The 142370-nt window shown below is 39.4% G+C and overlaps 9 protein-coding genes and 1 long non-coding RNA gene across 26 annotated transcripts; 4 read left to right on the top strand and 6 right to left on the bottom strand.

Moving 5' to 3' along the window:
* Positions 1 to 19857: 19857 nt before the first annotated feature.
* ly6pge (lymphocyte antigen 6 family member pge) lies at positions 19858 to 22863 on the bottom strand. The gene is made up of 3 exons (XM_042011233.1): positions 22794 to 22863; positions 20595 to 20711; positions 19858 to 20239 (listed from the first exon to the last, which is right to left on the bottom strand). Exons 1-3 carry the CDS (start codon positions 22852 to 22854, stop codon positions 20058 to 20060), a joined length of 360 nt encoding a protein of 119 aa, XP_041867167.1. The 5' UTR covers positions 22855 to 22863; the 3' UTR covers positions 19858 to 20057.
* Positions 22864 to 24672: 1809 nt separating this feature from the next.
* Positions 24673 to 59696, bottom strand: tacc2 (transforming, acidic coiled-coil containing protein 2). Of its 11 annotated transcripts, XM_042009922.1 has the most exons (21): positions 53643 to 58080; positions 52488 to 53081; positions 48508 to 48798; positions 37605 to 37711; positions 35751 to 37167; positions 35518 to 35553; positions 34240 to 34297; positions 33922 to 34129; positions 33457 to 33506; positions 33218 to 33327; positions 32775 to 32925; positions 32258 to 32404; positions 31788 to 31880; positions 28917 to 29066; positions 28727 to 28803; positions 27568 to 27611; positions 27037 to 27045; positions 26245 to 26405; positions 26059 to 26165; positions 25711 to 25831; positions 24673 to 25610 (listed from the first exon to the last, which is right to left on the bottom strand). In XM_042009922.1, exons 1-21 carry the CDS (start codon positions 58004 to 58006, stop codon positions 25545 to 25547), a joined length of 8361 nt encoding a protein of 2786 aa, XP_041865856.1. In that variant the 5' UTR covers positions 58007 to 58080; the 3' UTR covers positions 24673 to 25544. The 11 variants fall into 11 exon arrangements, 10 of the variants coding, with proteins under 10 accessions (XP_041865856.1, XP_041865862.1, XP_041865859.1 ...); XM_042009928.1 differs by lacking the exon at positions 48508 to 48798 and having other exon boundaries at positions 53643 to 58083; XM_042009925.1 differs by lacking the exon at positions 31788 to 31880 and having other exon boundaries at positions 53643 to 58079.
* Positions 59697 to 74573: 14877 nt separating this feature from the next.
* On the bottom strand, positions 74574 to 84214 carry nsmce4a (NSE4 homolog A, SMC5-SMC6 complex component). Of its 3 annotated transcripts, none has more exons than XM_042010531.1 (11): positions 84130 to 84214; positions 79166 to 79380; positions 78999 to 79079; positions 78571 to 78701; positions 77820 to 77968; positions 76036 to 76135; positions 75749 to 75839; positions 75569 to 75663; positions 75435 to 75483; positions 75248 to 75333; positions 74574 to 75163 (listed from the first exon to the last, which is right to left on the bottom strand). In XM_042010531.1, exons 1-11 carry the CDS (start codon positions 84171 to 84173, stop codon positions 75104 to 75106), a joined length of 1101 nt encoding a protein of 366 aa, XP_041866465.1. In that variant the 5' UTR covers positions 84174 to 84214; the 3' UTR covers positions 74574 to 75103. The 3 variants fall into 3 exon arrangements, with proteins under 3 accessions (XP_041866465.1, XP_041866463.1, XP_041866464.1); XM_042010529.1 differs by lacking the exon at positions 84130 to 84214 and adding an exon at positions 79689 to 79940 and having other exon boundaries at positions 79166 to 79395; XM_042010530.1 differs by lacking the exon at positions 84130 to 84214 and adding an exon at positions 79689 to 79940.
* Positions 83574 to 85484, top strand: LOC121655721 (coiled-coil domain-containing protein 177). The gene has a single exon (XM_042010528.1). The coding sequence runs from the start codon at positions 83574 to 83576 to the stop codon at positions 85254 to 85256; it is 1683 nt and encodes a 560-aa protein (XP_041866462.1). The 3' UTR covers positions 85257 to 85484.
* An 842-nt stretch (positions 85485 to 86326) lies between these two features.
* On the bottom strand, positions 86327 to 89202 carry LOC121655723 (zinc transporter ZIP9). The gene is made up of 7 exons (XM_042010532.1): positions 88908 to 89202; positions 88512 to 88617; positions 88087 to 88254; positions 87936 to 88001; positions 87550 to 87635; positions 87327 to 87461; positions 86327 to 87226 (listed from the first exon to the last, which is right to left on the bottom strand). The coding sequence occupies exons 1-7, from the start codon at positions 89001 to 89003 to the stop codon at positions 86966 to 86968; spliced, it is 918 nt and encodes a 305-aa protein (XP_041866466.1). The 5' UTR covers positions 89004 to 89202; the 3' UTR covers positions 86327 to 86965.
* Positions 89203 to 92117: 2915 nt separating this feature from the next.
* Positions 92118 to 111582, bottom strand: LOC121655737 (CSC1-like protein 2). Of its 3 annotated transcripts, none has more exons than XM_042010545.1 (25): positions 111328 to 111582; positions 111279 to 111296; positions 106565 to 106783; positions 106252 to 106331; positions 104122 to 104163; positions 102898 to 102988; positions 102765 to 102802; positions 102501 to 102643; positions 101376 to 101427; positions 101144 to 101252; positions 100974 to 101044; positions 99443 to 99523; positions 99180 to 99303; positions 98404 to 98537; positions 98143 to 98280; positions 97754 to 97907; positions 97425 to 97531; positions 97221 to 97307; positions 97072 to 97137; positions 96709 to 96871; positions 96092 to 96197; positions 95727 to 95894; positions 95472 to 95587; positions 95312 to 95383; positions 92118 to 95218 (listed from the first exon to the last, which is right to left on the bottom strand). In XM_042010545.1, the coding sequence occupies exons 3-25, from the start codon at positions 106757 to 106759 to the stop codon at positions 95039 to 95041; spliced, it is 2517 nt and encodes an 838-aa protein (XP_041866479.1). In that variant the 5' UTR covers positions 106760 to 106783; positions 111279 to 111296; positions 111328 to 111582; the 3' UTR covers positions 92118 to 95038. The 3 variants fall into 3 exon arrangements, with proteins under 3 accessions (XP_041866479.1, XP_041866480.1, XP_041866481.1); XM_042010546.1 differs by having other exon boundaries at positions 104122 to 104160; XM_042010547.1 differs by lacking the exon at positions 104122 to 104163.
* Positions 111583 to 112648: 1066 nt separating this feature from the next.
* Positions 112649 to 115014, top strand: mrpl14 (mitochondrial ribosomal protein L14). Of its 3 annotated transcripts, none has more exons than XM_042010179.1 (3): positions 112649 to 112703; positions 113143 to 113245; positions 114525 to 115014. In XM_042010179.1, the coding sequence occupies exons 1-3, from the start codon at positions 112664 to 112666 to the stop codon at positions 114889 to 114891; spliced, it is 510 nt and encodes a 169-aa protein (XP_041866113.1). In that variant the 5' UTR covers positions 112649 to 112663; the 3' UTR covers positions 114892 to 115014. The 3 variants fall into 3 exon arrangements, with proteins under 3 accessions (XP_041866113.1, XP_041866114.1, XP_041866115.1); XM_042010180.1 differs by lacking the exon at positions 112649 to 112703 and adding an exon at positions 112707 to 112780; XM_042010181.1 differs by lacking the exon at positions 112649 to 112703 and adding an exon at positions 112781 to 112917.
* A 546-nt stretch (positions 115015 to 115560) lies between these two features.
* Positions 115561 to 125910, bottom strand: LOC121655491 (calpain-1 catalytic subunit-like). The gene is made up of 23 exons (XM_042010178.1): positions 125768 to 125910; positions 124566 to 124585; positions 123747 to 123993; positions 122247 to 122316; positions 122047 to 122165; positions 121829 to 121962; positions 121538 to 121706; positions 121355 to 121438; positions 121180 to 121265; positions 120970 to 121044; positions 118500 to 118660; positions 118183 to 118352; positions 118019 to 118030; positions 117621 to 117832; positions 117471 to 117510; positions 117316 to 117381; positions 117043 to 117100; positions 116785 to 116849; positions 116586 to 116654; positions 116430 to 116508; positions 116218 to 116331; positions 116043 to 116101; positions 115561 to 115959 (listed from the first exon to the last, which is right to left on the bottom strand). Exons 3-23 carry the CDS (start codon positions 123990 to 123992, stop codon positions 115933 to 115935), a joined length of 2115 nt encoding a protein of 704 aa, XP_041866112.1. The 5' UTR covers position 123993; positions 124566 to 124585; positions 125768 to 125910; the 3' UTR covers positions 115561 to 115932.
* Positions 125911 to 128675: 2765 nt separating this feature from the next.
* On the top strand, positions 128676 to 134030 carry LOC121656138 (calpain-2 catalytic subunit-like). The gene is made up of 21 exons (XM_042011195.1): positions 128676 to 129092; positions 129234 to 129303; positions 129439 to 129557; positions 129883 to 130016; positions 130124 to 130292; positions 130374 to 130457; positions 130555 to 130640; positions 130712 to 130786; positions 130947 to 131107; positions 131196 to 131365; positions 131449 to 131460; positions 131600 to 131811; positions 131967 to 132003; positions 132119 to 132184; positions 132259 to 132316; positions 132415 to 132479; positions 132579 to 132647; positions 132746 to 132824; positions 133361 to 133477; positions 133572 to 133630; positions 133713 to 134030. The coding sequence occupies exons 1-21, from the start codon at positions 128856 to 128858 to the stop codon at positions 133734 to 133736; spliced, it is 2103 nt and encodes a 700-aa protein (XP_041867129.1). The 5' UTR covers positions 128676 to 128855; the 3' UTR covers positions 133737 to 134030.
* Positions 134031 to 135665: 1635 nt separating this feature from the next.
* Positions 135666 to 141341, top strand: LOC121655625. Its single transcript, XR_006013255.1, has 3 exons — positions 135666 to 135744; positions 137970 to 138073; positions 140724 to 141341. It is a non-coding gene; the product is annotated as an uncharacterized LOC121655625 (long non-coding RNA).
* The last annotated feature ends 1029 nt before the right edge of the window (positions 141342 to 142370 follow it).

Raw genomic sequence — 142370 nt, 5'->3', positions numbered from 1 at the left:
CCTGTGAACTGATGTGAAAATTTTGTTAAGAGAATGGATTAAGAGTAAATGTGCTGGGGCTGTAAAATTAACATATGCATCTCTAATTTTGGTACATAGGTCCAGGTATGCTCTGGCTTTTTGCTAGGTTTGATCACAATGATCTTTTTGCTTGGCCCTGTTGCATTTGATTTTCCATTTCAGATCGCAAGGGCAGATCACTGCAGAATCGTTTCCAGTGCGGGTTGGACTCCACCAAGGCTGCCCTTTGTCACCAATTCTGTTCATAACTTTTATGGACAGAATTTCTAGGCGCAGCCGAGGTGTTGAGGGGATCTGGTTTGGTGACCTCAGGATTGGGTCTCTGCTCTTTGCGGATGATGTGGTTCTGTTGGCTTCATCGGGTCGTGATCTTCAGCTCTCACTGGAGCGATTCGCAGCCGAGAGTGAAGCGGCTGGGATGGGAATCAGCACCTCCAAGTCCGAGACCATGGTCCTCATCCGGAAAAGGGTGGAGTGCTCTTTCCGGGTCTGCAACAGGGTCCTGGCCCAAGTGGAGGAGGTCACGTATCTCGGGGTCTTGTTCACGAGTGAGGGAAGGATGGAGAGGGAGATCGACAGGCCGATCGGTGCGGCGTCTGCAGTGATGTGGACTCTGCATCGGTCTGTCGTGGTGAAGAAGGAGAGGAGCCAAAAGGCAAAGCTCTCGATTTACAAGTTGATCTACGTTTCTACCCTCACCTATGGTCACGAGCTGTGGGTAGTGACCGAAAGTACAAGATCGCGAATGCAAGCGGCCAAAATGAGTTTTCTCCGCAGGGTGGCCGGGCTCTCCCTTAGAGATAGGGTGAGAAGCTTGGTGATCCGGGAGGGGCTCAGAGTAGAGCCGCTGCTCTTCCACATCGAGAGGAGCCAGATAAGGTGGCTCGGGCATCTGGTTAGGATGCCTCCTGGACGCCTCCCTGGTGAAGTGATCTGGGCACGTCCCACCAAAAAGAGGCTCCAAGGAAGACCCATTGCTCCAAGACGGACTACATTGCTCAGCTGGCTTGGGAATGCCTCGGGATCCCTCCTGATGAGCTGGTGAATGTGGCCGGGGAAAGGGAAGTCTGGGTTTCCCTGCTTAGGCAGCTACCCCTGTGACCCAACTCCGGATAAGCAGCAGAAAATGGATGGATGGGTGGAGGTCGCAAAATTTGTAGAGGGAACTATTTAAATTAATTAAGCAGGGATTTACCAGGCTTTGTGCTGTACAATCCATTGCCAATTGCACCATTATTGCACCAATGAATGACAGCATGTCTTTTGTTTAACATGGCTGCTAAGGTTGCTGGACAGAGGGGAAACATTTTGTGCAACAGTACAAAAAAAGAAAGAGAAGGAACAGATTCCAGACTTAGGAAAATTTATACTATAAAGTCATCAGAATGACTGCAGAACCAAGTTATTCTTAACTGAGTAAGGAAAATCTAACAAAACCTCATTTGAGTGCGATAAACCTGAAGACTGAAGTCTCACACTCAACATGAAGCAGGAGATTATTTATCAAATCTGTACCTCTATCTTTTACCATTTGAGCCAAAAAAAAGCTCATTCTAAATATTTTAAATGAATCATTAATCTGATTCATGCATTTTTGGCCTTTGTAGCAAGAAGAAATAAACAGCATCCGAGTCATTGTTAAACTACAGGCTACATTTTCTTTCTTTTTTTTTCTACTTCTTTTTTTTTTTTTTTGCATGTTCATAATAATTTGTGCAGCTCTGCTTTGTTAATTTCTTAAATGAGCTGATTGCATCTACATTTGCAGACTATATATTAGGATGTCATGTGGAGCAATGGAAGCTCCCACATGCAAATTTACCAGGAATAGTAGATCTGTTTAGTAGTCCATGTAGTAATTCCATCTTTAGTGTCAGTAGAAGCTCTAAAAGCTTTAAACATTACCGTAACAAAACTAACATAGCTAATAGTGTTATCACGGCGAGATGAGGGATTCTGGGGTGCTACCTACAAACAAAGAAATGAATTTCTTCAAATTACAACCAGTACCAACACTTCTGTTCACACGACAATGCCTCCTGGGGGTATGGTTACCACCCTCAGAAAAAGTAAAAGTAAGCACAATTACAAGGATTGCAGGTTTACAAGCACACCAGACATGATTTCAAATATAAGAGTAGTTTATTTACAAAAGAGTTTTTTTTTAACAAATCCTGTAAAAAAAACAGTTAATTGAATAAAAAAGAAACACAGATTGTCAGTCAACTCCCTGGCCCCAGCCAAATGAACAAAAGATCCTGAGACTGTGTTCATCGTTCGGGGTAGGGTACCAGAACCAGGTACCAACACCGACTACAAAGTTGAGAAACTCAGAAAAAGCAGCACAAAGACAGGACAACAGTAGCTTACAGTAAAACGCTGGTGCTGCAACATGCCTTGGAGCCAGGGCACAAGCACAGCTCTTCTGCAAAGGGGAAGAGGATGAAACAGTGAACTTTGTCCTCATTTAAGAGTTGAAGCTACGAAACACACACCCACAAATGCCACATCCGAACTACAGCCGAAGGTCTAAATGGGCAGTGGAGCCAACAGGGGGGCCAGGTGTTGGTCATTATTGTCAAATAACACATTTTATTAAGAAACTTTTTTTTATTTGTAAACAATATAAAATGACATAAAAAAATGCAACAAAATATTAAAATAACTCTGTCATTCCCTTTTATCACACAATTGTTTGAGAATAATAGAGTCAAGAGTGCAAATTAGCTAAACAAAAGCAAAACCTGCTATTGGTTGGCTCTCATTCTTTGGCTTTTTGCCCCGAAAGCATTTTGTGAGAAAAATATTAATCTCATCATGCTGATATTGAACAATATCAATACTAGCCCTGGTTTCAACAATATCGATATTTGGATCGACCTGCCCAGCCCTATTGGTCTTTCACAGAAGGCAGTGTGAAGAGGAAGAGACTCCTTCCTGCCACATTCAAAAACAGACATCTACAGGAGAAATGGCAAAGCATATGAATAGCACAATCACATTTTTGGCTGTCATTTAAATGCATTGTATGCTTTTCATGTGTCATTTCATGCCAGTCAAATGACATGCAAATGGTTAGGTTAGCTAACTTTAGCACAGTTTAGATTAGGTCATCTCAGTTACTTTGGGACAAGTTTTCAAATATGACAAGTACATAAAGGCATATAAAAGAGTTCAAACCTTTTTTTTTTAACAGAATAGATCATTAAAAAAAAAAAGACTGTTTCTTAATATATGAATCTGGAAGGAAAGCATGCACATAAAAACATAAATATGAGAAAATTAATCAGTTAGGAGCACTTCTCATCTCATTTGTGTCAATGAATTCTTAAACAGTTGTACAAAGCATACATGGGTACAGATCTAACAAATAGACCCATGATGCTTTACACTGAAGCCAGGCATTTGCAGCATATGTATCAGATCTACAATTAGAAACACGAGTTTGGTTAGTAAGAAAATCATGTTAAATGTAATTGGCTTACTCCTGGTGAATTCCTCATGGCTCTGGATGCTATGAGACTGTCTTGGTTTACACACCTCTACAGAGCGAGGTGGTGGTCCACCTATTCAAGAAAAGTGACCAGAGGGTGTGTTCCAGTTGCAAGAGGCTCACACTTCTCAGCCTCCCTGGTAACTTATATTCAGAAGACCTTGAGAGGAAGGTATGTCAGATGTTCAAACCTTGGATTCAGGAGGAACAGTTTGGTTTTCATCTTTGTTGTGAAACTTTGGGCCAGCTCTACACTCTTAGCAGGGTTCTGGAGAGTGCATAGGAGTTTGCCCAACAAGTCTACATGTGCTTTATGTACTTGGTAAAGGACTTAATCATGTACTTCATAAAGTCCTGTGGGGAGTGCTTCAGAAGGATGAGGTACCAGACCCTTGGATAAGGGCTTTTCAGTTCCTGTACAAACTTTATCAGAGCTTGGTCCACATGACCAGCAGTAAGTCCGTTTTGTTGTCATTGAGAGTTGAACTCCACCAGGATACTGTCAGTGATACTGTTCATAATTTTTATGGATAGAATTTTAAGGAGCAGCTGATGTGTTGCGGGGATCTAGGTTGGTGAACTCAGGATCTGCTTTTTTGCAGATGATGTGATCCTGTTTACTTCATTGGCATGTAATCTTCAACTCTCAGTGGTGCGGTTCACAGCTGAGTATGAAGCAACTGGTATAAGGATAAGCACCTCCAAATCCAAGATCATTGTCCTCACCTGGAAAGGGAGTGTTGTCTCTGTGGATGTATGGTAATTGCTTAATTGATATTTACTAAAAGTGATTTTGAATTTGAAATGAGAAATAGATAAATTTTCATTAAGAATTAGTTGTTTGCACTTTTATACAATTCAGTGTTACAACTTACCTCAGGTAGAATGACAATGAACCCATTTATGCAGCAAGTTGTCACAAATGCTTATGCTGTATTTAACTGCCTACAACTCAGTGCAGATTAGATGTAAATATGTAATAAATTGCATATACAGTAAATTAACCATCGGTAGTATACTAATTGGTAGTAACAGTTTGAGAAAATGTATTCAAATAAAAAACACTACTTATTGCATTAGGTCTTTACAACATAAAATAATTTTTTTTATCAGTTATGTATGTTTAGTAATGTGCTAAATGACACATGAGCATGGCACATAATAATCATATTTTTACTCTGAACTTTGCTGCAGCCTGCAATTACAGCATGTGGTAACACCTCAGTCATGTGGAATAAAGAAAAAAAATGTTGCACAAGTACAGAGACTAATTTTCTAGATGAGTAATTCAAAGGTTAAACTTTAAAGGTTGAACCAACATTAATGCTCATATGGCAGAAATAGTGGTTTTAGTGCTCTCTGTGGGTATAAACTTTTAAACAAGCTTGTCTCCTGATGCCACCCCCAGATGGTATTTTCTCAGCTACAACCTGGAAGAAAACCCGCTGAAACATAACTAAATGAAGTCTGGCCAGAAGTTAATTATTCTCCAAAACCATATGGAGCATCAAAGCACCACTTATTCCTGTTACATTGCGAAATATGATACAGATGATAATATAATGCTCTTACACCTGGTATAGTTACATTATAGGACATTTTATCACTCAGGTAATTTACATTGAATGATAAAGTTTTTCTTTGGTTACAACACCATAAATACCATTTAGTGCCTTGCTTAATGAGTTCTTAGTTCATTGTTTCATTTTATGTGCATCCTACTAGGCAAGGCAGTTTATTTGTATAGCACATTTCATGTACATGTGGTACACCACAAAATTGTGCACTTTAAGATTTATTTTCTTTACTAAATGGTCATTTTCTTTGCCTAATAACTAAAGTGGTTATTTGATTTTTCATTTGTATTATGGAAAGATGTAAGAGCGAGCAGCACCAAAGCGGAACTTTTGACAGAGAGGCAGCTGTGTTCCGGGTTGTTTTGTTGTGAGCACTTCCGCCCACCTCTCAGACGCAACCTGGACGACAAAGGGTGCACGCTGTGTTCTGATTGCTGCCTAACACTTACCTCTGTTTTACAGAGTTATCATTTCGTTGCTGTGGTACCAATCTTGGGACCCGTAACATACAGGGCAATTGAAAGTGCTTTACATAAAACAAAAGCATTACAGATATTAAGAAATAGTAAAAGGCATCAACACATAATCACAATAAAATAATAAATTACATTAAAATAATTAAAAGCAAGAAAAGTTAAAAAGTTTCCGTGCAGATTTCATGCATAGGCGCATGAGAAAAGAAATGTTTTTAACCTGGATTTTAAAATGTCTACATTTGGTGAAAGTTTAATCTCCACTGGCAGTTTGTTCCACTTGTTTGCAGCATAACAGCTAAATGCTGCTTCTCCATGTTTAGTCTGGAATCTGGTTTGGACTAGTTGACCAGAGTCTTTGGATCTAAGAGCTCTGCTAGGTTTATATTCTCTGAACATATCACAGATGTATTCTGCGCCTAAACCATTCTGGGATTTGTAAACAATCAGAAGGGTTTTAAAATCTATTCTGTGACTGACTGGAAGCCAGTGTAAAGATGTTAGAACTGATGTGATGTGTTCAGATCTCTTAGTCCTGGTTAAAACTCTAGCAGCAGCGTTTTGGATGAGCTGCAGATGTTTAATGCTCTTTTTAGGAAGTCCTGTTAAAAGACCATTACAGTAATCCAGCCTACTGGAGATGAATGCATGGATGAGTTTCTCTTGGTCTTTCTGGGAGACTAAACTTTTAATTCTGTTGATGTTTCTGAGCTGGTAAAAAGCTTCTTAGTGACAGCTTTGATGTGGCTGCTGAAAGTCAGGTCTGAGTCTATCAACACTCCAAGGTTACGAACTTGGTCAGTGATTTTAAGAGCCCGAGTCTCCAGATGTTTGCCAATGCTGACCCTCATCTCTTTGCTACCAAACAGAATAATCTCAGTTTTGTCTTCATTTAATTGTAGAAAATTCTCCTTCATCCAGGTGTTATTTGCTCCAGACACTGACACAATAAATCTATTGGACTGCAGTAATCTGGTGGCAGAGAGACATAAAGTTGTGTATCATCAGCATAACTTTGATAATTAATGCTATAGTTCTGTAATACTAGTGTAATAAAATACAGTATAATAGGAAATATAACTTCATCATCAGTTATCAAGAAAGTAAACTTCAGCTTCAATAAAACTGTAAATTGTAAATAAAAATAGAACACGCTAATTTTTAAATCTCATTAACCAACATTTTGTTAACAGAATAACATAGTAAATATATTTATTGTGGAAACTGAGACAAGATATTAGCATATCATGAATTAGATGGCAACAACACACCTCACACTTTGTACTATTTCCTAAAAACAGTAAGTGGCGATAACACAGAAAATAGAGAACAAAGAACTGCAGAGACATGTTGCATCAAAATGATTAAATTATGAACAGTTCAGTGACATGGGTTAGTATGAAAAGAGCACATTAAAGAGGCAGAGTCTCTCAAAAGTATAAACAGAGGTTCAGCAATCTGAAAGAAAAAATGATTGTTACAGTCTGTCCTGCCACTCCTCCAGCACTCCCCTGATTCTCCACACCTGTCCCTGATCCCAGCTCTCCAATCCACCCAACCTGTCACACCTGTTCCCCATTGTCTCACTAGCCCTTATATACTCCACCAGTTCAGTCACTCCTTGTCGGACCTTAACCATGTACCCTGGACTCACTCCCCTGCTAGATTTCTCACCTCTGCATTTGGTAACAGTATGTTTATCTTCAGTATATCTGTGCCTGAATAAACCTGTTCACCTTCCTTTGTATTCCTGGAGTCCATACGTAACAGAAGGTCCGACCTGAAACAGAATGAGCTGGCCGTACAAGGACATCTCAGAGCGTGACCATTTGGAGGACTGTTTGTTCCTGGCCAGGAACTCCTTCCTCAGTTGCCTGGAGGGGCCTTATCCACCCTTTGTACGGGTGGCAGCAGCCACCAGGTTGGTGAATCTATGGACCGAGTACCTCACCTTTCCTGGGGCAGCTGACCTAGGATTAGAGGCTGCTGTTCGAAAGGCCAGGGCTGAACTCCGTCCGCCGGTTTCCACGCCAGCGTCTCCTCTGGCTTCCACGCCAGTGTCTGCAGTGTCTCCCCCGGCTTCCACGCCAGTGTCTGCAGCGTCTCCCCCTGCTTCCACGCCAGTGTTTCCAGCGTCTTCTCCAGCTCCCAGGCTCACGTCCCCTGTGTCGCCTCCAGCTCCCAGGCTCACGTCCCCTGAGCTGACGTCTGCTCCGGCTTTACAGTGTCCGACGCCCCAGCAATGGTCTACTCTGGCTCCACAGCATCCGACGCCACAGCCACGGTCAGCACCCGTCTTGCAGCCTCCTATGCCTGCTCCCCGGTCCTGTACGCGCTACAGCGTCCGACGCCACAGCAACGGTCATTCCTGGCTCTACAGCGTCCGACACCACAGCCCCGGTCTGTTCCTGTCCTGCAGCCTCCCGTGCCTGCTCCCCGGCCTTCACCGGCTCTCCCACATCCGACACCGATGCCACGGACTGGTCCTGCTAAGTCTCCGACGTCTGCTCCACGGGCTGCTCCATTATTACCTCCAACACCAGCGCAACAGTCCTGCCCGGGGCTCACAAGTCCGAGGTCAGCTCAAGTCTCAGAGGAGGTCGACGGTTTCGACGCTCCTCTCCCGCCAGTGGGTCCAGTCTCCGAAGGGGTCTCAGAGCGAGACGCTCCTCTCCAGCCCCTGGTTCTGTCCAGCCTGTTATTCCCTGTCTCCGAGGAGGTCGACGGTTTCGACGCTCCTCTGCCGCCAGTGAGTCCAGTCTCCAAGGGGGTCTCAGAGCGAGACGCTCCTCTCCAGCCCCTGGTTCTGTCCAGCCTGTTAGTCCCTGTCTCCGAGGAGGTCAACGGTTTTGACGCTCCTCTCCCGCCAGTGGGTCCAGTCTCCAAGGGGGTCTCCAAGTGGGACGCTCCTCTCCAGCCTCTGGGTCCTTCCTGTTTCCAGCTCCTGTCTGTGCAACCTTCCCTTCTCTGACTAGAGACTCAGCTCCAGTCAGTGCGACCTCCTGGTCGCCCGCCAGAGACTCAGCTCCAGTCAGTGCGACCTCCCGGTCGCCCGCCAGAGACTCAGCTCCAGTCAGTGCAACCTCCCGGTCGCCCGCCAGAGACTCAGCTCCTGTCTGCGCCCCTCTCTGCGCTTCAGTCAGTGTGCCTCCCTGCGTTCCAGCTTCAGTCAGCACACCTCTCAGAGCTCCTGTCTGCGCGCCTGCCAGAGCTCCAGCTCCTGTCTGCGCGCCTGCCAGTGATCCAGCTCCTGTCTGCGCGCCTGCCAGTGATCCAGCTCCTGTCAGCGCGCCTGCCCGACATCCAGCTCCAGTCAGTGCATCCCTCAGGCTGTCTGCCTGAGCTCCAGCTCCAGCCAGTCCATCCCTCAGGCCGTCCGCCTGAGCTCCAGCTCCAGCCTGCTCAGCCCTCTGGCCATCCGCCTGAGCTCCAGCTCCAGCCTGCGCAGCCCCCTGGCCATCCGCCTGAGCTCCAGCTCCGGCCCGAGCAGCCCTCTGGCAGTCCACCGGAGGTCCAGCCTGCTCAGCCGCCGGAGGTCCAGCCTGCTCAGCGGCCACCAGAGATCCACCCAGCCTGTTCTCCAGAGCTCCGGTCCAAGCATGCCCGTCTGCCAGGGGTCAGCCCAGGCCCACGCACCCTCCAGGTCATCCTTCTTCCCTGACCCGGCCCTGGTCTGGTCCTCCTCCGGGTCTTCCTTCCATGACCCGGCCCTGGTCTGGTCCTCCTCCGGGTCATCCTTCTTCCCTGACCCGGCCCTGGTCTGGTCCTCCTCCGGGTCTTCCTTCCATGACCCGGCCCTGGTCTGGTCCTCCTCCGGGTCATCCTCCTTCCATGACCCAGCCCTGGTCTGCTCGTCCTCCGGGTCGTCCTCCTTCCATGACCCGGCCCTGGTCTGCTCACCCTCCGGGCCGTCCTCCAGAGGTCCGGTCCCAGTTAGTCCGGCCTTCCAAGTCCCGGCCCTGGTCTGCTCGCCCTCCGGGCCGTCCTCCAGAGGTCCGGTCCCAGTTAGTCCGGCCTTCCAAGTACCGGCCCTGGGCTGCTCGTCCTCCGGAGCACAGTCCAGGTTTTCCTGTCCGCCTGGACACCCACCGATGTTTTGGGTGTTTTTGTCTCCCCCTTGTGGTCGTCCGCCAGGACTCCAGCTCCTGTCGTCACAGCCCTCCTGTCGTCCTCCCGGGCCGTCTGGAATCCGGCCTTCTGGAGGGGGGGTACTGTTACAGTCTGTCCTGCCACTCCTCCAGCACTCCCCTGATTCTCCAGCACTCCCCTGATTCTCCACACCTGTCTCTGATCCCAGCTCTCCAATCCACCCAACCTGTCACACCTGTTCCCCATTGTCTCACTAGCCCTTATATACTCCACCAGTTCAGTCACTCCTTGTCGGACTTTAACCATGTACCCTGGACTCACTCCCCTGCTAGATTCCTCACCTCTGCATTTGGTAACAGTATGTTTACCTTCAGTATATCTGTGCCTGAATAAACCTGTTCACCTTCCTTTGTATTCCTGGAGTCCATACGTAACAATGATCAACAAATTGTTGAAGTATATGAGAGTGATGTTCCTTAAAGTAGAACTGTGGGGCTTTAAATATTCCACCATCTACTATCATGATATATTTTGAAGATTTATAGACTGTAGAGATTTCTCTGAAATAGATATTTAATGTAATAAAATATTTAAGAAAGGTGCAAATGAGAGTACAGTAATTAAGATAAGATCAGTGGTAAAAAAAATTTTGAGACGGTTGCTGTCATCTAATTCAAGATAAGCTTATATTTTTTATCAAATAGTAAAATGTATCTTTTGTCTCAACATTAGATATGCTTTCTCTTTTCAAATGTTAATAAAACATTGGTTTATGAGCTTGTGAAAAATGTGTAACTTTTTTTTTTCTTTTTACACAACATCCCACTTTTTGGGAACTGAAATTGTGTATCAAATCTAGTGTTATAGCTGGCTCAAGCATGCAGCATAACAATGGACACCACACACAGATTGAGATTGATTACTTTATTTAAATGTAAAAGAAAGGAAAAGCAAAAAGAACCCCAAAAGGATTTTTACCAAGTGGTGGTCTTGCTGCTGGATGGAGAGAAGAAAGAAAAGTTAGCCAGGGACCTTTATACACTCAACACCACAGGTCACAGGCTCCTGGAATTCAGCAAATTGAACTTTGGAACGTTGGAGACAGGAAGCATCACAATGAAACAGGAAGTAGCCGAATGTAACACTTCCTCCCATAAAAATGCACCTTACAGGTAGCATCACTCGTGGACCTGTTTCCCAGTGACAAGGCACTGGAGGAAAGAGGGTCCACAGGAGACTGAGATCAGGGGGGTGGTCGGGAGGCCGGACAGACAGGGGCTGGAACTCTGGAGGATGGCCGGGAGGCCGTGACGACTTGAGACTGAGCTCAGGGGGGTGACAGGGAGGCCATGCTGGCAGGGGACTGGGCACTGGAGGATGACCAGGAAGCCGCAATGACAGGATCAGTTTTCAGGTCGGTGGCCCAGGAACCAGGTTGATAAGGACCTCAGTGGTTGATGGCCAGACACCAGGTGACAAAGGAGAAGGGACAGCTCCGGGAAGCCACAGGACACCGATTGAGCAGGCACATGAGCAGGAACCAGAGGTGAAGGAGGAGCGACCCCTTCGGGCGCAGGAGCATTCCAACCCGGGTCCCCCTCTGAAACATTTACTTCAGGATCACTCTCCTCGCCCTTACTACTTCAGCTCTCAGGCTTGACAGCAGAAGCATTGTACCCAGTATCCTCTCTGACCACAAAAGAGAGAGAAAAAAACTAAACAAAAACAAACAAAAAAAAAAAAACACTACCTTACCATGCCTGCATTTCTTCTTTGGCATTCTCGAGCACACCAGGGACCATCTCAGGGTTACCAAGAAAACATCAGTGGTGCCGGGCTCTCAAGCACCCGCCAGCTAACTCAACTGGGCAAGCCAAAAACTACCTCATGTGGCAACACAGAAATGACCCCAGCAAAAAAACACACACACAAAAAAAAAAAAAAAAAAAAAACCCTCAAACCCCGGGACATACGAAGGAGCCCCCATCATTATGTTACGGCTGGCTAAAGTACAGAATATAACAATGGACACTAGATCAGGGTTGAGATTGATAACTGTTTATTTAAAACGTAAAAAAAAAGAAAAACAAAAAGAACCCACAACAGGGTTTTACCAAGTGGTGGTGCTGCTGCTGGATGGAGAGGAGAGAGACAAGTTAGCCAGGGACCAATACAGGTCACATGTGCTTGTTGCCTTCAGCTAATTGAGCTGATGTTGGAGACAGGAAGCACCACAATTTTCAACATGCAATTTCAACACTGTTGAAGAGGTTTACTTTATTTTGAATATTTCAATAACATCAGGTTGTTCAGCATTGAGGTGAATATGTTTTGGGCTGCTGAAAGATTAAATATACAATTAGTGATCATATTAAAGGTGATGCTTGGACTCAATATCTGGCTAAAATATGACCCCAGCTAAAGCTGGCTGCTTAATGTTTAAGTTAGTTTGTGTTAGCCATCCAGTCAGGTCAAGTTTTATATCTACTTAATACCTGGTGGCCAAGATGTGAAGTTGCATTACACCTAGAATAATTACAACTATTCTCTTATTTAACATTCTTTAATCCTGCCACACCCCTCCTAACTATTTACCCCAACTGCCCTCCTTTACCCCCACAGAGAACAGCTTAGGTCTTTACAGTCTGCTGTCAAAACCTGTGACCGCTCTGCATTGGAGCCGCCAGGATTAAGGGCTGTGAAAACAAGAACATGGAGGGAAAAGAGGTGAAAGCTGACAGGGGGAGCAAGGCCTTAAATATTTTCTCTTTCTACCCTTCTCTTTTTTCATGACCGCGTGCTGATCCTTGCAGTACTTTGTTGTGGACTGCACTAATGTGAAGCGATATGGAGTCACATGGAAAAGATGGAGAAGGAAAGCAAACATTTTCTTGCAACTGCTGATAGGTGCTTTATAATCTTTCTAAAAAGCACAGGAAGCATTTAAATTCTCAGGTAGCTGCAAAAACACTCAGAATGAGGACTGTAGTGCCTTAAAAAATACAATTACCCAGTTGAAATAATTCCAAAAAAATCTTTGGTGCTATTATAACTTGCATGACATGACAGCTAAATTATAGACAGGTACTGAGTGATTTAATTCTGTCTGGAAGATGATGTATTTGTGTTTGTATTCATAAATGAATAAAAATGTATTCTATTGTATTCTGGAAGTTGATGACAACAATAAATTGCATTCTGAATCAGTCTTTTGGAGGCTAAAGGGTTGAGGCAGCATTCTTGCATCAGACCAGTTGGGGTTTCTTTTTTCTCTTGCCTTTATATGTGTAGATATCTGAAGAGGACGATCAAGCTTAGGAGGTGTCAGCAGGCACAGGAAGAATATTTGACTTTATCTCAACTGTTTACTTCTGTGTTGACACCAGCAGGAGTTCCATTTGAGCCCAACAAAAGATCATCCTTTCCTGTCTTGCTGGGGAAAGTGTGATGTGTAAGTGAATGCATTCCCTCTGCTTTCCATTTTGAATCAACACCAGCAAATTGGACAGCAAAAAGCCAAACAGGAACTTCATTATCTTCCAACATTAATTTGAAATGAGTGTGAAATAATTTGTCTGCTGTCCCACGGAGTAAATGTGTTTGGTGTTTTATTTACTGTCACCTCAAAGCCCAGAACTCTGTTAATCCTCTGTTTGTGTCCAAACACCTTAGCTGGTTGTTCTGTGTCGGTCTGTCTCCGTGCTGACTGCTGTGAGCAGTCTGACTAGCTGACTGCCAGCAGAGCTGATCTGGCAGGTAGCCTGCTGCTGAGGCCTATGCCTGATTTAAAAAAAATGTGTGACAGCGGACTGTGGATCGGTATAGTCATTCTGTCCTGCTGCCTACCTTGCAGTCAGCCTCTCTAAATACCTGCTTATCTGTAACTGTGCACATCTGTCTCTCATTCTGTCTACTTGCCAGCTAGTCTCTAAGGTTATGAAAAACATCTTAAACAGTCATAAAAAGCATATTTAATTTGGAAACTTTGCTTTGTCTCATATAATCATGTCTAAAAATGTAACTAATTAATTTCAAACTCATCCTCTGAAAGATTTTGAAGACTTTTTTGTTTCACAGTGATGGAAATCTTTGCTGAATCTTATATACATAGATCACATAAAATGTGAAAGATTCAGCACAACTTTAACTCATCTAGTCGGCTGTCAATGTGTCGCCCTCTGTAGGTTATAAATATGTGCTGACCCTGTTCCCCTCAGGGTCATCAGCAGGCCCCATGCTCTGGATTGGATCTTTTCCCTCACTCTGATCCTGAATAGTACCCCTGATTATCTCATAGTTTTGCTGGATATTCCCTCATCTCCTCTTTAAAAGGACTGAATTACTTCCAGCTCCCCAAACTTGTCAAAACCAATTAGCTTTCCTATTATTCCCTCAACTAATTTCACCATGACCCCTCCTCACAACCCTCCCCTTACAAATCCTAGACCTTCTGCTTCCCTCAATTGAAACTCCCAACACGACCTGTGCAACCCCGAAACTCCCACCAGCCCCATCCTGCGGACTCCTGTGATTTTTATTTATTTATTTATTTTATTTTTGTAAACCACCTTCTTTTTAATCACCAAGTCTTATCTGAATGAATATAATGACAGGTTTTCTCTCATCTATGGGCAAGCAAATAGTGGAAACATGGCAAACATTTTAAACAAACTAACACACAATTGTACACATGAAAGAAGACTATGAGTTGCTGACTACTGAATTAAACCTATTTAACAGAAATCTGCAATCATAATGTAAACTTTTTGTTACCAGAATGGGCAGCACTTCCACCATCATATCCTTCATGACTTCCCCCTCCCTACCTGCAACCACCTCACCCATCCCTCTCTCGTCAATTAGCGCCTCAATAGTGACAACACAGAGGATCTTCATTAGTGGAGAATGCTCAATTATATCAGTTGATATTCCTTTCCAAAACTAATTATCCCAGTTGCACGGTACAGCTGACTGAGCCTGCCCTCACCCCAGGGGCGCAGCGGTTACTGATGTGATTTGGTTTTGGCTCAAGGTCTGCTTTCCTCTCTTCTTTTTGTGTTGCCCTTTCCTTCTGTACTCATCCTGCAGTCTACAATCCTGTTCAGTGGGTATTCATGATACATCTGACTGTCTTTCTTTTAACATATTTATCATAAATGCACTCACATCATCTGTTTTTCTCCAAAAAAGTATGAGCCTTTGCACTTACAGTGCAGCTATAGATAAAGCTTCTATTCCTACAAAGACATATTTAAGCTGTGGTGATTCTACAAAAAGCTCATCTCTCCATAATCTTGCTCCTTTTGTTCATTCTATGGGGGATAACAAAAATAGACATCCTGTGCCACAGCAATAGCTGAAACAAAAATGGTGCAAACATGTCTTCTCACAAGAGAAGAAATGAAAGAAGGTAAACCTGCTGAGTGCATTTTCCCATGAAGATGCGTTCTTGGCTAAAAGCATGTTTATGAGGAGTTTATCCACTAATGAGCATCTATGATGTCCAAAATATGTTGGTTTTTGAAGCAAAAACACTGGTGTTGATAATAAAATCTGTTTTCACAAAGCCTTTTCTCCCCTTTTATTTAGTTTTAAGAATTATTATGGGTTCAAAGACTTATCATGTTCATCTTCCCACTATGTTAGGCATAATAAAAGTCTGTGGTTCACCATGTTAATTACTGCACGAACTTTATGACAAAGACATAGAACTGTTTCAGCAGTGGAAATTTAGGTAATAGGGATTAACTTTAATAGAAAGGCTTACTCTTCTTTTATCTCAAGAGCATTACCGCCGTGCTAATCGCTTTGTTTTACATGTCTTTTTTAGACATAATATAAACCAAATGTATAAATATGCTGCACACCATTTCCTGTCTGCTTTAGTTTCTCTCAGTTGTCTCCTTGAACCAGCCTTTCATAAGATGGGCCATTTATTCATATTTTAAAGTAACTCTAGCAGAAGAACACACTCACTACATTTAATTCTTCTCTTCCTTCCCCATCTCCCTCTTTAATTGCCCCCACACCACCTCGGTTTCTGTACTCTCATCTTTCCATTTCACAGTTTGAAAAACCTAAAGCCCTTATGGTCCTCTGTCCAGAGTCCGGAGGTAGATCACTTTAATTCTGCTTCACAGATCTTTTTCAAAAAAAAGATCCGAGACCCGGAGACCTCAAAACCAGTGACCGTTTGATGAACCTAGGCCGACCAGCCAGGACCCAGGCACTTGTAAACACAGCCATCGTCTAACACGCTCTCATTCCCCCCGAGTGCTTTTGTTCCCTCCCCACAGTAGCACAAACATTTTATGTTGAGCAGTGTGTGTTCTTTTAGTTCAAATGTTTTTTTTCTTTTTTGCAACTAGTGCTCATCATGTCTTCCAAGTTTGTGATGTCGACTCTCTTGAGTAATCAGCCGATCAGTTAAAGGTAGCTTGTTGGCTTTTATACACAGTTGTTTTCTTTTTCTTTATGAGTATGGATATTTTCGAAGGATTGCATCCAAAATTCAGTGGTGCCAAGATAGTCTCATTCTTCCTGGAACAACTGCTTGTTTTCCGGGGGAATTTGGGGGGGGGGGGGCACTGTCCTAGATGAACAGGTTGGCCCTTGTGGGCAGGACCTGGATTCCACCAATGGTTCATAAGTTCATTTCATTGTTTGGGAACAGACTCCAACTAGACCATCTGCCTGATATCATCAACCTAATTCATGCAGAAGTTACTTGAGCACAAGAAAAAGAAAAAAAACTGTTCTCACAGAAAAAACCTTTGCCGTGCTTGAAAGTTGTTTTTTTTTTTTTATACCACTTGTATCGACTAAAGTAATCAGTTCTGCTGCAGCCTACTACAATTACAAACAAGTCATTCAATCAGTGAATGGGGGGAATAAATGGAAAGGCGGGCCACAGGAGGCATTTTTGCACCAAAAACATAGTAGTGTGACTTTATGTGACAGCAGATGAGAATTTATTCTGTCCAATTGATAGCCAAATCAAACCACATTCACCAAAGGATAAATTCTCTCTGATAACAGGAAATCACACACATACTGTGCCTCCACACCAAGAAAACAGTCACAGATATGTCAGTGTGCAAGACATTCAGTGGCATTCTCAAGGAGTGAAAGCTGTCTGGTTTACTTTAAAAAGTACCCAGCTGTAGACATGACTTTTCTTCAGCCCCGTTTCTTTCACACAGCCTCCCTTAAAGGGCAGCTGGCTCATCCTTTTGATGAGTGACAGAGGGATTTGCAGTGATAATGTCTTCAGGTGCTAGAGGATTGGGATTAAACATACTCCAATTTAAACAGCAAAGTTGCTATGGCAATGACCTTCAGTTTTAGCTCAGACGGTGTACATGTAGGGAGTTGTGACTGGTGTTATTGCACGGAGATGCTCCAGTTCGGTAGGGGCTTTTGCCATGATTGCACTCTCAAATCCTCCATCAAATCTGAAACTCTGTCCTCTCATATGTCTGTTGTCAAAAAGTGTAGGTGACATTTTGGGGACAGCTTCAGAGTGAAGAAAGTGGCCAGTGCAAAAACCACCAGTCCAATCCACTTGAAAGTGAATAATGAGTTGCACTATGAGTCATAAAAGAACTTAAGACCCCCACACCTACCTGTTGACCCTCAATGACTCCCTGAAGTGTAGGAAAAACTTCAGCTCTAATCCTAATTAAAATGAAAGTGGAAGAGGCTTTTCAAATAAAACTTATGAGGGTTGACATCAGCCAGGTTTTTTTTTTTTTTTTTTTTTTTTTGTCTGTTTTTGTCTGCGAATGTGAGTACCTAAAGCTCCGGTTGAGCAGGCCTGGAGACTCACGGTTTGGGGTCAGTTTCTATCCCTCTCCAGGGCAATGCATTCACACTCTCACACCTGCCTGTCAAAGGAGAGAGCGGCAGGACATCACAAGTGCAAGGATAAAGGGGGTCATGAAAAGCAGAAAGAAAGCACTTCCACTGTTTTAAAGTGAATAAAATACAAATCTCAGCAGACAGCAATAAATCTGTACAATTACATATCTTATCACTATTGACTATAGTCAATCTCTGCATTGCCCATGAGACAGACATATGTGGTCCATATGAATGTCAAAAGTCATGTAAATTTGAAGGCATGTGCTGACTGAAATCTGGAATGTAGCTAGACTGCCTCACAGTGGAGGCTATGAGAACTGCATGTGGAGTACACACATTGTAAGCTCAGACAGGAATACATGAGGAGAATTATAATACCAGTGATCAGAAGCGGCCTCCTATTGCTAACACCGCATCTTTTGTTCATATTTATAAAATGAATTGGTAATCATTTTGCTTGTTATCGTATGCATCTATCAGTACCTGTGAAACTTCTGGAATATTTCCAAGAACAGGTTTAAGCCTATGAACAGTGGACAGAGGAAGACTTAACAATGGAAAGACTCACAATTAAGCTGAAAATGGAAGAAGAAAGATTTTCAAAAGACTGGGAAAATGTTTAATATCTAAATCAAGAAAAGATAAAAAATTCATTTGATGCCTGAAAGACTTCCACAAGCTTGTTTTAGGTTTTTGTTTTGCTTTTTTGCTTCATTTAAAATGAGTAGGCAGATGTGCTAAAGCTTTAATTTTTTACGTGTATTTTAAAACTACTGCAACAAATAATTTAAAAATTACATTTTGGAAAGTCTTGAGTGAGTCATTGTTATTTGTAAACTTGGTGATATGGTACTAGTTACCAGTTACCATACAATACCAGTTACAAGTATGCAAACTAAGCATATAGCTGAAGTTATCCTGGATAACCTGAACCTGAGTAAATTCTGCTGATGGAATCAGATAACCCAGAACCAAAGGACAAACCAGTTGAATCAATCCCAGCAGTTAAAATTTATTTTTATTTTGAATGTATTTACATCAGCTTAAGATAAATTAGTCTACACATAATTCCATGTAACATAAACTTCAGAGGGAATAGACATCCTCTGATTTTCTTAGATTAATTTGCATATCCATTAAAAATATACCTGAAAAAATGCACATATACCAAGTACATGAATGTACTCACTGACTTTTCAGCTTACCCTAAAGTAGTGGTTCCCAAACTTTTTCTGTAAGACCGCCTTTTCATCAACATCAACTGAGGTCTCTCTTCATCACCCACCACTATTACCATTACTTGACCATTACCTGGTCATGCCTAGGACGAGATATGCCTCATCATATTTTGATGTCTTTTTTTTTTTTAGTTGAAATCTCTGTTCTTGATTCATCATCGTTTGCACATTGGTTCTTTCACAAATTTGTCCATGTTTTGCTAGCAGTGCAAAAACTACAAGTTTTATTTACCCTTGCCTAACTCTGGGCCCAGTTCGGGAACCACTGCCCTAAAATAAGCTGGAATGTTTCATAATACACTCACTTTGACCCTTAAATCAGGTGATAGAACTATAAATGCATATAGACACAGACAGTGGCATGCTATGTCTTTAATGCACATCACAATTCCTGCACTCAGAAACAGCTGCCAAAATTATGCTCTAAACAATGTGCATTCATCCCCCTTTCAACATCTTGTGATCTCTTATTGTGATATTTGTTAGACTGTAGCCTCTTCTGGTAAGCCATCCTGCAGGGAGCTGTGCTCGTACTGTTCATGAAGTCTGTAATTCTTTAAGTGACTTTAAACACAATGGATTAACATCATCAAAGTAACGCACCTGGCCAAAGGCATGTAAATGGATTATGTGGATTTACAGTACATAAGAAATGTTTTCTTGCTGCCTTCAAGAAGATGTCACACATCTCTCTGAATCGATCGGCAGGTAGGAGTTTAATGATGTAACAACACGCCAGCTGAGCAAACTCTTAGTGCCATACATAGATACGGGAACATCTGCCTCAGCAAAACTCAACTGAAATCCTAAGGTGTATAGATGCAGTAAATGGATGTAGTATCTAAATAGTTACTTTGTAAAAACTGAAAAATTTACAAAGTGTGATAGGCATCAAACCAGGAAGGGGAAAGCTAAGAAATCCAAACAGCACCTTTTCCTCTTAATACAAGAAGGAAAATGGTAAACTATTTCCACCTGTTATTCCAGTACTTCTTTTAGGATCTTCTACTTATTGGCTTAGTAAAATCCATTGGAAGACACATCCACTTGAGTACTTCTTAATGGATTCAATCCAATATGGTACATACAGTATAATCCACACTGTTACACCTTAAACCTTCAGCCCTACTATGTGCAGAATCCCCCTGATGTCTAAGTGCATAAACCAATGTAATGTGGAGTGTTGGTAACCAGGAGTGCACGTAGTGTGAAAAGAGGCCAGCTTATTGGCATAAAAATTGTGATTTCTGTGGCAGATGGATACTTGTTGGCATGATTTTGTTGAGTTGTTTGTCTTGAAAAATCAGCACAACAGCAGTGGCAGAAACAGCAGCAAACAGTTGAGTCCAGGAAGCTGAGAGGCAAAGCTTGTTACGTTACAGTCATCACTGTAGCAACAGTGAACTTTGACACCAGGTGCTCTGTAGCCCTGGCTGCTGGCCTGGCTACAGAAAGACTTGTAGGAACATGACTTCATCACCCCACCTGACAAACAGACAGAAATAGGTGTTATTTGCATATATTTAGCAAGTGTCCTACATAAGCCAACCATTAACCAAGGTAAATCTGTCATGGTGCCACGAGCACATGGTGTCTTAATTAAATAAGGATAATCATTAAGCAGGAGCACAAAGCTCTTCATTCTCTGAAAAACCTCAGACCCCCTGTTGACTGATATTTCCAAATAAAATAGCCTGTCTTCTATTAAACACACACATACAGAATCAGTACAGATGTAATTTTATGTTTTGTTTCTAAGAAATAGGTGAAAAGTAATTTGGGCTATAAAAAAGGGAACAAGAAAGGTAAGAAAGAAAAAAAATGTCACTGTTGGACTTACTGTCATGGCCGACCACTACAGCACAAGCATCAGAGTAGCTGGGACAAGACCTGGAGCCTTGCTGGTTACAGTCATTATTATTGGAGCCCATGCAGGTATAGCACCTCAAAGCTTCAACTGAATGAGACAGAGAAGAAGAAAATATGCTACAGTAAATTTTTACACAGCACCGCGTTGAATAAAGGAACATTTTAAATGGTGTTACAGTGAAACAGTTGTACAACAGTGCTGGTTTCAAAATACTAGCATTATTTTATTCTTAAGCAGAACCTAGTTTAGGCAGTTTATGATAGTAACATTAGTTTCCCCACCAAATATTAATAAAATAAAGACATGCATTGCCAGTGTTTTTCTGTCAAGACACAAATTGTCAAAGCATGTTATTTGGGGTGGAACAAGGAATTAAAATGGTTTGCCAACTGCAAAGTCAGTGGTTTGGACTCCAGCTTCCACGGTTCACATTTCAGTGAAAAAGCTGAAAAACACCTCAGTAAACTCAACATTTTTTCCCACCCATTCATTGTGTGCATGATAGTAAAAGACACTGCGTATATACACACTGTAAAACTGTAAAAAACAAAATCATATAAAAGACTGAATATGGCTTTTGGGAAGGTGAGTGGGTCAACAAGATTATAAAAGCATTGTATAAATGCAATCCCTTTACTGTATAAATTCATCCCATTTAATACAGTTTTATTTAAAATCCCCATATTTGGGATTATTATTGGTGATTTGTAAGACAATCATCAGCTTGCATTGTAAATAACTCAACTGTCTTTTTTAAAATGACAAATTCAGTGTTTACATTAGTTAAGTTAATGCAGTGTCCATGAGGGCCTGGCCTAGAACCTGTAAAGCCCGGAGGAAGCAAACACTTGTCTCAGTGCTCCAGCTGTTGAGCGTGAGCAGATGAGTAAGAGAGCAAGTGTTTGCAAGAGGTTTAATTTTCTAATATCTGTTAATAGATGATCTACCTAATATGCATGCATGTGCATGCCTTGTAAATTTCTGATGTGTAACATATGACTGACATAAAACACTGAGACTAAAGTCAAGAGAGAGAACTAAATATTCACAGAAATATCCCCAAATCAAAGAGAGATACAGTAATTTACTTGTTTTTAAAAAAATCACACACACACACACACACACACACACATTTTTATAAATTTCAGCTAATGTTTCAGCAAACCAGTTCAGCAGATAAAACACATGTTTTTCTTAAGCTCTACAAAGGAAAAAGCATTGCTAGAGAAATAGCTCAACTTTGAAATACTACAGATTTAAATACTTTCTTTTGAATCATCCACCCCTCTCTAAATTCTAGACAAGCAGCCTTGAATTCAGCTTCCTAAGAGGATCATGAGCTAGAGTCACCAAAAGCTTCAAAAGTTCTTTCCTTTAGCACATCTCTTCTACTGGCCATCAAAGTAATTTCCTCGAACTTCAAATGTCTTGTCAGACTCACAAAGCTTTGTTTCTGTACAGGTGCAGACCAGAGAGATGTTGTTTGAAAAATCTAACAAAGCATATAACCGTGATAATAAATGAGTATCAAGTAACTTACTTTGACAGTAAAAAAAAAAAAAAGAGAGAGAGAGAGAGACAATTTAAACCTTTCAAAGTTATTGATTTTTCTTTCTGCTCATGTTCTTATCTATGTTATCACATGGAATACAAATACCTCCTGCAGTTTGTAGTTGACCCCAATATTTCCACACTGCACAGCTGGTCTACACACATGCTATTAAGTACTAGCCTTCAGGCCTATTAAGAGATTAGCTGCTGGGATTGAATGCTAGTTACAGTTTAGGATGATTGACTGAAGGGAGGTAAAACTCAAGAAAAATCAATGCCGAAATGAACAATTATCAAACAATACATGCATTAAGTTTTATTGTAAGTTGCTGATGCTGAACTGATTATTTATTTAATATGAAACACGCAAGGCTTTTCCTTGGAGTAAAAGATAGCTGTTGTGTTCTTGTGTCCAATATTTACTTTCCTGATGTCAGAGTTTAAAGCAAGCCATCTACTCAATAGTCTCCTGTCTCTCAAGAGAAGACAAATACACAGAAAAAGATAGAAATGTAGAGGAGTGACTGAAGGAAGATGGGTTATTACTGGGCTTGTCAAAGAATATAGTAAAGACAGGATAAAAAGGGCAATTTATATATGCATTAAACAAAATCTTACTGTTAGTTGCTTGCTGGACCAAAAACATCAAGAGCAGCAGACAATTCTGGGCAGCTTTCATGGTGCTGGTGGTCCACGCTCCTCCTGATCACACAATAAAAAGCAGGTTGTTTGTTCCCTTCAGCTTAATCTAGGCTATCAAAGAAGCTAATATCTACTCCTGCACTGACCATGAGATTACCAGACCCTCCAGAGGGGACCTTTAGGCTGTGCTAAGTGATAATTACCTCTTCCTCAGCCTGGATAGGCAAAAGACATACACTATGCTCCATCCTAAACCTCTCACGTTTACACATTGCTGTGGCCACACCCATCATGAATCTGGCTCTTCCCTTTCTTGGTACCGTCCATACTTGCTTGTATCACTCTGATGCACCAGGATTGAGCAGTAAGAATATTAACTGGCAGCTTCTTGGTTAATTTTCCACAAGATGATAATATTAGATGTAATTTTACCTATATGAAACTAATGTGACTTAATGTGTCATAATTTCCCCATTAGTGATCTGTTATAAAAGCTGAACATTTGTAAATATTACAGAGTCAGAGTTAGAGTCAGAAGTTCCAAAAAACTGCAGTACATTTTTACAAGTCTGTCTTAGTGTTAGGATACAAGATACTGCAACAACAAATTTGCCAAAAACTGATTGCTTTAATAATCTAAAACTTTAATAAACAAATCTTTTAGTTTATATATATTCTACAGCCCTGTCAGATAAAACTTTTTCAATCACACCACTCATTGTGTGAAAAGTAGGTCCTTTCAAACTGATTTAATGTGCAAAGAACCTTTAAATAAACATAAGATTGAATTATACTGAAATTGGTATTAAGTATAAAGGTCTTATATTTAGTATTAACACTGCAACCAGCTGAGAGGCAGAGACTTTTTTTGAAGCATCAAAGCATTGGCAGGCAGACCAGTCAAGCCCTTTGTTGATGCTTCTTTTATACCCAACCCTGTCACCCTCACACCATAGAATAATCTGCTGTTTGTAGATTCCCAAATGCTATTATTTGCATATTATGTACATTTTTTTTTCTTTTCTTAATTGAAAATAATTTTGTTCTCATGTTTCTTAAATACATGTTTAAACCAATTAAACTAAAGATTTAAGTTTTTGCATGTTTGGAAAAACAAAATTCTGGAAATGGGGCTTGTATTTTAGTGTTTATTTAGTTAATAAATCTTTACATGTAAATTTATATCTTTGAAAAACCCTAACTTTCAGTTAGAAAAATCATAGAGCTTTCATTTGACATAAAATAGAACAACCAATTTGAAGTTGCAATTTTAATCTCCAATATTCAATTAAGATGAACGATTTCATGGGAGGACAGCATGATGTTTCTTCCAAGTAGGCAGGTTCCCAATTTATATAGTGGATTCAGCTCTTTGTGTGCCCATGTGGAATTTCTCCAGGCCCAAAAAGATGCATGCAAGGTTACTTGGTGATTTTACATAGTAAGTGTTCACATACATGGCTGTGTCTCCCTGTTAGCCCTGCAATGGACTGGTGACCAGTTCAGGGTTTAACCCACTTCTCCCCTGCTGACAGCTGGGATGAGATTCAGCTTCTCCACTACTTTGAACAGGATAAAATGGTTTTTAGATGATAGATGCATGTACATTCCCAAAGGGGAACACATATGGGAATTACTCTTAGAAAAAGGGAGAAATGAGGCAGTGAAAAACCCCATCAGCAGCCTTAAAAGTGCATTATTGCAAAATTTACAAACCTGCATCATAAAATTCCAAGGAACAAAAATGCAAAAAATATGTTCACAGCACTCTATGTCCAACACCTCATACAACACAAGGGACCATCTGACATTTAAAGGACATGTTTTGGAGAAAAGGAAAAAAAAGGAGTAAACATTAAGCTTTATTGCCATCTTTTATTGCACTTTGTAAGCTGATGCTATACAGTAGCTGTGCAGAGAAGTTACTTCTCAGTGTGACAAACAACCACTGCAAGACTAGAACATATTCATTCAAAATTAAACAATTCCTGGTCACAACTGAACACAGTCACGATTAGTTTGCTTTATATCAAAATAAATCCAAAAAATAAAGATCCACAATTTCATCAAAAAAGCTATGACAAGTATGAGACACATATCTACATGGTTACATGACGGCAGCAGGGTGAGGATGACAATACCTATATCAAAAATGCAGATCAGTCTTGAAATATCCTAAAGTACAGTATATACAAACATTAACACAAGGTTTTTTTTCTCTCTCACATGCAAGAAGTTATTGTGATAGTTTGGGCTCTGTTAGAAGTGTATATACCTTTAATGAATAAATCTAAATCTCTGGTACTCATTTTCAAAATCTATCTTTGTCTTGCATCAAGAGGAGACAATAAGAGGAGTAGGTAAACAGTCTTCTCCCTCAGTGGCTGTCATGGCAACATCATAACACATAATTTAACCCACAAACAACTCTTGCACTATCTCATTATCATACATACATTCACACATACAGACCCACTCATTAGTGATATGATAAATTTTCTAGAACTTTTAACCAGACCCCCAATACAGTACGATACAGTGACACATCAAAAATGTACAAAATAATTAAGAGGAAGTCATTCTCCTGGATCCTGTACACACCGAATCAGCAGAAAGTCAAATCCCAAGACCTCTTTGGCCTTAGATGTCCATGATTTATTTGAAGAGTGTTCCACTTCATTTTCTAACCACCAGTTTTTTCTGTGTGATTTGGTCGTGATTTGGCTGCTAACTCTTCCCCATCTTGGCGATCAGTTCGTCACAGATCTTCGTCAACTCTTCAATCTCTTTGTTCTACAAGACATTTGTAAAAAAAAAAAAACATCTCAGTTTATATATCTGGATATTATAGATATTTCTTCTGTGTTTCTATTTTTCACATCCCATTGCTGACCTTTTGCTCCAAAGTGCGCTCCAGAGAGTCAACCTTCATCTGCTCCTTCCTCAGACTGGCCTGGTAGGCAGCTTGTTCCTGCTTGGCCTTACCTCGCACTTGAGCAATCTCTGCATTAGCCCTGAATACAGAGATGCAACACAATGGGAATCATGCTACAAAAAGCTGCAAAGCAGAAGCTAAGTTCTGCAAAGCTAAAACAGAATTAATCTTCAGAAATGTCTGCATAAATTAAATACAGCTAACCTCTGGAAAGAGATAATTACTTAGGTCTATTTCCAAACTTATTCCAGTCTTGTGGAATAACAATGAAGAGTATATATGCAGTATATACATATAAATACACACTTGTCTAGTTTCTCCTCTGCATGGATCTTCAGGGCTTGATATCGCTGCTCCTCCTTGCGCACCCTAGATAGATATTCCTGAGCGCATTTCTTCAATACCTCTTCGTTCTGGACATAAAGAATTTGAGATGGCTTACAAAGCTCATCATGATAAAAAATGATTAGCTGTGAGTAAATAGTGTGTTACCTTGCGGAAGCCCTCCAGCACATCTTTCATTTTCTCGTAACGACGGAAAAGGTCGGCCAGAGACTTTTCCACTGAGTTGAGGTCGGCCAAGGCTTGGTCCTTCTCAATGATCAACTGCTGGATGGTGTGGTGGGACAGAGATTTCTCTTTTTGATCGTCCTCTGTTGGACACACAAATATATCCTAATTCATGAGTCTATCCACTCAAGAGGATGTTACTATGGGCACATACAGTTTAACAGCTTACATCAAGACCAAGAAACACAGAAACTTTGACTTTTTTTTTTACAATAAAACAAAATGAATTTGTGGGTTAATGTGATTTTCTGTAACACAATACAACAATATGGGCATTTCTGTTAAATCAATGTAGCATGCAAACGAAAACACTGAACAATGAGGAAAAAAGAGACTATTAATTGTAAGTTGCTGTTGAGTGGCTTTTATACCCATCCTTTCAGCCCACTTCCAAAATGATTATTCTCTTATAAACTTAAATAAGCAACCTGCTTAACTCACTAAGGCAGCTTGAGTGGCTTAAACAACTATCTTCAGTCACTGGCAAAGTAAAGATGTTCACACACAGGGTTGCATATAAATCTGTATGATATTTTAATTAACATGACCATAAACTATCCGGTCCTCAGCCTACAGAATGAAATGCAACAAAATGGACAAATAGAAGTCACTGGATGAAATGAAGAAAGTGAGCACATCTGCTCCCTCTCTGACGGATGGATGGAGAGATGAAAGCTGACATAAACAAGCGAAGGACGATTCTGCGTTACTCACCTGGCATGCCTGTCAGGGTTATCAAATAGAAAGGGGGCAACGATGGGAGCAGAACAGAAAAAAAGGGAGTGTGTTAAGTCAAGCTGGGAGGGTCGAGACATGTGAGAGAGCCGAGTGTTAGACATGAGCAGAGACAGATTTTTCCTCTTAGTGAAAGTGCTTTGATGAGGGCAAGAAATTAAATAAGATTGCAGCAAAAAGAAAAGGAAAAAAAGAACCTTCATGGGTGTTCAGAGGATGTAGGCGAGAGCAGGAATAATGCAGAGTGAGCACAGTGCGACATTTAATCCAGAAATATTAACCACATGTGGGTTAAACTGAGTTCCTTCTCCTCCATTGACATCAGTTCATATTAATCAAATGTGAAAGCAAACATACAGCATATCTATCTTTTTGCAGAGGACAAAGCATACTCATCTATTTGAAAACAGTGGTAATGAGTAAGGCCTCACAAAGAGCATACTCAGTCAAATTAACGTGCACTGAAACCAATGCTTGGATTATATAGGGAAAGAAAAACTCTGAACTCACCTATCATCTGAGCAATTGTCTTCTCATACTCAGCAACAATCCTCCTATGGATGAGAAATGTTAAATCACCATTATATGAATGGGTTTATATCAGTATATAACAAACTACTGTGTGTACATTTTTAAATACACAACATTTTATACAGTTCATATATTTGACTCTTCTATCAGTCACACAGTTATTAAGATGGCTCCATAAAAACATATAGCTGACATTGTGAGAATCAATGTCAACTATATAGAACAACTTCCAAAATTGGATAATGCACAAATATTTTTAATGGAAAAAAAATGAAAGATTTGACTTTTTTCAGTCTTTATTTGATTGCAATCAAGCATTTACACATATGGGGCAGAAAGAAGGTAATAGAGACACACTGCAGTCTCTCTGCCCCATAATCTCTACCAGGTGAGCTATTGTATCAGCCTTCAACTTCAATAACTTAAGTTCTCAGTTTTAAATAGGTTATGCTATGATTTTCTTTCTATTTTTTCTGCTTCTTGTCTTGTTAGAAGCCGCCATCCTTAAGTGTGATGGAGCCCTGTAGTAAGCTTTGTTTTAATAAAAGCAGGTTGCAAGAGCTTAGAGGATTGATTAGCCTTGCCATCCCCTTAGCCTCTTAGCCCCTCCTTATCCAAGGTCCGATCAGTCAAATGAGGTAATCTCTGTCTTATCCACGCTAACTGAGCCAGCTGCACTCACACCCACCACCTGCTGACAGAGAATAAGTTGCTTTATTTCTGTTTGCCCCTGCTCCAAATCTGGAGCCAGTGGATCATTTTAGTAATTGCTATATTTTAGCTTGTTGTCACAGTTTGTTTTTTGTTCATATTCTAAATTATAGAAGTTCAAAGCTCATAGCTCATACAGTGAAATCTACATATAGATGGACTGAATGCTCCAATTTTCTCCACTAACACTCATGTTCAGACTCAGACTTCTTTAACTGGCTCTTCACTCTGCAGTTAAACATGGCTTTGTTTAACAGTTTAAGTAAGCTAAACCAATTGAAAGGTTAAAGGCTGATAATGGGTGGAGTCTGACCACACTAAGCATCTTGACATACTTCCATTTCGAAGAAATACTAACAGATGTAATGTCTGTGCTGGAACCTGACTGAAATGAAAGCAATAACAGACCCAGGGTGTCTCTTTTTACCTCATTTCCACCACTTCTTGTCGACTGTCTTCATACTTCCTCTGCCACTCTAGTACTTCTTTCTCCTTTGTCACAATCTGAGGAAGGAGATCAAATTGGTAAATAAAGTTAAAATTAAAAGGTAAAATGTTGGACGGAAATACCTACAATATATAAATTATAGTACAAAAGACGTAATTTTGAGGGTCACCTCCTCTCGTGCAATTCCCAACGAGTGGTCCAGATCTCTGGGTAGGTGTGGACTCTCCCCTTCAATGTAGCTGCTGCTGGTGGTGGTAGTCCTGGCGTACAGAGAGTTCTTGGTCACAACGCTCTCTACTGAAGATGGCATGTCTCTGTGCTGCTTCCAGGAACCAAAAGAGAGGAGGGAAAGGAACGGAAACATGACCAGTTACCCACCAGACAGAGTTACAGACGGGACAACCTCATCATCGAGCTCACGCGCACATTCTTCACAGGATTCCCTGAACCCAACCGCAAGTCAGTGTCAAACTTTATACAAAAAAAAAAAAAGAAATACCACACAACAAAATCGGTATGTAAATGAGGCAAGCTTGTGATGTTCCTGAAGACTTGGTCAGCCACCACATGATTGGATGGAACAGTCTTCATTGCCACAGTATAAGCCACGTAAATGACTGATGCTGGCTCCAGCTGAGCAGTCATGATCACCTGCTGCTTGCAGGAGCTTGAATGTGATTGGATCCAGGCAAAAAGAGGGAGGAAGTGCAGCAGCTGATCAGATACAGGAGATGGAAGAAAAGGGAGGAGACTGAGCAGCAAAGGGATATTGTTAGTGTCTTGTTATGGCATGTTGCAGCTGTGAACTGGCCTTACCTCATGACCTGTAAGAACATTTACCCAGCTGTTGTACCATCAGAAACACTATGATTGGGGGGGGGGGGGTGTCTTAACTGGGGGTTGAGCTGTAAAAATAACATTTCTGTTTGTGGGATTACTGCAACCAGTGTCAATTTCATGAAACAACTTCTCACGTAAGATGTCATATAAATGAAACCAATCACTGCTCTAGAGCCATGTTTTGTCCCTACAACTTTTTTTGAAAAAGGTTTAGTCATCCTTGGTAGAGCTGGATTATGGGAGGATTTGATGGGGGCTCACAGACGACAAGGAGACAGAGTCAAATGTTTTGTCTGGCTGGAGGACTAAGACCATTATTCTGTTGTATGAAAAGACTGGCCTAATTAAGATAACCATAAACCTCTTTTGTCTTTAATTAGGTACTGATAGGGCTTACGTCCTGATTTAGAGAGGTACAAACATGAACATTAAGCAAATAGATCCAAACTTGTGGTACAATGGTGATTTAACTCCTCATAACTTTTACTTAAAGCTCTGTCTTGAAGAAACAGTTCCTTCCAGGGTCCCTTACAATTCCAGATAACAGGCCAAATAAACTGCAAACATTTTATTATTTCATAGACGTTACCACAGTGAAAAGTAATGAGCTTGTGGATTTAGAACATACAGGTGCCCCGCGGAGAGCTGTGGTCTTTATGTTAGTCTCACCGGGGCATACAAGGAAGACAACAAACTTTGCTTTGCTTTGTTTTACGAAGGAGGAAGTACATTTGTCTCATTGCTCAGTGTAAACATAACACTTCCACAGGACACATCGTTTCTGAACAGGTTTAATGTGATTAACATAAAACTGTGAACACTCTGAAAAACATAAAGCACCTGGTATTAGATAAAAATAGAGACTACAAAAGATGTAACTGCAGAAAACACAACTGAGCACAAATTCATGCACAAGGAGGAAGTGAAGCTTTGGTTATCACCAGAAGTTAGGAAACTTAAAAACAAAAAGTCACCACACTCTCTGGTGTCAGACCTTTGGGATCTACTGGAGCTAGCGTCTACAGTACTGTCTGTAAGTATTTGGATTGCAGATATGACACATTTAGGATCAGGAATGTAAAGTTCTGATTTTCAGTCTCCATTTGAGAGCATTTCATTTTAAACTGGGTAGGAAGTAAACCCTTATCATTTCATTTGTTGTACCAAACTGGGACTATTATGTATTAAAGGGCAGAGATTTAACCCCCAAGTTTAATTGGAGTACCTTAACTTCATAGTTACTTTGAATCTATTGCACAAGAGTGCTGAGCCAATGAATCAATGGTAAACTTTGAAAAATGTGACCAAATACTTGGACGATACTATTATGGGAGCAGATCACAGGGGTATCCTGTTACTCTTACTTTGAGTACGGGTGAACCGTTGATGTTCCACCGCCGCGTGCTGGGTTTCTTGAGTCGAGACTGTAAAATGCGTGGGACATCACCGTAAGACATGAAAGAAGAGAGGACTCCCTGCCCTGTAACTGTCTTACAACAGTTTTTCCCCATAACCTCAAGTGACAATGAATCCCCAGTCTCGACATTAAAAAAAAACCTAATCTGTATGCTAACACCTACCTGGTGTCGTTGTTTATTAGTGCTGTTAGTCTGGTAAAAGGACTAAATCAGAGAACAAGAATGTGATTGGGGATTTGGGGCAGTGAAAGCAGAACATAATCAAGTATATCTGGGAGTGTTACAGCCATATTACTCTTTATTTAGCTTTATTCATATTGTTTGACATCCCCAGTCACATCTATGCTGATGTAAGCCCCTCATGAACAGGCAACATGCATGTTGCCCAACATGCATAGCAAAGGCAAGGGACTAAAAAGGTGCAATACTCTGTGTCTGAGTTAACCTTGAAGAGCTTGCTTCTAATCAGAGTGGGAGCTGGACGCATTAAGCCATGTTAGAGATATCATGTGCAGGGACAGAGTTGGCAGGACTAGTGGTACAGCGGTACAGCCACCATGTTGAAAGGGCCATGGATTCACAGTTATGCTCCAAACTGTGCATTGAAGGGAAGGGATTGGCAGGGTGAGACACACTGATGCAGTCTACAGCATATGGCCATTTCACTTACATCCCACTTTTCCCAAATTTTGCCCAATTCAAGGTGCATTTTTTTTCTCTTACAAACACACTCACCCACACACACTTGCATTCAGCAGGTGCAGGCTTACTCAGCGCAGTACCTGAGGGGTTACAGTGGAGAGGGAGGGGCACTGAGAGATGTTTTTGGCTACTTGCAGAGCCTCTAGTCTCAGGGCAGCAAGCACCAGCTCCTCCTTGGCCGCACACATGAGGCCAAATTTCAGGGGTAAGGGAGGAGGGGTTGAAGCCCAAGGATGAGAGAGAGCAAAAGGAAACATATAAAACATATAAAACACACACACACACACACACACACACACACATACACACACACACTTGCTGCTTTGTACATGTTACCCATGATTATACTATTTCACGCAGCAAGCTACAAAACTGCAGCTGAGGAAAATGGAAAAATGGAAAAATGAAAAGACAGGATGTAATAAGGTGACACAATGGGAAGGATGTTTGTACAAAAACACACAGTCACATGTCATGGCCACTAATGGACCACCAGAGCCACAACCTATGAGGTTTAACGAGGTGGGTCATGTGTGGTCAATAAACACACCTGTAGTTTTTGGGCGAATGCAGTGGGGTTGGTCTCAGCCAGGTCAGGCTCCAGGTACTGCAGGGGGTCATCACACTTAGACAGCCTGTCTAACAGGGGCATGGACTGGTCTGGAGCAGGGGTCTCGACGGGGCCCTGGCTAAAGGGCTACAAGGGTACCAGGAGGTGTAGGCAGAAGGTGGAGAGGAAGGCAGGGGACAGCATGGCAAAGCAAGCGCTGAGTGTTTGGGTGGCAGAATTGGGAGCTGATTCACTGAACTCAAGCTGGGAAAAAAGTGTGACGGACTGCCTATTTGTAATCAGTGACGAGGCTTTACTGGGTGATGAAAGTCTGAGTCATGGCCTATGACTAAACAGTGCAGCTGACGCTCTGTCCCCCCATGTGACTAAACAATAACGTGTAAAATGTTACTGAGCAAAAATCAAAGATGAGGAAACACAGAAATGAAGCTAATTTTCATAGCAAATGCAACAAATATACGTTGAGTGGAAGCATTTATAAGGATATATGGCTCACCTGTTCATCCCTCTCTGTGCTCTGCGTTCGGCTGAGTGAGTCGCTCTCTCTCTTCTTGCCCTTGTCCCCAACAGAACCTTCAGGACCGGGCCGCAAACTCAACACTGGTGTCTTCATACCTGTTATCTGGGCCTCCATCTCCTCAAAACTCCTGTGCAGTATGGAAAGAACAGTGTGACTGCTCAGTAAAAAGGGGGTATGACATGTAATGTACTGTATATGATGGATGGGGGTGTTAATGAATACTTTGCTGAAGCAGCTGAAATGCGTGCATTATGCATTCCACATCACTGAGGTTTACATTATGCATGCCAGTCAATAAGAAAGGGTTGAAAATTACAGTGAAATACAACTCAAAGACAAAATTCATCATATAGTGCTTCAAAGTAACATCTAACATTTTTACAAAGAATGAAAAGAAAAACAAGTAACGTATATTTTACCCTGTACAGGGGGAGCTGGGCTCAGATCCATGCCCACATGTATTTTTGGTTAAGATGTCAGAAACTGAGTCCAAATTCAAGTACAAAGATGGCTTCTTTGTAGAAAGAGGCTGGAAGATGCACAAATTTTGACAAAAATGTCATTTTTATTTTGCTTATTACATACTGTACAAAAAAGTGTACTAATTCTAAAAACATCTGGCAACACACAAACTCACTGAAGAATGTAAAATACTCACTGGAGAGGAGGAGCCAATCTTCTCCATGTACTCAATTTCATAGTCTTGTACTAAGACAGACAGACAGACAGACAAAACTGTAAGTTACAGAATACAGATCTGAGAGACACATCCACTAGTGTTGAGATGTGATCTGATGGGATCAGAGGCTGAGGCAGGGCTGTCTGCTCTGTTTCATCTCTGACCCAGATGGGTTGGGCCAGACAGCCTCTGGGAAGTGGTTGGCTCTTCTGGCAGTCAGGGCAATAGAGAACTGGGCCAATAGGCCTATTTTACTGCCGCAAGAAAAATCAATAAAACTGCCCTATGAATAAAGAGCAAAACTGTGGATGTACATGTGTATTCATCCAAACATAGGCTTTGTAGTTCCCTGAAAACCGCCCTTCTGTGGTATTCTTTGATGTGTTTTAGCAGTTACATGAAAACAGGTGGGGGGAGGAACAGAGTCAAACATTAACGCCTCACCTGGAGCCTCCTGAGGGAGGCCGTTCTCTTTAACAAAAGATGTAAGGTCGGACGGCTGAGGGAAATCTTGTTGGTCAGAGTTTAAATCTGCCTCCATGTCGTGCAGGGCTGCCCACTTATGAGTGGTTGAGGAGGCTAGCTTCTCTTCATCCGTGGCATGATCATCCTGCAGGTGATGGGAGGGAGATTCATCTGTTGGCGTAGGATCCTGCACCATAAAAAAAAGTAGCAGAACTAAGACTCAGATTGAAGGGTGGGAGAAATACAGAAAACACAACTAGAGTAAGAAACCAGAAACATGGAGCATTAGATACACACCTGTGATATATCTGACAATGGGGATTTCTTTGGTGACCTCTTCACTCTGAAAGTATTACTGACAGAATGAAAAAAACAATCAGTCATAAATATCCATTCACTCAGACAGCTTAGTCCTCGTTAGATCCAGCATTAAGTCTTTGTACTGAGCACATATTCATAATGATTATATATTTGTAAAGCTGGATAAAATAACATTATTTCATTATCTTGGAGCATCATTTCCACATATGTGTCAATTATACTCACTGTGCAAGGCTTAGGTGAGCAGAACAGTGACATGTTTGTGATAGTTAGTAACTGTACAGTGAAGGATGATGGCAAATTAATATAAGTAACAATAATAAATATCTCAACCAACACCTCTTAATATGCAGTTAAATGGTTATGATATTGGGACAAAAGTGAAAATTGGTAAAGCACATTTTTACTTTTTGGATCCTTAGTCCTTAGTTTTCTATGTATAGGTTTCACAACATACTAGTTCTTAATATGTTTGTATAATTGTGTAAGCAAATTACAATCAATTGCAGGTTGAATGATCATTTTATTACCTTCTACATTTAATGTCTCAGGCCCACTTTAAAATGTAACAGCTGTTGATGTTGTTCGTAATGCCTGAATAATTTGAAACCAGCTAACAATGAACACAAGAGGGAGCACAAGCATTGCCTTTGTCACACCATGATGTAAGTAAATATAATAAAAGCATTGCATCAGCCTCAGCGGTTGAGCTGAGGGGTGAAACATTTCCCTATGAAAGGATTCAGATTGCTATCATTTTCTGCCATGTAGGTTACTTTAGGAGAGCTCTTATTTAAAAAGATTAAATTCTCATCTGAATATTTGTGACTGCCACAGCAGCAACACCATACTTCTCCATGTGTAAAGTGTCCCATCAACACATTACTGAACATTGATGCATTTATTTCTTGTGGGAAGATTAAAGCTTTCTATACTGTTTCTGACCAAACTTAGTAGTAGTATTTCACTATTTGTAGTTACCCTTTACAAAAATGTCTTTAAATGTATTTTTAATGCATTTACTTATTATATAAAAAAAATCTTCCAAAATGATAGGGGGTGGTCTTCCTGTTAAAATGTGCTGAACAAAGAAAGAAAAAAAGAAATTGTTGGGCACCGGGTATAAAAGATTATGATGTTGCTGTTAATAGGAAAAAGGCAACAGGTAAGCATGCCACTTTTAAAGGAGTCACATGGAATAAAGAAGGAAGAAGGGGTCAAAAGGGTGGATGGTAGTGTTGTCCCTGTACTTACAACAGACAACAAAGAGAGGACACACCCCTGGACTTCCTGTGATATATGAGAATACACAAACACAGGTGACAGAGAGACAGACAGAGGACACTGGCATAATAGATGGATAAACCACATACAAACACAAACTAATCTAAAATCCCCACTGATGAGGGCTTCCTACACATGCTTTGAAAGAGACTGTTTAATTTTTTGTTAATGTATGATCCTCTGGTAATAGGATGTGAACTTACGATTTTATGGGAGTTTTCTTCTTCTTTGCTGTTTTATTCTGGTTTTGGTCTTCTAGTTCCCCAATATTGTCATTTTCATTTTCATAGTCGTTGGATGACATTTCAACAGAGGCCGATGCTTTAGGAGGGGAACTGGCCATCTTGTTGGAGGATTTAAAAGGGTCTATGGAGTCATCATAGGCTTCTTGGTCAAAGTTATATGATGGCCTGGGCATTTTGGGGGAGTTGGAGATACCTTTCTTGGAAGTAAATGGGTTAAAGTTTAGATCATCCCACTTATCTGGTTCAAAGTTGTAAGAAACTTTAGGAAGAGAGATTTCATCCTCGTTGCCGTTTTGCGTTGCAGGAGGGTTGTTGTCCAGCTGCTCCACCTGGGCAGCAGGCGTCTTTTTCAATCCCAGCTTTGGTTTCCTGAGAGGCATCTTGGCACCAGGCTTCTTTCCAACTTTCTTGAGTGGAGGAGAAGCCTGATGTGACGCCTCACAGTTTTCCTCAGAGTAGTCAAACTCCAGTCTTACTGGCTGACGTTTGGGTAAGATAGGTTGCTCTTCAGGATGTATGATTGACTTTTCAAGAGGAGCCGGGGGAGTGGGGTGATGTGGTTCCACAGCAGGGACAGGGGGACTCTTTGGGGGACTGGAAATAGGGCCGCAAACGGGATCTTTCCGACCCAAAACTGGAGAATTAGCAATTTTACTGCCTCCAGTCCTAAAGGGGTTGATGTTCTCAAAATTCTCTGGATCCCATCTGTAGGAGGCACTAGGTGGGATGGGAGATTCGTCTTTGTCTGTTAGACTTGCAGGTAGAGGGACCTCCTCCTGGCATAAAGGTAAGGCAGGGACACCCCGGCTCTCTTCTTGGCTGATATGATTGGTTTCCTCGGGCAGAGGAGGGGGCGTTTCTACACGGCTCTTCCTCGTTCTTCTGAGAGTCCCTCCAGGACTTGGGGTTGCAGAGCCTCCTTCTGTTTCCTCCTGAGTCTGGAGAGGGCTGGAGGTTCGAGGTTTTGCCCGCTTCTTGATTTCTGGGGTGCTGCTAGATGAGGCTGGCCTCGGGCTCTCAGGGTTGGAGTTCTGTCTGAGGAGGGGCTTCTTCTTTGTGGACCCAGGACGGACTTTTTTGGGTCTGCGTAGTGTCCCTGGGGCACTCTCAGTGCCTACGCTGAAGGATTCGGAATGTGGACGGAAACCTCCTGACACTGATCCATCCAAGAGACTAGAGCTATCTAGTTCTCCTCCCTGGAGGCTGAGAGACCGGGTCAGAGTATGACTTGCTGACTCAACGGCAAAAAAGTCGATATTATATGTACCACTAGCAGCAATGGGCTTGTTCTCGTCGAAAGTAGTGGTAAGAAAAAGGGATGGTGTTTCAGATTTAGTTATTTCAGAAGTAAGATCATTCACGGAGGTATTAGAACCTGCAAAAAACAGAGAACATAAAATATTATACAATAATATAGAATATAAAAGAGATATTTCATTTTGGTAAAAAGCAAAAATAAAGGCAGTTTAATGGAAATCATGCAGGATTTTTTTATTCACATTAATTGGTTTGTGGGTTAGATACAGGTGTTAAAAAAAATAAGAAAGTGTCGTTGGAGCTGAAATTTAGCACATTTATTTTTAAAGATTTAAGAAGAATCTCACAGCTGAAAGTAAAAAAAAAAACTAACTTTAGAGAGAGACAGGGGGATTTGCATCAGTTGTGCAGAATCACCAAAAAGGTAGAAGTGAAATGCAAATTCATTCCACTAGATGGTGCAATTTTCCTTTCAGTAATAATACTTTTTAGCAGAAAGCATGTGGATCTCTATCAGAGCTAAGAAAACATCAGGGAATAATTCTCCTGCTGTACCTTTGTCATCAGATGTTAACTTCACTCTGTTGGGCTCAGTGGGAGAAACAGCCTTTACTGGAGTTGTAGATTCGGGAGTCTCAAAAGCACCATCAGAGTCGGAGCTCCTAGAACAAAGGATGAGGACATAATGAGATAAGGCTCCTGTTTACCACTTGTATCACTTGAATTGTCATAAATTGTGTAGATATGTTATAACACATATTGTCCAAGGATAGAATTTTGCTATAAAAGAAACAATTGCTTTTTCCTCAAATGACTATTGATGAAAAAAATTGCACAGGGCTCATAAATGTGTCTGTTTTCATTTCAAGTGGACTGCACAGCATAAATGAAAATGCTGAATCTGCAGTGAGTTGACAGATAATGACACACCTGAGACACATTACTCCATGATAACACACACATACACGGATTCATACCTGACCACCTCAGGGTATAAAGATATGACAGTCATAAAATATATACCGGGGACTGAGAAACATTGGATTAAAAATGATTCCCCCATAACCATAGCGTGCAAGTGAAAACAGAAATTCCTTTTGGTCTTTTCATGATCACCTTATACCTGTACATAGATGTACGTAACATTTGAAACACACCCTAGCAACCAAGCTTCATGCTCTCCATATCAATGATTTGATGATATGTGGCCTCAGCCTCCCATCCTGTCTCACCTCTGTCTGACCGGCTCGTCGGCAGCCCTGATCATGCCATCATGACGAGAGCCCCAGGAGGGACGTCGAAGGAGCCCCAGAGCTGGATATGAGTCCGGGCTGTTGCCGTCTCCTGCCCCTCCCAGCAGCGTGTCCCAGCCCCAACGAGCCCACTGCAGTGGAGACAGAGCCTGCCACGCAGTCAGTGCCATGGCTACCGGTGAGCTGCACCTCTCCACACCACAATGTTTCTGCCCGACAAGCAGGTGCTTCCAACACAGACTCTTCTTCAAATGGCCAAAATCAGGAATTCAGCACCTTTTCTCTGCCTCTTGTTTTCCTCTATTGTCAGATAGCCAAATCTCTTTGTTTCCAGTCTACATTCTCCTCTCTTTGCTTTTACTTGTCATCAGTAGCTATGACGGTGGGTCTCCTTGCCATCCCTACAGGAAATTGTCTCCCAATCTAAAAGAGAATGTCTGCAGAAGCCCACCTCCTGCAACACTGGTTATCCAGGCTCCCTCTCCCAGCTTTCCTCTCTCTACTTTACTCCCTCCCTCTGTCCTGTTCTTTAACCGATTTTCGGTTTCCATGCACAATAGGTCTGCAGCCCACCAGCATAACCACTATTATAAGGATAATTATAAAACCACTGCAACTGTCATGTGAAGTACACACAGATATTTTCATTAATATTAACCCAGTTTTGCTAAATGATGACCAAATTCAACAAGCATGATTTTTCTTACAGCAAAGACGCACCTTGGTTTTGCTGTAAAGCCCCCTTGATCAATCAAATCCAGAGGGATTCACATCTACGCATTGCTAAAGCTGATCAGCATCTTTTCTGAGATCTTTGTCAAAGATCACATAGAAGCCTCTTTAATGAAGATGAATGGGCCCTGAAACAACATTCAGCCATCAGTGTGAAACAAACCACACAAAAATTCATAGTTATAAGGCAGGAGTGTATCCTACTTCCATTATAATATGCTCTGCTGAGAAATCTAAAATAAATTAATCAGGTTACATTTTAACATGTCAAAAACCCCACCAGGGTATTGATTTTTATAAGGTACCAGTCTAATATGTTATAAAAAAAAAAAAAAAACTTAAACTCTCTGATGTTGGGGTGATATGATGCCAGATAAGACAGCACATGCAAGAAGGAAGCCAGAGATGTAATCCCTGTTAGGACCCAGTGAGTCACACCAGGATAAGCCTGCTCTGCCTTGATGTGCATGTAGATCATTTACAGGGAACCAGGATTATGTTGTCAGATAGCCATACAGGCAGTGCACCAGCCAGCCTCTAAGATGCAGTTTAAGATTTAAATGTGCAATGATAAAATATTATTCTCTAGTTATGTATTCAAGTATTTTAAACTATAAAGGATTTAATTGTTTTTTTTAAATATTTGATAATGGCTAGAAATCAAAAAAGATGAAAAACAAGGCAATTAGGGCTCTTTTCAGTACTCTGTTTGGGTCTTCACTAAGAAGATTTTTCATGCGATTGCAAACACTGTGTTTCTATGGTAACAGGAGGTCATTCCCACCATATGTTCCACGACGACGGAAGTAAAAGAGCAGCCGCATGCGCACAGTCCAAGACACACAAACATACATCCTTCTAAGGGCTGGAGTGGAGTCTATCACAGAGAAGGTGAATAAAACCACGCTGCAGATTTATGAGATCCTGTGGCAGCATCATCTATACATTATGATATCAATCAATAGAATTTTAAAATCTATTACACTGCTATTTCTCCAAGAATAATCAATATTATAATCATTATTCAAATCGACCCGATATAAGACTCAAAGATAAATGCTGTGGTTATTCACAGATATTAACCTAATTATTGAGATGAATGATAACCTTTAAGAGCGCAACCACATGCTCAGTCTCTTATATTACCTTGATGCAGTTGAGATAAAAAAAAAAGAAGAAAAGCAGCAGCGTGTGGTTGTGCAAAATGGGGAGGGCAGAAAAAAAAAGAGCAGCATTTAATGGCAGGCTCTCATAGGCTGTGATGACTGCTTGGAGACAGAAGCTCTACAGCAGGAGGCAGAGAAACGCTGCATGTCAGACAGCCAGACATGTCTCTGCTTCCAGCCAAATCCACCTCAGTCTGTCTGAACAGCTTTCAGCGCTGGAGGGAGAACCTTCAGAAGGCACTCGGACAGAGAGAAAACATGGAAACATCAACACACAACCCGGAAAAAAAAGAACACCTAATTGGTCTCCTAAGAGGACATTTCAAAATGGTCTTCTAAAAATGCTAAATTCAACATCTTAAGGTAAATTAATGGAGAAGGGAAATTAAGAAGCGACAGATGAATGGAGATCGAGGCAGGCTGGTTTTCAAGCAGCTGTGTGATTAGCCCAATGGATTAACTGCCACACACTCCTTCTATCATCTCATGAATGCAAGTCCTCTAAACCCTCTATGTCTGGACACCAAAATCCATCTATCTCTTTCAATTCCAATTCTTATTTACCTTGAAATCCCCTGCTTTCTCTCACCCTCTGTACATTCTCCACAGCTCAAAATCTCTTTGTAATATCAACCAACCTCACAGCTGTTTTGGAGCTCTCAATATCACATCTTAGTAGGCAAAGAATCTACCGCCTGTCTGTCAGATGAACACATGGAGCTTAAAAGGAAACAGGCTTTCCACAGCCCAAAAAGGGCTGCTCAGTAAACTAGACAACTGTCACATGCTTACATTTATCAACTAAACAATGATGAATCAATAAATTCTATTAGTTAAATTAAATTAAAGATCAAGTGATCATGTGAATGCTGTACAATGACTGAATGATTAACAAAAAACTCTGCAGCATCTCTTAAAAAACACTTTTTTCCAGATTTGACTAAATATAAATCAAATGAGTAAACTGCTTGTTTGATTGTGTATTGTGAAAAATGAGATGAGGGAAATAGTATGATAAAACATAAATCTGTACCACTTATATGTGGTCTATCCTAATAAATAGAATTAAGAAGCCAACAGAGGGAGCCCATGTGCTTTCATCCAATGATGAATGAGCGTCTGGTTATAAAGTATTACGTCATAATTGGACATCAGAGCAAAATATTTTCAATTAACAAGAGCCCACTCACAGCAAATACATAAATATTATGTCTTCCTGACTGAAATCCCCACTGATGTTCATTTTGATCAGCAAGACCTCACTTCTGAAATCGGTAGTCGTTTTGTACAAGGAAGCCATTCAGTCTCAAAACAAAGAAGTCATTAAGACAAAAGAGTGTCAGACAAAGATAATCTCTAAGAGCAATACCTCAGCTTAATCTAAGACACTGACTACAAGCAGATGGCACATCAAAAGACAGCAAGTTAGGGAGCAGATGTAGATTCATTCAGATTGCTAATGTATGGACAAGGGAACAGAAAAAATGCAACAAGATTTTATCGATATAAAACTCAGAGATCAAAGAAATACAGAGTTTTGGTCTGAACGCCTGATACAGTGACAGTTCTTTTGACAGTGTTACATAACTAAAGTACTGAACTCAGTTAAACTTAACCATTAAACGTCAGAATGATGGGCACACTATGTTTTGCACACCTGTAGGAAAGCTGCCGCTACGCTATCCTGCAATGAAAGCTTCCACATCGTTATACATAATTCCATAATAGAGCCCAACCTGCTGAGATCTTCACTTTATGGCAGTCTGATACGAATAGACCGTTTTAGAATATTTTTTTTCCTTACAAACAGGCATTTGGTCCATTTTATCTATTCCTTTCTACTGCTTCTCCACAGCTCCTTCATTACTTGTGAAGTCATGCATTCGTGATATAAATATAACAAAGTGGAGCACTCTTGCTCCCTCTCTCTCATCCACTGATATTCCCAAGTTATCCTCCACCCCCACACAGTATGTTCTATTTCAACACAGTCACCAGTTCCCAGTGCGGTGATGGCGTCCTCCTTCTTACAGAACAAAACATCACCCCACCAACCTCCCAGTTCCACCTAATTCATTGGATTCTGATTCCCACATGCTAGTACTGTACTGTACTGTAATTGAAGCAGTTTGATGCGCATGTGCCTGCACACGTGTTCAGATTTTCTCATCCTTATTTTCATCACAAAAGCAGACAACAGCAGTGTTGATATCCTCATCTGGCTGGGAAACTGTGCTGCTGCAGGAAGCGCAGATAAAGGATACAAAGCAATGAAATGCTCATCAATTTGTCAACAGTCTGCTACATTATCTGCAAAATGAATCATCAAGCACCCATCATGAACATTTATAATGCAATAAGGCATGTGTAAAGCCATGATTAATAGAAAGAAAAAAAAAACATTGCAAGACAATTCTCCTGCTCCTGCTCACACACCTCTGGATATTTTCAGACAAAACATCTTTCAGGAGTGTTGATTATTTCAAACTCACATGTGTTCTTGAGAGGGACAGGGGGTCTGTCCTTGCTCCATGGACTCGTTGGCTCCCATCCTCAGCTAGCTCTGCTACTCCAGCCCCCCCTGCCTGCTCCTGCTCACCAGCCACCCACCACATCCACCTGCTACCCCCTCTCCCGTACAGATCGCAGAGTAGCCAGGCAGCCTGAGTCAGGGTAGGTGAGGGCTGGCTGATCTGACTGTGCTGCAGTGCAGAGGATGAGCGCTAGCAGCTCACATCAGGAGCAGATGATTAAGGGCTCTTTACTTTATGCACAGCATCCCTCGTCCTCTGCTTCTCAACACATCAGGAATATTCCTGCTTCTCATCTGATGGTAAGATGATGCAACACCAGAGGGAATAAAATCTCCCGTAACAGAATATAAAAGAGGAAATAATCCAAAACAAAAAAAGGACAAAATTAATAATCCAGTTTTCTTGTTGTCACGCATGTGTGTGTCTGAGGTGCTTCTTCTCTGTTAGGTTGCTGAAATCGCTGAGCTGTGTTGCTGCTCTCACTGCCTCCTCCCCCCTCTTTCCTCACTCTCTCCCCTGACACCAGACTCCTGTTCCTTTAAAAAGACAAGCAGCTTTTTTTTCCCCTCACCGTCTGCTACTGCGACTATGCAGGGAAGCCAAACAATAGTAGACCCCCAAACTGCACTGATTAACAGGCGCTTTCTAGTTCAGCCCGTCAGTCCTATTCATCTTTCCCACAGTAAGGGTACCTTGCAAATTGGCCTTTGTCCTGACAGGATTCACTGTCCATCACCGTGTGATCAGCACAGAAATAAATGCCATTTTTGAGCCTCCTTTTCACACAATGGAAGCTTCCAAAACTCAGCTTAGCCAACCAGAGGGATGCCTGACATAAACAATAGACTATACGAAACTTGTGTGTATTATTCAACTCTGTCCCTATTCTTTCTACAGTATTAAGCAAATCTTAACTATTGGACATGTTTAACAAAAGAGGATTCCTTTTAAAAACAAAGTCCTATGTATTGTATAATCATGCAGAAAAATAAGGAAAACATAAATGTGAGACTAATAAGAATTTCTTTTACTTCAGTTATTGTACAATCTTTGGAGAAGAATTGATCTTTGCTGCTTCCTGACATATCAGCATTAGCATTTGCTACCATCTCTGTTTAATCCCTGGGGTGCACTGATCTAATTTACTGGCACACTCATAAAACCTAAGTGCTTCAAACACAGAAAGACAGAACCCTTAGATTCTGGTTTATATTTTCTGTGTGTGTGCGTGTGTGTGTGTGTGTGTGTTATTTTATCATATGAGTTTGACAGATTGAAGGAATATGTCTTGTGGGATGAAAATAATACCCTGAACCATTTTAACAAATTTCTCATTGATTGTCCAGGAGCAATGACGAAGACAGCGATTGGAAATGTGAGAAGAATAAATCTTTTGTTAACTCATGGGAAAGTGGGGAAATGAGGGCACTCTACAACAACTTGATCTTACAAAGTTTCTGCATTGAGGTTTCAGGTGTCACAGCTCTGCCTGTGAGGACAAAAAGATTACTGAATGAAAGGGGGAGGTTTCAGTTCCTCTCCACGACACAAAACCCGGTGTTCAGGTAAAAACCCAACAGCGCGTCTGAAAAGGAGAGTGTTTGCATGTAAACATAAACCCACTAAATGATATTTGCAGAGAACATTGACATGGTTCTAGTCTGGGCTTGTCAGTCAATGTTTCACAACCCGAGGGGAGCAATAAACTGCAGCCCATTCATAACTTCCAGCACAGACCCTCCACTAAAAAAAAAAAATATTGATTGCATCTGCTATCTAGACCACCCACCCCTCATACAAGCTCAAAGATTTATCTAGGGCACCAAAGCATATGCAGTTTTGGTAAATTCTAGTTAATTATCAGATTTAGAACAGTTAATACAGGAGGTCCCAGTCTGCTTGGTGGTGAACCCCTTGATATCTCCCATGTAGCCCTCCATGTAGGAATCATTAAGGAAGTATGTAGTAATTATCAGTTCATGGTCGGCTGTCAGTTAGTTCCTTTTTCTTTTGTTCTCTAGTAACTTGGCAACATTTTGTGCACCTTATGGGAAAGTGTGACTGCAATTTTTGTTCTAATAATCTGTCTGCAGTCTACTAAATGACTAGCAAAAGCATCATCTTCTTGTTGTAGCTTTAAGAGTCCTGGACCAGAGTTTCAGCTGCAGAAAATGATGGAATAAAAAATTTAACAAACTCAGGCACTGGAAAATATGGCTGTGGCAGTTTTTTCTAAAAGATTCATAAAGATACTCAAGAAGAATCAGGGTCATTGCAATCCACATAGAGGTAGTCCTCTTAAAAGTTAGGTCTCTGTGCAGTAATGGGAATGTATAGAAATAATTTCTAATGACTAAAGAACATGGGAGCAGTAAAATAATCTCTATATAACTGAAATGAGATGATATTTATAGATCTACTTTCAAATGATAACAGGAAATGTTGAGGACTTGTAATTAAATGCATATCAAGAATCTATGCAAAATATGTGAACATTAATGTTATAATTGTGACAAAAAACACAACTCAAAGATACAAGTGTATTCTAGTAAGCTTGAGGAGGATAAATGATATATTTAATACTAGATCACAGGGCAGCTTACTGTATAAAAAATATATAATTATATTGACAGTAGGTTAAGTTGAACATGACTTGTCACACAACAAGTTAAGCTCAGGTGTTATAAAATGGCTCAAATAAGATGAGATGGAAACAACTACACATGTACCTTAATCCAATATAACAGCTTCTCAAGTGACCAGCATTTCAAAGAAATATTTTGGGAAATTATAATCTAGGTAATGATCTGTCGCTGTGATCCTCCAGCTACAGAGCTACACAACAAGCAAGATTTTCTTGTAAGTAAGAAAAAATAGCAATTATTTTACAGTGACTCACTAGTGTGATCAATTTCTACATTTACTATAAATCACAAATCTTCTGACAAATTATCTTGAGATTCTGTGGCATTCCTTCTGAGTCCATCTTTAAAGTAAATGACAGAAGCGAGGGGCTTATCAGAGCACCACTGAATGAAAGGATCCAGTGAAATGAAGAGAAGAGATTGGCCCGTTCACTCAAAAACATGTTTTCTGTTCACGTGAGATGACAAAGAAATATTTCCTGTTTAAAACTTGGCCCCCAGCGTTGCTGCCTTTTATCACTTTTCAATGCTTTCTTTGTACCATCTGTAATGCTGTTAATGTTTTATGTAAAGCACTTTGAATTATCTTGTACATGAAATGTGCTATACAAATAAACTTACCTTGCCTTGTCTTGCTTTCATATGTTATTTTTCCTTCAGTCTCAGATAAGACAGTAGGTTGGAAAATAAACTCACTATTCTTAATACATGAGAAGAGCTGGCAGCTTTGGGACATTTACAAGGTGATCCAAAAGACAAAAAACAAAAACAAGAATTATGTGTCATGGTCTGAGTGTTCTTGGTTTAGTTTTACTGTACTGTGGGTTCAGTATCTTGTCTGGTTTCCTGTTTTATTTTGTAGTTCCCTCCTTCTTTTGTACACCTGGTTTAATTTGCCAGTTTGCTTCACCCGTTCCTTTTAGTTCACCTCAGTGTATTTATACCCATTGGTTTCAGTTGCCCTTTGTCAGATCATCTGTCTTGTTTCCTCGTTGTGTCTCTTATCTGTCGTCTATGTAAGTGCTTCAAAATTAAAACATTTATTTCTGCACCCGTCTGACTCCTGTCTGAGTCCTGCATTTGGGTCCACTTCCTCACCCTCACTGCACTGTGACAATGTGCACATGTATATAATGTGTAGGAGTCAATGAAAAATTCATTTTGAATATTTTTTTAACTTAAAAAGCAGGGTGTTTTTTGTTTTTTTTATCAGACCGTGATTATTACTCAAGTTAGGGAATCATTCAAGACAATTTTACAGGAAAAAATACATTACATTTGAACAAGATAAAATGTTCAGCAGCTCTGATTTGGCTGTTAAATCACAGCAGGGACTGATTTGTCAAACATTCATCAACTTAAAAGTGTATTTTCTGCAGTTCTCCATATTGCCTATATGCACAAGGTTAAAACTAGAGCATGCCTATGCATGTGCTGGCATATTTGTTGTGTGTCTTCAAGCAAACATGACAATCTGTGTTATCCAGTTATAAAATAAAACCCATCTTTCTATGCTAGAGTTGCACTCCTCTACAGTTCTATCCAACTGGCCTTTACATGGCATTCTCAAAATCTTGGTCTTGTTAGAGCTTGGGGTGTGTTTTTTTAAAAAGGTAAATAATAAATAATAATATAGTTGCCACGAGCTGTACATGAAATGTCTTTAAGACAAATCAAACTGATGCATAGTAGCATGGGGACTGTCTCCATATGTTCAGTCATGTTTGCACCAGGTGACTGCAGCATTCTGAAAGCCGGGTGCACACAGAGGAAGACGGTGGAATATGAATGGAAAACTCCCTCTGCTGGCTGCAAATAAAATTAAACCATGTGAGCGGCTGAGTCATTCCCTTTATAAAATAAAGTGTGTGGAAAAAACTGCAAAGCTGAGAGCAACTGCAGAGGAACATTTGATATTAGTTAGGGTTCATAAAGAAATGTAGCATGTGAAATAAGTGTTTCAGTGCAGTCATGCATGTCTGATTAAATAAAAATGGCCAAGCTTTAGGTTGAAACAGCAGCTTTGAGGGATCCCTATGATCCTGCACAACCAGCTAAATGGCAAAAAATCAACTATAATATAAAGTGTGGTTATGAGGGGCCAGCATTTCTAAAATATCCATATATTCAGTCTTAATGCTTTTCCTATATTTGCCATTAACCGGCCACAATTATACATTATACATTTGAGTTTCCATGACCACTAAATCCACATTAGAAAATCCAGTTTCCTTTCAGTTGATGTGGTGGCCATAGATTGCAATACCATGCTGTAATTTTGTGAGCGCTGTAATAAGAAGAGTTGTTGACATTGCAGACAAACTTTGCTTTGGATTTCACTAGAAAATGGTAACTGTACGGGATAATTTATCCACTTATGATCATCACTGTCATGAGTTACAGTTTGCAATTCCTCAAAGAGCACTTTAGTATTCAAGGAAATATGTTTATTTACTTTCTTGCTGGGAATATGATAAATATGAAACATGAACTGGCTTAACAGTCTAGTTAGTTTAATGACTGGACTAATATATTATTTATATGACTTCTACAATTGACACTGGAGAAAATAGCATTTTGTATTTCTTTGTGAATTATCCACTGCACTATTTTTTGGTTTGCATCACACTATCAGACTCCAGAGAGTTATTTTAAGTGAAGAACAAGTTGCCTAACTCAAAAAGGTGTGCATAAACATGTTGTTGTTGTCTCTGGACTGTTATCTGTTTAACCCTGTTCTGAGTCCTTAAGATAATCATTGTGTGTCTCAGGTATGTATTTAGTGTGTAAACATATGCATGGAATCAGCATCAGATCTCACACTTGGTATGTGGAACTACTCTGTTGAGTTAGAATAAGGAAGCTCTCTGTCAGTCAGGTCAGTAAGTGTGCCAGATGTCCATTTAATGCTGCCATTTGATCTGAGCCATGAGGCTGAGCGGATAAGGACTTGGCTAATTTTCTTTCAGAGGGCTTAAAGAGACTAGTGTCAGCATAGGGAAAGTTTACTTTGAAGTCTAAATAAAAAAGCCACTTTTTATTAAATAAAAAAAGAAGAAAAAAAAATAGATTTGAGTAAATAATCAACTGACTAATGCACAGTTTCAGGGACAGAAACAAGGTCATACCTTAAAGGGACGTGGCACAGAGCAGAATTTGGGTTAATGTCCTCACAATGGTCAGCAGAAGGTGCAGATGGGGCAGCAGGAACTGGAGGCGGAGGAAGGTAGGGGGATGCAGGTGGGGTCGGAAGAGATTCAAGTGTGAGACTTCGCAGGGGAGTGGGAGAAAGTCTAGGGAGCTCTGTGAAGTCTTGGAGGTGAGGAGGGAGGGTGGACAGGAAGTGGTGCTCAGAGGTAGGAAGTGTGGGAGAAGCAGGGGCAGGGTGACCTCTCTCTGCCTCCTCAGTGAAGGAGAGCCTGCAGGGTAGGAACACAATATCAACAAAAAAGCCCAAAACATGCAGGTCCAGTTTAGCGTTTTGGTTTATGTACCGCATTTTCCTTCATGTCCCTGTTCAAACAATGAAAGAAGTAAGCTTACCTCAAAGCAGAGAAAAACAGAGAGCTCTTCTTATCTAAACCTAGTAGAGACATGAGAAATAAAACACTTCCTCCAATCATCCTAAAAACAACTTTTCATTTAAATTACAAGAAACTGAACGTGAAACTCCTCACATGATGCTTGCAGAGAGGTAGCCTGTTTGACTGAATCTGTCTCTGTCATCACTAACCACCTGGTGGAGTGGATTTGGCCCTGATCCATGCTGCTCTTATCAGGAGTGGTAGACTCTTTAATCTGACAGACAATGCTATGGACGCCCATGCAGCTGTTCCCCACTTGGGGAATGCCTATACTGTTTAGTTCTAAATATATCCCAGTAGTCTTTTCTACAAACCGGAGCTTAACAACACCTCCATCAAGTTAAGGCACATTGTCTCTAACCATGTGTCAAGTTAATGGTCTGCTGAGACGCTCTTTGCAAAATGTGGCAACAGAGTTCGGCTTCAGTTTATTTCAAATTGAAGTCAAGCTCTGTTATTCTCATTCTCTCGTCGGTGAAATCAGAACCTATTTAATGAGGGTGTGTACTTTTCTTTTGGGCGTAGCACATTACAGTTTACATTTTAGGTCTGGTGTGCCTGCTGGCATTCCTTTGAACACATGCGTAATATTTCTAATTGAAGCAGGATGGAAGCATTTAAGAAAAACATTCCCCAATTTCATACAGTTTCATTTTCACTGGGTCTCATTCATCTCTTTGTAAACCTGTAGTCAGAAAATTCCACCAAGAGGACAAAGCTACACATGTGTTGGCATCTTTGGTCAATATGGCAACCTGGAAATACTGAAGAAACAAGCAAGTCATGAGACTGACTGCTGCCTCCAAAGATGGACCAAAAAATGCTCTGGAGAGATAGAAAAAAGCAAAAGAGAGAATACAGAACTGGCAGAAAATAAGATTAAATGTTGGGAACTGGTGAAGTGTGGAATATTTACTGATTCTGTGCCCCTTTTATGTGGAGATGCATCAGCTGACCTGCTCGGGTTAACAGCTAGAGATTTCCAATGAACTGCGTTCAGATATGAAATACAAGAAGCAGTGGAGGACTTCTTGTCAGAACAGGATGAATGCAACAAATTAGATGAAGCACCATGTGCCCTTTTATAGCAGGACATCACACAGCTTCATGTTAGTTACATTTCATTCTTGGCAGCAGCACCTGGAGACTTTCCATTTCAATGAAGGCTGCCTTACAGGCCACTCAAAGAAAACATACATTTAATTACACTTACATAGTAGAGATTTTCAATTACCAGATATGCCTGATTATATGGACCCTACTATTACAAACATTTATTTTGCTTGTACTTAATTTAAGCTATACATATAAATGTGATGTAATCTACAACAAACAAAAAGTTTGACTCATAAGTCCAGATGTTAAATGCTAAAGAAAGAACTCTAAAAAATTAAGTACATATTGTAGTTATAAACTGTTGCAAATACATAATTTGTCTCTTCACCACAAAAATCAAGTAATTATGCCAAGGTAGGTTAGTGTAGAAGAACAAATGACAGATTTAAGTTTATACACTTCCCCAACAAAGCAAATAAACCAACAATCGCCATGGCAACTGGTCTATTTACAGTACAATGTGAGTTAAATCATGGAGGAAAAATATGACAGAGCTAGAGAGTGACAGATGTTTGAGTTATAGGTAAAACACCACAGCAAATTATTAGATGTAAACCAGCCATGATTTTTCTTTAAAATCACCTTTATGCCAAATATAATATAGCAAAAAAAACTCAGTGGACCTTTAAGTTTCCAGAAAAGCCCCTAAATTATCTATGGATTCATATTTGGCTTTAAAAAAAAAATCTCTGGCAGGATTTTTGGAAAACTCTCATTCAGCAATTAATCATTAACTTTACCATTACTGAGGAGATTAACAATGGGAGAACGAAGTGTAACTGGCTTTAACCTCGCTGTAATTTTATATTGCACAACTACGTTCCAGAAAAGCCTCACGTCTCTTCATTTTTCTGTGTGGCCCTTCCTATCTGCCCATCTGGTAAGGTCAACAGAGGCAGAGAGTAATTAGCACTAGTTACCTACAGACCATCTGCTGTGTCCACCTGGAAGGATTTACTGTAAGCACCAACACTTACTCTAGACACACAAACACGTAAAAACAGAGCAGCTACTTTCTGTCAACTCACCCAGATTTCAGCCACAGACGGACCCCATCATAAAACTTCAATGGTAAAAGCAGTAAACTATGGAAATGACGTTCTGCTGGGTGACTTCTGTACTCCAACACAGCAGAGGCACTGACTGCACGTCCCAGTCCTTCTCCCCCCTGTGACTTCGACTGACTCCGTCACACACACCACAGCACATGCTCAAGTGTTTCTCTGAACTCTGGCTTTTGTTCCACTCTGTCTGGTCTGTGCAAAAGACTTCAGTGGGACTGAGTGGCTGCCCAAATTCCGCCCACTACAGGCTTCAGTTCACAAAGCCACACAGACTGAGCAGGACTGACAGCTAGGACAGCCTCTAGGGGTGGAGAAAAAAAAAAAAAACATACGCTCACACACACATACACACACTGAACATGCAGTCATATTTCTGTCTCAGCTACATATATACAAGTGTAACTTTAGCTATTGATGAAATGTAGCAGGATATATTACAACCATTCTTCCTCTCTTTCGTCTAAGCAACAGCAGTGATGAGACAAATGTTGAGACTGACAGGCAGCAAGTGCTACTCTGGCATGTGGACGGTTCCTTAGCCTGGAGACTGAACTAAACTACACACTGGTTTAGTAAAAAGCTTTAACAGCACTAGATTAGATGCAGTAGAAATGTGAGAGATGCCAGCTAATTTGTCTCATCAGAGACTGTTAAACTGCTGCAGACAGAAAAATCCCACCAGACACCCTCAAAGCCAAACAAATCCATTTAAATTGTGTGACATGAGAAACAGTGTATGAGCTGCTGGGCTGTAAAGCCCCTCTGCGATTTCCCATTTGACAAGTGAAAAGTAAGAAATATCCAATACATCAGTAGGAGAATCATGATCTTCATGAGGAAAAGTATTATGTTTAATATATTGTTTACTGTTGGAAAATCAGTTTATCACATAATTTTACTTTCTAGACTTAGACAACTTTATTAATCCCACCCGGGACAATTAGCTTGAGCAGCAGAACATACAACCATACAGTATAGTATGAAGGACAATAAAAAGAAGAATAAAAGAAGAAGAGCTTGGTGATCAATAATATATAATATATATAAAATATTATTTATATATATAAATGTAAAAGACATTGAGGATTACTAGAACATGTTTTCTATAATCCAGATCCTGGAGGAGCAGAGTTGTCTGTTGGAAGAAGCCTCCTTGGGAAACATTACTACATGATTAACTGGTAAAATGGGCTTTCTATGAAACTGTAGACAGCAGTTCGCAGCCCTAGAGGAACAATGAATGGATGTCTCTGTCCTGCTTCTGAAATTAACATTTAAAAAATGCCAGATGTGAAAATACACAAGTCTATCACGTCAGTTGTTTGAGTTTTCACAATAACTTACCGGCTGTCCTGGAACTCTGCAGAGGGGTCCTGGACTGTTTCTGTCACAGTACTTTTCAAAGCAGGGACTTCAAATGGCTCCTCAACTAGTTTTTCGTCTGACAGCGTCTTCTCTTGCTGTAGGGGCTCTGCTGTCTTCGTTTTAGGTTGTGGTTCTTCATATTTGATTGGTTTTTGGGATTCTTCCTCAGTTTTTGTTGGTTCTGGGGTCTCTTTGATCTTGGTGGTTGGTGTTAAAACATCAGCCTTCTCTTCCACAACTTCTACAGGCTTCCTCTCAGATTCTGGAAAATCATCTGGAGACTCTTCTGTCTTGGTTGGCTCGTCTTTTTCTTGTGCTTCTTCTGCCTTTGTGCTCTGCGTTGATATGGGAAGCTCTGCTGTGTGCTGTGTTGTTTCTGGGAGATTTACAGTCTTTTCTAAAGGCCCAGGAAGGTCTACTGGCCTCTTCAAAAGATTTAGAGATGAGCTCTCTGTTGTCTTCTTTGCTGCTTGTTCCAGTGGTGGGATCTCCTCATCTTGTCTCAATGGAGCAGCTATCTCTTCAGTGGGAGTTAGAAACTCTAGCTGAGGAGACTCTAGAGATGGGAGGGGTCTGAAAAAAAAGCAAACAGAGTTAGGGGATTTCTTGTTTAGTTTATGGCACCTCCACAAAAAAACAAAAACAAACAAAAAATAACCTGACAAATCACAAAGGTGTACATTTCCAATGGGGCTGGAGGGTAAGTGTCCTCAAAATAGGGTATGTGTGTGCAGAGGCATTATAGGCATGTGTGTGTTAAGAAGCATGTGTAGTATGAGAAAAGGCTTATTCTTGCCCTGGAGACCAGGGAAGATGTCACAGCTGATGTCACCCTTTGAATATAATGGGCTGCATTACTTCCATTTGACTTCAACGGGCAGAGTCATATGACTGAGCTCAAGTCAATACAAAGTGCAGCTCTGTGTTTACCTCCTCATTCATATTCATTGTCACACTGCTCTACACAATATCGCTCCAAACAAGCGCTGAACATGGTGTTACTGCAATACTAAGTTGAAAAAGTGCAGAAATCTGTGTTCAGACATAACTTTTTTTCTAATCTGAATCTAATCTGCAGCTTTTGAAGTATTTTGCACTCATAACGATTTCAAATGCACACATGCTCTTGTTTACCTCAACGTATCCCCTGTGCTTGCTTGTTCCCTCTGAGATAGAGACGCAGCTTCTTTTAGGGCTTTTATCCAGTTTGTTTCTGGTTCCTGGGCTGTTTGTCCAGGAGCAGGATACTCTGACACATCAGCAGCTTCCACTTTCATAGACACTTGTTCACTAGGAGAGTTGCAGGCAGGAGCCTTTTCAAGTGATTTTCCATCACACTGAGAGGCAGTGACAGTGGAATTTAATGCAATATCATCCTGGGACTTTGATAATGTAACTTGATCATGTGGTTTCTCTGACTCGTTCAGAGCTACATGGGTGGTTGATGGAAAATCGTCCAGGTACATTGATGAAACAACAGATGGGGCTGTGATAACATCAGTATAACAAGATACATTGCTATAATTTTCTACTGCCTTAGAAGGACCAGTAGTCTCCTCTGAGGGACAAATATCTGTCTCTGTGCTACTGGGTGACACCCCACTGTGAAACTGGCCTGAGACTGATTCTGTTCCACATTGTTTATCATATAAATCTACAACACCCTGCTTTTCCTTTTCTTCATTACTGTCAGTTAGTTCTACCTCACTTTGTTCCTTTCCATGGCTGCTAACTTTCTCCTCAACTAAAGCTGCCTCATCTTCTTTTGTCATCTCCTCAACATCAGGGCCTTTTATGGCTGTTTGTACGACTGGGCTGCTTTGTGTGACTGTGGTTTTATTGCAGCTTTGTAGCTCCAAAGGCTTGCACACTGTAGCCTTAATTTCACACTCCCCAGTTTCACCACTCTCGCTTTTCAAAACCATAGCAGCACTGACATCCTTTCCCCCAGTTTCTGGCTGCCCAGCAGGCTCTGGTACAGCACTGAAAATCTTTGCAAGTTGCAGTGAAGTAAACTCAACATTAACAGCGCTGTTCTTTGATGTCTCAGGGTTTCTTTGCTGGTCTTGACAGGCAGCTGATAGACTGCTTTCCTGCTGGCCTTTATCCCTCAGATTACTCATAATTTCAGTGTCTGACATTAAATTTGCATCTAAAGCACCAACCTCTACCGCAGGGCCTTTTATCTCGTCTATCTCCTCCGTTGTATCACCAGCTTGAGAACTAGCTATTCCTATCCCTATGTCAACTGAGACATTTCTCTCAGCAGCACTTCCACTTTCATTTAAATCATTGGAAAAGGGGGGTGGCACATCTACTCCTGCAGCTTGAGCTCCCTTAGATTTCTCTTGACCCGTCACTCCTTTAATGCCACTACTGTCATCTTCTGCCAACTCATCCCCGCTTCCCGTCTGACACAAACTTTCAACAGAGCTGTCTCCTTCCTCTGCTCCCCCTTTTACCCCTCGCACTGGTGCTTGGGTTTGAGTGTTAGTCTTTTCTTCCCCCTCTATGGTGCTACCTGACAGTTCCTCTGTGGATTGTCTGGATTCCAGATGCTGCTGCTGAGCAAAACAGTTTAGATTTAGTGGTGACTGTGATTGGCTGGGAGCTGCACTTGAAACTAGTGTAGCGTCAGTGTCAGAGCTGCACTCCAGCACCGCCGTCAAAGTTTGGTGCAAACTCTGGTCATTAACTGTCGGAGCTTCACTACAGCACTCTAACTCGGCTGGTTGGATGTCCTCAGATGTCCCTGAAGTTCTGCTAGGTGGAAGGGAGCAAATTTCAGTCTCAGATTTAGATTCAAAACTTCTTTCTTCTCTTCCTTCTCCTTCCTTTTTCATATCATTTAATAGTAATTGAGTCTTTTGTGCAGCATTTTCATGTGGTGGCTCCAAAGCTTCAGCTTCCACAACAGCCTCTTTATCTGGTCCATTATGCTTTTGTAATGCTGGCTCTGTCTTTCCTGTCTGCTCATTGCTGCTGTCTGCTGCTTCCTTATGATTATCCATTGTTGCCTCTTTCTTTTCTTTCTTTGTCTCTTCCAACAGCAGCGATGTCTGATCTCCCATTTTGTTTTTCTCTTCCATATTGTCACATGTGTCTGTAGCATAGAGGTCAGAGCTCACATTTATTAGTTCATCCCTAATGGATGCTTTACAACTAACAGGTTCATAGTCAATAGAGTCTGGTTTAGTGTAGCATGGAGAAAGTAGATTATCAGACTCATCCTGTGACTGTACACCAACTGCAACAGGAGGCCAATTTTTCTCTTGTGAATTATTATTTTCAATATTGGAAACAGAATCCTCAAGTTCATCAACAGACTGCACAGAATTGTTTTTATCCTGCAGTTCCAGACAAATCCCATCAGTTTTAACAGTGTCATCATTGTGCTCCAGATCCTGCGCAAGAAACCTTTGTGTCATTTCACCACTTTTATAGCCATCCACCTCTCCGGAGACTTTAGTGCAATCTCCATCAGCACTGCAGTTATCTGTCTGCTCAGGAAGAGAGATATCACAGTCATTAATGAGCTCTAAATGACTCAACATCGGACCAGGAGGCCGAAGCACAAAAGGTGGATTTTTATCCACCTTAGAAAAACTTGATTGGTCAGAGGCTCCCACTTCTGAAGTCACCACTTCATCTTTTGTCACATCAGCAGAGCCAGTTTTTAACTTCAGCCCCTCCCTACCTTTCATGAGATCCATGTTGACTAATCCACTAGGATGTATTTCACATAACTGACTGGGAGGCTGACCATTGAAGACAGAAGGCTTTATCTCAGCAGAGGCTGTACAGGTGGAGGTCTTAACTTCAGATTCGGAAATGGGATCGAGATCTCCAGGGAACACAGTGGAGAGAGGTTTGCAGGTGACATCATCAGTTGGAAGTACGAGCAGAAGATCCTGGCTCTCTTGAACTGAGCTTTTAGCCTCAGCATTCATTTTACAATCTTCATTACCTGTCTGATTCTTCTCAGTGAAACATGAAAGCTGGTCTGAGTGAGCAGTGGCGATTGGCTGCACATCTACAGTGTTGGTCTCAAAGCTGTCATGACCTGAGTAATCGATGCTGATGTCTTTCGTGGTATCCGTTTTATCAGACTTATCATCCTTCTGTGGCTCTGGAAAGTCAGCAGATCCAGTTGTTGTTGCTTCATCCTCATTGGGAGCTGGGTTTGTGGGAATTTCTGGTATTTTCAAGCTTAGAAATTCTGTGAAGATATAACTGGCCTCAGCCACAGGATGGTGCAAACTCTCATGAACAGTCAGTGGAGGCAAAGAAGCACAATCAAAAGCTGGAGCTGGCATCTTCTTGAAATCCACAGAGGAACTGCCCTTTTGTTTCACATCATCTGCAAAGTGAACTCTGTTGTTTGCCTTATTGCTGTCAAATACACCCACACCTACTCCCGACATAGCAGGGCTACCACAGTTGCACTGGGTGAGGTCTTTGACTTGAAATTTTGCTGCACTTGTATTAGTTTTTTCTTCTGCTGTGCTGCCAGGTTGAACTTGTTGATTGCGATTTCCTTCTTGCTTGGTTTGATGTGAAGTAGTCAAAGGCTCAGGTGAAATTAAAGACATAAAGATTGGATTGAAGTTTGTCTCGGGGATGGATGACTCCTTATAAATGTGTCCCAAAGGCAATTCTTCCTCTGAAAGCAGATTCTGCATGACATCAGTCTTTATCCCTCCATTTGTATTGCTGGAGCTTTGCAAATTGTGAGGTGAAATTGCTACGCCACGCTGTTCCTGGCAGGGGTGGAAGCGACGGTCCTGTTCAGAGCAGATGCCCTCAGTGATTTTATCAATCGGCTCACTCCAGCTCTGTGACTTCAGCTGTGACTCGGCAACATCAGTGGGCGGACGCGATTCTGTCTCGGCTGATGACACCCCACCATCAGAGCATTCTGGCTGGCTGTATGAACCGTGATCTCCAGCCTGCCTCTCTTCCTCTTCTCCTCCTACTCCTCCCTCTCCTGATTGTTCCGATCTCACAGCACTGTTATCCTGAAATTCAGGACCAATGAGCAGCCCAAGGGGAGAGGTACTGATACAGGATTCCAATCGCTGTAGCTCCGTTTCGGTGTCTCCCTCTTCAGCTGGTGAGATGGCTGTGTCTGAGCTGCAAATGCTCGTCCCCCTCGGTCCCTTAATTTCTGCCTCAGCCAAGTTGTGTGGCATTTTGCTGCTGCAGCTTTTCTCACATGCAGTCTGTCCCTCTTTGGCTGAGAATGCAACTGTGCATTTTACTTGTGAGCGGATTAACGGGAGCTGAGGGGGGCTGTCCAGGAGTTCATCTCTTTCTCCATCTGCAGAGCCGAGGCACTTTTCGATGTCTCTCAGTCTTTTTTCCCCTTCTCCTTTCTCACTCTCTGCTACAGTAGCTACTCTCTCCAGTAAATCACGCCTCACGCTTTCTCCCTCTCCCTTGCTTTGTATCACTTCTGGCAACGTGGGTGTTGTCAGTGGCAACGCAGTAACCACCATTAAAGCTTTTTCAAGGGCACTCTCCACGCACCTCTCTCCCACACAAGTTCTGCAGTTAGAGAGTGGGTTCTGTCTCTCTTGTGTGAGTATTTTTGCTTCTGTGGTGACTATAGCTTGTTGTGTTGGTGCATCTGATCTCAGATCACCAGCAGCAGCTGGTTTGATAACTGTAGTTTGGACATTTGTCATGGGTGTATTTTGGATGTTGATTTCTCCTCCAGTTACATGTTGCTCCCACTGTGAGCTTTCATAGGAGCTGTGATTTATAATGTTTTGAGTATCCATATGGTTGTGGTTATCTGACTGATGGGGCCTCTGTGAAAGGGCCTGCTTGGACACAGGTGAACAGGCGGAGACAGTAAGATGATCCTGACCACTATGAGAGGATGTTAGAGGAGGGCTGGAGACTAGTATTCCCCCTGGACTCAGCTGCTGCTTGTAATCGAACCTGTTATCAGGCTGTTCCCCACAAATCACAGTCTGAACGTCTGCCTCTGAAACTAATACTGCATTCTCTGGTGACTCTGTGTGAGAACCTACATATATGAGTGACAAAGCTTCATTTTCCAATTCTATTATTGTTTTTGTTTGCTTTTCACTCTCAGAACGCTTGTCCATCTTTTTCTTTTTCCTGTGTTTTCTTTTCTTTGCTTCTTTGTTCTGCCCCGCCTGCATGCCACGTGCTGAACTCATCTGTTTGTCTGTTTTTGACTCTGATTGATTATCATTGTGCTGGTCTGCTCCTGCCTGGTCTTCCAACAGCAGCTCTGATAATGTGTCTTTATCACGTGTCACTGCAAATGAATTATTTACCTTAGCTTCATGTTTGCAAAGGTTTATACAGCACTCATCCTTTAGCCTTTCTTTCTTTATGTTTGTAGTCTCTGTTACTTCCTTTGTATTTTCCTCTGCAACCATTGTATCACAGTGTGCAGTGCTTTTTTCCTCATTAGCTTCACTAGAACTTGCATGTTTGTCTCCTGGATCATCTCTCTGTTCACTGAATACAACACGGTTTGGACTTTTTTCATGTGAATATGTTGTTATTTCTGGTTGTATCTGTGGGTTTTTTTGCTTTGGTTCATCTGTCCCTGTTTCTTTTTCTTGCTTAGTCACTGAATGTTCACAGACATCCATGCGCTTATTACCTTTTACTTTACTCTCCGTCTCTGTTGTCCCGACATTATTCTCAGTGCCTAGAATATAATTCCTAAAACTAAACACAACTGCATCTGTCTGACTCTTTGCTGTCTCACTGTTTCCATGTGTACTCTTGTTTCCATGGCCCCTGTTGCTATGTTCTGGCTGGACTTCAACTGAAGGTGGTGACAGTGACTCAGTGGACTTATTAACCATCACCTCACCAGTCATCTTCCCTACATCATGAACTCTCTCAGCCGTGTTTCTTGGGTGTTCGGTGGGAGTGAGCATGCCCAGTGACAGCATTTGTTCTTCACATTCCTGGAAGGCCTCTTGGAGTTCTAGGTCTAAGAACGTGGATGCAGAAAGGGTCAGGGGTCCTGAGTGAGGTGTGGCAGCAGGCTGAAGTGAAGGCTGGACATCTGTGAGAAGTGAGTCGCAGCCATGAGGCCTGCAGCAAGGGCAGGGTGACACAGTTAGGACTGAACAGTCTGACAGCTGCTCATTCCATGATTCCACAGAGCACAGCTATTAGCAGAGTAGAAACTCATGCTCATACACAGCACACACAACACACAGCTGCACTCAGGATGCCTATTCTGAGATGAGCATTCCTGAACAAGTACTGATATCAGCTGTTTCTAAACATATGGGGGTTAATACACGTGCAAACACACCGAAACATTACCCCAAGTAGCGCTTGTAGCATTTTACACATACACTGCAAATCCTATATCTTTAATTATAATTTTACCTTTTTCCAAATTGCCACAGAAGCTTCACAAAAAGTAGCACCTTAATTTGATTGCATTATGACTATTATTGCTGTTACTACTTATATTTTTTATTTCAGCATGTATTCCTACACTTTTACTATTTATCAGTATTAATTTAGGCTTATAAATAATGTAGGCTTTTCCTGATAATCAAGGTTTATTATTATTAATCTCTTCAGAATAAAGGGATGTTAACAAATAATGGAAGTGCTAAAAAACATATTTGAGATCTTAAACTAATACTGCTTTATAAAATTTAAATGAAGTGACATTTAGTTAAACTAAATTGGTTAAATTGGTAATTGGTTAAAATTATAATGTAAATTTGATAGAGGTTACACATCTCAAAACACTTGGGACCACAGTGTAGCCCTGCTTTTTTAACAACAGTCCGTACATTTCTGGAATCTGAGGTGACCAGCTACTGGCCCTTTGGGAGAAGAACGTTATTCCACTCCTGTCTGATACAGGATTTTAGAAGCTGGGTCTTTGTCATATTTTGCATTTCATGGTTTGCCACATGTTTTCACCAGGTGAAAGGTCTGGACTGTAGACAGACTAGCACTAGTATGCATCTATGAAGAAGCAATGAAGTTTTAATAGATGCAGAATGTGGTTTCGCTTCATCTACATGAGATATACAAGGCCTTACACCAGGGATGGGCAACAACAGTCCTCACGGACCACTATCCTGCAGGTTTTCGATGGTTTCCTGCTGCAACACCCCTGATTCAAATTAAATGGAACTAACAACTTGTTGTCAAGTTCTTCACAATGACCCATTGATTTGAATTAGCTGTGTTGAAACAATGAAACATCTAAAAACCTGCAGGACAGTGGCTCTTGAAGACCCGAGTTTCCCATCCCTGCCTTATGCCATTGATGGTGCCTTTCCAGATATGCAAGTTGCTAGTTTTATATACATTAATGCACCCCCATACCATCAGAAATATTCAGTCTTCACAATTTTACATGGAGAAACCTTTGTTCAAAAATTTGTAAACACAGTTTTTTAGTAAATTGCTAAACTTTGGCCCTTTACTCACAATAGACTCTGACTCTCCATTATTTTCTCTTTTTTTTCTTACCATATTAGTTACAAAATGTTCCTCAAGCAATATTTTTGCAGTACCACTTAAATTTCCAGGAAATTGTTGCCCCCTTTTAAAAACCTATGCTGCCATCAAATTCCATCAAATGAGCTAACATTGTTTCATAAAACAGTAAAGGTAAAGTTTTCAAAATTTTATGTTGTCTATGTTCTATAAATTAGATTTGCAGATCATTACATTCTGTTGTATTTCACACAGTGCACAAATGTTTATTTGGGATTGGGGTTGTAGTTTTTAGCAAGTCAGCTGTAAGTGCTGAGTCAATGTTAAGTTGTTACTTGGAATTAAAGGAAATACCACGCAATGGCATGCTTGATTTTATTCTGTCATTACATTTAGGCTGTCTAGTGTGCAGCTCCACATTCATTATTTAGCTAAAAGATAATGTTAATTTAAATCACCTCTTTAATTTCTAAACCAAAAATAACCAGATAATGTTAATGTTAAGATTTGATCAGTCACAATATTAAAACTTGAAGGAAAGGTGTCTATTTAACCCCCTCTGATCAGTTAGGGCATTGACATGGACCTCTGATTGATGTTTTATCCATAATAGTATTTGATTTCATAGCAAAACACAACATTATTACAGGATTAATATTAATCGCTTTATCTGACAGTGTTTCCTTCTCCAGTCTGGCATGTTTACTCCATGAAAGCTCCACCGGTTTCTTGTGAACACAACCCCTGCCCTCCTGGCATGTTACTCACCTAACCAACCTGCCATTCAAGCTTGTATCTAAATTATTTGGCACTCTGTACTAAAGGGCGGAGCAGTATGTAAACTGAAGTGTTTGCAGCTGGCAGGATTTTTCCTGCAACAAGCTGATGCCTGCCTCTGTCTGAAGTAGAACAAACCAGATGTCTCTCATAGTATTTTCATTCTGAGTCATCCTGTTAATGTGTAGTAGTTGACAAAGAAACTGGGCCATTATCTTTTTATATTTTCCTTTTGGCAGTTCAGATTATATTAAGGTGCTCAGCACAAAAATGTAGAGAGCAGTTTTGTACATTCATTGCAAGCAGTCATATTTGGACTACTGCAGTTTGTCAGGGTCAGAACATGTTAAATTCTCAGTCATATTAGTGCAAACAAACTGAACACTCCTTAACACTCAGACAAAAACAGAATACCAGGCAATACATAAGCAGAACAAACTCTGCAGATAATTCCACTGAACTGAGAAAACAAACACACATCACGTCAAGTGAAGTCAAGTCAAGTCAAGTCAAGTCAAGTCATCTTTGATCAGCAGCACTACAGAAATAACACCCATCATGCTTAAGTATGAGTTAGAAACATTAGATTACCATGTCATCTTCTTGTTTTTAGTCCAAGCTCTCTGATTTCACTCAGCTAAAGCTGACGCACACTTCCACAGCAATCACTCTGCAATCCTTTTTCATGCTGAGTCATGCTGTACCTTCTATCTAGAACCACTGGTGATGGACTGACTTCCATGTGATGCTCCAGGCCCACCAGCAGGGGGTTCACCTGCTCACATTTCCTCTTTCCTGAGCTACTATGAGCTCTGCTGACACAGATCCACATACATATGCACACATTCACACAAATCAATATCATATCAGCATGACTGAATAGCTAGAACGCACATGGTCCCTCATGAAAAAAGTTATATCTGACACAATTAGTTAGAATTATTAAGTGTTTTGTAAATATAACACACTTCAAACTGCTTGCTCAAAAATTAAAATGAATCATATTGTCATGTCCTGTATGTGTGTTTGTCCCATTAGTTACTAGAGGACTAACACCTTCACAATACCTTCATGCACAAAAAAATAAATAAATGGATTGTTTGTAAATTTAGACAGACTGCAGTTGTGTGGGGGTATGATGAGGCTGTGTGATTGGGCAGAAATGTTTTTTTGGCATGTTTTTCTATATCATATGCCATGTAAGAAATAAGTAGATGCCCTTTGATTGACACAGCTGACACCATAAGAAAAAAATAAAACCTGCCATTACATTATTCTATTTTTTGCATAAAATGTTCCTCAACTGTGTTACGAAGATGTTAAATTAAATCATATGCCTTAGGGCCGGCAAATGCTCAGTTGATTGAGCAGTCAGCTCATAAACAGAGGCTACAGCACTTTGAGCAGCCCCAGGCCCAGCTTCGAAGCCTCTGCTGCATGTTACCCTCTTTTTTCTCTGACATGTTTTCCTGTCTCTACAACTGTATAATAAAGATCACTAGAGCCACAAAATCTTTAAAACAAAAACAAGCAAAAGACCAGCAACATCACCTACAAACAGGAAATGTACTAAGTATTAAAACAGTCCACAAACTTCCTACTTAGTTTAATTAATTTTACAATTGATACCATTATGGTTCCTATCCACTGTATTTTAGTAGGAAAAATATCTACTTTCTTCTCAAGGACAGCTTGACAGCTTTATGTTCTTGTTATCAAGTAAAAAATATTTTAGAAATTGATAATATTAGAAGACAAAACAGATAAATAGGTTAACGTCAAACCCGTGGTTTCCCTCTTTTTGGTATCTGATGTAGAGAATGTGCCTATATGTGCCTATTTAATAGTTCCACTAAATAGTGATTTTTCCTTTTAGACCTACTTACATTGTTTCATTCCAATATTCAGTATCTCACAAAAGAAAAGAAAACAGATAAAAGATAATAGAAAAAGGTACATAATTGAAAAAAAAAAAACAAATTGACAGATTGTACTTTTTTTTATTGATAGATTTAACTGCTGTCCCTGTACATAAATTGGACATGAAGGAGGTCAAATTAGCTCTGAATATAGCAGTAATTGACCATTGGTCGTTGTTTATTATCTAATGATGTTTTATTTAACTCACCACACAAATACAAATAGCTATTGAAAAGATGAACACACATTTTAACTCCCTGGGATATTCAGTCATGGTTTATCTCAGCCCAGTTTCACCTCAGAAAAGGTAAAATTGATCCACAGCAGAAAACAGCTCTGTCACCTAAAGTGACATGTTGTTTTGTATTGGCCAGCATTCCTTTAACATGATGGCAAACCCCAACCAGTTATCTTTTAAAACATAAATCCAACCATGTCTATTTCCATTTTTAAAACCTGGCACCTAACAAATGAAACGAGTGACAGCAAAGTGACAGAACTTCAGAGAAAAGTTGGGTCAGATGGGATGGGATGTGTTTAAGGTGTTAAAAGTTAACAGTTTTATGAAGTACAAAATATAGGTAGAGGTATTTGATGATATGTGAGAAGTTATTTTCCACATTGAAATCCCTCTTGTGAAACTGAGACATTTTCTGCTGTGGACCAACAAAGTTATTATACATTCTGAAATGAAAATGAGTTTGACACAGTTTGTGTTGTTTTGCAAAGGTCATGTTACACAATAATCTGTTTTATTCTAAGTCATGGTAACGTAGCTCTCCTTCTTGACTCGTGCATATAAAGCAAGCCTGGACATGATGCTTCTACTGTCTGGCTGACCCGCTATCACTTGTAACACACACACAAAAAATCTGTATCTAACAAGAGGTCAAAGACTGTTCTACTTGCTTCCAACAAGGTTGCTTACCCCAGCTGATCATCTGTGTTAAAGAGCTGATTGTGGTCTGATTAACAACAGCAAATCTAAGACATAACTGCTCAAAATGATAAGCTGACTTTAGTATATCAAATGAGTAAAAAAAAAATAAAAAAAAATGAAAGCTTGTGCATGTTAAACAAATGTCAGCTGTAGGTGTGTGCAGCCCCCCTACTGACCTCAGTGAGGACTCCCAGATGTTGAGCTCACTGCTGAAATCCAAATTGGGGAGCAGGTCATGAGGAAACTCGAGTTCCTCCTTGTCCTCCTGGTCCGTGGCAGAACCTCTGCTCTCCTCCACTCCAGTGATGACCGGGACGTCTGGGAGCACCGGTTGGCTGGACTGACTGATGGAGGCCTCAGTAAGCAGTGTTCTGTCGTCCTGTCCGGTCAAACTCTCAGCATAAGCTTCAGTCTGCAGGACAGTGAAGCACAATGTAATTGAGTCCCATGTTGAAGCTTTTGCTGTGCTACGCACGACAGTGTGTATTCAAACAAGTGCGAGCATGTTGCACGCAAACAAAAGAACAACCCTTGGATTAATGCTCAAAGACAACACACGAGCAGATAGTGTAACTCCACCCAAGCTCTTAAACTGTTACGTAAACAGATGTTTGGATGGTTATGTTTAGATCAAACTGTCTTCTGTGTTCTTCTTAAAAACTTTTATTACAATATTAAAGTCTAAAATCAATGTTGAGCTCATTGTATAAGCATTATTTCTGTAGCTTTGTTTAAGCTCAACTTATGAGCATAATTTTTTTCTTTGCAACCAAATTAAGTGTATAATGACTATAGTCTGTTTTCCACTATAGTGGAAAACAGGAAAAAGGAAATCATGAAAGACAAACCAGCTTTTTGGACGGTGACAGGCACAGATATTTGGTTTAATTGTTATCTACAGAAGATAGCTTAGATACCACTTTCTGTCATTAGTTCTTTTCTTTATCCTGAGTAAATAAGAAAGATGACTCTTGATCTCAGCCAGTTATTTACCTGCCCAGCCTTTTAATCTGGAATCTAATCTGTATTTCTTTCCGTCCGTTTGTCAAATAGTCCAACCGCAGCCGCACATAGCAACACTTGGCAGCGATATCGTATTGCAGCAACATCGCCCTCACAGCATGTGACACTCAACTGTAAAGCTGCGATTCAGTGGAAATTCTCCCGTATGGGCTGCTCAGTTTGGCGGAGATGGAAAGTTTTCATTTATATCACACATTAGAATCTCAACTGAGGCATGCAATCTAAACTGAATTGCATGCATGCAGTTGTGCACTTTCTGCTATATCAGTACCTAATCTGTTTCATACAGAGACTATGCTGCCAGCGATTTGAGCTCTGATGTGCAAGTGAGGACACAATGAGAATGTTGTAATGATGCTCTCTAAAGATGTGCCAAGATTCAGAAAAGACACACTTTAATCATTATTCATTATTTATGAACCAGTAGTGGACAGCATGCCTCGACATAATAAAAAAAAATTCTACCTGGAAACAAAGAGACATCTGCTACACCTTTTTCATATATATATATATATATATATATATATATATATATATATATATATATATATCTTATTTAAGACATTTCAAACAAGCAAGAAAGAATGTTTCCAGCTAAGCTTGAATTATCTTTGTTGGAAGTGGATCATTTCTTTACTTTCTCATGCAAACATAAAATATGTCCTTAAAATGTATTTATAATAATACTGGTGAAGTTATGCCATATTAGGTTATTTTTAAATGCTTTAATGTAGGTTGCTCCTGCTATGCTTTTCTGGAGAGTCATGACAACTTTTGATGGCAGAAAAAAAAACACAAGACAACTTAAAACATTAAACAACCAAGTAAAAAAGAAAAAAAAAAAGAGAAAAAAGAAAAAACACTACTGTAGGAATGTGACAGTGAATGTGTGTGATCTCACCACTGCTCCTGTTTTCTGTGTAAATGTTACATAATCAGACTGAGAAAAAATTTGTTCCTATCTAACCAATCATCTATCCAGATGTGAACAGTTTATCATGACATATCTTATATATCAAAGTGTCTTAGGATTCCTGTTTCCTTTCATTTTATCATGAAGACCAACTAATCACAGTGGAAATTTTGAATTTATATTTACAGCTTGTAACATACAATTTTCTATTGATATTATTTCAGAAAACCTGCATAAGAAGGACAAGTAGCAGTTTGCAAAACATGGCCAGGTTTACAGCCAACAATTATTTACAATCTTATTGGTGCTTTAAAGGTAAGTGGAGAGGTCACCTTTTAACACACTGGAGCTCAGATAGGTGGAAAATCACAGCCCTTGTTTCAGTTAGTCTGACTCCTACGCAAAAAGCTGTTATTAATTAACCCACAGGAACAAAACAGAAAGTAAGCTGTGAGTTGCCCGGAAACTTCTACTCATCCAGAAGCCAGTAATACATGTTAATTCAACATGTCACGTGCTAACAAAACTTAAATGCTTTACACATGACGGTTAACACTGAGAGAGGGCAGTGATGAAGCAGGACAAGCACTCCACTCTGTCTACAGGCCAGTGTTAAACTGCTACACCTATCTTCTCTGATTACGCAACCCACAAGTTTCATCCCATTTGATCTTTGTTGTGGACTTACCCAGCAGTGTGTTCCACTGTGCTGAAGGTGACTCTACAGTGTAGTGCAGCTCCTCTGCAACCCTTGCGCCATGCTCACTGTACAGGCAGCCTCTGCAGGGCTCTGTGTTATGAAGGGGGCAGGCGACGACACAAAAACATGCTGCAACACATGCTGCTGACGCTCCCTCTTCTCTCCTGCACTGACTCAGCTAACTTCCTCCTCCTCTCCACTGTCCTGTCGTCTCCTGTGTGGTTGTCGCTCCCCTCTTAAATTTCCATGAGCCTCCTCTGTTTCTTGCAGTGTATGTGTGTGTGTGTGTGTCTGTGCACTTTAGAAACACTACACTAGCATGCACTGGCAAACATAGAGCTGCTTGCTGCTGAGACTGTAAACTGACTTGACTGGGATGGCCACAGGGAAGTGCTGAGTATTCTCCTCCCCCCTGTACTGTAAACTATTTCCACTCAGCTCTCTTTCTATCTCCTCCCCCTCCTCTACGCCTTTCCTTTTTTTCTTTCTTTTGTCCTTTCATATCCACCTCTGCCCTGCCCCCCCACCCCCACCTTACCCTACTGCTGTTTCCTCTGGCTTTTTGCACTGACTGACAGTGTCTCTGCAGGTGAATGCTGGGAATTAGGCCAAGGACTGGGCCTGCATTGACCCCCCTGGGAGTGGATCAGGTTGTGCATTAAAGCTTTGGACACCTTGGCACACACACTTAAGCCCTTTTGGAGTGCAAAAGTTCCTCCTCTGTAAACTTTGATCACTCTGTGATGATGTGGTGTAATGTTATCACTACTAACAGTTTCACCATACACCCATCAGTACCCAATATCAACACTGTTGATATAGCTTTCATCTAGTGGACAATCAGCATGTCAACATTTTGTTCATCTTTAAGACCCTTTCTTGTTTTTATCTCTACCTTTAAAACCATGAGGGATCACTCAAACACACAATTATGTTAACCCTTTGACGTGCTACATGAGTCAAAACTGACCACAGTGAGTTGTTATGTTCTATATCTAAGCAAAAAAACTAATCTTTCAGTATTCTTCAGTCAACTTGTTTTTATCATTATACATCCTTATTTTACTTCTTCCTTCCTTATTTTATCCTACCTTTTGAATAAAAGTCATTTTTATATACCTTTCTAATGCTCAACATGGGTCAAAAATTACCCATATTTATTTTCTGTTATGTTTTTATCTTTCCTTTCTTACCCTATGAACAAGCACAGTTTTTGTATTTTACAGACATGGATTAGAAACAACCCACATGCATTTACTATAGTAGGGATGCCAAAGTCCAATCCTTGAGAGCTACTATCCTACCACTTTTAGATGCAACCCTAGAAGACCGGCTAATTCTGGTGTTCTATGGCAAACAGTACTGGGCAGTAGGCACAGGACCCAGTAGAGCTGGGGATATCCAACGCCACTGTCTTGCAGGTTTCAGATGTTTCTCTATTTCAAAACATCTGCATCAAATTTATGGTCATTGTGTAGAACATGGTGAACAGTTGGATCCATTTCATTAGAATAGGTGTGTTGGAGCAGAGAAACTGACAGAACAGTGGCCCTTGATGGTTGGAGCTAAAGCAGCACTCTGGAACATCCTGACCTTTAAAATATGTGTTTAATGGCACATTTTTGATGGCACAGTGTCATTGTGTACATTCCTGGAGCCATTATTGTTCTGCAGCATCCCGAGGCTGAGAAACAGCACTTTACAACTTTTACTTTTGGGATGCTGCATCCCTTTACAACTGAATTTCACTTTGTCACTCGCAAGCAACTGACTATCAACACACTGGCTGTTCTGAATGCACACTGTGGCTGATCCTGAGAGGAAAAGAAATGACAGAGCAAGAGATGAGAACAAGAGTCAACATCATACTGAGTTTTACTAGCTGGAGAGAGCTCAGAGTACAGGTAGGATTCATGATGGACTTCAAAGTAGCTGTTGTTAGGGAGGCACCACATTGAGAAAGTCTTCAGTAATGCTTGAAGCTCTCAGGCCACCCTCATGAAGTCTTTTGTCTGATCGTTTTGTCAGAAACATACGAGTGGCCTGGTGGCAGCCATTTAGTAGGGCCCTGACAGAGCTCATCCTGTTCCTTCTTGCACAAAGGCACTCACCAGCGTCAGCTATGCCGTAGCCGACCAAAAGCAGATGCTGCGCAAGTATAAATTTGCCTTAATGGGTTAAGGACCTGTGACAGCCCTGTCCAGCTCTCATAAGGTAACTGCATATCTCCTAGAATCTCCTCCATGCTCTCGAGGCTTTGAGACACAGCAAACTTCCTGGCAATGGTACTTATTGATTAGACATCCTGAAGGAGTTGGACTGCCTGTGCAACCTCTGTAAGTATTGCCTCATGCTGCCAGTAGTGACACTTAACCTAACATTAAGATGAGGGGAAAATGTCAGCAGCGTCCACCTGTCAACATATTATATTAGGTTTTTATTATATTATATATATATATTTTTGGGGGTGGTTTCTTTGTTGCCCCTCTAGTGCACCTGTTAATTTGACCAACACCAAAGCAGCTGAAACTAATTACCAACCTCCTCTGCTACTTAACTGACTAGATCAATTTCTTATAAGTTTGATTGATTTGGTGCTATACTCGGATTTAAAAAGTGCTTGTTTTTTTTGTGTGTTTTTTTTTTCTTTTAGTAGTGCATTTGCCACAGGGTTAAGGGTTTATATGTGAGAAAATGAGAAAATAAGACAAATGTTGTAAATAATATATGACTGCAAATATGTGTTCAGCCCCACTCACTGCTAAGGTAATTGATTCATTATATATGATCATTATATTAAGTCATTTAACTTAAAATCACACAGAAATTAATGGTTAATATTTTACGTGTGTAAACTTGATGTTGTAATACAAAAACAGGTATTCAATTCGGGAAGTGAGACGGACACTGTTATTCATGCCACTTTAAAAGTTAGAACTTATGATGATCCAGTCACCCATGTGTGTGCCTGAAACGTGTTAAGCAAAACACAAGCTGAGAGTTCGCAGTAAAAAGCACATAAAACATCTCACCCTGTAGTTCATGCAAGCTATCTTTTTACTTTCATACTCACGCATCCTCAAGTATCCTACCTGTAGGGAGTCATTTTGATTTTCCTTTGGTGGAAAAAGGACAATATTTTCTGGAGCGCCCTCTCCTGGCTGCAATAGGGAATTACATAGTTCAGGGAGAGAATCCATTCTCTCCCTCTCCTCTCCCTCCCAGTTTGTACCAAACAAAATTCACATAGTTTTTTATTGAGGGGGACTTTTTAGTTTAGTTCTTGTTTGTTTGTTTGTTTTGTTGTTGTTTTCTTTGGGGGTGGGCTCCTCCTGCAACCTCTCTAGGTTATATATGGAGTCTCATAAGGAATGTAAAGGCTAATGAGAGACATGTTTAAGTTAATCCTATTAGGATAATCCACAATTCCACAGCTGAGGTTCTCCAATCATGTGAAAATGACTGTTTTTACTTATAGCCATTTTTTGTACAAAATCACAACATTGTAAGACTTTTATACAAATGTATAGCAGCACAGAAAGCATAGTAATTTATAACACAAGCTATAAGAAAACAAGCTTGAGAACAAGGTGTGAGAAAATAAATATAAATTCATATGCGTTCCATGGCACGAGACCTCTAACATTTATCTTTATGTCTGTCATGAAATAGTAAACCTCAACATAAAACACAGCATGATATCGTTAAAAACATCCTGTGTATTTTACTGAAGCCAGCAGTTAGTAATCATGCTACTGCTAAATGTTAGTTCTGTTAGTCCTCAGAGCATATACAGCAGCGCTGGGGCAGCAAGTAGCAATCAGCAATCGTGCCCTTACCAACGCCTCAGTTGTGCTGCTCTCGTTCCCCATGGCTCAGCCAGATGCAGGGCCACAACTGCCCAAACCAGCAGCCTCTCACATCAGCTGGCTGAAAGACACTATCAACAGAGAGACCATCAGTATATGTCTGTTCCTGTGCTTAACTTTGACAAAGTAAATAGGGCACCTGTGGCCCCTCAATAGTCACAGCTCTGTAGGATTAAAGGCCTTTGGTATGAGGTTGAACTAGCATGGGGTGAGAAGAAAATGGTGTGTGTGTGTGTGTGTGTGTGTGTGTGTGTGTGTGTGTGTGTGTGTGTGTGTGTGTGTGTGTGCGTGCATGCGTGCGTGCGTGTGTGTGTGTGTGTGTGTGTGTGTGTGTGTGCAAATTATTTAAGAGATTAGAGACCTCTAATGCAAAAACCTACCTACAGGACCAAACTACAGGCTTTATTTCTACTAAAAGTAAGAAAGCAGCATCCACATTGATAACTGACTATTATGTAGTAAAAGATATTAACTCTTTCAGAATCAAATTAACCCCATTAATGTAACCAGCCGCTCCAAACTGATTGAAAGAACTTCAAAGATGTCCCAAAATCAGAGCACCTACAGCTATTGTGTGCGTGTGATTGTGACTAGCATATTGACACACTGACTGAGGCTGGACAGTCCTGTAAAGTAATCCTTGTGTGGTAAATAACAGATTGTGGTGTCTCTTGGCTTCCAGCAGTGTTGCCAGTCTTGTCTGTTACACGAGGCAGGAGGCAGCACTAATCCTGGAGAGGCATTACAGTGTATCCACATAAAACTGAGTTTATCTAAAGTCAGGGACTGCAACTCAAGATTAGCTGAATGTAGAAAGAAGCTCCTTTTGTAATACAATAAATATACTGTCTAATAATCATCTTCCCCTCTCACATGAATGTTTCTTGCAACCGAGCTGTAAACACGTGCCACAGAAAGGTTGTTTGTACATTCCTTGTTTGACTGCAGAGGCTGTGTGGTAGCTCTCTGTTTAGAAATAAAGCACTGACCTGAATATACAAGACGTTATAAATAGAGATCTGCCTTAGTCACTGCTGTTAGACTTTATTCCAGTCGTGTGCACAATTCATCATGCACACACACTTCCAAACAAAAGCTGTGCATCCCAGCTGTGTATGTGACCTCTATACAAATTGTTTTTTCCCACACTTTTTAGATGATTATCCCCTGAGAAAGAGTTAATATCTTCTACATATCTATCAATTCTCATTTATTCTGTTGTGTGGCAGCTCATCAGTCATGCTTGTTCTGTGCTCTATTCGTGTTGGGGTGTAATTTCAGCCCCTTTACTGACTTCCACTAGTGGCAGTGTTTCAAGGCTCTTTGGCAGCATGGAAAGCACTGTGGGAAATCATATGATTAGGGACTAGCCAGGTCAGTTATCACCTCATCATTGCCTGTCCATCACTCTACATATTCCATCTTTTTAAGCTCCTGGGTTCTGATGAGCATATATATATGCCTTTGCTTTAAGAGTAAGAGTTTACCATTTCCTGCCCTGTATCTGACCCCTACCCTCCCATGCACACAAAATCCTAGCATGAAAACAAATTCTATATATAGGACTTCTTAGTTGACATGCATATAAGTCAGCAAAGTAAGAAGACAGCAAAATATAAATTTGATTGTAATTAAAACAACCACTTGTCAGGCTGACCAAGGTGACTATGTGAAAAACATTGCAATCTACTTCAATCTACTTTCAACACAATATTCACAATTTATCCTTTCCATATACGTAAACTGACCCTACTCCTACTGAAAGATGGCTATAATTAAACAAATAAATAAAAAAAGTACCACAGGTGAAATTTGTCAATAACAAACTACTTACCCCTGCAAACGAAACAATTTTCCACATACAGTCTGCCTCCAGCTTTGACAAACCCCCTGTAATATGTGTTTGCTGTCAGACTCAAGGCCAGTGTTTCAGTCCTGTCTCCCGAGGAGCCCCGCTTTCTCTGTAGCTATTTTAGCACTCAACACAGGACAGGGACAGACATGGGGACAAGATCATAGGGAGGGAGGGATGTAAGGGTGGGTGAGGGGAGGAGACCAAACTGGAGCTGGGGAAGCCATGTCTGCTTGGGGAGGTGGTAGGTGGGAGGATTGTAAACAAACAAACAAACACCCCTAGAGATGAACAGGAAGAGGCCAGAGCCCATCCTAGGTGAAGATGTGACATACTTGACCACCTGTGGCTGTTTGAACCTTTATAGTAGTGATTGACACATACGTGGACATCACACAAACATAAAATGTACTGCAACAAGCCCACAAATGGCAGAAAACTCAGACAGGAGTAAAATTAGCAGATTATGACAACAGAGGGTTTGAAATATATTTTAGGTCCTCTATTATCAACCATCTTCAAAGGCCATTTTCAGCTGTGCCCAGCACTTATCAGGCATCATCCCTATAAATAGCACTGATTTGATTAGTTCTGTTTCTCACAAACATCATGCCACCCTTCTTATTATTTACCTCATATGTTGCATTGCAGATGTCTCCTGTCATTCTGGCTGTTGACCAAAATAATTTGGTACACATACACAACCTTATACTCTGTGAGTTATCAATCTCTGCTCCCCATTTTTCTCCACTACAATAAGCATCCTCCCTTCACTTTTGTACTCAGCTCCTCCCATCCTCATCTCTGCTCCATCTCCACAGCTCCTTCTCACTGCTGCTGATGCCCCTCCTCCAGCACAAGACTACATGTTCCCGCTCCCTGCCTTTTGCTGAGCAAAGACTCAGCCTTTCATCAGTAAAATCTACTCATGCAATGCTTTCTTTGCACAAGCACTGATGCAATACTTCAAACAGCCTCTAATCACAACATCACCTCAGCTCACTTTACCTGTTTGTGTGAGATTCCAATGCAGCTCCCCATCTTGTATTCCATGTCCTCCTCTGGTGAAGTGACTCTGGCGCTACACGGCTTGCAGAGCACCTTTCTGCAGAACTGCATCGTTATCAGTCAGACTCAGCATTGCCAAAGCAGGCAAATCTTTGCAGAAGCTACAGTGTGTGCACGCCTCAGTCTGTACGAGTGTGCCTCAGTGACTAAGAACTCTGCATTGCATTGCCTGGGGTCTTCTCTGGCCATATATTTTCAAGCCATTGTCATATAAAATCCAACCTAATTAATGAATGTGAAAAAAAGCCACGCTCTCTAGCCTCAAGTGCAGCTCAGCTTGACATCTCGGTACAAGAGAGCAGACTGATGCTCCGTTTTGGAGGGGAAAAAAAGCTTGAGAGATAGAGAGAGGAAGAGATGGGAGGCTGCATAAAGTGTGCCTGTCACTTTAAAAGACCCAAGAGATGACAAGGATGATGGTGTTACATCGTCATGATGAGTGTGCGATGATACCAGTGTGTTCAACTGGATAAATCTGACTACTCAGGCAAACCAGAGCAACAGGAAGAGATACAGCTGAGTATAATGAATGAATTTCTTTTTTCTGTGTAACCTTTTAATAAGCAAAACATATTTGTACAATAACAGAATGGTGAAAATATATTTTTACAATGTTTCTGAACATTACAGAAAGACTATACCTGTAGAGGTAATAAAGAATGATATAAGAAGAAACTCTGTAGCACTATCTGAAGCAAAGCTTTAAAAGTATATAATTATAAACAAGCTAAAGCTTATAAGGCTCATTTACCCTCAATCCAAAATTGTGGTTTACAGTATTGCTTCATGGTGAACCTACCACATTAGTTCCCAGCCTTTAAACCCACTGAGATCTGAGACACCTGCTACAAACATGAACAAGTAAGAATATGTCACGTAAGGTTTTAATGGATAAATTTCTGGTATTACAGCAAAAAAAATGTTTACAAAAAAAAATGTATATATATATATATATAAAATAGACACAAAAATTAAATTTAACCCCCTACAAAAAAGTGTTTGGATCAAATGGGGTCCTGTAGAACGAGCAGCCAAGATGACAGCATGATGCAATGGTCCATCACTCATTCTGTGTCTGGAGGCTGAATTATTGTGTCTTTGATGTCAAAGGCATCTATGAGCTCCTGGAAAAAAAACAAAGGACTATGAAATTATAATAAGACACATAAAATAACATTTTTCTGGATTAATATTCTTTATTTTCTCACCCTCCATGTCTTCTGGCTTATTGAGATGATGCACTGTTGGCGGCTGGATGAACCTGCAGCGTCCACATCCCCTTCTTCTACAGGCTCTGCCACATAAAAATTCACAATTCCAGAAAAACCTCATGACGCTGTTTTTGTTTTTAACCCTGAATCACACTGATACAACAAATTTTTAAGATGTTCTCACTTATACAAGGAAGCTTGTCTTCATCCAGATACATCCGAGCCAAACCATCCTGTAACAGAAACACTGTTGTCATACCTGCTTACAATCACTAGAGGGAGCATGAGCTCGACTTAAAACTTCACCACATCCCTCACCCTGATTAGAAAAGACGTGTGGAAAATGTTCTCCACCGTTCGAGAGAACGAGTTGGGGTCGATGACGAACTCATAATATGAGATGGGGGATGAGGCTGCAAAACAGACACGTGTGAGTAATCAATACTTTACACAATGATGCAGCAAAAAAGGTGCCAGTGAGCTTGGCTTTAAACTCACAATCATCGTCGTAATAGCTCTTCAAATATCCCAGGATTCTTTCAACCTCTTTCTCTGTTGCCTCTTGGTGGGATTCTTCCATTTTCTTCAGCTGACAGGAAACATTAACATGATGCAGTAAATATGATGGACAGCAAAAGCCTCTCAGTCTGATCATGTGGAAACATGACATTCAAGAGTACCCTCTTAATTCCTCAGCATTCATAGAGATATACCCACAACTGTTAGCAAAGACATATTGGTACCCACACAGATAACTACAGTCACAGGAGTGTATGTTAAGCTACCTGAGTTGGCATTATTCTTTTGGCTTCCTTGCTGGGTGCTTTCCTCTGCCGCTCAATCCTCTGCTTTGGAGGAGGTGGCTCTGCATGGAAAGATCCCATCCTGTTACAAAAACCAGAGGAAAGTTGGAGAAAAAATAACAAAAAAATGGCTACAAATTGAATGATGTTTGCATGATGTGCACATTAATAATCAATAAATGATTCATTTAATATACATAATGTGAAAACCCAAGTAAATTTGATCCTCTTTCAAACCAATAGATAAACATGTATGCAAATTAAATCTGCTCTTCCAATCATTAACAAAAATATCATTAGATTAACTTTCTTCAAGAGAAATTAGCTTTCTCTCAGAGGCTACTGATGACTCATTAGCAGGAAAAACAGCATTTTACTATATCAAGTCAAAGAAATTAAGTTGCTGCCACAGCAAACAGTGCTGCAGCATGCTTTCAAGCAGTAATAGCCCAGCTGCCATTGACCACAACTTGCTGACCATTCTTCCTGGCAAAAATCCTCTCAGTTGCAGGAGATTTGAGGATTTTCTTGCATGTGCTGCCTGTTTATAACCTCACATCACAAAAGGATTCAAATTTGAATTTTGGCTCAACCAATTTACTGACTGACAAAAACGGTGCAGCAGTTTGGTTTTAATGTTTTGTTTAATAGTTTTTGACAGCAAAGGTCTTTTTTTATGCATAAGTTGTCAGATAAAAAATTGTTCTGGGCAATATCGATATTTTTAAATATATCGAGACTTTGTCACACGCGATATAGGATGAGGGAATATTGTTTATGTTGAGATAGCTTATTTTTTGCATTTTACACAAGTGTATTTTTGCTATGGTCATTGATTTTTCATTAACTTTGTTTCAAGAGCATAAACTCTCAGATCTATGAAAACGTTCATAAGGCTGACGTCCCCTGTGGCTCATCAACATCTCATCAACTATGTGTTTTCACGTAAATTAGCGCTATTAACGCCTTCCTGGAAAAACCACAACCCACTTCAGATCTAACTTCCAGCTCTGGTCTCTGTTGTAGGTTTTTACTGCGTGCCTCAATGAGTGAAGGACATTATATTTTTTACGATATATAATCTCCATCAGCGTTTTCAGATCTCTGACAGCGACGTGATATTACACAACAGCTGATCGATCAGAGTGAATAGAAAGTTTCACTAATCTGTAAAGTCAAATAAAAGAGTTCCAGTTGTAAAACCTCTGAGTTACAAACTGTCTTGTTTTATTCTATGAAGTCTATGAAGCCTCAGTACCTGATTTGAACAACAAAAGGTCAGTAAGTGAGGTTATTAAATGTGGTAGAGGGAGGGGGGACTGCAGGAGAAACTGAAAATCCTAGTAATTCCAGTATTAATATAATATTCAGCTACTTTAATTTCAGTCAACTGTTTTAATGCACATGTGATCCTTAATAAAAGTGTATTAAACACTCAAGGCTGTAAATTGCTGTCTGTCTCTTTGGTTACTTGACAAAAAATGATATCAAGATATATATTGTGATTCAGGTAAAAAAAAAATTGAGATACGAAATTTTGGCCCTAAAAGAAAACGTCAAACATTAGCTGCAAGAGGTTTGACCAAGTCAGGCACCACTTCCCACTCCGTTTGGAAGTTCCAATCTTTGGCAGCTGATTACAAAGCCCTGATTCTTATAGCTGTAAAAGCAGGGGAGGTTATCATGTCTGTTTTGTCTATATAACTGCCAAGCAAAAACCATGGGACTTAAATCACAGTTGAAACATAACATTTTCTGGTACTCACATGTAGTGGAAAGAAGGTGCAGCCCTGAAACAGCACTCTGTTCGCCTTGCCAATCTGTGCCAGGCATCTCTGGGTAAATAGCCATCAGAGCCACCTCCATTCTGCCCACCATTCCCATCTTCTAATCGGTTGAGGCCCATGAAGGATAACTAGTAAGAAGGCAAAGACACTTACACATAACCACTGCAATGTTTACTACAATAAAAACGCACGTATTCAGGTTTTCAACCTACAAGCCTTATTACATTTTAATAAGCTGTTTACATAGCAATTACATTTGATCCTTTAATGGTACCTTTAACATCCTGTTAGTTTTTTTTTTTAATAAACCAAATAAGTGCTCTAGCAAACAGGTGTATGTGTCTTCACTGTTTCCACCAATAACAGTCTGATTCAGATGCAGCTAGTCATTGAAATGAGCAAAAAATACTCTAACAATCAATGCCAAAAGTTTTATTATATATATTTTTAAAACATTTAAGAGTTTGCATTCATTTCTATTGCTTTTTTCTGGAAAGAAACCACTCTACACTCTTGTTTCAATTCTGTTTTGACCTTCTTTTTGTTGTTAACAATATGCATGGCACTTACATCTGCAGTTGTATCAAAACAGAAAAAGTGACTGTCTGGACACTCAGAAGTACACTACATCCTTACACTGCCCAACATTCCCAAGTAGTGAATGTTTTATTCACCGATACTGTTGACAATTGGGCATTACAGCTGTGCACCGTACTATAAACATACTCACAAGATGCTCAGCAAAAGCAGCAGGATCAAATGAGTTGCCCTCAGAAAACATCTGGCTGGCTTTCTCCTTTCCGAGGTCTGTAGCCACAACCAGGAGCTGGGCATCAAGAGCTGCTTCTCTCGCCTGCCGAACTGGGAGGGGTCAGATACAAATGTTTTATCTCACAACAAGGATAAAGACATGTAATACGGGTATAAAGTGTTATTCTGATCATTACAATCACTTTTAAATGTTGATTTACAGTATAATTAATCCACATGTCTTAACTATGTGAAGAAGCCAGAGTACCAAAGTTAAACATAACTAAAGATGAGGTGCTGACAAATATTGTTACTCATAAATCCAATGCTTAATTTCCCTTTTATGTTTACTGAATGCAAATAACCTGCAGTTTATAACACTAATCTACCTAGTTACATCACACCTACCATCTTTAAAAAGTTTGTTTGCCTCTTCTAAAACCTCTGTGAGCTTGTTGTTGGATGGACTCAGCATATCTTCTCTATTCTCTGAAAAGGAAAAAGGACAAAGAGGGGGTGAATGAACTATCTGTTGGGAAATAAATGACTAAAGGCGTCTTTCAGTTACTACTCACGTTGTACTGAGTTTATGAGGTCTCTGTATTTGCTCCGTATTTCTCTTCTGAGGCTCAGGTCATTGTCATCGTCGTCATCTTGTTGACTAGCTTGGTTCAAGTCAGAGTCGTCAGCTCCATCATTCTGATGCTGCTCGGATCTCCTCCGGCCAGAAGTACCATTCTGCCGGGAAGCCTCCTCGTCACCGCCGCTTCTGGCCTTCTTCATCTTCAGTCTGTTTGTGGATGAGCTTTGTGTTACAATAAAAGATCGCTTAAAAGCTGAATGTTGATCACTGCAAGATGTGTATGCGGGAAAAGTTATGACTAACTAAATAATAACAATGGAGACGATCTGACTGCTGGTAGAAACGTCAAGATCCTCGTTGTTATTTGGCAAGATGTAAACATAGCATTGCTAGTGCGCCGGTTTTCTTAAAATTTCAATAAATTCAACAGAAAAAAAATCCAAATATAAATATACTATTCTAACACAACACAAAGTAGACCAATTCATGTGCGATAAACTATAAATGAGACTCACATGTGTGGGGCTCCGGGCGTGCGAAACCAGAGCTAACGTTGTGACCAGGTTGCTATTTGAAAACGGTTGCTACCCAAAACTAACTTTAGTTGTTCAGTTGCCTCTAATGTAGACACCAACGTTTACAGCCACAACGCAGATATAGAGAGCAAAAAAATCCAATAAACAAACTTCAAAGCATTTGCAAATAATCAAACCAAAGAAAAAGTTCCCGCTTCCGGGTTAGACAGGAACTGAAACTGACTAAGCGTCAAGCGAAAAGACTGTAAAAGGTCATTCTGCAAAGCGAGGCAAATATCGGTTATTTTTAAATATATATATATATAGAATCATATTAAGTTATAGATTAATTATTTTTATTAGAATTATATAAGTAAACATAGAATGTGTTCTTTTGTGATATTTTATTTACTCATCAAATATTAATTAGCATACAAATATTGGTGCAACCGAGGAAGTAACTAAACAGGTTACCATCTTGGTTCAGTAGTTTGCATCTTTGGTGCTAATGTTGATAGCTAGCAAAAGCAGTAAAGTTAACTCGACAAAGATGCAAAGATGACAAACTCATTACACGGTCTTCGTGGTTTAAATTTAACTCATAAAAAACGTTCTCTTTATTACTCTAACGTTCTACAAAGGGAAAAAGAAACAAGTTTTTTGGTTTTGTTTTTTTCCCCCCATTATTTTATTGAATTCTTACAACATACAGATTGAGTAAAAAAGAAAAAAAAAAAAAAAAGGAACAAAGAACAACAACAAAACGCCAGGGATTTTACATAAAAAGTAACAGTGACAAGCAAGTACAACTTAGAAAAATATTGACATTGAACATTAAACATTGAATTTTGAACATAGGGATACTGTTTTCAGGGCTTTTCTATTGTCGGAGGAGGTCAAGGGGCGGATATATAGCTCCACTTCTTTTAGAAAACAGCAGTAGAGGTTGTTGCGAATATAGTGGTCTGGTCCAGACCATGGTCCGGACCATTGTCATGAGTGGTCCCTGCCACTAGGTGGCAACTAAATCAGTGCTGTGGTCCTTAGACTAGATTTGATTCAGTCGATAATTTTAATGTCCCAACCGCCACCCATGGATTACTCAGCTTTTTAAAAAATAATTACCATGTTTAATATTTCATTTTAGATGGTTCAAACCCATTTGCATTCCTTATCTGCTAGGCTGCACTTATGTTTTCTGGAACTAATTGACTGTGATTTAGGCCTATTATTTATTATGATTTTATTTTGTTTTAGTCATAGCAGTTTAGTCACCTGTTGTTTTTAAATGGATAAACTGACTATGTGTTCTTTCTGCCACTTGTGGGTGATTAAATGTGTTTCCTTGACTTTGGGTCGTACAGGCAATTCTGGAATAGTACACAAAGCAGCAATGGTATATGATAATAATAATAATATACACATATACATTTTTCCTATATATTTGTATGTTCAATGTATGCAAAGATACATAACTGCAATGTGATGGGTGTGTGGAAAAGGTGACAGATAGAATTAGACCAGGTGTGTAATAGTAGCTCTGACACAGGCAGAGGAGTTGCAAAGTCTGATTGCAGAAGGTAGGAAGGAAGACTGGGCCTTATCACTGAGAAAAGTTTAGAATCTGCTGTTTGTCTGATGTGTCGATCATAATTATGGAATATCTTAGATTTAAACAATGTATTAATCAATTTTAAAAAATGAAGTGCTCCGACTGCAATTTTTGTTAAACTTGGTTTCAGAAGAGAGTATTGCAAACCATTGTGTAAGACAATAAGCAGTGGTACAGGAATGGTTTGCAAACCTTAATGAATTCTATTTTAGGAAAATAAAAATAAATTTAGCGGAAAAATGTTGATAAAAAATATTCCATTTATGTCCAGAAAGTCCATTATAAAGATAACGCCTTTTTCATATCAATTCTGTCAAAATATTGGATTCCTATTAATGGTTATCACTCTATTATTCTCTAAAGTGAAAGCATGGGGAGAAAAGTTGTGTGAAAATTTGTTTAAAAAAAAAAAAAAAAAAAAAAAAAACCTTTTAACAAATTCATTTTAATGGTACATACCAGTGACTCAAAATCTAATGTTCTAATACTTCATTTTTCATACTATTTTACCAAATGTCTTTTTTTTTTATTTATGATGAATTTTGTTCTTCCATAAAAAATGTGAAAAAAAAGAAAAGAAAAATAATAATAAAGTTAGCCTATATTGGTATCTGAAATGTATAGTATGTACCACAGATTTAAATGTCTCCTAGTGGCAGAGACCACTCATTACAGTGGTCCGGACCACTTTAGCATTTATCGTAAACATAAAACAGCAGATACCTCGCCACAGGTGACTGGTGTGTTCGCTGGACCAGAAAAGGTGAGAGACTGTTTCTGGATGAACATTGCAGAAGGAGCAGGCGATATCAATGTTCTTTTTATACCTAATCAGAAATTATTTCACTGGGTAACAGCGATGGACGATTTTAAAATAAACTTCTTTCACTTTAATAACTAGTAAGTATTTATTGGGGAGAGTCCATGTTTTGTTCCAGCATGTGAGACAGATACAGAGTCAGCTTGGAATAAACAATGAATAAGTTTATTATTTTTAGAAGAGCCAGATCGAAAACATAATTTGCCAACAGATGTGTAAAGTGGATCAAGAGAAGGTAACAGAGCGTCAGAGAGTAAAAAAATTTGGGCTTATAGGAATCTTAAAATGGCGAAGAAATTCTTGGTATGGTTGCCTTTTGAATTAAAGAGTTGACTTACCAACACAATATTATTCCTAAACCAGTCGTCAAAAAATAAAGATTTGTTTTTGTAGCAGATATCTTTGTTGTTCCAGGTAAAGTATCTAGGCTATTTGGAGAAAAGTTATGTTTAAAAATAAGAGACCAGGCCAAAAGGGCTTGTTTGTGGAAATTAGATAAAGCGACAGGAATTCGGTCAATATTATAGTTACATAGCAGAACAAATTTAAGGCCACCTATCTTAGAGAAAACATGATGGGGAATGAAGTTCCAAACTGAGGTAGGGTTTTGGGGGCATTTTTTAATCCAATTAATTTTGGATGTCTTGTTGATAGTTGTAAAGTCAAGAAAATTAAGACCACCTTTATTGTAGTTGTTCATCAAGACAGATTTTTTTATGTAATCGGTTTTATTCTTCCAAACGAAGTTGCATAGCAGCGGATTAATGTTTCTACAAGTTCTTTTATCAACCTCCAATGAAGTGGCTGCATAAGTAATTCTAGATATTTCCACTGCTTTAGAGAGCGGAAAGAGAAGTTGCAGCATTTTTTAAGAACGTCGACTAATCGATTTAAAAAAAAACTACAAAAACATTAAAGCGGCGCGGTTGATATACGTCATCAGTCCGCCGCGAGGTCTCCAGAAGATAGCGTGAAACAGCGCCGCTTGCTGTTTAAAAATTCGCTTTACTATTTCCATGGTAACCAGATTTCTATTTAGGCTGAAGAACATAAGTTAGCGACTTATTGTTTATTTGCCTGTGTTTATTAAGTGATATATATATTTAAACACACACACACACACGCACACACACACAAACATTGTGTGCATTCAGATTTAGTGGGACATCTTTTAGCTCTTAATAGTATAAACTATTCAAGCATTTAACTTTTTTCTCATATTTGTGTAGGCTTAAAAAAAAGCTGCCATGAATGTTCATAGGAAAAATCTCCCTCCCCCGTCAGTAACAGCTGAGATAGGGACAGACAATATGCCATCGATCGCTGATCGTCTGAAACGTCACAGCTAATCCCTTCCCGACCTCTCCGTGCTAGGCAGACTGTTTGTAGAGGAGTTTGGGGTCAGTAGCACTCTAGCACGTGAGCATGTCATCAGAATAAATTAACGTTTATGATGGGGGAGCTGAGATCCAGTTCAACTGCTTGCCATTTGGATCTTAACAACTTTGAGGCGTCCGGAGCAGAGAGGAGACGCTACGTTGAGTCCTGTGTCCAACTCGGTGTTAAACCAGTTCAAGTTTTAATTAAATCGCTGAACAAGTTAATTGCGGAGCAGCATGACGCGTCTTTTGGGGTGATGAGAGTCATGCATGAATCGTATGAAAAAGAAAGATCGAGGCATCTGCAAATGTACCACGAGGAACCGGAGAGGATTATCCAGGTGGCAGAGAGCAGGCGATCCGACTGCAAATCAGCCTCAGAGTTGGAAGGGTTGCCAGGCAAAAAAACGAAGGATCAGTCATCAGACAGACAAACAGGACCCATCCTCTATGCAGATCTGTGCTTGAAAGGAAAATCTGGAAGCAGGTCCACTCTTGCAGATAAGAGAGACCCAGACAGGAGCACGGTCAGCAGCTTTAGTCTGGGAGACTTCAGACACTCTCCTGCTACTGAGATAAAACTGCAGGAACTCACCAAAGAAATAAACAAGAAGATGTGTGTAACAATACCCGAGAGAGATCGTAAAATAGCGGCTCTCATGCTGGTGAAACATCAGGTGGAGCAGGATCGTCTGAAGCTTTCTCAGCAGGAGGACCAAAGGCGACAGGAGGCACGAAGGCTGGAGGAGGCCCAGCAGGCCCAAGCAGAGAAAAAGCAAAGGAGGAAGCTGAAGCAAAGTATGAGAAGCTGGAACAGAGAACTGGAGGCCCGCAGGAGGCTTAGGGAGCACAAAGAGGAGCTGAAAGCAGGGCAGCTTGAGCAGGAGGTGCTGCTGCAGGAGGACCATTGGAGGAGGCTGAAGGAGGAGGTGGAGGCACAACGCAGACAAAAGATGGAAGTGGCACAGAAGGAGGCAGAGGAGCGCAAACACTACCAGGAGCGGGTGCTGAGAAAGAAAGAGGAGGTGGAAAAAAAGCTGAGGGAGAGGGAACGACAGGTAGCAGTGGAGAAGGAGGAAAGGGCAAGGAGGAGTAAGGTGATGCTGGAAAAGCATGAGCGGAAGAGGCTGCAGGAGGAGAATAGGAGGGAGCTGCTACGTCACATCCTGCTGAAAAAACAGGTGGAGCAGCAGGTCAAAGAAGAGGAGGAACATATGAGGAGCAACTTTGAGAGGAAGTTGCAACATTCCTCTGAGAAACGAGCGCAGGCTGTAGAGGCCCGGCTGAGGGAGCTGCAGGAGCGCTCTGCTCAGGAGGAGGAGCAGATTCAAAGAGCGCAGCTGAAGGCCAAACTGCAAAGCATCCAGCAGCTGACACACAAACAGATCCTGGTTCAACTGAGTCAGCGTCGCATGGAGAGAGCCAGCCTGCACACCACAGCACAGCACAAGAATACAGCTCAGCAGACACGTCTGCACAACAAACGCAGGCAGATCTGCCATCAGAGGCTGAAAGAAAAGATACAGAGAGAGGAGGAGGCCATGATGAAGGTCAGAGAGAACTACATCTCTATGAAGGAGTGGAAGAGGGAGAGGCTGAGAAAGCAACGAGAGCAGATTCAGGAGGAGGCGCAGAGGCTGGCTCGGGCCTCCTATCACATGAGGGAGAAAGTGAGGCAGCAGACACACACTCGAACCTTTGATCAGATGGCTCTGGAGGCTCAGCTGACAGCCTCCATAAACCGCTTGAAACTATGAAAGAGATGCTTATCTTCCATTCCTTGTAAGAGGGAGACTCTGGAGTATAGACACACTCATCCAGTTATTTATTGTAGGATCTGCAAACAGAGAGGTGGATTTAAAAATCTATAAAACAAATACAGAAAAAAAATTCCTTATTTCAGTTTCATAGCAAGTATAAGAATAACTTTCAACTGAGAAACGATACTGCTGGAAAAATGTTGGCACCCAGAGTTAGACAAAGGCCCTGGATGATGTCATGGAGCACTACAGCTGGTTTCACCTGAATTTCTATGGTACTGGAGGATGTTAAAAACATGAGCTGTGATTTAAGAAGCAAAATGACACACTAGTCCTAGTCAATGTGCCTGAGATTTTGTCTGTTTAAAAAAAAAATCTTTGAAGAGCTCTAGGCCCTAAAGCTGGAAACTTATTACCAAATCATTCATACATGCTCATTTGTTTGTTTCAGCTCGTGCTTAGTTTGTATCGGCAGGTTGGTTTTTGTCATTCAGGAAGTTATGAGTCCATTCAGGTTAGGGTTAAACTGAACGCTGACATGGCAGCCAGTAAGGAACCAGTAGAGAGTAAACAAGAGAATAAAAGTTAATGTTCAGTTGATCGCCATGTTACTCATTTTGGAAGTCTGACAAGGGTTACTGTGTCAACCAATTACTATATCTCAATGTAGGTTTTTCTTTCTTTTTTTTTTTAAATTGTTTGACCCTTTTTGCTCATTTCCAGTTTTCATTAGTCCTTCAGTTTTAAACAAGTGTGAATTTAGCTCTAAATCTTGTGATAATATGCAGAGGACAATCAATAACCCGACTGTCATATAATTATGTTTAGTATATAGATAGGTTAGATTTTATTAAAGTAGAACTTGGATATGTTGTATCATGTTTAAGTGAATAAACTTGAACTGTAAAACTTCCTCATTTTAAACTTTTCTGAATGTAAGAGATTTAATGAAACATCCTTCTTCTTACACCAATATTCAGTAATGCCAGGTCGCTGACAACAGACTCGTACTACAGGATTTTGACCATAAAAAAATGAATCACAAATTAATCAAAAGCAGGCACTTGTAAACACAAAACATTTTTTTAATTTCCTCTATCCTATGTTTCATCATCTGTGTACTCTAAAGAAGAAACTTAAAGAGAAGCAGTCATTAAAAGTTACATCCTGGTTCTTACAGAAAGGACTCTGCTGTTTCCATGTGACATATCATGTTACAGACATTTTTGGACATACTCTGCATCCTTGCAGTTGTTTCACTAATGTTTTGTCAGACAGATTGTAAAAAGTCTCACCTTAAAAAAATGTGTAAAACCTTTTTGACCTGGATTTCATATTATCTTTCCAACAGTGTTGAATTATTTGGCTGTTCTTCCTGTTAATCTATCCAGTGACTTGAATTTCATTTAAATTTGGCAAGTCCCTGTAGGACTTTGACAACCAAAGTTACTCCTTTTGTTTGCTTGTAATAGAAACTCAGTAAACTGAGAATATTAGTTTTCTTATTCTCTCTGCCAAATTGAAATCTCTGTGGATACACATACAATACCCAGACTCGAGGGTGAGTTTCACTGAAATCAGAGCACAAGATAAACTTCTTTCTAAGGCACATTTTGTATTCTAAGTATGCCATATTTACGTAGTACATTATTGTAGTAGACAGGCGTTCACAGTGCATGAAACTCCACCAATCCAGTGTTCCCTTCTTAGTCGTCATGCAGTCCAAGGGCCAATACTACTGGAAGCCCCACACCAAGGACAAGAGTGAAGCTTTCCATGAGTCCCAGGTGTTGCTGCTGGTGGGTTTCTGCTCCAGCCTGCTGCTGGAAATCAGCAGAAGTTTGTTCTGTCCTCTTGCTAGTGATCTCTGGTAGGACATGCACTGTGGCCACGTAAAGGAAAGTCCCCGCTGAGAAGAGCATTCCCACACCTGTTGTACTGAGCTGGTTCTGAGAGGAACCTCCAGACTGCAGACACAACACAAGTCGAATCAAATAAAGCAGAATCTGCAACTGGCATTGGAAAATCGCTGGAATATAATGCTACATGGCTGATGTGTGCTCTTACGGCATGTAATATGAAGTAAGAACTGATGGCAATTATAGGTGCAGCAGCTGAAAAGGCCAGCAAATGTCCCTGAATGTACTTCTTTTCCAGGCGCGCGTGCATTAGAAAGGAGACCAAGCCGAAAGCTGCAGGAGCCTAGGAGACAAGAAAGATAGGCAGGTGTCAACATCAGCTCCATTATATCTTGTTAGTGATCCGTAAATATAATATAACACTCTCTCACCTTGTGCAAAATGACAGCAAAAAATACTATGACCTGTACTGTCACTTGGCCTGTCGCCACAGCAGCCCCCAGAGCAAATCCATCAGCTAAATGTAAAAAGAAGCTTCATTAATCATTACAACATATAATTGGTAAGTGATGTCAAATTTCCACTTCCTGTGACTACAGCCTTGATGTCTTCAGTCTATGCTAAAAGTTTAGAAAGATTGAGTCATTTGAAACATACAAGGGTCAAACAGTAAAGCAATCACATGCTAAGTCATATGAGGGCATGAACAACTGTGTTTTGTTGGGAATTTTTCATTCTTGTGACCTGGAATTCCTTGTGCCTCCAGCATACACAAGTTAGTAGAGACATACAAGGGAAGTTTGACTGTATATCATACCTGCAGCATGAATGACCAGCCCCAGTGTGGCTGTGATGTGGACGGTATTTGTTTGTGTTGTTTGATCTGAAAAAATCAGGTGATCAATATAAAATATCATGGAGCGCTCCCATTGCAAACAGAAACTAATGTGAGAATTCAGCCAACTTGCCACGTGTGGAAAAGTAACTAGCGATCTGATCAACAGCAAACATGAAGGTAAACCCAAAAGTTAAAGCCACCCCGATGTAGAACCGAGGTGGAGGACTTCCATCTGTGGAGGCTGCATTTTTGTCACTGGCATTCAGACAGGAAGGCACATCAGAGGAGGAGGATGATGCTGGAAAGGGAAGATGAAAAGACAGGAAGATCTTTTGATCAATTCCATATGAAAGACAAAAAGGATGCATGTATTCAGACCCACAATCCTGCTTTCATCTCCAGGTCGTACATCATCAGTCATTTCAAGGGGCTACAATACAACACTCATTTAAATTAGATTGAGTGGGTTGTATTGCATCTGTTGTCAAGACAACAAAAGGGACTGGTCTGGGGAGAGGTGAGTCTGGTTCATTGAAGTTTTCATGCTGAGCTCACCTCTCCATGAATCCTCCAATAACCCCACACCTTCAGGGATGGTGATGGCAAGTGCTGTCCCACAAAGCAAACCTGCCCCCAGACTGGAGACAAGCTGCAAGCTTTTCTGCAAAGATACACATATTATTATAGCAGATGACTGGGAAACCTCCCTATAACCACCACACCGCCTCCACCCAATATCTTACCAGACAAATTCTCCTGCCAATGAACAAAACTTCAGTAAGATTATTTCATAGGAAGTTATAAAAACGCTTTATGAGGTGAACATCCTTGTGAGGCGGACACAAGTAGAACAGAAACAGCGGACACAGACTGACTTTTGTAAATCTGCCTGCTTGGATTTCTTAATGTAAAAAAAAGAAGAAGAAGAAGAATAAGAAGAAAAAGACTTACCTGAGGAAGTGTGAACAATAGCGGGATGAATCCAAGTAAAAAGGAGCCTACAAACATCGCCACGGATATTAAAGTAATGGTCAACCCCCCGTCCATGGCGACGACTTCTTCCTAACTCAAGTGGTGACTCTGTTTGCAGATATACCTCATTTTAATATTAAATCCAACTGAGAGCCGACAGTCTGTTCTCATCCTGCCGCCAGATTTAATTTGTTTACAAGGCAGACATGAGCGGCAGTCTGCCTTTCCACGTCGCACCTCCGTGTCCCTCCTCCTTCGCACCGCAGCTGTACTTCCCTCTGTCGGACTCCAGAGACTATCTCCCCCCGCCCCCATCCAACCCTTCCCTCCTTCCTCCTTCATCCACTCTTTCTATCCCATATACAACGTCCCTAACATAAATCATTCCACACTTAGACTTAACTCTAACTCTATCGTCTTGTATTGCAAAGTTTACTCCATATCACATAGAGATTAAAGGGGATCCACAATTTACGGACCATATAATTGAACTTTTTCTGAGCAAGTCTGCACTGTGCTTTTTGTTCACCAACTCAGACTCCATTCATACTAAATATGGTCTCTGTGCTGTTTATAGCCAAATTGCATTTGTTGCAGTGCTCTCAGTGGAGGTGCTGCAGTTCATGTATTGTGAAGTTTTAGTTCACATGGCATGGCTGAATGTGTTGCAAACCACCAATATCGCAACCTATAAATCAAAGTGCATAGTGTAAAATAATTTTTTGAGCGTATATTTGGAACACGGCAAAAACAGTCACTATGATCATAATTACAGCATCTCTGTAAATACTAGAACATAATGTGTTATACAGTCAGGGTGCTTGTCTGATCTCTGCAATGTAGCAGCAGGTAAAAGTTACCATTTGATTGTCTAAGTCACCATAAGCTACTGATCACATATTATACATAAAAGGCAAATTCTTAAATAATCAAATATTTAAGTCCACAAACTTCAGTAATATTTAATTTCCTGAAATGCTTTAGATTTTCACAGCTTAATTTTTTTTTACTTAATTCAGATTATAACATTATTACATTGGTAATGCATTCAATTGTCTTAATTTACAGGAAACTAAAGCTATATCCACCTTAAATTCCAGTTCTCTGAGATAGTTTGATGTTCTAAAGCATTCAGGTGTGTTAGCACAATACTAAGGATGGAAGAAATCAGCAATATTGTTAAGAAAAGCAACTAATGGTGCCCCTCTCTGTGAAGGGTTAGCAGGCCAAATCTGAACAATTATGAGTCCATCACACCACAGCAAAAAAGATTATTCACAAGTGGAAAAAGTTTAAGATGGTTACCAGTCTTCACAAAGTGGGCATCCCATCAAGTTTTCTCCAACACCTGACTGTGACATCCTTGAAGAAACTCAAAAAAAAGGGGACCAAAGATAAAAAGCTACATTTCAGACTCTGTAGGCCTCTGTTAGTATGTTAAACGTACAAATTTATAATAACACAATTAGATAAAGACTGAACAAGTATGACATTTAATAAAAAGGTTTAGTAATCCTCTTATGTAAAAAGAACATGACAGCATCGCAAGTTTTGCAAAGTTGTACCTTAAAATAGCAAGTCATTTCGACAGATGAGACCCAAAAACAGAACCAGAATATATATATATATATATATATATATATATATATATATATATATATATATATATATAGCCTATATCAGTACAAACACTGCATACCATCTGCCAAACACACTGATGAGGGGTTGATGATTAGAGCTTGTTCTGCAGCCACGTGACCTGGGCACCTTATGTTGACCATGAACCATTTATAATAAAGTATAGTAGAGTTTAATGTAAAACTATCTTTCTGGAAACTAAAGCTTGGCTGAAACTGGGTCATGCAACAGGACAATAATCCAAAACAAACTAGCAAATCTTCAGCAGAATGGCTGAAAAATAAAAGAACTAAGACCCAAGGTCAACCAATACTTGCAAGACTCAATGAACCGAAGCAGTTCAAGAAAATTAAGAGCATGATTTGAGACAGATAAAAGTTTCAATTTAATGTACAGATAACTTTTGTTTCCAAGGGCCGAGAGCTTGAAGAATGTTCCTAAGTTTGTATTTAGCAGTGTACATGTTATACTTCTTTAATACATTTCGAACCAAAAAACGGGCGTGGGGGAGCCCGCTTGTCCTGGCGGAATGTTCGCGGCTGGATACGTGATGGATTCCTGGGGGGTGTGGGAGGTCATGTGTCTGCTGATACTTTCCGTGGAGGATGCAGAGGATATCTACACATTCGGATTCATGATAACTGGGTTTCGGCTGTTTGGAGCGGGCGGTTTCCTGGTGTGTCGCAAAATTCGGACACTGTCGGCGGCCACCGGCACATAGACATGGTGTGAACCATGTAGGCTACTGTTACATTTTTTTTTTTTTTTTTTTAAATATAGGCTAATTGTAATTTACCACTAAAATAAAGCTAGAAACACTTAGCTGGTCAAAAAAAGAAGGGTGAGAACATTTAATCAAATTCTAAATAAATAAATAAATAAATAAAAGAAAATGGGAGCGGGATGGGATCGGGAGTAATTTTTATCGGGATTGGGACGGGACAGGATTTTTTCTTTTGCTTTGGCCCAGGTTTGGGACGGGACAAGATTTTTTTTTTTTCTGTGGGAGTGGGATGGGACAGGAGTAATAATGCACTCCCGTGTCACCTTCTAGTGGACACCAACTTGGAGAAGTTGTCGGCTCGGCTAGGTGGAAATTGACCCAAAATTCGGAGCCAATGAGACCACTGAAAGACTCAAGGCAGACGAAACATGTTCTAGCCTGAACCAAAACAAATGCTGTTATCTTAATCTGGCTTCCTGTAGTGGCCTTGGATGGCTGGTTATCAAGTTCTCCTGGAAATGTTATGCAGATGGATGCTCTGCCCCCATCCACCCCCCTACCATCTTCTCGGGGTGAGAACTTTTCCTGGATCAGCTCCTAGGGTCGCCCAACTATCATCTGGTAGCAGAGACTGGAGAAAGGAACTGGGATAAAGTTCACAGGCTCACTTAAAACCCACTATGCACACGCACGCACGCACACAAGTAAGCACACTCATGTACACTATTACAGACACACCTCCCCCATGATTTTACTGCCTTGGTTTCATTCATTCATGGCTGTACCAGGGAAAGTTGAACAGAAACACTTGTTCTCAACAAACTTGGTTAAATGCAGATTTATTGTTCAAAGAGCTCAGGGGAAGCATGGATATATGATATATACACAACACATATCTGCTGATATCTGCTGTACAAACGGCCCGTTAGAGAGAATGATCAAATGAAACAGTCAGTTGCAGAGATCTGCTATTGTTAATCTTCCTATCCAGAAATATGAAACTAAAAAGACAAGATTACAAAAAAACAAACAAACAAACAAAAAAAAAAAACACATTCTAGCTATGCAGTTTTGACTTGCAGAAACATTTTACTATCCTTTCTGAATACAAGTTAGTAGCATGTGTTGGCTTGGTGGCTGACAAAAACTATGCATTTGCTTCCAGTAACTCACAGCTGTTTATTAATAGTTAATAAAGATAATCTACAAGAAAACAAATCATCACAGAGGCTTACAATTAAGAAAAGACTACCTGATATTGTTGCTAAGTATCCCATTGACAACTGCAGATCTCGAGTATACTTTAAAAAAAAAAAAAAAAAAGCCCTGACACTGGACTGGACACCAGTTACGTTGCTTATACAGTATAAAAAAAAAAAAACTAAATTCCTTGTTAGTAAGAGAACCATTCAAAGCTGTTTTAATGCAGCAGTCACACTATTACCGAGGCTACGTTTATCTAACCAGAACTTGTAGCATAAATCTACATTCAGTGCTTAAAACCAGGAGCTGTTATAGACAGCTCTGATTTTAAGTATCTCCCTCAGGGCCTGACAGAATCTGTTAGTTACACAGGACACATTCAGAGATTTACAGACTTTTTTGGAGGTATAAAAGTGAAGAGGTAAAAAAAAAAAAAAAAAACTAATAATGATAATAAAAAAAATCACCTAATCATGACTAGAAGAGCACCAAATGCATCAGTGTCGAACAATTCTCTTGTAAGTACCATAATGACATTCTCATGTGTGGTGCCAATTGGAACTTTTTAAGTTCCAGTTGTTTTTCTTGCAGCTGCTCCCACAGCAGTACACTCCTCTTTGTCAGTCATATAAGTGACAGAATGATTAGTGCATTATTTTCTACAGTGATTTACGAAGTAGTATGGTTTCTTATGTTAAATAATACTAATTGGTCATCACTGAACAATGTCCTTTGAACAGATGAGACCATAAAATAGAACAAGTGGTAGACTGAAATCTAATTGCTTTGTGTTGCTGTACAAAAAATATTCTTTGTGATTAAAGGGGCAGCTGTAGTGTTTTGACTAAGGCAGACATGAAGTTAATACGACAACAAGTTAGAGAAATCCTGAGTGAGATACTAACAATGTGGGCACTACTTTCCTCATAAGAACTTATTTAGTGTTTGCATATTAGAGTAAAACAAAAAAGCTGGTTCATATGACTGAGGCAGATCAGGAATATCTTAAGTATTGAATCTGCATGGAGTTGTGTACATGTCTACTGATATGACAGAGGCCTTATAGATATGGATGTGCACAACTCAAAACTCGTGAAGCAGCTAAATTAATAAATTCCTGGTTTTCTCTTTCCTTAATAACGACATGTTTAGAGGATAAGCAGATCTAGAGCTCATTCACTGGTCATTAGCTATAACTGCTTAACTCTCCTGTAAAGCAAATACTTGATATGTTTTCCAAAAATGACCCAATTTGAGTTAAACGATCTGACAAGTGGGAAACTGCATCAATGCTCTATGACTACAGGTACTTGCAATATGCTAATATGATGAAATGTCTACATGTTAGCACTGAAGAGGGCCTGACAGAGGACTAATAGCTTTTATGAATCATAAAATCATCCTAATGACAGCCACTTAGAATGATCTTACTTCAAGATATCTACATTTAGACGTAAACATCAACAAACGATTTAAATGAAAACAGTAGATAAAGAACCAGTTGCACTGAGTGTCATCTGAAACTGATCCAGGAAAAACAAAAAAGGCCTTTGCTCTGATCAACACAAAAGGATCCACAGGCTCTCAACCTCCAGTCCTCCTTTAACAGCCGTGCAAAGATTTCCCCCTACAGGGGGCAGCAACAGTAGCAGCAAACCACCAACAGTCTCAACAAAGGCTCAAAGACTGAACACCATTTAGAGCATTTTAACAATGTAGTGTGCCAAGATATGAATTACACAGTTTAGAGGAATATTAAGCTGGATAGCATTTAACATAAATCCATGCCTTCAAATAAATACTAAGTCAAAAAAGCTTACGTTACAAATCCAGAGTTATGTAGCTATGTAGTGTCAAAGCACTCTGGAGTGTTAGTAGGAAATGTTTTTTTCTTTTTTTTCTTAAAAGGCTTCTACAAAAGAATCACTGAAGACCATCACATCTGCACAAACTAAGCCATCTGTTGACATGGAATCTCCTCTTTTTGTCTCTTATAAGATGCTTATTCAAAAGAAGCATCTAATGCAGACAGTTAGGTACTGGAAAAGGATTATGGGGAGGGCCCTTCAATGCTTTGAACTTGCATGCCATACTGCAGTACCTTTATGAAACTCGAACTTACAGGTTCTTTCATTCAAGTGCAATAATGTTAAAGAAATGCAGTTTACATCACTCCCCTTACAAGAAAAGGCAAGAAACTCTTCATTTGTGCATTAATGTCTTCTTTCATATGAGGTGACTTGGGGTGTGCCTCGGCTGTTGGGGCAAAAGGATGCTGTTGCCCACATTTTGTAGATTCCCACTGCAGGTTCATAGAAGATGTGATTTCATGAGACCTAAAGAAGACGATGTCCTTGAGAGACAATCTATTTAATCCTTAGTACACAATGTGCTTATGTTAGTGTAAGGTCCCTCGATGGAGGATGAGATGCTTTGGAGAACCGTTGGTTCAGTTCCACTTTAAATTCACATTTTCAGTGCACTCATCAAGTTCAACTTAAGGTTTTTTTTTTGTTTTGTTTATATTTCCCAGTTTCTGGCAGTATCAGTGCCGCACCTCATTATCAATGAGGCTATCTTCACCTGACTGGAAGTCCTCATTCAAGCCGTTTTCAACGTTGATTATTTCCTCGTCCTGCGAGGACCCCTGGCCGTCATCCTCACTGCTTCCTGATCCAGCCTCCTCTGAATTTGGGTCTTGAAGTACTTGAGCAATGTACATTTGCTGTAAGGGAAAATGTGCAATAAAAAAAGAATGTTTAGATGTCATAACCAATTCAGGTTAAAGATATCAAGCATAAAATAAATGGAAACTTACCGCTGACTTAGTGATAGTAGAGGAGCACACTGGGCGTCCATTCTCCACACTGTCAGTTTCCTCGGTGTCAATCTGGTACAGAAAACACACAACCAGCATGAGTAAGGTGTGAAATCCTTGTAGGAGAATTAAGAAAATAAATAAATAAAAGTCTTGTAACCTTGTAGTTGTGAGCACTTAGATACTTAAAGTGTCCAAAGCAGACATGAGAGAGGCAAATGATGATTGTTAGGATTAAAACCACAAAGGTAAATATGGATGTTCCAGCAGCCAACCCTGAGGGAAGGAAAGCAAAAATATATTTAGTTAATGGCCTTGTGTTCTTCATTATGACTCAAGGCAAAGAGGGATAAACACTGAATAATATTTAGGTGTGTAGCCCCGGTAATGTCCAATAGATGGAGCTGTAGGTTACCTGAACGAACAGTGGAGAAGAACAGGAGCCAAAAGAGACAAAGAATGGGTGCGGCCACTACTTGGTTGACAGCTCCAGAATGGATTTTTTTGTCCAGTTTGGATGGCAGATAGGCATAATACATGTTGTATCTGTCTGCTAGGTGTTTTAGCAACATATACATCAGCCCTGCACAGGAACGAGAGAGACAAGGAAATCAGCACAACTAATCCAATAAAAGTCTTATTGATAAGCCTGTGGACAAAGAACAGAACCACTGTATGCTGCCTGCCCTATGTATGTATCTGCTGCAATCATTTAATCAGTGAACAATGCTGATTTAAAGCAAGCCTGACCCAGCGGGGTAATCAAACAGCAGAACTCACCAAAAGGGACAATGATTGGGCAGGTGATGCTGTAGGTCATGACCACAGTGAAGACACACATCATCCAGGCATAGGCTGCACCAAACTGGAACTCATAGGCCTGGTGCTACGGAGACAAAAATAAATAAATAAATAAAAATAAAATAATAGCCATTGTCAGTACTGATTTGCAGTGTTTTTTTTTCTTTGATAGATTACTTTGCCAGAAAAGGAACATTGTTTTAACTACTAGCTACTGCACACCATGGTGCAGATTTAAGACTCTCAAGATACAGAAACAAGAACTTTATGATCATGAACTAGAAATAAAAATAGTCTGCGATGATACAAATTACTTGATGTAATTTAACAATTACTTGAACAATGAGTGTATTTCTTCAGTTAATTTACAAATAGGTTAATTAGCTTATCATTTCAGTACAACTCTGAATGACCAAAAACAAGATGCTTGGTACAGCTGAGTATTAAACCAGTAATGCAAGCTCATAATTCACTGTTACTCTCCTGGAACCAGTGATACAGCTGGTTTCCCATTCAACTGGAGAAAAGATGCTCACATATGAGAACGACTACTGTTATACTAAAGTCAAGTAAGGACTCGTGGGGTTAACACTGACCCTTTTAACATTCCTCCTCTCGGCTGCGGAGCGAGCCAGGCAGAGGCGGATCATATACATCAATAAACCAGGGATCCTCAGCAGGTCCATAGCGTTACCAATGAATGCGGATGCAATGACATAGTTCACAAAGAAGGCTCCATTGTCAGGGAGGAAAACACACCTACAGAGCAACGTATCAGGACAACATCAGTGAGGAATCAATTCAGACTCTTAAAAATCATTATGACACATATATATATATATATATATATATATATATATATATATATATAATAAATTACAGCCTAAATATATAATGTTCATTTTTCACCTGTATTTAATAAACTCCTACTAAAACCTCCTTAGCAGTCTGCTACTTACTCAAATCTCACTGTAGCCTGTGACAAGAATCCTTTGTCAAAAAGCCACCGGAAGAAAACATCCAAACTGCAAAAAAACCCACACATTAGTTAAGGTTAATGTTACATTTCATTGAGTTGCATGGCAGAAAAAAACCAAATATGTTATACCTGCTGAGTCCTAGGGAGGGCAGTAACAGAACCATAAAGATCAAGAAAGTGTAGCACTTATGCATTGTGGTCCTGTTTTCTCCTGACCTGTATGACCAAACACAGCATTTACACATATAACCCATGCAGCACATTCAACCATCTTAAACATTAAATGGGAGTGAAGCCAGCAGAACTATTAAATGGAGAAAATGACGTTCTTACCGGGTCCAGTGGGCTTCAAAGAAGGCAGAGTAATAGACAATGGTAGGAAGTAAGGCGGAGAAAGACCACAGAAGGAGGGTGGGGAAGAACTGGGTGATGATTGGATTCTGGAGGCCAGATCAAAGAGATGCAGATATTTGTCTTAAAATAAAACCCAAGAGCTTTTTATGGAATGGACATAAATGTTGTCCAAGTCTTTTCCATCTCATTGTGATGACAAACTTTTCCCACTATTTTTGCATTAATAAAAGACAGAATGAGATGTTCTTGTATGGCAAATAATGTATGATATGAAACTAATAACAGCATTTAAAATGTAAAACGCTCACATTTAGGTACTCCACTGGTTTGGTGACATTAAACTTGTCCATGGTGGAGATGATGATAGCGGGGGTGGTGAGGAAGAATAGGAGAAGGAAGAGGACACAGTTGATGACGAGGCAGCGGAGCCACCAGGAGAATCCTCCCACTGACAGATGCTCCCTGTTGGGAAAAAAGGTTATAACACCCGCAGTTATGGACACAGCTGGCCAAGAAAACTGATACTGCAGCTCAAAAAAACCAATACGTTGTCAGACATTAGACAGTCTTTGCTAAATAAGCTGGAGTCTAGTGATTTCTCAATGTGACATTAAAATCAATGCAAATCAACTATTCTGTGACTGCAGTGTTCTTATTTGATCAAAATGTACCCTTTGTTTTCAATGCGTGTTCTTACCAGTAAACATTTTGTGGATCCGGAGCATAGCTGACAGTCCAGTTGTGTGTGTGCAGCTTGGAGTTGAACTGAGAGCTTTTAGGCTCGCGACGGCAGTAACAGCCCTGACACTTGCAAGCATTAAAGTCCTTTAAAATTCTAAGAGGAGACATCCATCCAGACAAACAGATTTTACAGTAAGCAGAGAGCAAAAGAATTAGTTAAAAAAAAAAAAAAACAATACACATATTCCACTATCTTATCATGTGTGAATGTACTTACATGGCAGTAATGGACTCATTCTGGAAGGTGACAAAGGCCATCCCTAAAGGTTTCCTGTTAACCTTCTCTCTCTCCTTCCTGTAGTCATCCTTTAGTTGTGCTTCCAATTTGGTGTAATAGCTCACAGCCTCTTCCTATGAAGGATGAAAAAAGAAGCAAGGCTTTATTATTCTCTTTATTTCTTCTTAACCATTGTTGAGTTTTTTCCTCCTTTTTAGAGGCTACTGAATTATTACTAGCTAAAGGTACATACGGGTTGTTTTTTTAATATATATATATATATATATATATATATATATATATATATATATATATATATATATATATATATATATATATACACACACATACACACTCACTACCGTTCAAAAGTTTGGGGTCACTTCCCTATTGAATCCCATGGCAAAGTGACCACAAACTTTTGAACGGTAGTGTATACACACACACATATACAAAGGCTTTTTTTTTGGCTGAAATGGAATCACCAACAGGAATCATGTAATTTCCTCATTTACGCTGCTGTCATATTTACAGTAATCTTGTTTTTCTTATCCAACCTCTGACTTGTGTTAGTCAGATGATCTTATCACTATATATAAACTAACAGGTGGCATAACTACATGTTAGTAATGCAAAAATGAATTTAATACCAAGTCATTTGGTAAAAAATATTTGGTTTTGGCAAGTGAAAATGTGTAAATGAATGTTTTAAGAACAGTATTATAAATATTAGGAAAGTTTTGTGCCTAGATAAAGTTACAATATGTCTTCCTGACCTGTTCGCAGCCTTTAATGACACAACAGCAGAGGTGTCCACAAGGCTTTGGGTTGATCATGGTGGTAATATGCTGCCTTGTCTGCAAGTCAATAAAAAACTTCTTGCTTCGCTCTGCCTTCTTCCTGTTTTTAAGAAAATAGTAACATTGGATGTTTAAAAACAGACTCCACAAGTACCCCCTCACCACCAAAAAAAAAAAAAAAAAAAAAAATCATCAAATGGGCAAACACAGACACTCTTTTGTTGGTAAAACACTGACACCTTTCAGAGTTGAGATACATAAGCCTGGCCACGTTGTAGCAGATGCGAGCTTCGAGTACAGAGCAGTTTTCATATGCCTGCCTATAAAAGAAGAGGAAGATGGGGAAAGGTGAAAGACAATATTTTAGAAAAAAAAAAAAAGTTCAAATGCAGACATACAGTGCTCACAAAGTCATTCATAAGAGTGTATTGACAGTAGATCTGTCCACACAATTAAAAGTTAAACGATGCTCTTTTACTTAAAACTGCCTTCAAGTGTGGGATATTTTTTGCAGCAGAGGAAGAAATTTAGGCTAATGATATTTGGCTGAGTTAAACAACCATCCTTAGTTTTAGATCATCCTGGCACATGACTTGCCTGATTATTCTCATCTGGCTTCTATTACAGACAATTGTACGCATAGACCTGCCACTGTCTTGTGACGGTTTAACCCAGGTGTTTTAGGTCTTTTATTTTCAACTTGGGGTGCCAGCCAGGTCTCTCACCTTACAATAAGATTTTATGTCTTTTCTTTGTCTTGAGACTTTACTATACACCATGTAATACCTCACAAAGGCTGCAAGCAATAGAACGTTTAAACACCCTTTTAAAACCCAACACCAATTTCATGAGGAAACATGACTACACAAATACAGACATATTATATATATATATATATATATATATATATATATATATATATATATATATATATATATATATATACATACATACATACATACATACATACATACATACACACACACACACACAAGTTCAGTTGCAGTCAGGCATTCAGAAAACAAAAATTCAGTTCAGTCAAAAAATAAATCTGCTCCACATTTCATTAACATCCAGTTTGTTCTGGTTTTTTATATCCAAAAGTAAAGTAATAAAAACCTTCACTTCGGGCTTTCTAACAGACGCACGATGTGGCACCAAAACAAGAAAATAGTTGAGTAATCCAAAGTTAATCTTACCTTGTCTACACAAAGGTGGGCAGAAGAAGTGAATAAACCAACTTAACATACTGATTTCCCTCAGCTGTAAAGGCCTACTCCTGAATCTAGGAGAACTAAGATTTAGGTCCTGATTTAATTCCCGGCTCAGAGCTGACACGCAGCAAAGCAAACCCGCTCACCATTTTCTGGTGGAAAAACACTGATTCAGAAGACGTCATCTGCTTCCGCTCAGCTTCTACATAATGACTTTTAGTCTCTCATGAATGAAAAATGGGCTAGACTGGTGGGCCAGCCTCTGGAGCGCCAAAACCCAAAAAGAAAAACCTATTGGCTGATACAGATGCGGTGGGGAGATCAGCAGTTCAGCCCAATTAGCAAAAATAAATTAATCTATAAATGCACAAAGGCGACAATCAGACTATCACAGTCTGATCCCAGCCATAAGGAACAGAATAAATGAGGAAAAGGTATGGCTCTCATACATCTTAATATAGTAACGGTACAGCTTTCTGCCACATCAGTGTATGCTCTGTAAAAAGCAGCTACAGAGAAAGGGGCATCAGTGAAAAATAAGCATGAGGATGCCTACTCAAAGTGTTGCTTTATCTCAGTCTCCTCTGCATATTTGGAGATGCCATTGACAAATAAAGTGCGTTTCACCTACATGGGAATGGAAAGACAGAAAGAGATCATCAACAAGATATAGGCCAACAGAAAAACAGAAATGTAATTTACAACACTTTTTAAAGGAACTCATACCAGGTCATCTTCTTTGTAGTGCATCTTGGATGTGTGCCGTCTCATACTGTACACTGTTAGTAACAGGTAGAGAAACGCAAAGGTGGTGTGCAGCCACAATAGTGCATTACTAGTAAAATAACAGAAAAGGTAAAATATGTTTTAGACATAGCAATGGTAACTAAAAACCTTACATTTATATCTCTACAGTACAGTTTATGCTTAACAAGTGAACAGATTAAGTATTACTCACTCTGCATCCAGATTTACGATAGTGGTCCTCCCAAAACTATAGGCATTGTTTTCTGTAGAAAAAGAAAAAACGAAAACAAAATGAACAAGACAATCAGTTGTTTGAAAGGCTGCCCCTGTATGGCACTGCAAGCAACACAGCTGTGAATATGGAGCATAGCTTAAAATGGTGAAGAAGGACCAGTTAGTGCAATAATTTCCCATTAAATGTGTTCTGTCTGAAGGTAGCGCAAAGTAAAAAGGAAACACAGACTAACATGTTGCTTTAGAGCAGATTATCTGCACTTTTATATTTTAATACAAGGTTTTTTCTCCTCAAATAATTCTAACATACTGTATACATACATTTGTCTTGCACTAAACAGTGTGTCTTTAAAACCTTTAGCTCACATGCAGCTCCGATAGTTTGAGAAAACACAGCTAATTTACATTCAGTTTACCCCACTAATATTCTTATGCTAACTAAATTAAAAATACTTTAGATGTGTATGCTAGCTAACAGCATTCATCTGAAGCACAGCACCAATGTCATGAAAGAAGTCATAAGAGGGAAAAGGAATCTCAAATTTAGCATTTGTACATTCTCATTTCATTTATAAGGATCCCTATTAAAGACAGCAAAACGCTGCACTGCAGCTATTCTTCCTGGGGTCTCTAAATATAATTCTTAAATAACATTTATATTATGTTATTATTTTAAGGAATAATATATGCCTTGAGGTTATACAGCTGTGTACATGTCTTATATAAAACTGCAGAGAACACTGCAAGGCTTCGTAATCTGCTCACAAGAAGTTTTAGTCTAGGGGGAACAACAGATACAAGATAAAGCAGAAAAAACAAACAATAGTGATAATGTGGCATCACCTAGTAAATGGTTAACCTGTATGCTGAAGCTGCTTTTTGTTTTTATGCACTCTATTATGTTCTTTTTTTTGTTCTAACTTGTTTTGTTTCTTCATGTGTATACATTTGAACCTGGTTGCTTTGGTTTAAGCACTTTGAATTAATTTTGTCTGAAAACAGCTATACAAATAAAGCTTGATCAAAAAAAAATCTGAGGTAAAAAACGTTAGAATGTTAAAGAAACACAATTTTTCGAGGATTTAAGTTCCAAACAGCTCACCTAGTAGGTTTCCTGAGAAGTTAACAGGCAAGATGATGCCCACAGAGAGCACGCCCACTACCACCAACAGGCCAATGATGTGCCGCTGAAAGGACAAGTAATGTACTGCATCTTCGCCACACTTCTCTCTTATCTCCTCATCCCTTCAGAAAGAATAAAGCAGCAATTATTTTAGGGCATCTCACAACAGAGAAACATCCAAAGTCCTGTCTGAACAGTAGTACAGCAGCTCATTTCCAACATGCTGTGGGAAAGTTGACTTACTTGATGCGGAAGATAGCAGTCAGCCAGGAGCAGAAGCCCTAAAAAAATGAAGAACTTGCATTGAACTTGGATGTTTTAACTTTTTTATAGGCAGCTAAAGCATGTTTTGCTTTAAAGGCTATAGGACACTTACTGTGTCTCTCTGGTCAATGTCCACTGAGCTTGAAACTGAGGTGAGACGCTCATAGCGTTCAGTTGCATCCGATGCCAAGGCAGAAGCCACACTGCAAGTAGAAACACATTACATTTGCACAATGCTACATAACTACCCAGACACACCACAAACTACAAGTTTATGTTAGTTCTCTGTGTCTCGAGACAGCGGGTTTACCTTTGGTGTGGAAGAGATAACAACACAAACCACACACAAAGACATGCCCTGAAATTAACTGGAGAGATTCACTCTTGCTTTCACCATGTGAGAAACCCACAGGATTTGGGCAGCTTAACCAACATACTACATAAAGAATCTCTGCAGTCATTTCATGTGACATTAAGGGTTAAGACTTCACACAGGTTGAGCACACAAGCACTGTCTAGGGAAAGGTTGGAATAAAAAACTTAAGATGGATGACAAGGTTCCAAAAAAAAGAGCATTCACAGAGGAAAAAAACTCAGTAATGACCAAGAGGTAGAATTATGGGGTGTGTCCAGCAGAGCCAAGGGTTCCCTTCAGATAAAAAAAACATCAAGACTTTGTTATCTTTTCATATATTTGATTGCATCCCACTGGGAGGTCATGACAGTTCAATTTAAACACAACTGTACATTATGAAGAGGGCCTTGGCTCTGTTGAAATTGCTTCAGATCCCGATACTACATGAAAGTGTGACGTCACTCAGGGCTCTAAGAGATGGAAATGAGAAAGCCTGAGGCTGGAATCATCAGTCCTCCTCTCCCACATTCCTCTAAAAAGAAGCAATAGCTCGTCTCAAATCTAACTGACAAGACACACTGTAGGTAGACCATGTAAGGGCTTGTCTATGAGCAACCACAGATCAGGGAAGTATTACCTCTCCCCGTAAGCATCCTGTCTGTGCGGCTCATACGGTGCACTCACATAGGAGAAGTTTGTGCTTCATAAAGAGGTCAATACACAGATTAGCACACAGATCTGATTAGGACAGTGAAAGAGGACAGGAATACCCAACAGCAGAAGTACAAGAGTGACAGGGAGAGGGAGAATGGTTAGCAGCTTGCCTGAAAGAGGAGAAAATGCAAATCATCAAGAGTGAAAGAGACTGAAACCCACTACGGCCTGGGTAGAATGGATAAGAATAGTGAGTTAGGTTAACCACATAGACGGGAAAGGAGAGAAGAAAAGACAGTGAGTCTGTGATACGGTGAGATAACATACTATTCCCGATCATCCAGACGGCTGTAGCGTTGATCCATTCTTCTGATGAAAAGTAAACAAAAAAAGAAAATATCTAGCTTAGTTTAAAGGAAATGGCTCTGCTGGCCTAAAGGCTGGGAGAAAAATCAGATTAGCATAGCACACCTCAAGCAAACTAATTAAGCTTTCTGTTCAGTCTGGTACACGTTGCCTGTCCATATAAATACATTTATGTCCTACAATATGGTAACAATTTAAATTATATTAGCTCAGTCTCATGGCTTAAGTAGCTCAACCAACATAAACATCAAATGTAAACCACATTTCTAATGTTCAGGTTTTTTTAATAGGCTTACTACTTTCCAGAAGTTAATAGAATCTAAAAGACTATTGTTACAAGTAAGCAGAATGAAATGAGACAATAAACGATGTTTCCTGTCTGTTACAAAAGTGGCCTACGCTGCCAACCCCCTCCCATCCTCACACCAAGCTGTAACCCCGTTCCCTGCTCACACGCAGCTGCAAAAATAGTGAAGCTGCAACATCACACAATCACAGCAAGGGGATGTAGGTACACACTGTGTCAAGCCAGAGTTCATCGTTAAAGAAGTCTTAAGTGTATTCTGATCTCTGTCGCTAACTCAATCACCTCTCGTGTTTAATACTCAGGCAGGGTAAAAGGAACAGTGGATTTAGTCCTTCACAGATGTCTCTTTGGCAGATTCCACAACTATTTCCATTATTCAATCAGCGTGCAGACGTTGGTCTCAAATTATCCCAATATATCCGGCACATCATCTGATGAGCTGCATTCCATGAGGCTTGGATGCAGACAAACTTTAAAGTTGTGTAGGGAATCAATCTAAGGAATCTCTTTTATTACCATTAGCTCCTAATAATTAATTTCTTCTTCCTCCTATTAGAAAGAAGAAATCTGGCCTAATCTCATGCATCAAGTGACACTAACATGACAATGTCAGAGTTGCCATAAAAGGAAAAAGGTGCTGACACCGACTTCCTGACGGGTGTATCAAACTTGTGATGTCCGCTTTTTTCCTGAAAAGTAAATGAAACTCTTATAAGAAGACTATTGAACAGCCAAGTACTTTTCATATCTGTTTATGGACAATAATTCAGTACTGGTCACTCAGAAAAAGCTGACCAGTGATTTCTGGGAAATGTGTCTGCATTTATGTTCGCTCTCATCAGCACAAATACCCGATTAGGCTGTGCCGACGTGGTTACAAGGCTGAAAAAAAAAGAAAAAAGTTCCACATACACACAAGATGCAAAATGAAAGAATGAACTATCGTAGACTGAATGTATGAGGAAACTGTGGCAACGACCAGCCAACAGTATCAGTGTGTTGGAAAAGGGTCAGATTTCTTAAGCTGGTTGAACACCAGAGTGCTATTTGTAACCTGAATCCAGGCAACCTGTGTCCATAAATAAAAGAAACAAAAACTTTTTATACAGTTTATAATAGTAGAACTGCTATCGAACTATTTATGAAGAAATAAATAAGGCGAAATCCTAGTTCCAGGATTACAAAATGATGTATTTGCATTATACACTGGTTCAAAGTGAGTATTAAATTGATGATTTATAAGTAAAGGACAGCTTACAACTACAAACACTCTAAGCCGACACGCATGTCTCTGTTAAAGGTTAGTTTGGCTGATGGCTGATATTGTTTCTGTCATTTATATTCCCTTCAATGCCAAAGAAACCATTAAATACACATTCAAAAGCTATTTCATACAAATTTATCAAAGAAGCTTTCACCTAAAAAGAAAAAAAAACAAAACAGTTTTTACCCTATAAGTTTAGCTATAAACTTAATTACCTCAGATTTTACACGGCCCAACATATATTACATGTAAATGAATTGTCAATCGAAGGGCAGTAATCACAGTAAACCCACTAAGGTGTCTGTAGAGAGGATGCAACACATGTGATTCGCCTGCAGCTGTATGTAAACTGCCAAACATAATAAGGATAGTGTATCAAGACATCAAATTATGTTCAAGTAGTTCTGCAGGATAGCAGAGATAAACCACTGGAATTATTCTGATGGTGAATATACCTCACTGTGGTAAAACTTGACTTAAAAATGGTGTGTATGTGACACTGTTTCATATAATTCATTACCTATCAGCGTCAGTCACCAGTGCAAGGCGTCCGTAATCCCATGCCACTTTTCTCAAGACGGAGAACACAAACAGCAGTCCCTAGAAGTACAAAGCAAATAGCGCCTGTTAACACTTCTAGTGCCTTTATTTACATTTGAGACCCACAATACAAAAGTTACATAACTACTTCAAAGTCTTCATCATTTCAGAAAGCCTTCCTTGAAATGCTTTACCTTGAAAAGACAACATTTAAAGGTCTGGCACTTCACTGGGTGATTAAGAATTTTACACAACTGCTTTAGGCTTCATGTGCCATTAAGAGAAATACTCACCAAAAAGCACATAAAGTCAAGAGCTAGGACAGTGGGCACCCCACCAAAAGGCAACCCTTGGAGTACTGTGCTGCGTATCCGAGCTGAGTAACAGTAGTCTTTTGTAGAATTGTCTAATACTGTTAAGCAGTGCTCTCCGTCGGAGCATCCTTCCGCCTTCCATATGGCCATTGTTAATATCAGCACTATGTACATCACTCACTGCAGCATGTTGAAAAGCTGTGAAGAAAAGACATTTTTACAACAATAAGTATACAGGTTGTTGTTATTCCATTTTGGTTTTATTTGTAGTGGTGTGTGTGGGAACAAACCCAATCAAAATGACATGAGGGGGAGCAGAGAAATGCAAAAGTTGCATCATACATAAAAATCATAAAATTTATGATGACGCTATCTCCCTTACTGAGGTCGGCATTTCTGTTATTGATATAAAACTCTGCTTTTTATGTCATAAAATGCACAACAGAATGGAAACATAGTTCTTTTAAAGTATTACAAAATTTCTATTCCTTGTTTATGGCCATTATATATTATGAGTTACTGATATAATAAATGTAGAACTAAATTTAATGGGTTCGGGTAAAATTGGACCTGTGCAGGACTCTGGTCTTGGGGTTCCTAATTCTACAGAAGTACAGATACATTTTTTTTTTAACACACACTGTTGGCTTTGTTTTTCCTCCTACCCAAACAATACTGTGCATCACTTCTTTCTTATTCTTTATGATGCTTTATCGCAGTTGACATATGTCACTTTATTTTGGTCCACAGGATATTGTGTTTGCAAGTGAACTTATACCCCTGGCTTTCAAAAGAACCAGAGTCCACTTCTTTGGTCGGTGTCAGAGTGCAGTTGGAGTTCACACTGCATCAAGCGAACTGTACTATCTGTGGAAGCGAACCATGAACCAAACAGTGGCAGCAAGAAGTGCCCTAAGTCATATTAGAACTGTATTCTACTGATGCAATGTGCCAAATAGCAAAGCAGCTGTCTCTGAGATCTTGGGAGTTCACACTAGTTCAGGAATAACAACTCTTTCCTTTACTGTGCACCCAGCACAAATAAAGACTGCATTATATATCTAGGCTTATTTCACCTCCTAAAACTAAGCTTGATATCCGATGATCCAGGCAGGGTTACTCTCGATCAGTAAGTAAGCATGAAGTCACATTTTATGACCTGCAGGCAAATATGAAACAAAAAGCAATAATATTGCTCAGGTAAGGCTATCCAATCAATATCTGTAGTCATCTGATGACACATCAACATCAGCTTTGGAAAGACCCCCACATCCCATACACTGGCCCTTAAGTTGCAAATCATTAGTCTTGCTGCTTCAACTAAAGCAGAAAGGATGTACAACAATATTGCTTCTGCTCAAGACAAAAAGTACCTTCTCATAAAGAAACATACCACGGCTAATCTGCAGGATCACATTTCAAAGGTTGATTATTTCACACAATCCGACCAAAAGCTTGAAGAAGTCACGTAGGAGTTCTATTGCTAGCCGGCTAGTGTGTTTTCCCTCTTGCACTCCTATATTGTGCCTTTCTACCCACTATTATCAGTACTATCCACAATGCTGCTCATCTGCCCTAACACTAACTCATTTATCCACTCCCTGGAATGTTGTGACATCACTGGAGAGGGACGCAGCCAGAGCTGAACAATAAAGTGATAGAGACCACAGGGTTCAAATGGACCAGTCTCAACCCTAGGAGCATAAGCACAGACATACATGCACATCAGAGATGTGTTGCAAAACCGCAACGTCATCAACTTTCAACTCAAAAAGGATCTTAGGAAATGATAAATCTCACCACAAATCAAAAAAATCACAAATTTCACTATTTCTTTTCTCATCAAACAACAACCAAGACACCCCTCCCCTGATGGCAGCTAGGCTCCAACCCCTCCATAACCCTGAAATGGATTACATGAGTAAATAAAATAGATCAATGACTAAAATAAACAAAAAAGAACATTTTTCAAGGACAGTCTGAAAAAAATCTGTTTTTATTTACAATCAGATTTACTTGTTTGGAACGTGTAGCCCCTCTGCCTTTATTTAAAGTGATAAAAAGCTATGTCTGCTGCAGACACTAGTATATAGTAACTCATTTTAAACATTTAGTTACTGTCATTTTCTATAAATAAGAGCTCTTGTGGGATTTGTAAAAGTCTAGTCATTCCACTAAGATGGCTCTTAATAATCAAAGTCTATTTTTTTATTTAGGTCTTTTCATCCATTCTTGCAAAACAAGTGTTAGTACAGATATCCAGTGTTGCTCTAGTTAGCAGGCACCAGCATTAAATTTTAAAAATGTGGTTAGCATTTCATGGCGGATCACAATGGGAGCTTTGGTTGGTTTGATTGTCCTGTTGTAGTGAAAAGACTTTTTGTTATATCAGTTCCTTGAATGTCTGATTGACATCTGCATTCTTAATTTAGCTATATTTAGTCAGGTCATTTCTTCTTATTAGTCATATAAGACCATATCAGACAACACAAAGACAGAATAAGCATGAAGAAACAAAGAAACACATCACATCTCTAATGTTTATCGTGCACAATGCCAAACAGCACCCTTGCATTTTATCCCAACTGTTTTCAGTCTGCGTGTGCATTATTTGTTTAAATTGTCACAAGTCAAACAAATATTAGCTGTCAGTGGTTAAGTAGTTTTAGCTTTGTTTAACTTGTTGATGTTATTGCTATTAATGTGGCTGAATAGGCCAAGTACAAATGACCACAGGAAAGACATGAGAAACTTACACAATGTTCAGTTTCCACCAAGTAATTCAAGGCCTTTAAATCATTATTAGAACATTAAAAAAAGAGGGAGAAAAAAAAGAGGAGTCAAGTTTTTGTTATATACATCCTGCATGAAAGGTGCCTGACCCTATGTAAATTATGGATTTACACCTATACTGTTCAACTGCTTAGCATAATGAGGGTGTTCTATGACTAATGGAAACACTGTTTTGTATCTATCATTATCCTAATTTGTCTTGTGAAATCAAAACCTGTTTAAATGTGAATGCATACAAACTGCTACACAACATTAAACTATGCTAAAGGGGGGTGAGGCTAATGTGTTCTTATTAGCTTTACTGGCATTAGCCTGTAAATCGTTAACAACTAGTTGAGCTTCAGTTATCACAGATTTTGAGTATGTCAAAGTATGGTTTCATAAATCACATCAAAGCTTTATGCTAAATTATGATTACTCCAAGAGTAAAATTGGTTAGGGAAAAGTTTTTTGTTGCAGTTCTGGTAAAATCTTTAATTTTTTCTAAGATTTAACAATAGGATTAGCACAATATTAACGCTAACATCAGATGCAGAACAAAGAAAAGTTGTTGAGATGTGGAAAAAGACAGTAAGACATTTCTACTGTTGGACTGACCACTTGAATTATTGTTGAAAGTTTTTTTTTTTTACTTCATATCTGCATAAGGGAAGAAATTAATATAAACTACTACTGCCACAACTGAATTCTGTCATCAAACGACCTTTTTTGACCATCTTTTGACTGTGAAAGAAAGCCTCGACTGATTCAGAGTTTCAGATCCACAAACATCAGTGCTCAATATGAACTGCTTTGGTAATTTATCAAATAATATGATCATATGTGTAGCAGTCTGATGAAAGTGAGGTTTAGTCTAAGTGAAGATTATCTGTCTGAATGTCAGGTGCATGCCATATAACATCTCTGGATGGATACATCTTCCCTTTGTAGTCAACTTATCTTATTATTCTCCCCAAATAAATAAACAAGCAAACGATCGTTTTATTATAATGCGGTAACTTGTTTAAAAAAAAAAAACGAGGCGAAAGTTTTCAGTAAGACATTGGCAGAAAACTAGTGTTGATGGGGATTTTTGCTTTTAATCTTGAATGTCAGATTGATGCTTCTTTCTGGAAAGATTTCAATCAATATTAATCAATGTCTCTACACGTCTGTATGGCTCATGAACAGCATATTCTAGCCGCCAACTCATGTTTATCTCTTTTTAAGCTCTGCACATGCAGAAACGCGTACAGCATTAATCACGTGACTGTTCATCACTTCAGGAGGATGATTAATACAATACAACAGAAAATAACTTGGATACAACGACAATCAGTTTGCTAGACAGGTGGAAGGTGAAAGATTTGGGGATTTACCCTAAAACTACCCTTTAGGCTAAAATGACAGGATATAAACTAACTGGACATTTATACTAATATTTTTCCTCCTCCGTCTTTATGTTTAAGCATGCCAATTTACCAACATAGGCTGTGTAATAAGATTTTCTAACAGTTTTCGCGAACATTTGAAAAATATTTTCACCATGAACCGATGAAACTCGGCCATTTGATCAATGGCAACAAATCAGATATCCAAGCCCAATAAAAAGTATGGATTCTAGTAACAGTTCTACATTAAAAATAGACATCTACATTAAAAAAAAATTAGAATCACTGGTCTCAAACGACACATTATATCCAATAGGAATACAGATGGAAAACGATGGGAACAAATAGTTCTGGGATAAGTTAGCCTGGCGCTGGTAACGGGATGAGCTTAGTCCTTTTTTGTTCTAAAAACATCCATTAAGTTTACTAGCGACGTATCCAACAAACTGTCGCTATTGTATAGTACAATGTAACATGTTTGTCGGGTGTTACCAAGATTTCAGAACTGCTCGACATGGAAAACAACTTACCTTGTTATGATTCACAGCAGACAGAAACTGTCAGTTTGCTAATGTGAGCTAGCAGTCAACTGTAACGATGACGCCGGCTAACTTAGCCTTTCTAAATAGCAAATAACAGGTGGAGGCTATCTCACAGCTGTCAACTAATTTCAGTTCAGCGACTGTCGGCAAAAATAGCTGAGCCAAATCAGACGGAGCAAGTAAATTAAACTGTCATGCGAACACATACGGTCATGTCTTGTCTGTCAGCCAGCCTGTTGAACAACTATCACTAACCTAACCAGTCTAACTGCAGACGACGGTCGGGGCTGAGATTCTGTAGAAATAGGTCACATAGAGAGTATATATACGCGTGAACGCTAGAAGCTTTAGCAGGTGTGATGCGAACAGCATGTCTGCATGCTCATCGCGTGAACGCGCATAACTAAGTTAGCGGAATCTATTCGTGTTTGTAGTAATTTCTGAGAAGTATCACGTCTAGAATCGAATACGTTTTAATTAATTAATTTATTTATGTTATGGGAATACCTAATTTGAGATCTGCTCTTTAGGAATAGTTATTGTATTGATAAACGTTTTTTATTCGCTTCATTAGCTCATTAATAAAGTTTATTTATTTACTTGCGTTTTTTCTCTCTCTCTACGATTTAGTCACTTGGGGATGCAAATCTCGGCAAGCCCAAAATCTGAACTGTCATGGCCTAATGCTGTAATGCATCGCCGATTGTGCTGAAATACAAAAAGCTGGGGTTGATTAATACATTATGAGTCTACTGTGACTCATCTGTGTGAGTTTTGTACATCTAGCTTATATATTAGCCGTGGAGATACAAATCTCGTCAAATCAGCACTGCCACATTTATTATTTTCTTTTAAAGTCACCCGAAAAATGTGACAATGACAAAAAGAAAAGAAGAAGAAGAAGAAGAAAAAAAAATCATCATTTGACTGGGACACGTGGAGTCACGTCACATTATCAAACCTGTCACGGGGTAATTTTACTAAGTGATTATAACTGCCAATAAATAAATAAATAAATAAAAAAAAAATAAAAAAAAAATAAATACAGTGGACATAAAGAAGTTACACTTCTTAAATCAGCCAATGAAGCAAATAAAGAACGTTTTACTCAATGCAATAATTCTAAATATTCTTGAAGTACAGATCTCATATTGCCATAAAAAACAACAATAAAAAAACTACAGTGATTTTAGGTGTGATACGCCTCAGAAATTATTACAATGCCACAAGTACAGTCCACTTTCCTAGCTATGCGCGTTCATGCGATGGTCATGCAATTCTCGGCAGGCGTGCTGTTCTCGGCATCACACGTGTGGTGACGCGGGTCCCATGTGTACTTTCTATTCAGCTGTATTTCTAGATTTTTTCTGCCTATGACGGACAAAAAAAACCGCACAACAAGCTTCTTCTACGGTAGTTATTCCTGATAGAAATTGTATCCCATGTTTTTATGTGCACAAACGGTCGACATTCCGATTTAGTTGTAAACTGTAAGGACATTATTTTAATTGAAATTATGAAGAATTGTCTATTGCGTGTTGATCTTTGTCAGTTATCTAGCCAAAAGTAGTTAGTCGCTTGTTGATGACGCCAGACGTTTGACATTGGACTGGAGCGTGATAGAAGGGTAACATTAGCGACTTAGACGTTCAAAACTTGGTTTTAATGTATTCTAATATGACTATCAATGTATGTTACATTGGGCAAAAATGATATAAGCTAAAAATTATTGTTTTCTGTTGTAAGCACTTGTCTGGTGGCCACGTGAAGCTAGCTCGTGCTTGTAGTATCATTAGCAGAACCTTTAGCTTATCAACTGCTTACCACTTACTCTAATTTCATAATCCTGCAGCTGCCCAGGTACTTGGGTTAATTATGGCTCTTCCTCGGCTTTCAAGATCCCTTCCCGGGCTCCTCGTTGAGTGTTCTTCCACAATTTTCCCGAGATCTTTCAGGTAAGAAAAGGCCAATAAAGATGCGTTATTAAGGTGTATGTTTTAGGAAATAACTGATTATTACAAATGTACCAAGTAAAGAAAAAAGGTGCTAAGGAAAATAGAGAATTAGATTTTGATCCTGCTTTGTATGACATTTAATCATTTTTACAAGAACACATCTACTTAATTGATAACATGGAAAAACTTGCTCTGAGCAAAATCACGTGTTTTCCTTTTTTTTTAAATGATTTTTTTTATTTTTGGTTTTCTTTTCTTTTTAGCTTTGTTGGCCATTTTCTTTTATACAGTCGCCACATCCGGTGATTTTATGGGTTTTACATAAACCACTGGATACATAAAATATAAATGGTTTGGACAGACAAATATTCATGCAGTTGGTGAGATTGTGCTGTATTAATGTTGCAGCATGATTAAAAAACGTGTTAGTGTTAACACAGAACACAAAAATCATTACATGCTGCAAGGTCCGTTTATACTCTATATTTGTCAGAATTTTATTGTCTATACTTGGTGGTACACCTATGGGCCAGCCATATTCTATGGGTGTACCCCCTTAGACAATTAATTTGGCCCCACCCTTGTCTGTAGTGTATATAGTCTGACAAATTAAAGTTGTCAAATCCACTGAGATCAGTTTAGTGTCTTTGCTTGCACAGTTGCTAAGAAAAGCACAATTTCTTAAGGTCATCTGGACCAATTCCTAATTTTTTTAACATAGTTTATTTAAACAGATGCTTTAATTTCTCAGCTTAAAATTAATTTGTGATCTTACAATCATGAATTTAGGACTTTTCATGGACTAGTGTATACATTAAGATAAGATTCAGTATGCAGATTACAGGATTGTGATGCTGAAAACTAAAACACTAAGTCCACATCAACCTACAATGAACCCTTTCAAGTGACATCTCTAAACCTGCTCAACTACCATTATTCTCGTGTCTCTTCTGATCTCAGGGTCAGGCTGTAAAGTGGGGACGGGATAGATATTTAATCAAAAGATGAAGCTGTGGTAAATTGTTGCCATATTCTTATGTAGTCTTGCGTCTGAGGAGTTTGAGTGCATGTAACTATCAAAGGGACAAGGCCTTGAAACCTGAATCATTTAATATTTTGCTTTAAATTTTGCTCAAAGTATAGAAGTTGATTTCTTGCATGCCTTACCTTACCTGCTGTGGGATGGTCACTTGGGATCAAGAACTAATGATCTATAATGATTAAATACTAGTAGTGTGATTATACTTTTAAAATCACTTTTTTTCTTTGCTTTTGTCAGTGTATCTGCTGTTGCTGCTGCCATTCAAAAAATGACAAGGGTGCGTGTAGTGGACAACAGCAGTCTTGGAACTACACCGTATCACCGTCCACCAAGAGTGATCCATGTCTATACAAAGAATGGTGTCGGAAAAGTTGGCGACAGAGTCTTGCTTGCCATCAAAGGACAAAAGAAGAAAGCTTTAATCGTTGGACACAAAATGCCAGGAGACCGCATGACTCCTCGCTTTGACTCAAACAATGTTGTTCTGATTGAAGACAATGGCAACCCAACAGGAACAAGGATTAAGGTCCCTATACCCACACATCTCCGTAGAATGGACGGCGATTACTCTAAAGTACTGGCAATTGCTAGTTCATTTGTCTGATTGTACCACTCAACAATCATGAGTTATATGAACATTTTCCATCTGCATTGTTTTCAATAAATTCAAAACTCCAGCTTTGTTTTTAGATATATGTACAGTAATAAAGTCAAGTCTTTGCCACCATAGCTGGCATTTTATTAAGGCCTCATTTTGCTTACAATAAATATGACCTTTATTTTTAACACATCATGGTCAGCAGCACTTTAAACAGCCAAATGTGGGTCAAGCTTATATTCCCAACAAAACATAGGAGGAACTTTTTTAAGGGGAAATATTTATTGAAGGCACGGCATACATTCACAAACCAGAACACGACTGGCACAGTTTTAATTGCTGTTAAAAAAAAAGTGTTGCAATTCCTGCAAATGTCACTTAAGTGATTTACAGTATTAACATGAGACAACTTCACAAGTTACTTCAACTAAATTTCAAGTGCAAAATAAAAATTAAGTTCAGCTGCATTACTTCATCTGAAGAAAAATGTCCTATTGAACAGATAAAACTTCAGTAGAAAACATTTGACACTGGATTGAGTCTGTACTGCCACCTAGAGGTGCTGGATTTGAATAACAATCAAATGATAAAAAAAAAAAAAACATGAATAGGATTAAGAACAAGCATAAAAAGAACTATATTAACACTAAAACAACTCAAACAACCGTTAGTGAGTTTTTAGAACAAATTAAACTTAATACAGCAGTTGACTTCATAATGAAAGCAAAACTAAAATTCAAAACATAACAATGACCTTGTGACGCACATTACAGCTCATCATGCCCAGGCACATGCTTTTTAAATTTTTCATTTAGTGAAGGAGTGTGACGCCTTTCTACTGTGAGTTTGCATAGTTTTTTTTTTTTTTTTTTTTTAAATAAATATGACTAGGACACGCTTGGCTTTGTTGGACTTTGGTTTCCCATTATACAGCTCTTATTGTACATTTAGTTTAACTAAGGTGAGGTGTTTAGAAGGCTAAAGGGTGTTTGGAGATGGTGCAGGCACCATGACTTTACTTCCTCCTCTTCTACAGCTGGGACATCCTCAGCCGCACATGGTCAGGTAAAGCCACTAGCAATGTAAGGGGTGGTAAAGTTAGACCAAAAGAAAACGGGAGGAACAATGTGAGATTTGACTTTGACAGCAGCGCTCACCTCCGTGAGATTCATCTCAGCCACTCCTGACCCCTCTTTGTCGAACTGCTGGAAAGACCCTGTGAAATTGAAAGTTTTTACAGTTTTACTGTGTTGCAACTCTCAGAACCTTTAAACTTAATATGATGGAATTATAAAATATATCTTTTAAACATCTACAAACACTAATACTTACTAAACATGGCTTCAAGCTTGACCAAGCAGCAAATAAAGTTATCAAAGTTGATCATTTCATTGTCTGCATACCGGGCTACCAGAATCTGGTTCAGTTGGTTGTTCAGTTTAAAACCTACACAGGGACATAACTGAAGTTTAGACTAGACCAACAATTCTCAATCATTTTACTGTCTGTGTAAATGTCACAAGGGACACTCCAGAGCAAAATACCTGCTGCTTCCACAGCGAGCCGCATCTCGTATGAGCTCATGGCCCCAGACTTGTCAAGATCAAACTGCCTGAAAATAACCTGGAAAATTGAGACAAAAAGTAAATAAGAATACTGAGAGTTGAAGCTTGTGAAATGTTAATTTTACTCATTCTAACCAGCCACTTTCGGATCTTGTTCCAGAGGATCTGAAATTCCACCAGTCCTAAATGGGCACTGCCATCTTTCTGGCAAACATTGTGTCAAGGGCTGAAAGCTACACACAATTACTGTATTTCCAAATGCACATATTTTTCACTGAAACAATCAGCATTGCAATCTTTTGGCTAACTTATTTGTGATTAGTCAACAGGATACATCCATGAGGTTGACCATGGTCCTGCATGATTCCATACTGAAGCCATCAGTCTTCAGGTCTTTGTCTAAAACAGCAAAAAAAAAAACTTATCTGAAGCAGCCTGGCTAGGAAATTCATAGTTGCACACAGGCTTTTATGGCAATCCAGGAAATGAATGGGGCCAGACTACAATAGAATCTCATACAGTAATGGGACATGTAATACTAATACGTGAACTCTCCAGGTTTAACTGTGCTAAAAATAAACTGAAAACTCACGTCGGGAGATGACTCTGTTTAGAATGGTCTTAAGCTCATGAACAGAAATCTCCATGTCCTGGAAAAACAATAAAAAAATAATTTTTAAACATTTTTGGCTCAATAAATAAAAGCTGTATTTACTTTATTTTATATATATCAATTTTGTATCTTTTCAGCTTTATACACAATCTAAGATCACATTGTAAATATGAAATTATCTAAGTACTAGCAAACGATACTGAGTAAAAGACAAAAAAACGAAGAGTAAGAAACCTATGATTCACAACCCACCTCTCCGGCAAGTTGAGCAAACATGGACTTGAAAGAGTCATCAATGTCATCTTCTGTTATCTCCTCCTGCAAGAAAGCAAAGGTATAAAGATGCTGGTGTGAAATCGTGATTCATTCAATAAAACATCCTGCAGTATCAATGAGCTGATCCAGACCTCATCTCCAAAATCTGCAGAGACTTCATCATCCAGCTCTCTGCAAAAGTAAAAACATTTCTATGAGGCTTTGTTTCCGACACATTATGTTAACTGCAAACAAGAATATATAAAAACTGACATTAAAAAACAGATACAAAGCACACATACTCTGTCTCTGACTGCTTTTCAGTGAACACTCTGAGGACAAAGTCGGCCTCTTTGCCAGGCTCAAAGGTGGAGGGGACGATGAGGTACTCTCCAGGGGGCAGACGCAGGCGCGTGCTAACCTCCCGCAGATTAATGAAGGTCTCGGAGCGAGCACACGACGAGTGGGTCAGGAAGAAATTTTTCTTCAAATGGACATTCTGGCAGCCTCTGTACTGAGGGGAGCAAGAAACAATGACTTCAAATGGATTTTGCAGTTAAAGATGTTGCTGCTTTAACAAGAGGATCAATCAAGTGTAATAAATGTCAAGCTTCTGTTAAGACTTATGACAAGTTGGAGTGGCTTTAATGACTTAATTTAAACACTTATAAAACAACAACAACAACAAACACCTCCTTACCTCTTCTGGAATCTGAAAAAAAAGATAAAGGAAAACTTTAAATGAATGATTAAATACATGTTATCTAACATTTTAAACACACAAATATACCATAGATTTAAAATAAAAAAAAAAAAAAAAAAAAAAAAAAGAGGAAAAGACCTATTTTGCATCGCGGTTCTCACCTCATAAAGAGCAAAGCCAATGGTGTGCATATCCTGACCATGGCGCCGATATCTGCGGCGGTCCTTCTGCATAAGGGCTACTAAAAAACTGCACGCCACTTCGTCATCATCTGGATCATCATCCTCCTCCAGCAAGGTGATCTTATACTGAGGGTTGATCCAAAACGTGTCTACACACACACAGTGCATTTTCGTTAATTCTGCTTAGCTAAGTGTTAGATGACAGGCTTAAAATTAATCAATGTTCATTTATTTGTAATATGTTGGTATTTTCACTTCAAAAGCATATTTGTTGTGTCTTTATGGCTGAGACTCACTGGGATGGTTTCTGCAGCCCCCAGCTGTGCTGCCTCTCCTCCACGTCCCGTAGAACTTCATGGTGTTCCAGTGGCTCATGCTGTCCTCACTCAGAACGTCTGGAGTCAAGTTGCAGATCTCCAGTCGAGAAAACTGCCTCAAGAAATCACTGAAGGACATCCTAGAAGATGGAAGCGCAGCTATAACTTTGCACTACTCTCATTCTTTATCTCACAAAAAGATCAGATTAGATAAATCTTTTTCAACAAACAAATCCTCAGTTTGAGTTTGATTCCTTTGACACAATTCCACAAAAACGGGATGGGTAACAAAAGACTGGAAAAGTTAATATCTCAAAACTACGCAGGTCAGCTGGCAACAGATTAGCGACATGATTAATCAACATTCCAAAAGTTGCCTCTTTCAGTTGATGGGGACTGGTACTCTTTCCTGTAAAAGGTAATAAGGGACATGTTTTAAAAATCATAAACAATGATTGCAAGCTAAAATCTGTCAGCACAAATTTCAAAAGTATCCAAGATGGTGCGGGATGTGTTAGAACACAAAGCATCAATCATTTTTATCTAGCACCATTAATGCTGCTCTTCTGTATTTGTTTTAAATATCAATATATGTTTTATTATACCCTTTCGACATTGAATGACAGCACTGAATCACTGATGTCCCTTATAAACCAATAAAAACTGTGGATTGTTCATTAAAAGCATCCTGTTCCTCTGAATCACTATATATTACTCTATCTGGGGAGGTGTGTGCGTTAGTCCAATCTTAGACACACAACTGCTCCTGTCCTGCTCCTTGGTGTTGCTATGACAACAGGGACATTCTGTGACTGCAGAGTCACTCTGAAACAGACGATCACAGACAAGTGAGGCCTGAAAAAACTTTCAAACAACCAAGCAACTAATTGAAAAGTCATATCAAAAACATTCTTTCACCAGCAGAAAGGTTGTAGGAATGCATGGAAGTAATTTATTTTATCCTAATGTGAACAGAATTTAAACGGTAGCAAGTTAAAAACACATGAGTTGTGTTTTGGTCTGAGAAAGCAGGTTTCTTTTGAATGGGAGGAACAAGTAGACTTTCTAATGCTTGGAGCAACATAGCTCCAAGTCTTGAAGTCCCCACTCTTTTGCAGCCAAGGCTGATTTGAAGCCAACCTTAATTCCTTAATTTTGATCAAAACTGTAATCAAAATGTTCTTTTAGTCAGTCAAAGTTTTCTCTTTTGTTACCTGTTAAAACTTTGAATGATGTTTATAAGCAAATGTAGGCCTGAGCAAATAGGGGTTTTTGGCTAATTTGCTATGAGATAAAAGTTGCAATTCTTTGCGAGTTTTTTAAACAGCGTAAGACTTTTGTACAGCAAATCTTCTAGCATACTATTCCAGATCAAGACGCACGTTTTGATATAACTTTTGTGTGGGTAGGGTCGAAGCTGTGGGGGCCGAATTAGATGTTGAAATTTATGAAAAGCGATAGTAAAATATGCACCTTAATGCTTTCAGCATTGGCACCTATATTATGCTGGGATATGTGCAACATGGTATATATTGCACTTATTCCACCATACAATATAATAACTTCATGATCTCAAATAGCACAATTTAAAAGAAGGCATAAATGACTTTTTGAAGCACTTTAGTTTGCAGAGAGGGAATCTAAGCTATTAGAAGGCAAAGAATCTCTGTGAAGGAAATATGATGGATTGATTACTACTTTCTAGGCTTGCCCGACAGCGCACTGTTCATATTTAATATTACGTCAGTCACCTCCACCACTATGTTAATCAGATGGGCTAATTTGGTCTTTAGCAGTAGGTTTCCACACCATCATGACATCCCATATCTGATTAAGCTTTCTAGAATAAAACCATGACTTTGTGACCCAAACCATACACTGAGTCTGCATAAAAAGTCATAAAAAGTACAGTGTCTGCTGTAAACGAGAATCTGAAGGGTGTGGTGTATGTTTTGAAGCCACAAACAACGCCATGTGGAAGCTTATTTTACAGGGATGACCTTACAATATTTTAGCAAGAAAATATGTTTTCTTTTCAAAACTACATTTGCTGGTACCATCAGCTCCCAAACACAGAGGTGATGCAACACGGTGGTAAACATGCTCATGTTTCAACATGTAACTGGCATTAAAATCAATAAGCTTGTGTTTTCTTAAAAAAATTCCAAGTTTCAAAATTGAATATATTGTCCATAGAAGAGGTATATAAGGTTTAAAAAATTATAGTTCTTTCTACATTTACATTTTACACAGAATTCCCATTTTTATTTAAACAGAGTTTAATAACATGTTAATAATTGAGCTTTAGAGATGTTGTCTTCTTAGCTGCAGCATCAGGCTCCCAAACATTGTGTTTGCCTGAGCTATCACCTGGCTGTACCACAATATTTAGAGTAAGAACGAGAATATTATAGATCAAATCCTTCCAGTGCATTTTCCTGTATCTTACCAAAATTCTCCATCCTCCATCTGAAGATGCAAGTCTTCTCTTTCAGAAGGGTCAATCTCATCCCATTCAGTGGAACTATGGACGAAAAAGACACAGAAAAAAAACAGATATAAAACAGAGATAATCAGGATAAAATATAAGATTAAAAAAGTTTAACTATTGATGGAATGTCTTTAGTTCATAAGTACATTGATCCTTGGTCACACTCACTTGTCGCTCCAGGCACCGGTCCACTCCACCTGTCCCCAAGGGTTACGTATTCGAATCAGGCGTACCATGTTGCCACGGTAATCAACCTATGTAACAGCAGAGTGACAGAAATTGAGAACCACAGCTTTCATACTTATCAACAGCTGAACACAAACAGAATTATTCAGAGACAGACCTCCTTCAGCCCTGTGACTGAGTAGGCGTGACCCTTCACAAGCTTCCTGAATGTAACAGCCTCCATGTCAAATGCACTGGTGATCTGTATGAACAAGAAAACAGAATTACTGTATCAAGTGAATAGCTTAGATTTAGCTATTTTTTTATACATCTGATCCTGTTGAGTGTGTTTAGGACTTACGTCGATAGAGCAACCCAGCAGGGAGCCTCTTTCCAGAGCTTTGCCAATTATCCTGTACAGATCTCTTGGGGCGCTGCGCAGCTCATACATCTCAGACACACCACCTGTGAAGTCCTCAAACCCCTCAGTGGTGCTTCCTCCAGACAGAGCCTCATAGGAGCCATTCAGCCTGATACCACATAAAGAGCACACTTCAGATAAACTGCCCTCAACAGCTATACTAGAATGTCTTCCCACTAAATACTGTACGCTGCATAATGTAGCAGCTGGACAGGCTCTTTTAATACCTACTTGGCATAAGCTTTCTCCAGGAGTGCACTCCAGAATTCATTTCCCTCAGCTGAATGGACAAACATGAGCTCCCCATCTTTGACAGGCAATCGATCGTCAATCACAACATCTACCCATTCACCGAACTGCCAGAACTGCAGCACAAAGCAATAATCAAGAAGCTCATCCATCTAAAGTGCTTCCAGTAAAAAAAAGAAAAAGTAGGAAACATAAATAACCTGAAAGTGGAAGATTCCAGCATAGTCATCTTGGAAGGTCTGTCCGTGTGGAACAACCCGATGAAGGAGCCTCTCGTTCAGGGTCAGAGAGGCGATGGCTGCTAAGAGCCAGCAGTCACCTGCAGGTGAGAGAAAGTATTCAAGAATCTCCATCCAGCTGTATCTCTAATGTTTTTCAAGAGTTAACATTAAGGACTCACCCAGAGCTCCCTGGCAAATGTCTGTTCTGGTGGCACCACCCACGATGAACTGAGGGTCACCTGTTAGCTCCTACAGAGAAACTTCATGTCTAGGTGATGACAACCAAAACAATCATCCTCTTTATCTGTTGGTACTCTATGTGCTATCTTCCAGTGGCTTAATGAAAGACTAAAAAAAATTTCACAAGAGGGAGCGGTCAGAAAATGCCATGAGATGCCAACAGCTGCAGTGGTCTCCAAAGTTCCTGTCCCTACTTGTTCTATTCTGTCTGGGTTTGCAGACATGAAATGAGACACTGTAAGTGATATATTTGTTTACATCGTATGTTACGAATCATTAGCAACAACCAAAACTACCTTCTAATTGTAAAAGGACAAACTTAAAAAAAGATTAGTTAAACTCTAGCTTTACAGGACTGTAAAAACACCCTCATTTCTTTATGTACTCCCAAGTAAATGGGAAAAGGGAGCAGTGATTTATTGAATCACACACAAACATCAAATGTAACATAGTATGTAAGGCAAACACTTTTTGTACTGTTCTAATAAATTTAAAGCTAATATTTAGTATGAGCATCTTTTTCTTCAACATAGCCCAAAACTTCTTATCAAGCCTTCTTATCATTTCCCTCAGTAGTCATGAGGAATACTTCTTCAGGCTTCTTGAAGGACATTTTAAAGCTCCTCTTTGGATGTTGGCTGCCTTTTATTCTGTTCTCTGTCAAGATGATCCCACACTGCATCAATAACATTAAGGTCTGGGCTCTAGGGAGGATTTATCCCTCCATAAGACCTGTGGTCTCTGACCTTACAGCCCAATTCTTGTGTAATTTGGAATACCTGCTCATTTCCCATCCTTTCTTTCGAGCCACACTTCTCTAACAACTATTTCTGACTAGGTTTTGGCAAAGAGTAGATGGATTAATCTAGATGCATCTCCCATGTCAGATCTTTGCTGTTTTATTTTTTCTCCCTATTTCTTAAGGGCATCCCTTCTGTAGATAGTTTTATAGCCCTGCTACTCCTTGTTTTGTCCTCCACTGGTCCAATTTCTTTATTTGTTTATAGAACACTGAGATATGTCAGGTTTTTGTCTAATAGCTCTTTAAGAATGACTAAAATACAATTTTATGCCTGTTGAATTTTGTTATGTTTGTCACACTGCCTCTTTATGCTTAAATAATTCAAAGGTCAGTGGTTAGTGGCTTCACAACAACAACAAAAACATCACTTTGAAAATGGTCAGCTACAAAAAGAATAATAAAAAAAAAAACAACACCAAAAATCCAAAGAAAAATGATTAATTACTACTCAAGGCCACTTCTAAAGGTTGCAAGAACGTCTGACTTCTTAACAGTGAAATATAAAAAGATGAGGGGAAGGCCGAAGATTTTCCATAGTACTGTAACTGAACTGTCTAAATGTTTGATCCGTAATTTTTAAAAGCTGAATAATGCTAATATTTTGTATAGTTCTAACATTTCCTCTTAGTTTTCTCACCGTGGGCCTCATCCACTCCACATCTCTTGTTTTAGAGGAATAGGGTGCAAGCTCCTTAAAGCCCAGTGATGGAGGCTCAGCAGGGAAGCAGGGGTCTTCAAACAGGCAGCCCGACTCCAGACATTGCTGCTTCAGTGCCTCATAGTCCTGGCTAGCAAAGAGAACAGCTTGGCTCTTGGTGCCCATGCCCTCTGATCGGAGCCTGTTGGCGTATATGCTCGCAGATATCCCTCCGACTGGATACATACTGGTGCAGGACAAAAATATGAAGTTGGTGGGTGGGTATGCATGGTGCAATCTATAAATAGCAGCAAGCTAATCAGTGACACACTCTTTTGAGAAACACAGCACAGCAATTTGGAAAAGGAGTGTGTTAAGAAAGTAAAACACACTCCTTTTAACACACTGATAAGGTTTGATAAGATTTGCACTATGTACTGTTAGAATGTAAGTAGCACAAGCCAAGCCTGTAGTCAATGGGGCAGCTAAGGTCAGGCCTTTTTTTTTTTTTTTTTATGAAAACTTTAGTCAGAGATCGATCAGGCTTCATGATCTCAGTACTTAAGTCTAGAGTAATTCTTTGAGGGGAAAAATCAATTTCTGCAAACCTTGATTCAGCCATTTTGTAAAAAAAACATAAAACTATTAAACAAATCAAAGCAGTGGCATGGTGTATCAGGTCAAAGATAATGTGCTTCACTGAAAGCAACAAAAGCCAGAGAGTATGTACAGATGAAGGGTGATAACAGAGGAATGTGAAACAAAATCACCACCTTAAACATATCCCGAGAATAACAAAAGAAGTTAGAAATGTGATACCTTGACTGTATGGATGCAGGCTGAGAGGAAGAATGAGACAAAAAGAGAGAAATAGAGGACGAGAGGAAAAGAAAAGGGTCATTCATTTATGTTACGGCTCTTAGGATGATAATGTACTTTTATATATCTCATAGAATTGGATCCTTTGGTGCTTTTCTGTCATACCAAAGTTTTAAAACTTTCCATCAAGTTAAAAAAAACAAAAACAAAAAAACAACAACCTGTGTGAAGAAAATACTGTAACTTTAAAATCTGTCACATCCCACTCTGGATCCCTGCTGGGAAATCTGGGACATTATGCAGCTCTGCTGCACTCAAAGGGAATCTTAATGAGCTGAGTTTGGTAAACAGTCCATAGCATCGGAGTCAAAAGAAAAATACAAAAGGAGAAAGCTTGGATGGAGCTACAGTGGGGAGGAATCAGGAGGTACATGGGGACATGATAATGCTGGAGTGCAGAATGGGCTAAGCTCTTGATAGAAGCAAGAACTAAAGAGGCCAGTCCCCAACTCTGAGGCCCCACATGCCTGGGTTAAAAAAAAAAAAAAAAAAAAAAAAAACAGAGCGAGAGAAAGAGATAGAGGGACAAAGAGAGAGGGGGTCTACTGCGGGCTTTAAATCATAAGGGTATCTCTGTTTTAGAAAAGCTTATCTTTGCAGTACTGTAAAGATGATGTCATCCACAGGACTTTAACCTCGGAAACACCCCAAAAACTATAACCTTTCTGTTAGATGACAGTAAAGGAGCAGACTCTCATAAAGAAGCACATACTGTATGTTGGCCACTTTGGGAATTCCTCAGTGGATTCTTGGTCCTGTTGCTATCAAAACTCACAGCCTGTCAGGTACGCAGCATAAGCTTAAACAGTTTACAGCACCTGTTCAAAAGAACAAGCAGGCCTGTCTTAAAGCGCACCGACCAGTGGTAAAAGATTTCTGACCACAAAAGCTAACAACTACGCTCACTTCTCCAAAAAGAAAAAAACCCAAAACAAAACAAAAAACTCAACAACAGCTGAATTAATTCCAGAGAACTTCCCGTAATTACTGTAGGTTAACTGTCTTTAACTAATAAAGAGCTGCAGCGTGCGGTACATTAAATCAGGGGGAAAAAACGGTGTCCTGGCCTTCACCACTACCGTTAACCTCCGGCAGTTTGCACAAATTCATTCCTATAAAATGACCAAAAAGAGCCCACTCACCACTGCTGAGAAGACGGCTCGCAGTTCTCGCTGTGTGAATCAAAAAGTGACAACGGTGTCAATCTGTAAATCTGTTACAGAGGGATAGTGGTGCTGGGACGCTGGTCCAGCCCTAACGCGCGTGAACATGCGCCCACTGCAGGGAAGAGTAGCCCCTACATGGAGGAGGGGCCACTGCTCGCCATCAGCACTGCAGTACCCCCTGTCTACCGCTAGAGGCGCTAAAACTCAGTTAACAACATTTATGGACAAGGCCATTTAATGCATGCTGTGTAATGTCATTGTTTACTGCATGTGCATGCACTTATATACGATGTACTATACATAGGTCAGAGTTGTTTGTTTTATAAGAATGTTTGGTCTGGTAGAAACTAATAACACTTAGAGATTTTCATATAATATGTCCTCTTTAACCTTTGCAGTCATTTATTTCCCATTATCTGTCATGTGATGCACTGCCATTTCAGCTTGCATTAGGAGGGGAAAAAAACCCTAAAAAACATAGCTGGAGACAGAATTTTACTCAGTAGAGATCATCACCTTTTAGTGATTAATGTTTTTTTCTTTGATCTCGATTGTTTTCAAACATAAACATGTGTTTAATGCAAAAAATATATTTTCCTGCTTAGAGCTAACTCTAAGTTAATTTGTATAGGTGCTCAACATATTGTAAACCTTTATTGACAAGTGTTAGTTCCTGAAAACATACTAAATAAAATAATAATCGTTGAAATAACAAATCTAAGGGTATTACAGAATGTAGAGAAAACACTTTATTTAAAACTTATTAAAGGTTATCAGTGATGGTTTGCCTGAAACATAATGAATAAACCGACTGAATCTGTGGAAAGAAACAATGAGACTCAATACATATTTTGCTTGACAAATATCAGCTTAGCTTACATTTAATATTGATATTCTGGTAAGTCTGCCTGGACCCATCTGCTTTAAACAGACTAAGGCACAAAAGAAGAAAAAGAAATGGCGATAATATCACATATACGTTGATCATTAGACCTTTATTGGATTTTAAGGTAATATGTCTTCATGTTTCTGCATGAGCACACTATTTTCTGCCAAATAAAGATTAGTGTTGATTATTAAACATTGAATTTAATTTGGAATTTCTCATCTTATTCATTTGAAGTTTTAGATGAAATCATCAAGAAAAATGATCATTTAATTCATCATGAAGAATTTGGTAATTTTAGGTTGTGCTAAATGTAATTAATCAAACCATACCTCATTATGTCACACTATGAGAAAGATGTAGAAATACATGGTTATATTTTTAGGGTCTTTAACACTAGCTTGAAAAATATTTTTATATTAAGTCAACATGAAGTGATGATCAAGTAGAGTCACACAAAAAGCTCTTTGGCATTTAGTTGATTCAGCGTTCAGCTTGTTGCACTGCCCCCTTGTGGCTAAAAAGGTAAACTAATTTTCAGAATAAGTTTATTTGTCCTTATTTTCTTGAATTAAAGCTGAAACACAACATTGCATTCATACAGTGCTTCATTTCAAGTGACAAACTATTGGAACTGTATACTTGACACTTAAATGTACTTAATCTAAGGAAGAGTCATTCTACTACTATACTAAATAGCTGATATGTCTAACATGATACTATAATGCAGACTTGTATTCATGCCACAATTAGCTTTTATTTTCACATTGACAATCAATTATATATATCAACTATATGGTATTAAAAACAACAGTAAATGAGTAATGAGTCATTTAGTCTATCAATGCAAACATCATAACCATCATGAGGAGGTGACTATTGTAAAAATATAGGGCTTTCTTACCTTCGTCTTTAGGGTTTACTTATAATGCTGCTTGTGACTTTTTATGCTGGTAAACCACTGACTGTAAGCAGTTAGTGTACAGAAAGAAAAAAAAACATCTATTCCATATCAATCATTTCATAATAAAAAAATTAAATATTAAATTCTGTTTTGGAGATTAACATTAGCTGAAACTTCTAAAAAGCCCAGCACTACTCTGATTAGACAGCTGATTAGCTCCCGTTTCTGTGGTCTTTGTAACTTTGTACGTAGATTTTTTGCATGGATAATAAAAAACACAAAGAACAGAGGGGGTGGTGTTATACAGAAAAGGGCCTCAGGCCGGTCCTCAAACCTGGGCCAAGCTATAGCCTTTGTTGTTGAGGCAGCTACTCCTCCAATTGAGCTAAACACAATCCCGACATGTGTCAGCTTTGTTTCAATATCTCTTTGTGGCTTTATTAATGATAAAGTTTTTTTTTATTAATAATATATGTATTTACATCTGGCACACACATGAATCATGCTGATATTATTCAGACACTGTATCAGTAGATCTGTGTAGCTCCTGCTCAAACTGGGTTGAAAGCTGTTTGTTTAAGGCTTGGCTTTGCTGTATTCAGCATAGAGGATGTAAGCAGAGGATAAGGATGTAACATTACACTTGCTGACTGGGCGTGTGTGTGGATGCTCCAGGCAATTTGTTGCAATGGCTTTAACTTACCACTCTTGTTTGCGCTGAATTAAACTGTTGCTTCATTTACTGAGCTTAAGATACCCTTTCACAACTCTTGGCTGTATTTACTACACGTAATCCTTTTCAACCACTCTAATGTAGAAAAGAGAATAAAATAATTCTTCCATGTTTTTAATTCACTTAGGGTTTTCTAGAATATGTATATAATTAGAACTTAAGTCATTATTTTAAAGTGGGAGCAAAAAATCAACAACAAAAAAACTCCCCTCCTCCACCATACACATCACTTCAAAATGAAGGCGGTGGTGCTTCTGCTGTGGTTACCTTTAGGCGTGTCCCTGTTTGCATTCAGTTGTGGTCACAGCCATCCTAGTATGGATTTGCGTAGGATTGCTGCAGTCTGCCTCACCTGTCCATTGAAGGCACCTCCCTGTCTGTAACCTGGCCCTTATTTCCCATTCCCGGAGACTACTATAAAGGGGACTGAGACACAGGCAAGTCTTGTTTGTGTTCACCTGGTGCAAGATCAACTCACAAGCCAGCTAAACTCAACTAACAAAGAGAGAAGCCCTAGGAGTCCGCATACAGAAACGCGAGAATGACTTCCACAGCAAGTCGATTTGCTCATCAGCAAAAGAGAGAGGAAGGCATTGGCACCAATGAAAACGCAGTGAAGTTTCGAGAGCAGGATTATGAGACTCTAAAGCAGCAGTGCCTGAAGAAAGGACGCCTGTTTGAGGATGACTGCTTTCCAGCAGAAGGCAAATCACTGGGCTACAATGAGCTGGGACCATACTCATCAAAGACCAGGGACATTGTTTGGAAGAGGCCAAAGGTAAGAAGCTACTAAAAGGAAACAAAAGCAGTTACAAAAATAAATTACCCCAATTTTTAAACACCTACATAATTTTGCTCAGATATATGCACTCTGTCACTGTAATAAAAATTTACAGTTTACACTTTTGCATCCTCTTAGGAGCTGTGTCCCAACCCAAATTTCATTGAGGATGGGGCCACAAGGACGGACATTTGCCAAGGAGCTCTAGGTATTCTGAAATAACGTTTGCATAAGAAAAATATTTGTTACATGCCGGTTACCATACTGTTGCACTTTGGTGAACAGATGTTGCTTAAAACCTAGAACATGCAGTCACTTACAGTTAACCTCCTTTCCTGATCAGGTGACTGCTGGCTTCTGGCTGCCATAGCTTCTCTCACTCTTGACCAAAGTATCCTGGCTCGAGTGGTGCCCCCCAATCAGAGTTTCACTGAAGATTATGCTGGAATATTTCACTTCCAGGTCAGCAAAACTCCCTTTTCATCTCAACACTGATACTGATTTTCAAATGAGCTTTTGTTGTCCTGCCATATCCCACACAGTAGTTATTTCAGTGTAAAAGTATACTAAACAAAACAATGATCCAAGTATATTTATTTTGCTCACAAGCAATCTTACAGAAGTTCCTGTTGCTCCACCACCAGATAAAATAGGTGATAGTGAATTTCATATATAAAAACATCTCCAGCAAGGAACATCTAATACATCATACACAGTTCAAGCTGCATGTGATAAATAAGCTAATGAGTCATGATCTGAATAATGTGATTCTGGTGCTTCCTCTCAGTTCTGGCAGTATGGTAAGTGGGTGGATGTGGTCATTGATGACCGTTTACCCACCAGAAATGGAAAGCTGCTGTTCGTCCACTCAGAGCAGGGTACAGAGTTTTGGAGCGCCTTGCTGGAGAAGGCCTATGCAAAGTATGGATTTCACCTTCTTTTTCATTTTTCTTATCATATTTAATCAAAACTGCAATGTAGAGTTAATGTAGAGGTGGTGAATAGATTCCCATCCTTGTGTCTAATAGGGCGAATGGCTCCTATGAGGCTCTGTCAGGAGGAAACACGATAGAGGGTTTTGAAGATTTCACAGGAGGAATCGCAGAAATTTACACCTTAGACAAGGCTCCAGCACATCTCTTCCAAATCATTCAGAAGGCTTTGGGCCTGGGATCATTGCTGGGTTGCTCTATTGATGTAAGTCTTACTGTAATACTTATTTGAAAACTAACAATGATACAATAATCTGATTGAAATGTTTATTTTTGATGATTTCAGATCACCAGTGCCTCTGAGACAGAGGCAGTCACATCTCTAAAGCTTGTTAAAGGCCATGCATACTCTCTTACTGGTGCAGAAGAGGTTTGCGATTAATCTGATCCATGTTGTGGCTGTTTTTCTTTTTTTTATTATGCATGCAAATTATTCTGTTCTACCAAACCTGTGCTTCCACTTCTAGGCTAATTACAGAGGCAGGAAGGTTCAACTGGTTCGTATCAGAAACCCATGGGGCCAGGTTGAGTGGACAGGGCCTTGGAGTGATGGGTAAATATTTATAATCTGTATCTATAATGCATCTACTACTAATTTTTAATGCTAGGATTTTTCAAAAACAGATCCAGTGAATGGAACTACATTGGTAAAGATGAGAAATCAAAGTTGAATAATGTGGCTGAAGATGGAGAATTCTGGTAAGTCTGCAGCTTTTTCTTTTTTCTTTAAAATGTTATAACAATAGTTCATCATCATAAGCATCTAAATCACCAAAACATTTAGTTAAGAATCAGCTGCCTGATTTAAAAAAAGGCACCAGAATATTGTCGTTTAGAAGAAATGTGCTCCTCTTCTCAGGATGTCCTATTCAGATTTCATCCGGCATTTCTCCAAACTGGAGATCTGTAATTTGACCCCAGATACACTCACAAGCGACGATGTAGGCAGTTGGAACAATTGCCAATTTGAAGGGATGTGGAGGGTCGGCTCCACAGCTGGTGGCTGCCGCAATCATGCAGGTAAGATGGAAACTACAAGTCAAGCTTGTTGGAACAAGAGGTTTTGCTTTCTCTTGTCTCAAAAAATTTACTTCCCTGTTTGTTCCAGCTACATTTCCATCCAACCCTCAGTTTGTGGTGCGTCTGGAGGAGGTGGATGATCATCCTCTAGATGGAAAGGATGGATGCACCTTTCTGGTGGGGCTGATGCAAAAAGATGGAAGACAGCAGAGAAAGCTTAACTCCAACCTCGAGACCATCGGCTTTGCCATTTATAAGGTGCAACAGAGTGATCTGATTTTTAATTAAAGCACTAATTTTAATGTTAAAAAAAATAATGACTTTTTTTTTTCTTTTTACAGGTCCCAGATGAGGTCTGTATCTTTCTTAACTATTTCTATCACTTCAAAGTGAACTTTGTTTTCCCAAATTCTCAGAAGTGAGACAAAACCGGTTTGACTGTGTTGTGAATTTCTGTATTAGTCAGGTAATTTAACTCCCTTCTCTTGTTAGTACAAAGGCAGCAGCAACGTTCACCTTGGCCCTGATGTCTTGTTGCGTCAAAGAGCCGTGGCCATGAGCAGCACTTTCATCAACACACGCGAAGTGTGTGACCGTTTCAGACTCCCTCCTGGAGAATATGCCATAATTCCTTCAACCTTCCAGCCTCACAAGAATGGCAGTTTCATTCTCAGGGTGTTCTCAGAGAAAAAAGCCGATATCAGGTATTTGTGATACATAAACAAGCAGACCTCCGATCTTTAGCAAATACAGCCATCTAGTAACGCCTCATTCTTCATACTCTTAGCACACAGATATAGTTGAATATGTATTGCCATCCAAAGTGTGCTAAAGCTGAGCTTTTCTTTCTCTTTTTAAGTCCACTAGAGGAGGACATTGATGCTAAAATAGAGGAGGTAAGAAGGTTCACTAAAAGAATATATATATATATATATAAAACTTTAATTTTTGTTTTGTTTTTATGTTTGATATGATTGATATGAATTCTAACAAACTAATTCTAACTAACAGAAGGAGCTATCTGAAAGTGATGTGGATCCTCATTTCAAGAAAATCTTCAAGCAGATCGCTGGTGATGTAGGTTAAGGAACAAAAGCATTTACATTAAATCAAAGGTTTGAAATTCATGTAATTTAAATCTTTATAAACAGGACATGGAGATTTCGGCCTTTGAACTGGTCACAATTTTGAACAACATTGTTTCTCACCGTAAGTTCATGAAGACGTTGGATTAATTTGCAGATAATGTATTTGTTGTTTTCTGCACTTTCCTACTGGTGGATGCAAGTGTTAATTATTTCTTTCAGGGTCCGACATCAAGACAGACGGATTCAGCCTTAGCACAGGTCGCCTTATAGTCAGTCTGCTGGATGTATCCTCTTTTAAAGATAAGAGCATTTAAACATAATTTTTTTTCAACTCTGTGCTAACTTTGTAATATACATGGTTAATAAACCTTAACATTCCTCAGAGAGATGAAAGTGCCAAGTTGGGACTGATGGAGTTCCACTTGCTCTGGACCAAAATCCAGAGATACCTGGTAAGATGTGATTTATTTTGTTTGAAATTATTGCTGGTCATGCATGTATTGCACCTGCATTTCTTAATGTAATCAATGGCTGTGTGGGCCACGTGCAGGAGATCTTCAAGAGTCATGACACAGACAACTCTGGCACCATGAGCTCCCATGAGATGAGAGATGCTGCCACTGAAGCAGGTAACAAACATGGTCACAGGATTAGTTAGAACACTGCAATCAAACATATGTTCACATCCAATGCCTGGATATTAATATAAATGCTTTTTGTTTTTTTAAGACACTGTTCCATTTGCATATTTCACTATACCTCACAACTTCTGATATGCGTCTTCATGGATCAGTATGGGGCAATTTTTAAAAGTGCACATGCAGAAACAGTTTTTTATTTGAGTGTTGGCTGTGTCTGACCAGGCAAAAGCAAAAAACAAAAACTTGTTGGCACAGCTGGCGTGTCTCTTGTGTCTGAGCCATGTAAAGAGACTTTCGAACAAACAAGAAAAGCCGGTTTGGGGACTCCTGCCTTATACTTTTAATTCATGCTTTGTCACTTGTAAAAGGAACAAAGCATGAAAAAGCGAGACTTACAGACATATCAGCTTGCTAATACCTGATACCTTATAAAAAAAAACTAAACATCCAGAGGATCATTTATGAAACTGATCCAGAAAAGATAACAGGAAATGAAGGTAAAGGTTTGTGGTTTTCCTTCACAGGTTTCCAAGTCAACAGTGCTGTGCTGCAGGCCATGGTCTATCGTTATGCTGATGCTCAGTATGCCATAGACTTTAACAACTTTGTGAGCTGTCTGATTAAACTGGAGATGCTCTTCAGTAAGTGTTTACAAACACAAAAATATCACATCATGCATTCTACACATACATGTTATTTACATATGTAAAAACCTTTTCTCTGTCTCTCCATCAGAAATTTTCAAGACTCTGGAAAGAGATAACTCAGGGAAGATTGAGCTGGACATGCAACAGGTGTGAGAAACAAATAACAAAAGTTGTATTATCATAGGTATTTACTATTTAGATAACTTTTATAAATTTCTTTTTCTTACAGTGGATGTGCCTTGCGATAAACTAGCTCTGAAGATGACACATTAAAGGACCAAAACGAAGCAGTGAAAGGTTAATCATTTCACATAAATTGCATTAAACACCAGTATAAAAAAAAGAGAATTTACTTTCACTTTCTTAATTCTTTTATGACCATGTCTTTTTAGACTCTCATGCATTATTTTATTTCAAATAACTTCCTTTAAAAATGTTTGTGCACTGGGATAAACCTGTTTGCCTTGGTTTTCTTTGCTTGTTTGCAACTTCTGTCAAATGCAAAAAAAAAATGTGACAAAATAAATAAATAATAATGAAAAAACAAGCGCATGGTTTTTGTCAAATACTACACATTTCTCACAAATGCATATCTTTGCTGCTGTTCTTCATTGTGATGCTGTTTATGGCTGTTTTGAGGGATTATTAATTCACTGCCAAAGCTGGTGGATCTGAGCTGAATGAGACATCTGAGCCAGAAGTGTCTTTCTCATTTGAACAACAAAGGGTATGGAAACAAGCGATGTGCAAGCAAAACATAAAGCCTAGCCATACACATTCTCACACTGAGAAACAACCATAGGCACATAATACATCTCACAATCCTAAGATGTCAGGCACTGTAGCCAAACTTCACACAACTGAGAGAGCAGCTCTCATGCAAGACTTTGTGGCACTGAGGAGAAGATGTTTGGAGAGAGGCTGTTTGAGGATGACTGCTTTGAGGCTCTACCTTCATCCTTAGGCTTCAAGGAACTTGGACCAAATTCTTACAAAGTTTATGGCGTCACATGGAAGAAACTCACTGTGGGAGTATTAATTGTGAAAACAGCAGCATAGCCTTGTAGCATGCTGCTGCAGTCACATGTAGAAATGTAAAACCCTAATTGTTATAATGGTTCTAAAACTGAAAATGAAAAAAAATTATTTTATGGGGCTTCACATCACATATTGAGTAAAGATTGAAAGAAATACCATTTGTTGTATTTTTCCACATGAGAAGTGTCTTAGTAAGCTGCATATTTCATCATAAGCTGATGTAGTCTGGCGTTCCTGCCCATCCACAAACCAAATATTTGAGGTTTGTGGGGTTTTGTCGGCAATATGTTATAGTTTGCAATAGTTTGCGAGTTTATTGGAAAATCACAAACTATTGCAAAAGTAAATGCAACAATTCATAGTCAATAATAACATTAAATTCTGAAACATAATCATTCAAATTAGACTGGAGGCAAAGTAAAACATGCTTGTGTAAAGTGACATTAAACCTTGACTTGTTTTAATCTGCTGAATTATCTTTTGCTATTTTGTTTCTGTAGGAATTATGTTCTAATCCAAAGTTCACAGGTGAAATTGCAACTAGGACTGGTATTTGTCAAGGACAAGTCACATGTATCTAAGTTTCAGTCACACTTACCAACACACAGAATGATATACTGTATTCTTTAAACAAAGTTGACATGATTAAGTAGTTACCAGTTTTATCTTTCAATTAATCACATTCAAATGCATTTCACTGGCATGTCTAATCACTTACAGCTTTTTACTGGGAACATATATTCTATCCTTCATTATTTGAATGATTTTACATGCTTATCTTAGTCTGGCACATGAGTGCTACTCTGATATGTGTCACTGGCACCTTGTTTTTGTTTTTAATCTCTGGAAACGGTCGGTTGCTTGTGTTTTTGGATCATTACTTTATAGTTAAACCCAATAATTCCTAGTAAATACCAGTATACTGACATCAACTGTCTTTGTATACAAACATTTCACAACAACTTAGACTTCCCTGAATACACCCACGTGAAAGAATATTTACATATGTGGGCGAGACACAGTTACATAAAAAATAAGACTTTAGGCCTTTTGTAACCTACACTCTTAGAAAAAAAAGTGCTGCCTATAACCATATAAGGTTCTTCGGCTTGTCTCCATAGGAGAACCCTCATTGGTGCCTTTTCCAACTCCTGCAACACAAGCCCCCATTGGCACACAATCAGACGGAAGTGAGAGGACACAAAGTTTCAACATTATTTTATGTTAGTAAATTTGAATATCTTTTCAGTAAACACATTCCAGGTTTGTAACACAAACAAAAATATTACATGCTGTACCAATAATATTAAAGTGTCAACAAGACAGTTTGCCAAGCTAACATTCCAAATGTTCCAAACAATGCATTAAATAAGAAATATGTTTTTATCAATAAGGAGATTACTGCTTTGGGCAGTAGCAGGAATTGTATCATTATACATCAACTGAAACTACATCTAGGCCTATCATTAAATTAGAATGGAAACAAATCTACTCACAAATACCCATACAGTTGTACAGTCTCTTTACTGATATTGGCACAACACCGTGATCCTTGATCCCCAAAACAAATCTTTCCATAAAAACTTGAGTTGTTTTTTACTTTTTTTTTTTTTTTTTAGCTCTTTAGGTACTGGCCTTCAAAAACAAAGTAGAGTGACATCAATGCACTCATGGCATATGATATCCATGCAGGTCCACTCCAGGGTTTTCCTGTTGGACTGTGCTGCTCTGTTTCTGACTTAGATGTTTTCGAAATGATGATATTTTGGTTTGTTTACTTGGGTATCAATTTTTGCCACATTCAACAACAAAATTGGGTTCACTTTGATAATACAGTTCAATATATTTTAAATACCTTCTTTGCATTGTGGTTTATAATAGGACAACGGGGGCACTTCAAATTCATGTCATCTCATCCAAAAAGGCACTTGCAAAGTCACCAAAACCCTCTTTTTCAAGCCAGTGGCACACATCGTCTTTTGTCCAAAGTTGATCATTCATCTGCAAAAAAATAAGTAAAAGAAACAGATGTTAATATTAAGATATTCTACTTCTTCCCATGAAAATCCTTAGCTGGTCATGCTTGGTAAAATAAGATTTAACTTACCTTGATTCTCTAAGGTTTCAGATGTCGTCACACTTAACCCATCTCTTAATCCAAATTCCTACACAGGTGATCACATAAGTGAAGCGTAATCACTGACACGTGACACCTGTTTTGGTAATATGGAAACCAACACTCAACCCAATCCCATACAAAATTAATTTTACATTAGAAGACAAACCTATTAATATAGTTTTTGTTTGTAGCAAAGGGACCCCACATTTCACTATTTGACTTTTTTTTTTACCTAATTTTATGGTTATTTTTTTTACCCCTACTGGTTAAATTGATCATTTCATTCATTATATTCCTTTGGATGTGAGAGGGCTCAGTGGTAAACCTGTCTTACCCTGAGTTAATTGAACTGGGTGCCTGTATGTTGAAGGTTTAGTGGATTAGAGCTTAGATCCCATTAGAATTTTAAGTGAGGCATACGCTACTCACAAAATGTTAGGGCTTCTTCACTTGTTGAATGATGTCAGAACAGACTTAAAATGTACAATACCCTCTACAGGTTAAAGTAGTTAGAATTTCTCTACAATTTTGAATGCAAGTGTTAAATGTTTAAGTACTAATTGCACAGCATCTCTAACAATTTGATCAACTGCAAAAATCCATGGTGGAAATTCCATCCCCATTAATACCACATTCAGGCAAACAAAAGGCACATACATGGTTCAAGATGGCTGGTCATGTGGCTGATTTCTAAAACCGTTTTTATGACAGCCAATGGGCAGCCACGGTGCAGAACACATTGTAACTTCCAATGAAGCGCATGCCAGACCATATACTTCAGTGTGAACGCATGTCTTAACATTCACCAATCAACATTCAGGAAAATGCTGCTTGCCATGACTGACCTCCTGGAAAGTGTCAGCAGCTAAATTGCAGGCTAAATGGAAGAAGCAAACCCCTACAATTCTTTCCTGCTGAGCGAGCTTTATTGAGCATCCTGTGTCATCTACACAGTGGCTACTGATTAGCTCTATTGTAAAAATGGTATCAGAAGTCAGCCTCATGGTTTAAGTCGTCCCCTGACTGGTTAGCACAGTTGTCTATCATGGAGATTGGGGTTCAAAAGCCAGTCTTGGAACACTATTTTGCTAAAAGCAACACATTTAACTAGCCCATGACAAGACATGAAATTTCAGACTTTATTAGAATCAGTAAAATAAATTGATGAGAGCATTCCGGACGCATGCATTAAAAATACTTTTAAAACATGAATATTTGAGGGTGATTATCTCCTAACATCTATATTTCACTAGGCCTTGAAGAACTTTTTCTCCCAAATACTGAAATACATTGGAGTTTCCTTGATTGTGACACTGAGTTTGTGTTCAGGTGACTTCTGGCAACCGTCGCCTCCTTGACTCTGACAAGTTCTGGCCCTTGTTTTTCCCCCACAACCAAAGCTAAAGAACTAAGCTGGAATTTTTCACTTTCAGGTAAAACACCATGCAATTCAGAGCCCATTTGTTTGTATTTGGCCCGTTCAGAGAGACAGAATCACGAACAGGTTTGATTTCACTCGCTTTGATTTTAAGTTCTGGCAGTATGGTGACTGGGTGGATGTGGTGGTCGATGATTGTTTGCCCACAAGAGATGATAAACTGCTCTTTGTTCATTCTGCTGAGGGCTCATAGTTTTGGGGTGCCTTACTACAGAAGGTCTTGCTAAGCATGGAAGAATCTGGATGCCTGTGTTTGCGTCTAGTTTTCCGTTTAGGATGAATGAAGCTTCAATACCCTTTTTAAATAATACATAACATTTTGGTAGATACTTTAAAATCTACCAAATTGCCTTTGCAAAAATTCTTGGAGCAGAGATGCAAGTATTTTACCTCTTCTCTTTATTTAACTTTACTTATTCTATCACAAAATTCTTTACATTGTAGTAAGAAATTTGAAAAAAAAAACACATCTAGCTCAACTTCACAGTAACACATTTCATCTAAAAGAATTAGCAAAAATATTAAAAGATTTTTCATATAAGGCTGCAATCTCTATCCATACTGTTTGATAACATTTTTTATTACCATGTTCTGAATTTTTATCTTTACTTCATGCGGTTTTCTGCAGGGGTTAAACATTTTCCAAAAGAAAGATGGAAGAGGCACATCGGATTAGTGGAATTTAATATCCTGTGGACAAAGACTAAGAGGTTCTTGGTGTGTGTTCTGATGTGCTACTACTGACATGTCATATTTAACATATTTTATTAGCAGAGTGATGATAGCACGCGTTCACCTGTTGGCTCTCCATTAGGATCTTTACATAGAGAGAGATGCTGACCAAAGTGGCAGCATGATTTCCTCTGAAATGCAAATGGTTGTTTAGGATGCTGGTAAGAAAAATATTTTAGAAATTATATATTTGGACCTCTTAACAATGAGTTAGAAGGCTGAGAGTCTGCACGAGACTTAAATAAGTTAATAAAACTAGTTTAGCTGAAGCAGCCAGTTTTCAAAATTTTGGATGTTTTATGACCCTCAGTTAATAAAGTTTCTACAGGTTTCTACTCCTTGCATCAGATCATCGTTGCCTGCTACAGTGAGCCAAGCCTTAACTATGTGTTAATTAATATATTATAAAGCCAAACATTATACCACTGGGTACTACAATTAAAAAAGTTTATTTTCTTTAAAAAAGAAAAAAAGAAATTTACTTGAAGTTGGCTCGGATTAACTAAATGAGGAGCAAAACGCGACAAAGTGGCAAATATCTGCTGGCGGTGATCATTCTGACCAGGTTCATTATTTTATTTAGTTTTATTTTTTTACATTTTCTACTCAATTATATGCTTTTGCAAAACTGCATACATCACTTTAATGTGGAGCATAAACAACAAATCAAGAACCATGTAAAGACGTGAGCTCCCACCTCTTCCTTCCAATAACACAGTCAAACCCAATGCTGTATGTTGTAATTTATTCATTCAAACTAATTCTGTGAGTGTTATTGGCACCCAATAAAAGAAGAAAGCAGGCCTTGAAGGTACTGCATCGATAGACCAGGAAATGTTCACATCATTAGAACATGCAGAAAAGACATATTAAGTAGTTTTACAGGTTGTTGTATGTTTCACATTCATTTTTGGAGTATAAGGCAAGGGGATAAATAACTTTTGACATAGTCAAAATTGTAGATAAAATGTAGGTTCAGTAAAGATTGCAGTCACACTGTAATAGTTCCAGTGTTTTGATGTGTGTTCATGCTTGTGTTGCCACTGGGGTTTGGCTGTTCTATGGATATGGGAGGGGGGAATATGTGGTGCGTGCAGTGGGGTGTGACAGTGAGATACGGAAGTTGTGGATAAGATGGAAACTCTGTTATGGTGTTCAAATATACCTAAAAGAGAGTTATGTTGTCTCCAACAGTGGGCCATTACAGTACTTTAAATAAAATGTCCATAACACAAAATATTTCATTCTTACCACTGCAACAAATGCAATCAATTGCAAAATGAGAAAGAAACTATTTTGTAATGTGTAACCACAGTAATCACAAGGCAAGGTTGGCAGGTTTTTCGAAGCATCCAAAGTGAGCATGCTCTCAGCATGAAGACTGGAGACAAAATATATAATCTGGTTAAACTTATAAAACAACATGCATACTTTAATTGGCTCACCTGCTCTTATGCTTCTGTGGTGTTCTCACATTCTCCATTTTCTCAGCCGCTTCTGTGGTTTTGAGTCAAGTATTACTGCTAACATTTTCTCTGCTTCTTCTTCCCTTCATACATCAGAATCAAAATGGTGAGTTGCTTTATCTTAGATTTCTGTAGAATTTGCAGATCCTATGTCTTAATGGCTTCAGTTTCTGTGAATTTTCTACTTAATTAACACAAGTTGATACTGCATTTAAACGTCAGGATTTTTAATTAAAGTGTATGATTCAAGTCATACACAGCTGGCTTATCCTTATTAGCCTAAAACATGAATGCTGAATTTGTTTTCTTACTAGGACTCTGGAGCTGAAGTTGCTGATAATGTGAAGACCATCCACTGCGAAATGAAAGTACTGAAAAGTGTTGTAGACAAGAGTGACAGCATAAGATTGGTTATGTTAGAAATACAATATGGCTGTATTGATGTAGAGGAAGTGTACAAAGAGAAGGGTCTGTCAGAAGTGGAGGATTTCTTCAAGTTTTTCCAGAGTAAGCTGGATCCTAACCCGTGTCGCTGCATGCTTTATGACTGCCACTATGAAACAAAGAACTTTGATCATCATGATGAGATAGGCAAATTTAAAATTCTATTTCTAGGCTTTTAACTGTAGAGAAAAATGGTCTGACTAGCAAGCATTCTTTGTGTGAGTAACTTGGATTGCCATTTTTTCTTTGCCAGGATTCCTGATACTGCATCCATCAAGCAACAACTGCATTATGCTAGCTCAAGAGAAACCCTTATGCGTACCTTTGGAGGTGGGTATTCATTTTTATTTTACTGCTTAAATATTTTACCTTTTGTGGTATCTTTTTTGTATAAGTCTTATAATTCAAACTCTTTAAACTCAACTGTATTTCCCCGCATTTCCCATATTTGACAGAACTACATGCATTCTATTTCAGGTTTTCTTATGTTGGCATTCAGTTTGCACTTTGTTCCCTCTTGTTCTTTTGACACACACCAAACATTATTCAATCCATGAGATTGAAGTGTTGGATAAGAATATTTTTGCAGAAATATTGGGCAGAGGTGTCATCAAAGTTGAAGGTCTTCCTGTCACTGAAAGTAAGTAAGCTGTTTTAATTGCATCAAAGCTTAAGGGGAAGAGCTGGGCTATGTATGGTATTATATTCCAGTAGCACAAACCATTGATGTCCTTTATGTGTTAAAATGATTAGTAGCAGTAGTTTGGGAATTGTTTGCAGAAATTAATTTCTTCACTTAATTTTGAAGCACATTTTATGATAATATTGTCTGGCTTTATTACATTTAAATGAATCCTATCAACTATCTGCTTTTGTACAAAGACTTCTTCCTAGTTGCAGTATATTTCTTTGATTTTTAAAGTAACAAATTCTCTTCTTATGATATGCTGTTAAACACATTTAGTGCATTGGGTCAAAATTCATGTATAGACTTGTAGTTTGACACATGTATTTTGATACCTCAAGAATTACAGTTTCATTCAATGGATATGAGCATTGTAGAATAAAGTAATGTAACCTTAGTGTCTGTTTCTTTGTCTTTTAAATGTAAATGAATTTGTAAATTAAATGATATTTCATCACTAAAATCATGTGATCAAAAATCAGTCTAAAGTCAGTACCATAAAAAAACTTCACTGACCAGTCAAGTTGCAATTAATCCAGGTTTGTATAATGATTTATTGCACTATGTAATAATGTTTGTTTTTCTTTTATAAAATATAATCCTCTGGGCATGAAATGTATGTACATTTGTGTAAATTTTAAACTTGGCATTTGAGCTTATAAATGGTGAATATTTTTTAAAGTGTGCTTTAAAATATATTAATAGTAGATTCCTAAGTTCAAATGCAAACCAAAATACCAAATTTGAGGGGAAAAAAAACCTCATTCCTGGGCAACTAGCATATGAGAAGAGGATGGACAACCTGAAAGCATGCTTCCAGCATTGCTTGTGGCACAATACAGAGAACACAACGCAGGCTTTGGCTTGCTAAGCCTGATGCAATAGCCTGTCTAATTAGGACCATTATAGGGATGAAACCTTTTGTAATGTTCCTTACACAAAACATTTTATTCCTACAGCTGCAA

The sequence above is a fragment of the Melanotaenia boesemani genome, chromosome 16, assembly GCF_017639745.1.
Source record: "Melanotaenia boesemani isolate fMelBoe1 chromosome 16, fMelBoe1.pri, whole genome shotgun sequence".
Classification (NCBI taxonomy): domain Eukaryota; kingdom Metazoa; phylum Chordata; class Actinopteri; order Atheriniformes; family Melanotaeniidae; genus Melanotaenia; species Melanotaenia boesemani.
The sequence above is the reverse complement of the archived record's forward strand: the minus strand, read 5'-3'. Positions and strand labels throughout refer to the sequence as shown.

Bases quoted from the DNA above. Each gene is read 5' to 3' on its own strand.
- ly6pge (XM_042011233.1), bottom strand. From the start codon at position 22,854: ATGAAAGCTGCCCAGAATTGTCTGCTGCTCTTGATGTTTTTGGTCCAG. The intron at 20,712-22,793 runs GTAAGATTTTGT...TGTCTCATTCAG, and splicing joins GGTCCAGCAAGCAACTAACA to TTGAAGCTTTGAGGTGCTAT. The intron at 20,240-20,594 runs GTAAGTCCAACA...TCTGTTTGTCAG, and splicing joins TGTAGTGGTCGGCCATGACA to GTGGGGTGATGAAGTCATGT.
- tacc2 (XM_042009922.1), bottom strand. From the start codon at position 58,006: ATGGTGGTTACTGCGTTGCCACTGACAACACCCACGTTGCCAGAAGTG. The intron at 37,712-48,507 runs GTATGACCTTGT...CCTTTGTTCTAG, and splicing joins CTGTGCCACGTCCCTTTAAG to GAGCTCCGACTCTGATGGTG. The intron at 27,612-28,726 runs GTAAAAAGAGAC...TCTCATCCATAG, and splicing joins CAAGAAGTGGTGGAAATGAG to GAGGATTGTTGCTGAGTATG.
- LOC121655721 (XM_042010528.1), top strand. From the start codon at position 83,574: ATGGGGGAGCTGAGATCCAGTTCAACTGCTTGCCATTTGGATCTTAAC.
- nsmce4a (XM_042010531.1), bottom strand. From the start codon at position 84,173: ATGTTTCACCAGCATGAGAGCCGCTATTTTACGATCTCTCTCGG. The intron at 78,702-78,998 runs GTAGGTGTGATG...GACCCCTCCCAG, and splicing joins AAACAAACTTTTTAAAGATG to TTCGGCAGGCGAGAGAAGCA. The intron at 77,969-78,570 runs GTGAGTATGTTT...CCTTCTTACTAG, and splicing joins CTGCTTTTGCTGAGCATCTT to TTATCCTTCATGGGCCTCAA.
- LOC121655723 (XM_042010532.1), bottom strand. From the start codon at position 89,003: ATGGACGGGGGGTTGACCATTACTTTAATATCCGTGGCGATGTTTGTA. The intron at 87,636-87,935 runs GTATGATATACA...TTTTACATTTAG, and splicing joins GCTGGTCATTCATGCTGCAG to CTGATGGATTTGCTCTGGGG. The intron at 87,227-87,326 runs GTAAGAGCACAC...TTGTGTCTGCAG, and splicing joins CTTACTTCATATTACATGCC to TCTGGAGGTTCCTCTCAGAA.
- LOC121655737 (XM_042010545.1), bottom strand. From the start codon at position 106,759: ATGTACATAGTGCTGATATTAACAATGGCCATATGGAAGGCGGAAGGA. The intron at 99,524-100,973 runs GTAGGCATCCTC...CTTCTTTTATAG, and splicing joins GAGATAAAGCAACACTTTGA to GCAGGCATATGAAAACTGCT. The intron at 98,281-98,403 runs GTAAGTACATTC...GTCTCCTCTTAG, and splicing joins AATGAGTCCATTACTGCCAT to AATTTTAAAGGACTTTAATG.
- mrpl14 (XM_042010179.1), top strand. From the start codon at position 112,664: ATGACGGACAAAAAAAACCGCACAACAAGCTTCTTCTACG. The intron at 112,704-113,142 runs GTAGTTATTCCT...ATAATCCTGCAG, and splicing joins CACAACAAGCTTCTTCTACG to CTGCCCAGGTACTTGGGTTA. The intron at 113,246-114,524 runs GTAAGAAAAGGC...TGCTTTTGTCAG, and splicing joins ATTTTCCCGAGATCTTTCAG to TGTATCTGCTGTTGCTGCTG.
- LOC121655491 (XM_042010178.1), bottom strand. From the start codon at position 123,992: ATGTATCCAGTCGGAGGGATATCTGCGAGCATATACGCCAACAGGCTC. The intron at 118,661-120,969 runs GTAAGATACAGG...TCCATCTTCTAG, and splicing joins ATGGAGGATGGAGAATTTTG to GATGTCCTTCAGTGATTTCT. The intron at 117,101-117,315 runs GTGGGTTGTGAA...TTGTTTTTCCAG, and splicing joins TTGCTCAACTTGCCGGAGAG to GACATGGAGATTTCTGTTCA.
- LOC121656138 (XM_042011195.1), top strand. From the start codon at position 128,856: ATGACTTCCACAGCAAGTCGATTTGCTCATCAGCAAAAGAGAGAGGAA. The intron at 129,558-129,882 runs GTCAGCAAAACT...GCTTCCTCTCAG, and splicing joins CTGGAATATTTCACTTCCAG to TTCTGGCAGTATGGTAAGTG. The intron at 130,787-130,946 runs GTAAGTCTGCAG...TCCTCTTCTCAG, and splicing joins GCTGAAGATGGAGAATTCTG to GATGTCCTATTCAGATTTCA.